The sequence below is a fragment of the Martes martes genome, assembly GCF_963455335.1.
Source record: "Martes martes genome assembly, chromosome: 9".
Classification (NCBI taxonomy): Eukaryota; Metazoa; Chordata; class Mammalia; order Carnivora; family Mustelidae; genus Martes; species Martes martes.
In genome coordinates, this window is record NC_137896.1 from 119,934,493 (window position 1) to 120,074,581 (window position 140,089).

The window sequence follows — 140,089 nt, forward strand, 5'->3', positions numbered from 1 at the left end:
GAGGTGTCTCATATGAGTATGAAAAATGGAAACTCAGTTTTAGCTGTAAAGAAAAAAATCACACACACACACACACTCTCTCTCTCTCTCTCCCTCTCTCTGTGTGTGTCTCTCTCTCTTCCTCCCTTTCGCCCCTCCCTAAAACCTGCTCTGGATACGAAAAGAAAGCGAGACTAAGCCCAACCAATCAGAAGTCAGCTTTTCTAAGGCCCCGCCCGCCACATGGGTGACAGACAGCTTGCGCCGCACCAGCCCAGCGCCACCTGGAGGTCGACGAGTGCAAGTACAGCGCCTGCCAAGAGGGTTCTTTGCCCAGACCCCACCGGGTCTCTGAGGCCCATAGAGACGCTGGCCTCTGGTCCCCACGGCCACTCCACCACACCCACCCCAAGTCATACCACATAGGGGGCCGCTGAGGGGTCTCCATCAGACAGAAACCTCGGAGGAGCTATCACCAGTAGTGTTTATCTCTTTTACTCAAGTGGCTTTTCCACAACTTTCCCCTACTTGGTGGTAAATTATCCCTGCTTGACCAGAATGGATTTGAAGAGGAAAAGTGAGCGAGAGAAGTGACACAATAGTGGTTCTAAATGCTTCAGTTGCATCTGTTTGGGGCCCAACCTCCATTAACCAGATGGATGTGGGGGGGTGCCTGGCCCAGGTTTGGGGGCCCCTGCCCCACCGTCATTCCCTGCGCCCCCCCACACCTCCACCTAGTGGTCCCGAGAGCCCAGGCTGCTGGCACTGCACCCGGATCCGCAGCTCCTCCTCTCTGAGCCGGCCTGACTGGGTGACTGTCAGCTCTGCTCTCCCTCACCTGGTCAGAGCTAAAATAATCACCATTCATTTCATACTCCTTATTGCTGATTTTTTAACAAATTATTATTTATTTATTTATTTATGTGCAAAGTTTATTTATGTAAGTAATCTCTACACCCAACGTGGGGCTCAAACTCACGACCCCAAAATAAAGAGTTGCATGCTCCTCCAACAGAGCCAACCAAGTGCGCCCTTATTCCTAATTTGAAAGAAGGTCTGAGGAGTCTAACTGCAGGACACGGAAGACTTGTTTGGCTCAAGGTGGGTTTTACCCTTGTGTCATTCAGTGGCCCTCAGGATAACTCCTTGGTGCTTCCTGCCCTCCTCTGCAGGAAAAATTTGTTCTAGAAGGAGGACAGCCTGACATTTGGGAAGTCCAGATGCTCTCAGGTCCCTCCCCAGTGTGGGGAAGGTCCAGGAGGGTAAAAGTGTGGGAAAGAGGAATTTTTATTTTATTGAGCACCTGCTATGTGTCATGTTAGATTTCTGACCAGAACAGTAAAGTCCTCACAAAAGACCAAGAGATTTGTTTTTAAAAACATATTTATCATTTGAATATCACGTATTTTATACAAGCAAGAATATCCCTTCAGGCTCTTCTTCTACCACCTGGCCCTGCTTTTCTTGCCTGTGGCCAAAAAAAAGTGGGACAGAACGGACAGGCTATGGTATGCCCCTAAAATCATCTGAGAAGGGAGATGAGATCCTGGTCTGATTCGTAGCAGAGGAATTGTGAGAGCTGGAAAATAAGGATCTGGGCCTTTCCCAGGTGGGCAAGGAAGAAGCTCGAGGATTCTGAAGAACCTGGCTCTGGAAACTCCAAGATGATATGTCCAGTCAAGGAGGAGTGGACGGGGCAATTCCATGAGCCCTGCTCACGGCAGGCTGCTGGGAAGGGAGGGTCTGCGGAGTCAGGGCTCCATGGGGGTTGGCTAGGGAGCCCCTTCGTCCAAGACCACCATAGTGGTGAGGGAAGACTTGCTTCCTGGGGACCCATGTTTGCCCTTGCAGAGCCAACAGCCAACCCAGGACCTAAGACAGGACGGACATTCCCGTCAATCCCTAGGTTGGTCCCTAGGCATCACAGTAAATAAAGGAGCCTGTGCTGGGGGTAAATAGAGGCAGGCACTGCTGGGACCCCCGAGAAGTACCAAAGCTTAGCTTTTCCCTCTCTGGTATAGCCTAACCCCTGGCCTCTATATCTCCTCCTCCTCATTCCAATTTCCTCCTGGCTTCTTTGTAGCCAGGAACATGCTAACCCCATTTTTGGTCAGAAAAATGGGCTCCCATGATCCAGCTTCTCCTTTCCCCTCTCCCAAGCCTCTTTCCCCCTCTCTACTTCTCTCCTGCCTGCCCATGGCCTCCGATAGCCCCAGGGTCACAGGTCACATTCAGCACCTGGGAATCCATTAATTGTGTACTAAAAGGAGTGGCTGGTCTCCAAGTAAAGAAATTTCAAGATGTCTAGGTGTAGGCAGGTTTTCTGAATGCTCCTTGGATGCTGGGAACCTGGATCCCAGGTTTGGGGAGGGGGTGAGGGGTACTGCAGGGGCAGGGCTAAGGTGAGGCGAGGCAAGAGCCCCATCCATGGCATAACCATAGGAGAACCGGCGAGCTGGGTCCATAGCTTTGGCCACCCTCCTGAGCTCTGAGCAGCCCGGGTCCCTCTGGGAAACTCCGTGCGGGCACCGAGAGCACCTAGGAGGCCCGCCCTGGTCCCGCTGGCCACTGACTTACTTATCAAGAGACCTCTCTGGGCCTCGTGGCTTTAGCCTTCACATTGACGTTAATGGTCTCTGGACCGAGTGCCTTCAGGTTTGTGATTAGGGTCTAAGGAGAGCTCAGTTGGAAAGCCATTGTAAACATTAGGTCTTATTGAGGGAATTTTCCGTGTTCCTCTCTCGCCTTCTGAGATGAGGAACAGGAAGAAGTGGAAAGGCCATTCATAAAGCTACTGTCAGTACACCCGAAACTAGTATCACCCTGAATGATCATCAGACGATGATGGAAGTATGTTAGACTCGCATTAACAGTAAACAACAAACAAGCGTCATCTGCTGACCATTGTGGCACTCTTGCTGTGTGTCAGGCTCTGTACTGGGCACTCAGCACTAGCTCATTAAATTCTCCCAACAAACCTAGGTGTGGGGTAGCGCCCCCCTCCCCGAACGTTACTCCCAAGTTCACTGCGTCTGGGGAGTGGCCAGGCCAGCGATCCCATCCACGTCTGGAAGCGAAGGCCCTGCCCTTGACAGCAACACCCTCCTGGGACTAGAGCTCCGGTGAGCCAGACCCCCCTGGCCCGGGGAACCGCCTTCCTGGGAGTCTCACCTGAGTTCCATGCTCTCTGCAGCTGCCTGGGTGAGTCCCATGGGAAACGTGGACTTTTCTGGGCCACCACCCCCTCCTTTGTTTACGAGGGGGTTTGCTCTCCACGTGTCCTGCCCGGTGTTCCGGGGGGTCATTTCTAGCATCCCCGCCCTGGTCCTCTGTTTGGTTGGAAAAGGAACAGACGTGCAGAAGAGGGGCAGGCCTGGGGGGCTGGGGGGATCCCGAGTCCTAAAGGGGCTCCTGCAGCCGTGGAGCACCCCGGGTGCAGGCTGGACTCAGCCGCCCCGGGCGGGGGTGGAGCGGTGGAGCCTGTTGCCAAGCCCACGTTTCAGAGAACTCATGTCTTCCCTGGTCCAAGCGCAAGTAAGATGCCGACTTAGGGTTAATCCAGATCTCTTACCCCCTAGACCAGGCTGCTCTTGGCTCCCTGGGCTCGGGCCCCAGCCTGGAGCAGAGGAGGAAGAACGAGGCAGGGGGTGTCTGCAGGGCTAGGGTCCTTCCTGAAAGGCCAAGAGAGAAGCCACGTCCTTGCCCTTGCTTCTGGAGGCTGCCCACAGCCCTTGGCTCGTGGCCCCTTCCTCCTCCTTCAAAGCCAGCAGCAGTGGGCCGTGTCCTTCTCACACCTTGACCCTGTGAAGCTGACTCTTTGGTCTCCTCCGCTCCTTCGAAGATCCCCTGTGATAACACGGAACCCCCTCACCCTAGGGATAATCCAGGCGATCTCCCCATCTCCAGCTGGGCTGATGAGCCACTTTAACTCCCCTCGCCATGGGGCCCAACATGTTCACAGGCTCCAGGGATTGGGATGTGGACGTCTTTGGGGGTCATTATTCTGGCTGCCATATGGCCCTTCTCCCAAAGGCAGCTTCCCCCAAATCACATTTCCTGCACATCCGGCCCATGGACTGTGATTTGCATCCGGGGCTCCCTCCCACGCCTCTCTCAGAAAAGACTGTGTCCAGCCCCAGCCTCATCTCTGGAGGGTTTCTCCTCCGTTCCATTTCTGGCTTCATGTGTTCCCCTGCAAGTGTCGCCAGGGGGTGCCAGCTCCTGGTGGGAAGGCCCTGGTTCCCCCCTTCTCAGCACCTCCCTGTCTTTCTGTGTGTGTCCCTTTCCCAAGTGGACCCCTGGGCTCTGGGCTGAAGGAGGGACGGAGGGACAGGAGGGTGGGCCCAGGTTGCTGGCCAGGCTCGGCAGGAGGAGGGGACGCATCTGCAGATGGGACAGGTGCTCGCTGCCGGTGTGTCACCCGGCAGGCTGCCCCTCCTGGGGTGTGCAGAGAACTGCGGGATCTGTTCCTGTCCTCCCAGCTCCGTGTCTCACTGGACAAATGGCCCTGGTTTCAGCTGGGGAAATGGAGATGGGGGCCAGGCCTCGCCTGCTGGTGTGGCCCTGCTCTGCCTGGGGGCGGAGGGCGTGGAGGAAGCAGACCGGGCAGGCAGCTGCGCCAGGGTCTTCTGGGAACTGGGGTGGAGGCCGTGAGTTTGTCCATGTCCCCTGGCAGGCTGGGGGCAGCCGGGAACTGGGCACCACTGCTGGCCTCCCTCCCTTCTGTCCCCTGCCCCTTGCACTCTCCTGACACGGTCCTCACAAGGGACCACCTGGGCGGTCTTGGGGCGAATGCAGCCCCCTTGTCTTTGCTTCCTGTAGCAGGCAGCCGAAATGGGGTCCTGGGATTCAGACCCTTGTATATTCCCTTCCCCTTGAGTGTGGGCTGGTCCTGGTGACTTGCCGTCTACAAAGGGAGTAGGACAAAAGCTTCTAAGATGCTGATACAAAAGTCTGTGACTTCCCTCCTGCCTGAACACAGTCTTCCTCTCTCAGGCTTGTCACTCTGATGAAGGCAGCTGCCATCTTGTGGGCCGCCCTATGGAGAGGCCACACAGCAGGGAACCGAGGGCCACACAAAATCTGTGAGATAATGAATATTGCTGTCTAAGCACCAAGGTTTGGGTTAATTTGTTACGCGGTGATAGATAACAGATACAGCCCTTTGTCCTTGACCCCGTTGTCCCACCAGCCTTTGTCCTTGGCCTTTGTTTACTCCTCCGGTTCTCCCCTTGCCTTCCTGAGCCTCCGTCTCTCTCCTTTGTCGTCTTCTCTTCCACCGCAGGCTGAGGTCTACCCCGGTACCTCTGGTCTCCACACACCTCAGGGAGCGCCCGTCTACGACGGCTTCGGTGACATGTGAGGACCGTGTCTACAGCGCTGTGCCTCTAGTCATAGCCCCCCGCTTCCCGTCAGCTCATCTGCACTCAGCTCCATTTCTCCTCCGGCCCCTGAATATATATCTTATCTGGATGTTACTATAACAACCCAAACCAGCGACTGCGTCCCTTCCCGTCGTCTCTGTTTCCAGTCAGCCATAGATGCTCCTTTGGAAGGAGGCTGACAGTTTGCCATACCCCCTGCCAGAGCTGAGCACAGATCTCGCCTCCGAGCTGCCTCCCTCCAAACGTGACTCCCCAAGACATCGGACCGTCAGTCACTCTCGAGCCTCCACATTCTTCCCCACTGAACTTGCCTGATGTGTCCCACCCACATCTCCACGTGACTGTAGCGGCTGGACCCGGGTCTGCATGCTGGTTCTACCATAGTCTGTCCGTGTGCGGGTGGGTTCATCTCCCTGGCCTCGGGGTTCCAACCTGAAGCTAGAAACTGGAAAGGCCCCAGGTGTCCTTCAACAGGTGCATGGTTAAACTGTGGCACATCTGTACCGTGGAATTCCACCAGCAAAAAAAAAGGTACTATTGACACACGCAGCAACCTAGATATATCTCCAGAGACTTATGTTGGGTTAAAAAAAAAAATCCCAAAAGTCTGACTCCATTCATATAACCTCACTGAAATGAGAAAACTGTAGAAATGGAGAACGGGTTCATATTGCCCAGGACTGGGGAGAGGTACAGGGGAGGTGGGCATGACTGTAAAAGGGGATGGAAGTGTTCTGTACCTTGACCGCATCGATGTCAATATCCTGATCGTGATAGGACATTTAAGTGTTGAGACAATTTATCAGGGGGTGTGGGGGGGTGCGGCTAGTAAAGGGTACAGAGGATTTCTCCGTAGTTCTTAAAACTGCACGTGAATCTAAACTTATCTCCAGAAAGGGGCGCCTGGCTGGCGCAGTCGGTAGAGTTGGTAGATACTATTGTTGGCATCAGCGTGACTCTTGATCTCAGAGTTGCGAGTTCAAGCCCCATGTTGGGCATAGAGCTTACTTGAAAAACGAATGATCTCCAAAAAAGTTTAATTAAGAAGATACCTCTTTTACTGAGTTGCTTAGACCTGAAAGCCTGGAAGCTACATTACTAATAAAAAAAATATGAATGAAAAAAATCACTGCTTTTTACTCCTGAAAATGTTTGTATCTGACAGAAACCACAGGCTGCCAGTCTTTCATCTTGACACTGAATTACATGCCCACAGAGAGCCAGGTGGGCTGTGGGGTTGCTCAGCTGTGCCCCCGAGCCCATGAGACCCAATTCAGCAGGTGGCAGCTCCTTTCCTCTTCTCTCTAGAGGAGTAAGGAAAGGAAGTGGGGGAAGGACTTGGGTGAGGGGAGGCTGCCAGAGAGTCAGGAAAGTTCCGTAAGGCAGGGTCACTGAGTCTGAGGGCATGGGCCAGCAGTAGAGGGACAGAGTTTGAGGGGGAGTGACGCTGGACATCACGGTCTTGCCCTCCCTGTGCCTCCCTGAATATTTCCCTCTCAGCCCTGATGCCCTCACCTACCGAATCCCAACCAGTTTTCAGCTCTGGCTCAGGTCTGTTTCCTCAGACACCCTCATCCCAGCCTCAATCCCTTCTCGTTTGAGGTCCACAATTTATGTTTTATTTTTATTTTTATTTTTAGAGAGAGACAGAAGGGGGGAGGACGGGCAGAAAGAGAGGGAGAGACAGAGAATCCTCAAGCCCGCTCCCCTGAGCGTGCAGCCCGACGTGGGGCTCGATCCCATGACCCTGAGATCATGACCTGAGCTGAAAGCAAGAGTTGGACGCTTAACTGACTGAGCCACCCAGGCACAACTGAGCTCCACAATTTAGCTCATGATTCACTGGCTAACATTGGTCCGAATTGTGTAAGGTTTAAGCCTCACAGACAGAAAGGATTGCACTGGGCTCCTCGACACAATGCTCGGCATAGAAGACACAGAACCAAAATAATTGTTGGCTCATATCACAGTCAAAGGCAGGACCCCCTTGATTTACGGAGAGGTCATAAAAATCAAGAAGAAAGAGATTCACAGCCTGATAGAAAAAGGGTCAAAAATAAGTGGATAGTTTTCAGTTTATAAATGCAAATGGCCCTTAAACCTATGAAAAGATGGTCAACCTCCTCAAAATGAAAGAAACGCAAAGCAAAATGTGTGGTGAGAGATCACAGCTCACCTATCAGATGGGCAAACGTCCAAGAGTTTAACAACACTCTCAACCGGCAACATACTTTTCCGTACAGGCTCCTGGTGGGAAGGCAGAATTACCCCTGGGGGTAACTTTTTCAAACGTTTTATTTAAAGGCAACCTTAAACTTACAGAAAAGATGCAAATACAGTAAAAGAACTTTATTTTCTCTAAACTTTAAAAAAGATTGTGTGTATGTATGTATGTATAAAAGTATGTATGTATGTATTTAGAGAGCATGAGTGGGGGAAGGAGCAGAGAGGAAGAAAAAATCCCAAGCAGACTCAGGCAGGGCTCAAGCCCATGTTCTTGAGCTCATGACCCTGAGATCATGACTTGAGTCAAAATCAAGAGTCAGACGCTTAACCGACTGAGACCCCCAGGTGCCCCTTCTCTAAACTTTTGATGACTGTGTCAACACAATGCCCAGTTACTTCCAGGAAACTTTAGTATTGTATATATTTCTTTCCAATAAGGACGTTCTCTTTCACAATTACAGCATAATCATCAAAATCAGGGAAGTAATATTACTTTACATTACATTACTACCATCCACCCTCAGACTCCATTCAACTTTCTCCTATTGTCCCAGTAACGTCCTTTAGAGCCAAAAGATTTGATCCAGAGTCTCATACTTAACTGTCATGTGTTAAGTTTCCTTTGATCAGGAACAGTCCCTCAATCTGTCATTGACTTTCATGACCCTGATATTCTTGAAAAGTACAGTTCAGTTATTTTGTAGAATATCCCTTGTTAGGGCGCCTGAGTGGCTCAGTTGATTAAACGTCTGCCTTCAGCTCAGGTCATGATCCCAGTGTCCTGGGATGGAGCCCTGCACTGAGCCTCGCATTGGGCTCCTTGCTCGGTGGAGAGCATGCTTCTCCCTTACCCTCTGCCTGCTGTACTGCCTACTTGAGATCTCTCTCTCTCTGGCAAATAAATAAATAAAATCTTAAAAAAAAAAAAAAGAATATCTGTTGTTTTGGGTTTGCTATGGGCTGGTGTTTGCGTCCTCTCAAAATTCATATGTTGAAATCTGATGCCCAAGGTCATGGTATGAGGAGGTAGGGCTTTGGAAGGCTCTGCCCTCATGATTAAGATTAGTGCCCATATAAAGGAGATCCCAGGGCTCTAGCTTGTCCCTGCCACCATGGGAGGACACAGAGAAAAAAATGGCTGTCCAGGGGTGCCTGGGTGGTTCAGTGGGTTAAAGCCTCTGCCTTCGGCTCAGGTCATGATCTCAGGGTCCTGGGATCGAGCCCCACATCGGGCTCTCTGCTCAGCGGGGAGCCTGCTTCCCCCTCTCTCTGCCTGCCTCTCTGTCTGCTTGTGATCTCTGTCTGTCAAATAAATAAATAAAATCTTCAAAAAAAAAAAAAAAAAAGGCTGTCCATGAACCAAGAAGTCCTCATCAAACATCGAATCCGCTGGTGCGATGATCTTGGACTTCTCAGACCCCAGAACTGTGAGAAGTGAATGTTTGTGGTTTATAAGCCACCAGCCTCTGGCACCTTGTGAGAGCAGCCCAATGCATTAAGAGAGGGTTTGTCTGATGTCGCCTCAAGAGTGGATTCAGGTGATGCATCTTGGGCTGCGATATCATAGAAACGGTGCCGTGCTGTTGCCATAGCATCTTGCCTGCTGGCACGCCATTTCAGTGTGGCTCATTATGGATGGTGTTAACTTCAATCACCTGATGGAAGGGATGTGTTTCAGGTTTTCCCACTGTAGAGTCACTCTTCTTCCCTTTGCAATTAGTCAGTATTTTGTTGGGAAGTATTTTGAGACTACGTTCCTCATTAAACTTGCAATTTATTCATTTATTTATAGCAGTGTGGACTCATAGATTCCTATTTTATTCGGTGGGTTGTAATCTCTTGGAATCATCTTGATTCTGATGCTCAAATTTCCCCATAGTTTGCCAGTGGGAGTCCCTCCCCGGCACCCCGTCACTCTTCGAGCACTTCCTTACTTTCCAGTGTGACATATTCTGGGCTCATCTTGCTCCTTGCTTGACCCCACTCTGGCAACCGCCATTCCTCCAAAAAGGCTCAGCTCCTTTTAGTCAAGAATGGTATTTAGAAACTAAGATCTGGGCATGAGGTGTGCTCACTGCTGTGGAGGTTTCATCGCTCGTAGGCACGCTCCGTGGACAGAAAAAGGGAATCCATCTGTAGAGACACAGACAGATATGTATACACACACACATATATTTTACATCTACATTTTTATATCTGTCAAAGCGCAGTGTGAGGCTCATGCTGGAGTGAGAGGTAGAGGCCGAGGGGTCTCCTGGGGGAAAGGGGAGGTTCATGACCATTGCTGTGGGAGGGGCCCACCCAGCCCCTTGGGCCTCAGGCAGGGGGCTGGGGTGGGGGCAGTTTGCTGGTCCTTGGAGTTCCCAGAGAATGAGCTGACGGCTTTACGGAAGTGATATCAAATTCCCAGACACAGGGACGGCTCAAGCTTCCCGAGGAATCCTTGGGAAGACATGACCGTGCCACTAGGAAGCTGGCCGTCCCCAAAGGAGACCTCTTTCCTGTCAGGCCTCAGCGCAGTGGCGGAAGACCGTGAACCAGTTCCTGGGTCCACCATGGAGAAGTGAGCCCTGGCAGCCCAGCCAGCAGGGTGTGGTGGAGGCCACGGGCTGCCAAACCCTGGAAGGTCTTCCCCTTCTCCTCGCGTGCGAAGAAGATGATACCCTGTTTTCTCTCTGCCATCACAGAGTTGGTGTTTGGGGTGGTGGCGTTTATAATTAGCCACCGTGAAAGAGAAGAAGCCACATCCACCTCATTGAGAGAAACGCACATTACTCAGAGATCCTGATTTTAGAGCTGGTCATGACTTGGATCATCTTCCTTTGGGAAGGAGATCAAATGCATTTTTAGTTGTAGATGGCGTGGGTTCTTCATTTTAGTAAGAACATCTTAAAATATCTTTTTTATTGAGGTGAAATTCCCATAACATTAATCATGCAAAAACGTACCATTCAGTGGCGGGTAGCACATTTCCAATGGGGGGCAACCACCATCTCCATCAGGTAGGCCGAGCGTTTCGAAAGCGTGTCCACGAGAAAAGAAGGTGCGTGTGGATGCTGGGCAGCCATGTGGGGACGTGCCGTGTGTCTGCCCAGCAGCCCTTGCTCTGGGGGACAACGCTTCTCTTATTCCATGGGGTTCCGGCTGGATCTGTCTTGGGCCAGGGTCACCTCCCACATTCACTTATGGGGGTGGACGTGCGACTCATGCTGTCCTACTGGGTGTAGAACCCGGGTCATAGTGGGCTTGTGACCAAGGCCAGAACAAGTGAAGTGACCCTTGGAACTTTTCTGCTGGGCACGGCCCCTTGAGTGAGGGTGACAATGAAAAACAAAACAGAATAGTTATGGGGCTCAGACCTTGAGGCTCGATGCAGGGGTGGGGTTGTTGCTAAAGGATGTGGAGCTTCATGTCCTAGAAGTTTTGGGGCACTTCCTGAGGGGAAAGAAAGCAATGTTCTTCCACTGGGACTCTAAGCTGGGAGAAGGTACGCCTGAGACTGGCGTCCACCATCTTGGAGTCTGTTTCAAGGAGGAGAGAAAGGCCAACACAATGGGGAGCAGACAAGAGTGATGGAGACCGTGAACTCGGGAGCTAGCGTTTGAGTCCTTGGATCTACGTAATCCTGAATCTCCAACCCAGGGCTTCCCAATTATCTAAACTCTAAACTGCTGAATCCCTTTGTTTAAAATCTAGTTTAGGCTGGGATTCTGTCCCATGTGACTGAGAGTCTTGACGAATATAACAAGCCACATGGAAGGTAGGTGGAAGTATCACCATTTGGTAGAGATGAAGAACTTACGTGGAGAGTGGTCCGTGATGCAGCTCTCCTGGTGGGTGTGACGAGCCGTGGATATTAAGATGACCCAAGTGGTGAGTCACTGTGGGGCTGAAATCACCCAGCGGGATGGAAGGTGAGCCAGGTCTGGACATCAGGGAGGGCTGCAACAGAGGCAGACAGGTGGAATGGTTTCAGAAGCCGACTGACGGAGAGGACATGAGGTCTAGCGGAGTGCGGGGGCCAAGGGTAGAGTCTCATCTGAGTCAGAAGTGTGGGAACCGAGCCTTCCGCTGAGTCCCCGGTGGACGATGTTAGAGGAACATGCTGTCGGGGAAGGAGTGGAAGGGGCCCCTGTGGCAATCACGGGTGCTAAATATGTCTGATTGTCCCTGCTTTGAGATCCGAGGTAGCATTTACTTCCTGGATCCTATATCAGAATGGAGCTGCATGGCTGGTTCCGGCCAACGAGGGACGAATGGCTGTGTCAGTGTGATACCCTCCAGGGCTCTCCTTGCCAGGCCGGCTCTTCTGTCAGCCAGGGGCCCAGAATATTCCACGAGCTCTACCCCTCTGCAGACTTGCCACAGATACGTAGCAGGAGCAGAAGAAACTTTATGGTTTTTTATAGTAGATTCAATAGATTTAATTTATAGCTGTGCCATGCTCTTTTTTTTTTTTTTTGGTGGTAAAATAGGTGTAACATAAAATTGCCATCCTAACCATTTTTAAGTGTAGAGTTCAGTAAGTACGCTCACATATTGTGCAATCCTCACCAACATCCACCTCCAGAGCTCTTTTTGTCTTTCCCAACTGTACCCACTGTAAGCTCTGTACCCACTAAACACGAACTTCCCACTCCTCACACCCACCCCCCACCCCCCAGTCCCTGGCAGCTACTCTTCTCCGTTGTCTCTATGAATTCGACCACGCTATGTACCTCGCGTAGGTGGAATCACACAATATTCGTCCTCTTGTGGCTGACTTATTTCGCTTAGCAGAATGTCTTCAAGGTTGATCCATGTTGCAGCAGCTTTCAGAATTTCCTTCCCTTTTAAGGCTGAATAATATTCCACTGTTGTATGCCACATTTCATTTTTCTGTTCGTCTACTCACGGACATCTGGGCTGTCTTCATCTTTTGGCCGTTGCGAATAATACTGCTGTGAACACTGGTGTACAAAAAGCAGAGACCGTGAGAGTCTCTGATTTCAGTTCCTTCGGGTCTATACACGGAAGTGGAATTACGGGATCGTATGGTAATCCTATGTGTAATTTTTGTGAGGAACCACCATACTGTTTTCCACAGAACTTTCATGATTTTAAGTCACGATAACTTGGGATGGTTTGCTATTGCCTGACTGACACTGCCCCTTGCTGCGGAGCGTCTAGGAGCACCCAGGATTCTGGTCAGGCCACAGGGGATCGGACGGAAGGGAGGGGGTGCAGGAGCACAGAGGCTAAATCAATCTGAGCCTCGTCAGAGCCGGGTTCTGGAACCAACCCTGTAGCCACATGGTTGCCTCTCACTGGACACAAACCCCCTCTACCACAGTCACCTTGGGCCTCTTGACCTCAGCAGCACAGATATCCAAGGTCACACACATTATGATCTCCAATGACTTCCTCATAAATAGTTCTACTCAGTAGAAACTTCCATTTGCCCTTCTTGATCCTGAGCATTTCAGCTTGTGGAGAGCAGCTGTAATGTCTTAAAAGTGTGATGTGGTGATTTCGGGGTCAGATGAAGCACGCTTTGGAATCCTGGTTCTTCGGTTTCCCCAACTGGGTGGCTTTGACTAAGCCTCAGTTTCTTCATTTGTAGAGGGAGAATAATATAAACTACCACATAAGTTTGGCAGGGACTAAGGGAAATGTGCCAAGTCCGGTGCCTGGCGCACAGGAGGCACCCAGGAAACAGGCACTGCTTTGGGAGCAATATTATATAAGCCCTTGAGGAAGGGAGAGGTACGGCGCCATCTTTCTAAACGCGGTCTTCCCTTTGGCCATGTTTTAGAGTATCTGCGGATGGCCAGCTTGACGTGGAGAGCAAAGCAGCAGGGAGCCTGCCATGCACACATTCATTCAACAGATGCTTACTGAGAACCTACTGGACGCCAAGTGCCAAGCTACAGTTGTGGCTCTTGTTCTCATGGGAGAAACAGCACGAGTCTCTGAGCAGGGCCTGTCATCAGCAGCATGGGGTGACCACTTGAGCAAGGGTGACATTGAAAAAGGCAAGGACGATTGTGTCGAGAGTGGCCTCTGACCTTGAGGCTAGGGAGTGGGGAAGACTGGAGGATCTGGGAGCATTAGTGAGCTTCCGGCAGGAAACCCTCTTGGATGAAAGTTGGGCACCGTGTCACAGTTAGGTAACTGTTCCTGTGCCCTCAAAGCTGGTGGGGGAAGAATGGAAAAGTAGGACTGGTGTCAGCTGTGAGAGCCTCAGTGCCAGTCTTCGGGAGCCCCCTGTCCCAGCCCACAAGCGGGATGGTGGGTGCAGGGGGAAGGGAACCCTCAGCGTCCTGGGTCAGAGAACTCAGGGCACTGCCATGTAGCTGAAGGTAGTGGATTGGGGGTGCACAGTAGGAGAGGCTGGTGGAGGCACAGGCAGAAGTGGAGAGCTGGGCTGGGGGGGCGGTCAGGGGGTTCAGCACCAAGCCCTAGAGGTAGCAGTCAGGAAAGTGATGAGCAGAGGGTGGCTGTGCTGACAGGAGTAGACAGAGATGCCCCAAGTCAGAAACCTGGAGCCTGGAGAACTCTCTGGGAAATGAGAACAACCCCCGCGGGAGAGGGGTGAGTAAGCCCGAGGGTGGAGTGTAGGTGTGCACAGGATCTTCGAGCTGGAAGGGATCTTCAATGTCATTTAGTTCAACCTCCCACCCCATGAAGTCTTTCAGTCTTCCACTGTCCAATTGAGGGCACTCAACTCTACTTGGACACTTCAAGGTACGGGGAGCTCACTCCCTCTAAGGGGATTCATCCTGTAGAGGTGCCCCGAGCCTCCAGGACGGCCCGGACGGACCTGGCGCCTCGATCTTGGCCCTGTTGAGTGGGCTGGCCTCCGCTCGGCCGCACCTGGCGGGGGTGGCGGGTCGGGTGGGGATTGCGGTGCGGATGGGCCGGCGCTGCTGTCCCCAGCCCCAGTGCTGAGGCAGGCAGAGTGCAGTGGGCTCTGGTGGAGGTCGGGAGAACTGCAGGGTGAAGGCCGCCGGGGGCTCCGCGGGCTGCTGGGGGGAGGCACTTGACACCGGCCGGGGGAGAGGAGGGGCCGCTGTCCCTGCGGCCAGTGCTGGATGCGGGGACTCAGAGAAGAGGCAGCGCCAGGTAGCGGGGCGCCCCGCGGGGGCGTGGGGCTGGGGGGGTGGGAGGGCTGCAGCAAGGCCCCCGGCGGAGTGGCCCGGAGCGCGGCCGCGGCGGGGTGCCCAGGCCCCGCGCAGGGTCGGGGCCATGCGGGGTCCGGCCCTCCGTCTCGCAGAGTGCGGAGACCCCCCGGCGGGGCCGTAGGGGCCGGGAAGTCGGGCCGAGGGCGCTAGGACCGGCCGCGCGCCCAGGCCGCTACCGCCGCGGCGCCCCGGGGCCCCCCAGTCGGCGCTGCCTCCCGGGCCGGCTCCGCAGCGCCGGGGCCGGGGCCAGCGCGGCCGCGGGGGGCGAGCAGCGGGCGGAGGCCTGGGCCCGCGGGCGGCCGGAGGGAGGGAAGGAGGAAGGCGGAGAGAAGGGGTGGGAGGGGGGGACCCGGCAGAGGAGGCGGAGAGAGGGAGCGCGACAGCGAGCGGAGGGAGGGAGCGAGCGAGGCAGGCAGGCGGGCCGGGAGGGAGGGAGGGCGCGCGGGCGGCGGCGGCGGCGGCGAGAGCAGAGGACGAGCCGGGACGCGGCGCCGCGGCACCAGGGCGCGCAGCCGGGCCGGCCCGACCCCACCGGCCACACGGTAATGAGCGCCGCTGCTGGCGGCCCGGGAGGCCGGCCCGGAGGCGGGCAGGGAGGAGAGGAGGCCGGGCGGGGGGCACGGCGGCGGGCAGTGCCCAGCTCGGGGCACGCTCCTGGACCCCTGCAACTCGGCGCCGGGCGCTCGCGGGGCCAGGGCTGCTGGCGGGGACGGCGGGCCGGGCTGGCCAGGGCGGCGCGGGGGATTTGAGGGTTTGTTTATGTCCCCGCGGGCTCGGCAGGCGCCCCCTCCCGTTCCGCCCGCTCCCGGCGCGGAGCCCCCTCCCCGCCCCCGCCCGGCTCCGGGCTCAAGTTCAAGTCTATACAATGCCGCGGGGGGCCCCCTCCACCGCCGGCCTCGGCCGCGGTGCCCGGCTCGGCGCTGCCGCAGGGGCCCCGGCCTGGCCGCCCCCGCCTTCCGGGCCCTGCCCCCGCCCCGGGGCCCCGCCTGGGGCCTGCGGCCGGGGCGCTGGAGGGCGCGGACCCCGACCGGGAATGATCGGCTCCCGCCGCGGCCCGCAGGGAGCGGGGGAGGGGGCGGGGGCCGGGCCCCGCGCAGGCTCCGCGGCGGCGGCAGAAAATGGCAGCCTGGCACGACCCGGCCCCCCGCCCCTCCCCCCGGCTCCCGGCCCTCCTCGGCCCGGCGGGGCGGGGGACCCGGGAGGCCCCCGGGGGCGGGCCGAGGGGTGATCCGGGGGCCGGGCCGGGGAGCGCTGCGCAGCGATCCTCCTCCGGCCACCTGTGGCTGGGGGTGCGGGGTGCCAGCGGATCTGGGAGGGGCGGCGGGGGTGGGGAGAGTGCCACTTGGGGGGCACACCTCCCCGCGGAGGGCCGGGCGGCGCGCGGGGGGGGACGTCGTGCCTGGCTCCTCCCTGCCCCCGCCGCGGGCCGTGGGAGCCGGGGCGGCGGCGGCGGCGGCGGCGGCGGCGGCGGTGGCGGTGGCGGCGGCGCCGCAGTGTGGGGGCGGGGCGGGGGCGGGTGAAGATCCCGGGCCGGGGCTGCGGGGGCCGGAAAACGCGGGGATGGGAGCTGCGGGCCAGGGCCAGGGCCAGGGCCGGGAGCGGCACGGGTGGGAGCGTCCGGGGTCGCCCCCTGCAGCAGCACCCCCCGTCGTACACACTCACACGCACGCGGACACACTCACGCACACGCACCCCCGCTGGGCCGGTGCAGACGTGTCCTTGAAAGCTTCGCATCTGCACAGTGAAGGACGAGGCCTCGCAGAGGCTGCAGATCGGGGTCTTCGGCCCCGCGGCCCCGCGCCCCAGGAGACCCCGAGCTTCCGAGCCGCAGGCGGCCGCGGTCCGTGTCCCGCCCTCACCCCGGCTCCCCTCCCCCAGGCCGCCCTGCCCTCCCTCCCCCTCGGCGCGGACCGAACTGGCGTGGGTCCAGGGCCCGCCCCCGGCCTCCCCCAGCCCCCCATCGCTGGGGCCCGCGGCCCTCCGGCTGCCAAACTGCATTTCGCTTTCCTGGAACCTCCCTTCTTGGGGGCACCCACTCCCCTCCCACCCCCCTCTGTTATTTCCCACTTTTCTCTCCATCCCCAACGTCCTTCCACCTCTCTCTACCGCAAAGCCAGTTGAGTAGGTCTTGCCCTGGTTGGGGAGTGGGGGGCTTGCCGACTCTCGGGGGCTTTCTTCCCCTGCTCCTGAGGGGAGCCCCCCGTGGCTGCACCTTGACCCAAGATGGCGTCCAGCACCCAGCTGGGCAGCTCCGACCTCAGGGCGGGGGAGGCAGGGCGGCGGGGAGGTGGTGGGGGCGCTCCCAGAGCCACTCCACGCGCCCCCTCTCAAACCAGCAGGGACAGGAGCCTGGGCGAGAAGCGCCCTCTGCCCTGTGACCCAGCTTGCCCCTCGCTGCCATGCCCAGAGACTGCCATCAGCATCCCCGGGGGACGGTTCAGTCTTCATGTTTCACCCTGCGCTGCCAGCGGCTGAACCGGCCTCCAGCCTCCTGGGCCGGCCGGCTGCGAGGGGATCCTGGGATCAGGTGCTGCTCTGCTGTGCCTCCTCCCTTCCAGGCAGATGTGACAGCTGCAGCCAGGGAAGCTTTTCTCCTTAGGCGTTGCTGGAGTGTTAGGACTGGCCTGTGGGATCTGGGGAGCCCAGCTGTTAGGCGGAGGGACCCTCTTCAGGCTGTCCTCCGTGCTGGCAGGGGCTATCATCTTCTGGTGGATTCCTGAGCTGCCTGGCTTTGGGAGGCTGGGGTTGTCAGGAGTTCCTGCTAGGTTTCTGGGGCAAGGTGGCCCCCCTCTGCCTCCAGGTCCTGCGGAGGAGAGCCTGGTTGGGCTGTTTGACAGGCAACTCCGTGAAAGAGTGAGTCTGCACCTGTGTATGTACCTGTGCTGCACCAACTCGGGCTTCGGGTCTGGCACCTACCTGCCCGCCGCCCTTCCCCGGCCCCACTTCTTTGGGCCCTGGCTCCCTCTCTGCCCTCTAGCTGCTTGGTACTTGTCTGCAGCTACGAAGCTACTCCTCAAACGCTTAACCCCAGGCTCAGGCTGACCTGGCTCTCCTTGTTTTCTAGCCCCCCCCCCCCCCCCCGCCCCGTGCAGGGGGGAGGCTGCCATGGGAGGTGAATTCCTTGTTGAATTGAGGACTGCCAGTGCACCGTGCAAGGGCTGCCCCCCAGCCCTGGAGAGGACGACCCGGACTGTCATCTGTCAGGGTGTCTGCAGACAGGATTCCTCTGTGGGGTGGGGGTTGGACTGGAGCTTGGAGGTCCATTCCAACTTTGAAATTCTATGGCTCTGATTCTAGTGGTGGAATTTCAGACCCAGGAATGGGGGTGGGGTGGTCTGTTTTCACCACACAGCCCGTAATCCGGAAAGGCTTCCAAGGAGAGGAGGTCTGAGAGTGCATGGCCTCCTGGGGGATGGGCCTTGGAAAGGAAAAGGTGGCATGAGGGGTGGGGACCCTTCAGGGAGAGAGGTTTGTCACAGGCGACCGCACAGAGAGTAAAAATTCAGCTTCCCTGGTAAACCTTCACACGCATGTGTCCTTCTGTAGGCTTCCATGTAAATCCATGTGTGTCCATAATTTCTGAGTTTTTTTTCCCCCGGAGTCCAATTCACAATATGCTCTCGAGTCCCTTGTGGCTATTTTCCTATCACAGTCACACATCACTGCCAATGGTCCTCTGGAAATGGCTGCAAGAAATGCAGAACAAACTAAAAAATACTTGCCCAGGGTGACTTGGCCCCTGGGGAACTTACGCTGTCCCCTGCTCCTGCTCTCTCCCATAAGCCTGTGGTCTCCGCAGGACAAGGACCTTGACTTGGCTGCCTCTGGGTCCCCCATCCGACATTTAGTGGGACCTCCGTGAGTGCTGAACAGTGGGGCAGCTTGCTATGCTTCTGTGGTTTTGGTCCCTGTCCTCTCCCTGGCGGTGGCCAGGCAAGGCTCCTTTCGTTGGGAAGCATATAGGGAACTCAGAAGAGTCTTAGTTGCTCTCTAATGGGTAAGTTAAGAATAGACCATCGCTGGGCCTGAAATGTTACCATTAGTATCCGAGCCTTAGAATTTAGGCTGAAAAGAGAACTGTGAGCACTGAGGACACGTGGAGCTGAGTTGGGGGCTATTTGGGTGTGGGGCCAGGTGGGGATTGGGAGTACTATCCAGACCCTGTGGCCAGAAGAGCCCATCCCGCCTTTCCCTAGTCCCTTCCTGCTGCTTGTGCGGACCTGGAGTCCCTGACTGCGTGTGGGGTGCGGGGCGTGGGGTGTGGCCCTTGGGAATTGTTTCCGCTTCCACTTGGTGTGTAATAGGGAGTAGAGGCAGTCAGGAGCCCTCACCTGCCCTTTGAGGCTGGGCATCTCCGTGGGCCTGCGTTTTCCTGCCTCTGAGGGCTTTCATGGTAAATTAAGGTGCCAGATTCCTTTCCCCCCCAAATTTTGAGGGCTTGTTTTCAGTCAGGTCTCTCTTTGACTATTTTTCCCTTAAAAAAAAACAACAAAAAAATTCCAAAACCAAGTCTCAGACCCATGAAGTGTCAGAAATGTGTGTGTGTGTGTGTGTGTGTGTGTGTGTGTTCAAGCCTGCCTCCACTTGGCTGAGTGTTGGCAAGACAGGGTGTGGTGCACGTGTGTGTGTGTAGACTTCTCTGTACACGGTGTGCAGCCCCGTGGGGAGAGAGGTGACTTGCTTAGACATGAGCCCGTTTCGAGGCAGTCGAAGTGAGGGCCCTGGAGCCAGCCACTTCCCAGCCGAGAGATCAGGGACAGCTAACTTAATTGCTCTGTGCCTCAGTTTCCTCACCTATACCGTGGAAATAAGACGCAGCTGTGCTTAAGGTTGTCGTGAGGATTCCCGGGGACAGTGTGCATCGGTCCCACAGCGGAGTGTCAGTGCTCAGTGTCTGGGCAGCGTGGGTGGGTGGACTGATGCTGCAGGAAGCGTGTTCAGAAGTCTAGTCCGCCTTCCTGCCTCTTCTGCACCCTCTCGGACAGCAGAGGAAAGTGCTGATCCTGCCTAACAGAGCTCCAGAGGGGGAGGGCTCCTCAGTGCCACCTGGCAGTCGGTTCTGGGGAGTGTAACGGGTGGCACTGCGGTGACACTGCGAACAGGTTGTCTGTGTCCTCACCTTAAATCCCTCACTTCGTAGTTCCAGCTCTTTCTTCGGTCTCATGTGTGCTTGCTGAGCATTTCCCGTGGGCAAGGCCCTGTGCTGGGATTTGAGGGGACACGGAGTGAGTTGAGGATGAGCCCAGCTGATGAATGACCACAGACCGAAGTCACAGGAGAGGGAGAAATGAAGCGCTCAAAGGACAGTGAGGTCACAACAAACTGAGGGGATCAGGGAAGGCTTCTTGGAAGAGGTGGTACCGAAGGTGGGCCTTAAAGCAGTGAAGTGGGGCTTTCAGGCTGAGGGGAGGAGGCCAGGCTGTGGGGGATGGGGTGGCTGGAGTGTTGAGGAGATGCTAGGCGGTGGAGGGGGGCCCCCGGGGGTGCTGGGGGCCAGGCTGAGGCCCTACATCGATTTGGGGAGACTGGTCCCTGTGCTCCGTAGCTCCTGCTTGTCCTGTGGACAATCGGCTTGAACCTTGCTTGTAGTGGCTTCGCGGGGTGGAGAGAAGCCTGGAGGACGAAAGTGAGGGCAGGGAAGGGGCCACCCGAGCTCATCTGGTGTAGGTTCTTGATGGTCCCTTTATATTCTATAGACTCTCCAGTGCTTAAGAGCTCAACGTGGAGGGAAATAGAGCATATTTAAATCACACAGCAGGGGGGGGGCGTGGCGGGGGCTGTGGCTATTAAGGGGAATACCAGCCAGTGACAGCAACTGTGGCTGAATGGGGAGGAGGAGGGTCCTCGGCTTGGCCTCCCATTGCTTCCCCTCACCCAGGCTGAGGTGCCCCAATGTCCAGAACGTTCTTCCAAGGGGCTGCGAGCAGGAGGGAAATGGGGGCTGCCGGAGCTGGCTCTGCCCTTCCTTCCAGTCTCCCTCCGCCACATGCAGCTGAACTGAGCCCCTGGTTTGGAGAGGATGTGCCCCAGGCGGGGCTGCAGGTGCCTGGCAGCCCCCAGCAAGGACAGCTCTCAGTCAGGGCCATCCAGGCCACATCTCCCTTGCTGATCACATCCAGGCCGGGCCTGTCTGGAGGACAGCGACGGGGGAGGAGGTGCAGACGTCTGGGGCTTTCCTAACTGAATCCCGGCAGGGAGTGGAATTTTTTTTTTAACCATAGCTCAGCGTGGTCCACTCCTGTCCTGCCGAGGTTCCCTCTGACCCCTAAGACTTCCCAGCCTTATTTACTTCTATACCCAGGTTCCTATTTTCTCTTTCCTGCGGTCATGGCCCTGCTCACTGTCATCCCTATTGATCTCTGTTTCTGTTTCAAATGTCAAGGTCATTTTTATTCTGAGCTGGTTGTTAGCCGCCCTGTCTGGGTACACTGAGGGGACAGAGGACCATCTCTCCCAGCTGGTAAGAGGAGGGTCAGAACTTGGGTGTTCTGACTTCTGCTCTAATTAGATGGATCTGGGGGGTTGGTGTGGATGTTCTGGACCTAACAGATTACCTAGATCCCTGTGTTCCAGTGGTCCTTACTTGAACAGGTTGAAAGATGCGGAGAAGAGACGTCACGGGATGGTGAGGTCAGATCTGTGGTTTACTGAGCCCTGGATTGGACCGAGCCATGTCATGGTGAATGTCAGGGAATGCTTGGGCTGGGAGGCTGGGAGGCTGGGGCTCTGGAAGTGTCCCCCATGCCCCCAGGGTTTCCCCAGAGGACCCTGAAAGGGGCAGGTGAGAGTCTCAGCCTGGTAGGTGGGATCCTCGAACACTCCAGCAAACAGAACCTGTTGGGAAGGGGCTTCTTGAGGGAATGGTCCTGTGTGATTAATTTTAGAGATTCTGAAAGGATAAATACATTTGTGGATAGAGGGAAATCTATTGAGATTTCCCCAAGCCTGTGAAGTGTGGTAGTAAGCCTGTCTATTCTGATGTGTTAAATGTCCATGGTGTGGTGTTGGGTAGCCCACAAAAGCAGTGTGCAGGGCATAATCTTGTTTTTGTAAAGTCCTTTAAAATAAATACAAATATACACGGACAGAAAAAGTTGTTCTGGGAGGATACACAGCCGACCTGTCAAGAAAGACTTGGCCTTTTTACTTGATATACTTTATACATTTTTGTAATCTTTGAAAAAATGTCAATGCACATGTGTTCCTTTCTTAATGACAACAACAAAAATAAATAAAACCACACTTTTTAAAGCTTCCGGATAAGAATGGGAAAAAGATTTGAGTCATGCTATGACTGGAAGGTCGACTCTTTTTTATAATGGATAAGAAAGGAGCTTGGAGACTGACAGCAAAGGGTAGGGCCACTAGGTCCCTGTCCTTCCTGGGAGGGCTGTGGGGAGGAATAGTATGGATGCTGGGAGGCCTCTGAGCAAAGGCTGGGGCTAAGTAGGCGAGTGGAAAATAGGCAGCTGGCTGAGTCCCTTTCCGTGCCAGAGCCAGTACGCCAAGTTAGCTTTGTCGGACGGCAACTTGAACTCTCAGTTCACCCAGGATGGGAAACAGATCATTGAGGGTCTTCACAGAAGGCTTCGATCTGGCTGTACTTGTGGTCCAAATGGTACCCTGGGAGGTATAACCAGGGCCGGGTCCCAGGGTGGAGCTCAGGTGACCCAGCCCTGGCACAGAAGGGACAGCGTGGGGAGCCGCACGCAGGGAGGACAGAATGGGGCTTCAGGAGGCCCCCAAAAGGGATGGGAAGGGTTCTGGGGAGCTCCTCTGGCATGTGGGCTCAAACTGCACCCAGCTCTGTGATCGGGAGGCCCACGAGTGGGTGGCAATGACCCAGGGGATGTGGAGAGGTGAGAAAAGGCAGCTACAAATTCCTCTGCCTGTTGCTTGGCAACAGCCCCCACCTTCCCCATCCACAGCCCCTCCCCCAGCGCCAGCCCCCACCCATGGGTGCCCTCTTGGAGTTTATTTTCCCCTCTGAGGCTGCCCATTTAACATGACATGAGAAAGAATATGTGTCCTTGTCTGTCTCTGCCCCACCCTGGGTTAAGGCAGGAGCATAAATACGGTACCGTGCAAGCAAGCACAGAGCAGGTCCCTCTGCACCGCAGTCCCCCCCATCCCGGCCCCCGCCCCCCCGGAGCCCCTGGCCAGGGGGGTACAGAGGTGCTGGGCCAAGAGGAGACTGGCAGGCAGGGCGGCTGGCAGACCTTGATGCGCTTCTCAGCGCTCCTAGCCCACAGTTAGCGTGGGCCCGACGTGTCCCTGTGTCCTCCTGCCGCAGGCCCGGCATCTGGGTGTCAGGGAGGGCCTCGGCCTCTCCCCCGGGTTGCCCAAATCAAATGCAACACTGTCTGAAGGACCTGTTGCTGGCCCCAGCACACAGTAGGTGGCCGGGAGGTAGGGGTTCCTTTCTTTAAGTGGGGTCACCAGAGGGCTGCATGAAGGCTTCTGTGGGGACCGGGCAAGACGACCCCCCACGAAGGCCCCTACAAATATTGTCTCTCATCCTCTCTGTAGGGGTCTCAGGGCCTCGGGGAAAGTCAGGATTCAGATGGTTGGTCTGTGAGCCCTCAGGCCCAGGCTGCCTGATATCCAGGCCTTTCCTCTGGGCGCACGAACTTCAGTGTTGTTAGAGTCCATACCCACTGGGGACCGCGCCGGTCCCCTAAGTCCTGGGCCTCCTCTTTCCCTCAGCCCTCTGGTCTCTTTGGGCCCAGAGCAGACGGTGACCTCTCTGCTGGGTTCTGGGCCTGCTGGCAGGGCCGGCTCTGCCCCCAGCCTGGAGGCCCGGGAGGGTCTAGACCACAGGGGCCCGGCAGCTGGCACAGAGCAATGGGTCCTAATGGCTTTATGACCAGCAACAATGTGGTGCCTATTGCCATCGTCTCTCGGCCCGGCTCCCCGCCCATCTGGTGGTAGCCTGAGGGCCTGCCTGGTACCAGAGGCTCAGCCAGGAAGCCCAGTGGGGCCGGGCAGTTGCTGCTTTGGTTTTTTTCCTATCAACACCCTCTACACAGCCCGGACTCCAGGAGAGCTGGGTTCAGTGGCGCGAGCGGCCAGGGTCCCACCTTGGCAGGCCTGGCATCTCTCGGGTTTCTATCCAGAGTTCCCCTGCTTCAAAGCCTCAAATGATGTTCATCTGTTCGTTTATCCCAGCCCTACTGTGTGCCAGGCACTGGCCACAAAGACGAAAGAGACGGAGCCAGTGTCCAGGCCCATAGTGCGATGCAGCTGACCAGGGCGAGTACTAGAATACAGGCTACTGGAGAGAGCTCTGGGCACCGCGGGTGCTCAGAGAAGGGAGGTCACATTCAGAGAAGAAAGAAAATCAGGAAGAGCTTTTTTTTTTTTTTTTTAATTGAAATTTAGTTAGCCTATACTATGAAATGAGCTTCACGTGTACAACACCGTGATTCAACAGTGACATAATGACAGAGGCGGTGCTGGAGCAGAGTGTCAAAGGGCAGGGAGCAGTAAGCCGGAGGGGTCAAGGGCATTTTCTGACCTGATGGGATGTCGGGGCTGGAGCTGGACCCTGGAAGGCTGGGATGTAGCCTATGGAGATGTTGGGGTTGGAGGAACTGGCCGGCTGTATTTCCATCTGAGAGAGCACCTAGGGACCTCTGGGCAGAGAGACTGGACAAAAGGATGGGGGGAGGGAGCCTAGGCAGAAGGGGAGCAGCAGCGGGGCGTGGAGGCGGGGTCCATCGTGAGGCATTCCGGGAGCAGAGCTGGCAGGAGCGGCTGGGCGATGTCCCCTGGCCAGCTGTGTGGGTGGAGGTGGCAGCCGCTGAGAGGCACAGGTGGGGGTAGTCTGGGAGGGCCCTGGGGGTACTTCATGTGGGGGAAGGGACTGCAGTTGGGGGGCCCAGGGTGGGCCCCGGTCCAGCATGACGTATTAAAAGGGCAGGCACATTTTCTTCCGTAACTGTAGCCACCCCTGCAGACTTTTGAGGAGGGAAGTAGCGGGGGGATCCTGATGTTTGGGGCTCTGAACAGGCCTCGTACTTCTTAGGAGCCTCTCAAAAGATGAGCCTTGGGGCACCTGGGTAGCTCTTCGGTTAAGATTAAGTGTCTGCCTGCCTGAGGCTTAGGTCTTGATCCCAGGGTCTTGGGATCCAGCCCCACCTGGCCTTGGGCTCCCTGCTCAGCGGGGAGTCTGCTTCTGCCTCTGCCCCTCCCCCTGCTCTTGCTCTCTCAAGTAAATAAATAAATAAAATTAAAAAAAAAAAAGAAGATGAGCCTCAAGGTCTATCCTCTGTCCCTGGGCTCCCTGGCTGCAGGGACCGGGGTGAGTCCTGTCACCCTTTGAGAACAGTATGTGAATTGCAAAGCTGGCGTTCACCCTCCCTTCAGAGGCAGGCCTGCCGGGATAGTTGGGGATAGGCTGGGGACAGCAGTTTTGGGAAGCAAATAAAAGAAACAAAAACTTTCTCTAAAATAGAAGTGAGCCTTCTGTATGTCACGGGAAGGGCCATTTCTGAAGAACTTCTAGAAAAGTGATGGGCCAGCTGGGTTAGCACCACTGAGGGAAGAGGCAGAGTGTGGCAGCGTGCCAGAGCCACCAGACCCAGTCCTGGACAGACAGGGGTCTCCCATTGGCCCTGCCACCTCCTAGCTGCACCCTTGGGTGGATCACGCACGCCTCCCTCCTTCGCCTCGGTTTTATCGTCTGCAAAGTGGAGGCAACCTGGCAGGCTTGGGTTTGCTTGTTTGAAACACTGCTTCTTGCACTAAACCTGGGTATTTTATGGCGCTCGTCACACTTTCTATGTCACCCATCTTTTGGAAGAATCCTTATTCGGTTGGCCTCACAGGTGTGCGGGAATTAACAGTCAGCGGCGCATGGTCCCTTCGGGTGCTGAGGAGGCACACACGTGCGTGCCCGTTCTCTCCCTGTCTCGTCTTTTGAGCTGCTTCTTGCTCTTTGCCTCTGGGACGCCTGTCCCACCTGTCTCCTCAGTTGGGAGGACTTCCCTGTCCTGGGGGACACGCTGCATGGACTCTCAAGCCTGGGTCCGCCCGGGGTATTTGAGAAGCATCTAGTGGGTGACATGGAAATCGGGGGAGTCGGTTCCTTTTCTCTGTAATAAAGAGGGGACATGGGGTGCCTGGGTGTCTCAGTGGGTTAAAGCCTCTGCCTTCGGCTCAGGTCACGGTCTCAGGGTCCTGGGATCAAGCCCCGCATCGGGCTCTCTGCTTCCTCCCTCTCTCTCTGCCTGCCTCTCTGCCTGCTTGTGATCTCTCTGTCTGTCAAATAAATAGATGGAATTAAAAAAAAAAAAAAAAAAGAGGGGACAGAACTGCCCGCAGCTCTGTGGAGAGCAGAGGGCGAGGGAGGGAGAGGCTCCGCACTGTGCCGGGCCGGGGAGGAGGGAGACTGGGACCTTGCCCAGGAGCTGCCTGGGAGTGCCTGGGAGAGGGGGACTGAGCTCTGGTGGGGTTTGGGAGATGAGCTTGGGGTGACCCTGTCTGGACAGTGAGGCCAGCTTCCTCGTGAGCGGGCACATATGGTGACCATTGGCTATCTCCTGCCCCCCCCCCCCCAGACATGCAGCCACGCCCAGGGGGAGATCTTTGGAGCATCTCTGGCTTCTGGAAGAGGCTCTGCTGGGAAGATGGCTTCCTGGCCTGGGCTCCGGTGGCCGTGATGTCGGCAGGAAGGCCTGGGCCGGAGTCAGGCTGTCTCTGGCTGGGCAAGGGGCTGGGGCGGGGACCGCTGTCGACCTGAGGGTGGGACCCGGTGCTTCTCTGGGTTTGTACAGACCTGCGGGTGTCTCCCGTCGGAGGGGCAGCCCTCTGGAAGCCGGGCCTATATGGACTGAGGGTGTGGTGGTGTAATCAAATGAAACGTACAGCATAATTAATCTGGCATGCCCTTAACGGTATGCATAATTGTGCTGCATGGTAATTAGGTGTAAATGGTAAGCAGTTCACATAAATGTTTTTGTAATTGGTATTAATTTTGCAGAGGCAAACTAAGTTTATGCGGTTTTTTCTCTTCTTGCTCTGTTAGTTTTCTAGCACAGGCAATTCCTCGCTCTTGGAGGAATTCTATTGCAAATGTTTGTTTATCAGGCAATGTTTTGTGTTTTCTCTCGGAACAATGTTATGAATGGTTATGAGGTTCCCAAGCTGGTTTCCAAATGCCTCTTTGGCCCAGAGCGTAGGTGAAATGGATGACGCATGGGCAAGGGGCGCCTGGAGTGGGAGTGTGTGTGTCTGCGCGCGCCTACATGTCTGTCTACATGTGTGTTTCCACATGTCTATGTGTGTCTGTATCTGGCTGTGTGTACGCACGCATGTGTATCTGTATGTACATGTGCCTCTGTCTGTGTGTATCTGTGTGTACGTGTGTGTGTGGCCACAGTGACAGATTCCGGGCTCTGGTGAAGAGGTAACCCGTTCTTGTAGCAGGACACCTCAGACTGGGGAACTAGTGGCAGACTCGGGCTCGAGCCCTGAGAGGGGACTCCGGGTCAGGCCACAGCGAGCGAGAGCCACTCGTGGGTGTGGTCTTAAGCCAGACTCTAGGTTTCCTAAGGACACGTCACTGGCCTTTTGCCCTGATTAATCATATAATACTTTTTTAAAAGACTTAACATTTCTTTAGTGCCCACTGTGTGCCAGGCACTGTGCTCAACAGCTCACTCGAATTCTCTCATACCTTAAAATGGGTTTATAAAGTAGGGGCTCCTAGTTACTCCATTGGGCAGGTTGGGAAACCAAAGCCCACGTCTCTGAGGGGCAGAGCTTGGGGTTCGAGGTGGAGTCTGGCTGAATCTAGGGCTGGACTGGGGAACGAATGGCACCAGGGCTGCTGGGCCAGCGGCTCGTGATCCTGAGAGGTGCTGCCCAGAATCTGGGGCTCTTCTTCCTCCTCTTGACCCCCTCCACAAGATGTTTGGTTTCAGGTGGGGCAGAGGGGGGGAGAAAGCAGATCAGTGACCAGTGGGTGGTTCATGTAGTGGTGGGTCAAGAGGGGCTGTGCTCCAGCAGGACCTGAGGACCCTTTGGGGGACATCTTAGTTTTGGCCTGGGAGGGGGTCAGGTGGCTGATCACTTGGTGTCATTTGATCTGGGAGGAGTGGAAGAAGCATGAGCATAGATGGTGGGGAAAGAGCTGTCCTGGCTTGGAAAAGGTGGTGCAGGAGCCCAGAGCCCCCAAAGAGGGCCTTTCCATTGGCACAGTGCCTCGGGGGACTCTGCTAAGCAACCCCTAGAATGGGGCTTGTGGGGGGTCACTCTGGGCACGCAGCACTGTGCTTGGGATGTTGCAGCTGCCTGGGAGTGACCTCACACAGTCCTCTCTGCCTCAAGGGGCACCCGGAGCAGGCAGGAGGGGGAAGGGCCAGAGGGGAAGACAGCTGCTGGCCATTTGGGGGGCCTGCAAGGTGCAAGACGTGAACTCTGACCCCATCTGTTTGGGAAAGCGGACACGTGCAATATACACACGGGAAGCAAAATGACCACAAACAGAAACTGATTCAAGACCCCTGGATGGGTGGTCGAGGAGAAGTAATGGGAGTGGGGGTGCTGAGGGATCTGGGGAGAGGGGGCCCCGTCAGAAGAGAGAATGGTGTGAGTGTAGTCACAAGTGTGGGGACGGAAGATGTAAGCTGGGGGAGGGACAGTGACTGGTCCTGGAACGATGGGATCAGCTAGGAAGGGGGGTACATGCTGCGGTGAGCCGTCGTTGTAGGACTGGGCCAGAGCTTAGATTTTACTGTGCGTGAAAATCACTGGCATCGTGGTTTTTAAAAAAAATTTCTTTTTTAGGATTTTATTTATTTATCTGTCAGAGAGATAGAGAGCACAAGCAGGGGGAGTGGCAGGAAGAGGGAGAAGCGGGCTCCCTGCTGAGAAGGGAGCCAGAAGTGGGACTTGATCCCAGCACCCTGGGATCATGACATGAGCTGAAGGCAAGCGCTTAACCAACTGAGCCACCCAGGTGCCCCTCATGGATTTTTTTTAAAAATACCAGCTTTATTGAGCTATAATTCACATACCATACAATTCACCCATTTAAAAGGTGCAATCTGATGGTTTTCAGTACCTGCACGCTGTTGTGCCACCGTCACCACAATCAGTTCTAGAACATTTTCATCGGGCATCCTAGGCTTGGACTGAGAAAGCCATGTGTGGAGAATCTTCGCTGAGCAGCTGGGGTGGGGGATAGAGGTACAAGAGGCTGGGAGCCTTTTTGTAGAATAACCACCAAGGGCAAGGCCCATGGTGCAGAGGCCCCGGGTGGAGGCGGTGGATGGAGGCCCAAGGACCAGGTGCTGCGTGGAGTGTGGGGACAGCGGGGGGGCGGGGATGGGGAATCTCAGTTCTCTTCGGGGTTGGGGGCTTGGCAGCAGAGGGGACAGTGGTGGCACTTCCACAGCGGGAGAGAAGCCAGAGGAAACAAGAGGCATCTGGTTCTTGCAGAGTCGGATTTCAGGTGACTGCGGGTCAGCCAGGTGGAGAGGTTCACGAAGTAGACTTGGAAGCCTGAGTTTCTCAGCAGAGGGGAAGTTAGAGGGCGCGGGAGGTCCAGCGGGACGGGACCCCTGAGAGTGTCCACCGCGCACTTGCAGAGACAGAGCAGAGGGGCCCGGGGTGAGAGAGTCAAGGGCGTGGAGCCAGGTGGAGGCGTGGGTGGGAGAGAGAACCAGAGAACCCCCCGCTCTGTGAACCTCCAGAAGTAGGAGTGTCTCGGGGCTCAGCCGTAGCACTCGAGAGATGATGGACGTGCTGGAAGCAGGGTAGTGGTTGGCTGGCACGGAGGCGGAATTGAACTCAAGAACCGAGAGGATGGAAAATGGCCCCTTGAGGCTGTGGGTGACCGTATCAGTCCGGGTCCATTCAGAAGACAGAAACCACATAGTGATTTGAACAGGAAAAGTTCACTATCAAGACTTATTAACTACAACAGGGGATGGGAGTAATGAGAGATCGGCTAGTAAGCGGTCATACAAACAGCAGAGAATCTAGAAACAGCACGTTGAGACCAGCCACTAAAGGGAAGAGGCCCCCCCAGGGCTGAGACCCTTGCTGAAAACCTGGCCCCTAGAACTCACTGGAAGCCCATCCTTCGGGTCCCAAGGAAAGCTGTGTATGAGGAAATATCTTGCTGGATACACAGTCGCCACTAAACCCCCCTTCAAGGGGAGTGTTGGGTGCAGCTGCTGGCAGTCGCACACGGCAGAGGCCAGGCCCTACAGGACCCCCTCCCCGCAGGAGCCTGGTGCTGGGTGGGGCAGGACTGGGCATGGGGGCACGTAGGGGAGCCACAGGGACAGCAGGATCTGGCCGCTGGAGGAGTTGTGTATGGTGCTGGAACCCTCCGGGAGAGCCCACTGGGTCTGGGAAAGGAGATTCCCTTGTCTTCAGTGTCCCTCCATCACCCTCTGCTGGCAGAGTGCGACGCCAGGCCTGCTGGCCGAGGAGAAATATTTCAAGGGCCTAGCTCCATTTTCACTGAGCAGGAAATGAAGGATGAATAAATCGATTAGGGGCACCGTCTACTCCTTTGGCTGCACGGTTCCATTTGCACCTTTCACGCACATTTGGGCCCCCTTACAACTACCAAATAAGCTGTATTTCTACCTAGCGAGACGCAGCCATTTTTCTCACTGAGGTTCTCACCCTTTTCCGCGGATGAAGAGTCCCAGCAATCATTGTATCAACCGCTGTCTACGTGAATAACTTCTCGAATTCGATCACAGTCCCACTGACTATTCTCCTCTCACCTAAGGACTAAATTATAGGGGCGCCTGGCTGGCTCAGTTGGTGGAGCGTGCAACATTTTTTTTTTTTTTTTTAAGATTTATTTATTTATTTGAGAGAGAGAGAGAATGAGCACAGGCAGGAGGGGCAGAAGGAGAGGGAGAAAGAGAGAAAAATCCCACAGAGCCCAGAGCCCAGAGCCCAAGGCGGGGCCTGACCCCCAACCCTGAGATCACAACCTGATCCCAAACCAAGAGCGGGACACTTCACCGCGTGTGCGACCGAGGCCCCTCTGCCCACGTGACTCTTGATCTCAGGATCGTGAGTTTGAGCCCTTAAAAAAAAAAGACTAAATTATAAAGTTAATTTCCAACAACTGGTGTATGAAATAATGGGAAGAAGGAGGAAAAACAAGAAAACAGTTACCATGTGCAAATAAACATGTATATGTATCAAGTAAGTAGAAAATACGCGGAACTACTACAGTTCTCATTTCTGTATTGGTTCGCAAGGCCACATCTGCGGTCCGGCTCCTTTCTCCCACTGCCTACCCTACATTTCCTCTCCTCAGCAGGCCAGGCTTCTCTTACCTGGTGGAGTGACCTAAACTTAGATTCTCAGAGGATCTGAATCCCCGGTTGGCCTGTCGTCTTTGTTGTTGTCACTGTTCCTGAAGTTTTCCCTTAACCTTAACTTTGGGGCATGGAAGTTCTAAGAGATAATTGAGAGAATCCTCGGATTTCAGACTTGGTCTTCCTTGCTTCTGTTGTGAACCACCAACCCACTTTCTCTTTGGTAACCAGGATCGATCACCCAAACCAGTGGGGTAACTCCTTTTTTTTCATCTGTTGGTTCAGTGGAATAGGGATCCAAAAAAGCCAGGCTGTTGACTTAGCGTCCAGTGGAGCCATGGTGGTGGGGGCCATGATGGTCAGCATTCCTAGAGGGTTTCAGAGACATGGGGTGGGGGAGCTAGATGTGGGGGTCAACGGGGGAGTAAGTGAAAAGTCTTGGGAGCTGCCCGGTGTGGACCATGGGCCACCTCCTGGGGAGGGGAGGACAGAATCTGAGCCATGCTCATGGCTGCCCCAGACAGCAGCCCTGCCAGGATTCGCGTGGCTGATTCTCACACGGACCCTCAGCCTGGCCCCCCGGGGTCCCCGGCTCCAGGGGCGCGGAACACCCCTCTGGCTGTCCCAGCATTTGTGGCTCCCGACAGGGCCTCTCCTGACTCGTCATGCTCAGAACTGCATGCTCCCTTCTGGAAGTCTGTACTGGCTCTTTTTAATGCCCAAGGACAACTTCAGATCCTTACCAGCATCTATTTTGGGTATAAATCTTTTTTTTTTTTTTTTCCTCCTTGCTTTTGGGGCTGTGTCATGGTAACCATTAGATGAGTGGAAGAGTCTGATTCAACTCCTCTCTGCTCGTGTGGCCACTACGGTGGCAGCAGCTTGGGGTGATCATGAGTGCTCACACTGGGGGTGCCCTGGCCTCGAGGGTGGTGTGAGAACCACAAGTCATTGTGTTGTGACTCCAGAGCCAGACAGATGGGCTTTGAAGTGGCAACAGGATGGCAGGACTGTTGGCCTGTTGCCAGTGGCTTTTGGTATTCTATGTGCAGCTGGTGGTTTGGACGGGAGAGATGTTTCTGGAAGCCAGAGTAATGGTATGATGATGTGCATCTCACTCGTGTTGAGAGAGAATGAGCAGTCCAAAGGAGAGATACTCATCCCCCCTCCAACCCCCACACACACTTCCAGCCCAGTCTTGTGACCAAGAGAGGCTGTCATAGTGGGGATCAGACTTGGCAGATAGACATCTCTGTCTAGGAAGCCCTGATCGCTCCCCTGAGCCTTCTACTGGCCCTCAGCTCACCAGCCCCGGAGCTTATCACCACCCTGGATGGCATGGGGCACAAGATTACTCTCCTGCCTTCTGTCATCTACAGGAGTCATTTGCTCCTCCTCCCAAGCTCAAGTGGGAAATTCAGCTATGAGGCTGTCATCTGTGGGCTGGTGTCCCTGCAGGGGCATAGATGGCTGATCTGGGGTGTATGCTTAGCGCTCATCCATGACTGAGTGCTGCCATATTTGTGAGGCCTCTGGAGTTCGATGGACCTGGTTTCATAGTCCTACTCTGGAACTTTCTACCTGTGCTGCCTTGGAGAGGCAATAAACCTCTCTCAGCCTCAGGTTCTCCTTCTATTAAAGGTGGGACTAACAAGGGAATCTGCTTCATAAACTTCATAGGATTGTTGTGAGGCTGAAATGGGACAGGGCATGTCTCTAAGCAAGGGCCTGGCACGTGGCTGGTACTCAGCAAATAGTTGAATGAATGACGGACTCGTTGGGCAGGGCACCAGATACTATGATTAGAAGATTGCACTGCTTACTGCCACCCCTACCCCTGTCCCCACTGCACACAGGCAGGAAAGGGAGGCTAACCAGAAACTTTGCTTTCGGACCAGTCTATGCCCAAAGCAACAGTCACATGTTAATTGTAAGAGGACATGATGGAATGGAACACTCTGGACTTCAGGGTAGAAGTCCAGCCTGGCTCCCTTTAATCGTGACATTGGGCAGCTTTGTTAACCTCTCTATACTTCCCTTTTCTCATCTGGGAAACCAGGGAAAAGTAGTCCCCGCTTCAAAAGGTCGGAGTGAGGCGTAAGGATCAACGAGATGTTGACATCGTAAAGCTCTGTTCTCAGGGGTTGGCACATCGTGGGAGCTACCCAAGTACAAGCTCCTGTTTGGGCGATGCAGGCTCACAGGCACTCGGGGGATTTCAAGAAAGGAGAGAAAACTGTGGGCTGGATTAGTCAGGGACTAACAGTTGTTCGAATGTATTGCGTATTTTCTTCGTGCCAGGCACTCTTGTAAGCACGTGCAATGCATTTCATTTAGATTCTCACAACAGCCCCGGGAAGTGGCTCCTGTCACTTCCCCCCTTTTACAGCTGAGTAAACTGAGGCTGCGGGCCACCGCCTTGCCCCAGGCCACACAGCTGATGGAGGAAACAGGTCAGGATTTGAACCCACGCAGAAGAAGCCCTTCGGGAGGCTGAGATTAGCATATGAGTCAGGACTGTCACCCGCGGGGCGCAGACTCACTCACACCCCAGGGACGGAAAGGCTCCCACAACGGGGAGGTTCAGAGATGCCCTGCCTTCGGGTACAGCGAGATGCGGGGACCCAGGCCGTGACCACAGTTTGCCATCCCTCTGTCTTCAGTCCTTTGTTCTCGGGCAAGCCCTCCCCGCCCGCGGGCAGCCGCTCCTGACTCACATCCTACCCCTTAGCCTTTCCATCGCACCACCGGGTCCCGGGAGGCGTCTGATTGGCCCTGCCCGGTCACGTGCGCACACTCTGCGGGAGGGGGTGGGGTGGGGTAGGGTGAGGGGATGAGGTGGGGAGTCAGAGCAAAGACACCCCACTGTGGCTGGTGGAGAGGGGGAAGGCCACCAGACAAGTGGAAACAAGCAAAGTCCACGAGGGGGAAAGCGGACTTCAGATGCGGGGAGGGAAGGGGGTCCGCTACAGAGATGGTGAGGCGGTTCTCAGCGGGGCAGATGGCGGGCTTGCCATGGCGTCGAAGGGGCTCTTAGGGAGAGGACATTAGGAACGTTCCTGATGGAGCAAGGATTTAGGCTTGGGGCAACGCTGGCTTTGCTTCTGGAAGAGACTGCTTCTGTGCAGGCCCTAGTTGAGGTGGTGATACAGTGGGGTGATAGTGTCAGGGCTGGTTGGGGCACGCTTGGAGGGGAGCTTTGGAATGATCTGCCCCTGGGGAGGGGAGGCGGGAATGGTGCGCGGGTGGGGTAGGGGACAATGTGGTGGGGGCAGGGGTGGGGGCGGGCAGTGACGTGGCCGGTGACGTGGCCGGCCTCGCTGAACGGTGGGTCCCTGGCTGAGGTGGGCTGTTGGGTGAGCCAGCGTCGTGGTTAGGGACGTAGGCAGCGTGACAGGCACAGATGCCTTTTGGGAGGCAGCACCCCGTGCCTGGGCCGCGCCTGATGGAAGCGATGTTACTGGAAGATAGTCACCGTTTGGTGAGGGGAGGGGTGGGGTGGGAGGGCAGGGAGGGAGGTACCACTTCTGTAGCCGGTGATGGAACTCTGTGTGGGTGTGAGGAGCTCTCTGGTCATGGTTATGCTGTGGGACGTGATGGTTTCATAGAGCGACAGAGGTGGAAGTGCTGAGCTGCGCTCAGAGAGGAGGATGGAAGCCGAACCCAACCGAAGGTTGCAGTGGGGGAGGGGTAAGACGGCCTTCCCATCCCCCCTTCTGTCTTCCTAAAATTTCTCTTTTATTTCCTCACAGTAGTACACGCATATCATTTAAGAAGGCGGTCCCAGGGTCTCTTCACCAGAGAGATGCTCCCATCCTCTTCCTCTTCTCAGGGGCCACCGCTTTGAGCTGTTTCTTCTAGCAACTTTACAGCTCAGGTTTCTGAGGAATGTGCATATTTTTGACCCTTCCATTTTAGACATTTCCCAATGATTTCTTATTTAGCAAATAAGATCCTAGCTCTCCTGCCTAGCCACCCTTTCCAATCCTAAATAGTTCTTGTGGCGGGCCTACTCTTAACGGTACCTACCAGTGTTCTTTCAAAACTGTTCTATGCACATATGATTGTACGTGGGTATACGTGTGTCGGAGGCCGTATAGTGCCCTGCCCACTCCAAGACTGTCACATCCTCATCCCCCGAACCGGTAAATATGTTACCCTTATGTGGCTAGAGGGACTTTGCAGTTAAAGATCTTGAGGTGGGGAGATCATCCTGCATTCTCTGGGTGGGCCTGGTGTCATCAGGAGGGGCCTTAGAAATGAACGATAGAAGCAGGAGAGGCCGAGGAGGTAGGACGGGAGCAGAGACAGATTCAGGCGATGAGGGAAGGCCTGGCCGTCGCCGGCTCTGAGGATGGAAGGGACCAGGAGCCCCGACATGTGAGCAGCCTTCAGGAGCTGAAAGAGTCAAGGAGTGGATTCTCCCTAGAGCCTCCAGGAGGAGTGCAGCCCTACCAGCACCTTGATGTGTGGCCCGGTGACATGAACCGTTTTGACCTTCTGACTCCCAGACCTGTGACAGAGCAAATTTATGTTGTTTTAAGCCCTTAATTTTGTCGTAATTTGTCACGGCAGCGGCAGGTAGTTTCCATGTATATATACGTATACGTACACACACGGACCCACACACATTACATATGTATGTCTACGGACACACACGTATTTGTTAAATCAACGAATGCAGCTGTGTTCCCAGCCAGGCCTTAGAGTATCCTGCAAGAGTTTCCTTTCTCTTTTTTCCCCCGGAAGTTGATAACGACCTTGTTTCTCCATCTGCCTTATTTTCTCTGCACCTTCTGCCGATTGCCGCCTCACCTTCTCAGCGCTGTCGGCGGGCTCTCTGCAAGGGCAGTCACATCACGTAGGACATGTTTTGGCTCCAGTTCTCCAGTTTCCGCTGTCTGGGCGGGCGACATGTCCTAGCGGCCATTCTGGGACTTCCTTTTGCGGTCCTCCTTGGCATTCCCTTTGCCTTCTTTCTGGTTGGAGTTCCTGTTTTCTGGATCTCGTGTCTTCCTCTTGTTTGGTTTACTCCCCCTCCTGGAGCACATGGTCCAGGACAGGTACCTGTCAATATCCGAATCCGTTCCGTTCCCGAGTTTGGATGGCGGAGTACGAACAGTGAGGAGCACCTGTGGTTTTGTCGGATTAAAAAGACCCTTTGGTGGTCGCGGGCATGGCGGCCACAGCACTTCTTAAGTCACAGTGCTTAGATCTGAACAGTGGCCCTCGATGGCTTCATCTGACCTCTTTTCACCTTAATCCTGGAGAATCCCTTCCTTTGTCTCGGGTGTCTTAGAGGACATCTGCTCGGGGTTCCAGAGAAAGGAGTGTCTGAAAATAACTTCATGCTACTATCGCACCTAAATGATTAGGCTGTGTAAAGAATTCTAATGGGAGAATTATTTTAAGAATTCCGAAGGTATTGGTCCTTTGTCTTCTTCTTCTTCTTTTTTTGTTAAAGATTTTTATTTATTTATTTGACAGACAGAGATCACAGGTAGGCAGAGAGGCAGGCAGAGAGAGAGAGAGGAGGAAGCAGGCTCCCTGCTCAGCAGGGAGCCCAATGCGGGGCTCGATCCCAGGACCCCGATATCATGACCGGAGCCCAAGGCAGAGGCTTTGGCCCACTGAGCCACCCAGGCAACCGAGTCCTTTGTCTTCTTGCTTTACACATTAACGCTGAGCAGTCTGAAGCCATTCTGATTCTTGAACCTCAGTATGTCACTTTTTCTCCCTCTGTGCAGGTCCGTAGGATCTGCTCTTCGCACCAGTGTTCTGAAATTTCACAGTGATGTGCCTTGTTGTGGGTGTGCTTTCCTCCCTTGTGCGGACATGCAGTGGGCCTTTTCAACTTGCCCGTTGTGTCTTTCACTTCTGGAAAATTCTCTTGCACTCTTTATCAGTAACGTTCTCCCGTTTTGTTTGTTGTTGTTTTGCGACTCCTGCTTTTTACATATGGAAACTTCTGGACCAGTTCTCTCTCTTTTCCATTCTCTCCAACTTTCATTCTTTTTCTGGTGCCCTTTGTGTTGAGTTTTGCGTCTTTACTAGCATGGTTGGTATTTCTAAGCTCTTTTTTGTTCTCGTTTTAAACAGCACCCTGTCCTTGCTGCGTGAATGTAGTATCTTCTCTGTGCACGAAGTGCATCTTTTCCAAGTTGTGTTTTGTTTTGGTTTATTTGTTCTCGTCTCTATTTTCCAAGTCAGAGGCCTCCCTCAGATGTCTGCTGGTCCCTGGTTGTTCTGTACAGGATTAAGAAGAGAGGACTGGGAGCTCTGGTGCATGATGGTGGGGCTTGTTTCCTGGCAGACCACACTGGTTGGCCCACACAAGCCATTTGGACACCATTTGGGCTCTGGGCGCAGCACCTGTATCTGTAGGCTTTCCCTCTTGGACTGGCAAGATTCTCCAGACGGGAAAAAGGTAAGGGTCTGGCTGCCAGGGTTCGAGGAGCCCAGTGGGGGAAGAGCTTGGGGGCACTCAACACCAGCATTTAAAATAACCTTCATCTCCTTGATTTTGATATATTACTGTGGCTCTCCACTGTGCCCGTCAGCTCTGTGGAAAGACCCTGGGTTCTGTGCTCCCCGGAGGGTCAATTGTCAGACTTCTGGGGGAGGGGGTCTAGGGCTTTTCCTTCTTTCATTCAGTCTGCTTTATTTTCACACATGGGTCCTCTCCACCCCTGGCCTGGGAGATAGCCCGGTGCTATTGCCTCCATCTTTTAAGGATTCTTGTTACAAATGAGGTTTGTTTTGATTTGATTTTGATTTGAAAGCAGTTCTGTCTGAAATCTGGCCATCACAAGTCTGCTTTCCAGACCCCAGAATTTCGTTGGTGGTGTCTCCTCTTTGTTCAGCCCACTTGTGTGACTGTACATCTCTTAAAAAGCTTTCTACCAAGTTGGATTTAGAAGGTAGTGAAGCTGGGTGTGCATATTCAAAATCCCAGTCCTTTTTCCACAACAGTTTTGTGACTGTAGTAGTAATAATGGTGACCGTGTCAGGTGTGACACCAAGACTTTTTTATGATGGTATTCCTTAAACGTTGGTGAAAGTTATTGTCAGAAACGTTATTTATGGCCCCCGTGGCCATTAGAAGTATAAAGGAGGAAATATAAGCTACCTGTCGTGGTGGTAGGGTTCTTGGCATGGGTTTTTCTTTGGTGGTGGTTCTTGTGGTACAGCCCTTGGTGTGGGTGAGAAGCGTGCCTCGGTGCCAGGAACAGCAGAGCCGCGCTTGGCGAAGGACCATCACAGTGGACACAGGCTGCTGTGCTGGGCCCATGGGCTTCGGGGCAGGTCTCTCCCAGCAGTAGGGCTGCTTGAGAGAAGGAAGCTTCTAAGGCCAGTTGGGAAGCTCTGTGTCAAGTCCTGGACCATGGCCACCATGGTGGGCCCCCTGGCATTGTACAGCACATGGCCCGCCTGGCCATATGCTGGATGGTTTTCAGTGATGCGGGGTGACTCTTAGAAACACTTTCTGAGGCACCTACAGACTGACCCGGGTCAGCTTGCTATGAGGTGAGCACCCACCGCTCAACTATCAGGGGGATATGTGGAGGAAGGGGAGGGGGAAAGAGCATTTCCCTTCCTTTCCGGGGTGTCTGCCCTCAGGGTCAATGCCTTGTGATGTTCTGCTTTTCCCTCCTACTTCCTTCCTCTTCTCACTGGCAATCAGAGGTTCTCTGAAAGTGGTTTTTTTTTTTTTTTTCTTCCCCTCACAGAAGCTCCCTGGATATTTCTAGGCCACAGGTCAGTGCTGAGACAAACATCTGGCAGAAGATTATCTGCCTCTACTTTGTGCCTTCTTGGTCTTCATGGACTCCATGTTGGGGCTCTGGGACTCCTGAGGGTGTCCCAGCCTTGTCTGCTGCTCCCCTTTGCCCTTGGCGCCTCCAAAAGCTTGGCAGGGCAGGGCTAGAGGACGCCTTGCAGATCATGTCATCCAACTCACCCATTTCATGGATGAGGAAGCTGAGGGCGGGAAGCCCGAGGAAGGACTAGAACTAGAACACATCTGCTGACACCAGGTTCAATGTTCTCTCCAACCAGACTCTGCCTCTCTTAGCTTCCACATCCTTTTGAAGGTTTTGATGTGGGGGGTGAGGGGGTCACTGGACTTGTCTGTGCTAACAGACAGTGTGTGGGTTTGAAGGGGAGTCGCTGGCCGATAATGGAGGGAAGCCTCATGGAGTTCTGGGTTGGGCCAGTTCTCCCATGGACTGTTGAGAGCTGTTTCTGGGTGCTGGTGTAAGTTGGGGGACGAAGCTTCCCAGAGATCGGCCTCAGAGCTTTAGTGAGAGAGATCTGGATTCAAGCCTGTGCTTGACCTCTGGAGTAGAGACGGATCCTCATCTTTTTGAGCCTGAGGTTCCACTGTAAACGAGGGAGAGTAAGAGTACTAGCAGCTGCCCAAAGGAGGGCAGGCAGGCTTAGCACCGCCTCTGACACAGAAAGCAACACTCTCTTTGGAGAGACACGCACGCGTGTATCGGGGCAGCAGGCGTGCACAGAGCCCAGTGCGGTGCTGGGCTGAGAAGCGCGCGTTGCACCTGGAGTTTCCTGAGGCCTCACCTGTGGGGCTTGGGTGAGCTTGGGGCACCTTCAGCCCGGTGAGGTTTTAACTTAAAGCTCCTCCTGTCCAGGCCCTAAGGAGGCTCCTCCCAGCTCCAGCCAACCCCCTCCACACAGGAGGCAGAGCCCACCTCCCCGGGAAGTGCCTCCCTGGGGAAGGGGCTGCGCCCCTGGGAGACCCAAGCCTGTGCTTTCTCCAGTGCCTGGTTTTCCAGGGAGCCTTGGCTGGAGGGGGATGGGAGAAGCAGCCCAAGAGGGAGGGGAAGCCGGGGAAGCAGAACGGGAACTGGAAGGGGAAGGGTGTGGGTGGGCCCAGATCCAGCTGCCTCCCACTTTCCTCCTCCTGCCAATCCCCTCCCTGCAGGCGGGTGCACTGGAGGCAGGGGCTTGGCCCGAGTTTCCTCCTGGGGGGTGGGGAGCCGGAGAACTCAGTGTCTGTGAGCAGGGGGGGTTGAATCCGCGACACCCCCACCCCTAGCTGAGGCCTGCGGCAGGGGCTTTGTTATTTTACTGGCTTGAGGCCCACACCTGAAGCAGGGAAGATGAAAAGCCCCTAAAATTAAGCTGTGTGGGTGTGGAGGGCCCCCTCGAGCCCCCCAGTTTCCTGAGGCAAATGGGGCCGATTCGTGGGGTGGGGGGGAGAGTAGCGTGGCCTCGGCTGTGGCCTCTCCCCACCAAGACGGCCTTTCAGCAGCACTGCAGACCTAGGCCTTCGGCCCGGCCGCAGCCGGAGTTCAACCTCAGCTTTCTCTGGGCCCAGGCGCTGGTCCTGAAGTGAGGTGACATTCATTTCACTACATCCTGTGACTGCTGCTCACTTCCTCCACGTGGTGGGAGCCGTGTGGGGGTGGGGGCGTGAGGGGAGGACAGATTAGAAGGAAAATGTAGCAGGGCTGGGGACCTCTGGGATTTCCCAGGGGGTGGCTGGGTGGGAGGGAGGGTGCGGGAAGCTTTCAAAGGAGAGAACAGACGTGAATGAAGAGAAGGGAGGAGGCAGGAGGCCGCTGGAAGGCCCAGAAGTGGCGCCCACTGTACCACAGCAACGCGGAGGCCCGGGGAGACTGCTGGTGCCTTGGAGGCAGGAGGAGGCCCTGAGGGAAGCCAGGCAGGACCCTGCCAGCTGAGTCGGCCTCAGTTTCCCCCGCTCTCTGGCGGGCTAGGCTGGCCCGAGCTGCCGGTGAGCCTGGGAAGAGGAGTGAGTTCGGAGGAACAGGCCTCACGGGGCGGCGTGGGGCTGACTGGGGGTGGGTGGGTGTCAGGTGGGGCCCGGGTTGGGGTTGGGGGTGCCCTGCCCTGCTGACCCCTCTTGTCTCCCCCCACAGGTGGAGCTACTGGAAGCCCACACCCCACAGCCGGAGGCAGAGTTTCACCGGGATCTATGTCTAAGTTCTAACTCTTGCTGACAAAGACCACGATAATTCCTTCCCCAAAGCCCAGCAGCCCCCCAGCCCCTCGCAGCCCCAGCCTGCCTCCCACCGCCCAGCTGCCCGCCATGCCCTCCAGCGGCCCTGGGGACACCAGCAGCTCCGCTCCGGAGCGGGAGGAGGACCGCAAGGTGAGCGACCCTCTGGCCACAGCCCGTGGGAGGGGAGGGGGGAGGGGGCAGGGGCCCTCCCCAGGTAATAACAGCCCTGATGACAGCCCTGGCGACAGCCCTGGCATGCTGAGTGCTGGACCATGCAGCTCAGTCTCCACACTGGGCCGTGGTGTGGAGGGCTGTGTCCCTGTTTGGGCCATGGGTTGTAGACGTTCGGTCCTGGGGGTACAGCAGGAATGTGAAGCAGTCGCTCTGGGATCCAGGCTTTCTAACTCCCCCGGTGTCTGAGCAGAGGTTCAAGCCCCGCGTCTGTATGCAGTGTGGCGGGACAGCCTGGCAAAGTGTCCCCAAACCCAGCTTCCTTTCTGGATTCACATCTACCAGCTCTGTATCCTTAGCGGTCCTTGACCTGTCTTAGCTGCCTCTGCTTCTGCGAGGCCAAAGGCAAGTTTGGGGAGGCTCCGTAGCTAGGAGGCCACGTGAGGGCTCCCCCTCTCAGAGCGCCAGGCACACGGTGACACCAGTCATCCTGGAGATAATGATTTCCTGCCCCTCACCCCCACTCTGGGCTCTGAGTGTCACTTCTGACCATGGAGCCAATGACGTCCTTGTTCTCGGAGCCCCCTGCGGGGTGAGCTCATCACCCTCTGTTGAATTCCAGGACGGGCCTGAATCAAAGGAGATCCCAGCAGCCCCGTAGGGATCCCTGCTTGGCCGTGACAGGCTGCCTTGGGACCTCACCAAGCTGCGTCCATCTATAGGCAAAGCCGCCCTGAACCCCAACAGTTAGACTCTGTTTTCACTCTCTGTCAGCGAGATGGCAAACCCCACTACCTTTCTGGGGAAGCTATGCCAGCCATAGGCCTTTCTGGGGTGTCCTGTCTGCTGTGCCCTGGTCCCCACAGTTCCCTCTGCCTGTTCCCCTTTTCCTGAGCAGGAGGGAGGGATGGCGATGCTAGGTGGGGGTATAGTTTGTCCTTCTGGAACCAGAGTGGACACCTGGCACCAGATATGGGCCCCCTGGACACTGCAAGGAGCATCCCATCTGCTTGCCCACCATCGGGGACAGCTCTGAGACCCGCCCCCTGCTTATGCTCCCTGATGCACCCCCATGCGTGCTCAGCTCCTTCCTGGGCTCCCTCAGCCTTACAGCTTGTTTCTGTTTCCTGAGTGGTTTCCAGCCAGTTGGCTCTCAGGAACAACCCTTGAAATAAGTGGGGCAAGGACAGATGGCCCTCGTTTACAGATGAGGAAGCTGAGCCCAGCTACCCAGTGGTGGGTCCAGATGAGAGCCTGCTGGATCAGAACCTTTCCCACTGGATCAGTCCTTGTGTGGAGACACACAGGTGTGTGCACGAAGCCCCGGCACCTGCCTCCGCAGCCTGGAATCATGCGGGATACCCTAGTCCGGGGGGTGTATACCCAGCAGGTGGGGGAGAAAGTGCTTGCCGTGGTCCGCTGAGCCAGGCTCCTAGGGGCTGTGGGTCCCCTTCTTTCTGACCCCACAGAAAAAGAACAGGCAGTCCAGTTTATTCTCTGGGCCTTCCGAGCTACTCCTGTCTCAGGCAGCAGTCGACCCACACAGAGTGTCGGGGCCACCTGCGGCCAGCCACCTGTGGCTCTGCATAATTCCCTTCCCCTGGTCGGGTCTGTTTTGCTCCTCTGTTGGATTAGGTGACCCTGAGCTCCCTACCCAGTCTGATGCCTGGACTCGTGCTGACAGAGCTCTGTGTCCATACACTTGCAGTTGGTGATCAGCTGCCCCCGTCACCCCCCGCAGGTGGGCAAGGTGGGGACAGTCAGGCCAAGCTTCTCTCGTTACCGGTGCTGCCCTAGATAGCAGAGCCCCTGGCTCCCTCGCACGGAGAGCGGCAGAGCAGGCTCTCTGTTCCGACAGTTCAAGATCGAGAAAGAGCACTGGACAGAGTCAGAAGCCCCAGGTCCCAGGCCTGAGTCTGCCACTTCCTGGAGATGTGACTTCAGGCCATCTGGGCTCGCGTTTGCTCAGCTGTAAAGTGGGGATAGTAACTCTAGCTGTGCCTGTTTTACAGGGTGGTTGGGGAAGTCAGATGAGGTCATGGGCATGGAAATGCCCTGCAAACAGCAAAGTCTGGTCCAATTATGAGGGATTACGATTGCTATTATTATCTACCCATAGTAACTGTTCTGGCTCATGCGGCAACAAACACATACCCAGCCTCAGATCCTGGTGCGGATAGAGCGGGGCTCCTCCCCAGCTGCCCACGCCCACTGGGCGCACACTGGCTCACCTGGCCCACCTCCCCAGCCCCTCTGGGCTGGCTTCCGCTGCTCAGGGGAGCTGCCCAGGGAGCCGCCCAGGGAGCCGCCCAGGGAGCCGCGGTGGAGGGCGGGTAGAGACACTGCCAGTCTCCCGAGGCAGCTGGAGAAAGCCAGGCCTGGGGCTGCGGTGCCATGTCACCGCGGAGGGGGAAAATGGGCTTGGGCTGCTGCCCAAGGAGCCTGGCCGAGTCACCAGGAGCACCTGGCACTAAGGAACTGTTTGGTGAGCCAGAGGGAAGGGGTGTGGCCACCCGCTGGCCCTGGGCCCCACGTGCCCTTCCAGCCTCCTTCCCGGCCACGCCTTCACGCACCTTCCACTGTGGTACTTCCTGGAACCGCCAGCCCTTTGTTTATACTCCTTCCTCTGCCTGGTGGGCCCTCTCCCTGATTCTCACCGCTCCTCTCTGGTCAAAGCCCTTGCTTCTTTCGGTCTGCCTTGAATTACGGTTTGGAGGGGACCCCTGGTTCTTTTGAGAACACCGGTGGCACCTGGAAAGGTTAAGAAATGCCAGTCAGAGCTTCTGGGGCTGGAGCCCAGCAGTCCTTGTTTTAGCCAGGCCTCTCTCTAGGGCATCTGAGAAGTACCGGTGTGGGCAACACCCAGCCCCACTGCTGCCCCTGGAGGGCGGGGCCTGACTAGCGTGGAGGTGGTGCTCAGGAAGTACCTTGTGGCTAGGGTTGGAAGGAAAATGAGAGCGGTAAGACCCCTCCACAGGAGAACAGCCCAGGGCCTTGATCAGGCAGGCTGGGTGCAGAGCCAGCGGTGAGAGCCAGGGGTGAGAGCCAAGGAGCTTATGGCTGGGAGTGCACAGAGATGTCTGCCCAGCATCCATTCGTCCCTCGGCCTCCCCTACCCTGCTGTCCATATGTTGGGTGGGGAGGGAGCTAGTGGGGACGCTGGGACAATGCAGGTTTTGGGGGGCTGAGCGCTGGGGTTCTCACCAGGCTGGGTCAGCTGGGGAAATGTGGCCACAGTGGAGGGAGGGGGAGCTGGCCTTAATGGGAGATGGGTGGGAGGTGACAGCAGGGAGGCCAGGAGCCTGGGTGGGGTATCAGGCCCTGCAGAGAGGGGAGGGGAGGGGGAACAGAGGGAGCAGGAAAGGAGACCAAGAGCATTCCAACCTTGGGGCTAGAAAAGCCTCCTCAGATCCCCACATGTGAATTAGCGCCTGGCCAAGAGTCCAAGCCCCAGGCTGGGCCCCCGATCGTGCGGCTCCCCGCTTTCTTTCCTCCGGCCTCAGAAACACAACAGCCAAGATGCGCCGAGTGCTGATTACCTGCCAGCTGCTACTTTAAGCTCTGCGCTCTCGTGATCTTAGTTCGCTCTTATTTTGCTCTTAGGGTTGCTCCATAAGGTAGGCTGTATTTTTCAGCACTCTATCTTCTGAATGACTAAATGGATGCCTAGACACGTGGGGTCACTTGACTAAGGTAACACAGCCAGTGAATGCTCTTCCGGGGGCGTGGCACTCAGGCAGGCTCCCCCCAGCTTTCCCGCCCGCATAAAGCCGTGATGCCCACAGCCTTGCCCACGGTGCTTCTGCTGCAGGTTCAAGGGTATTGTTCCAGACCGGAAGTCGGGATGGTCAGAGAATGCTTTACTTGGTGTGGCCATGCTCTTGCCCTGGGTTTGAGGTTAGGGGGCGCTTCATCTCCAGTAAAAATTCACATACAAGGCCAGGATGCACACACACACACACACACACACACACACACACACACACTCCGGACACACACTCTTCCGTGAAGACAGTGCCGTGGCCACACAGCTGCTTGCTTCTTCCCTCCCCGCCTGTGTGCCTCTCTCCCTCCCTCCTGCATTGTTTCTCTTTTCTCCTCTTCCTCTCTTTCCTTCCAGGTACCTTCCCCAGTACCAGCACATAGTAGGGCTAGTAGGGCTCTGCAGGTTTGTCGGATGAACTGAATAAACATTCCTGGAGGGCCTAGTAAAGGAGAGGGGGTAGGAAGCTATGTCATGCCTACAGTCTGGAGCAGGGAGGCCTCTTCTGGCCAGCCGGGGAGTAGAAGCGACAGGAGGGGTGCGGATTCGTGCTGGGGGAACATAGCCAGTGTGCTGTGTGCGTGCACGTGTGTGAATGTGTGTGTGGCCAGTGCCGTGGCCGGGCTTCTCCCTTCTCACCCAAGGCCACCCCAGAGGCCTGGCAGGTGCCGACTTCCCTTGGGCACTCACCACTTCCTGCGGGCAGTACACAGGCTTGGGGGCACCCTGGGTGGGCTTCTCCCAGCTCCGCTTTCCGTTGTTCTTGCTGGTCCATAGGTCTGTTGCCTGCTCGGGCATGCTCTGCCCTCATTACACTCAGATGCCCACACACCATCGCTGAGGGCCGGCTCTTTGCTTTGTAATAGTCACTGTAGGGGTTGTTGAAATAGCAGCCCTCTTAGTACATTCAAGCAGTTACAGAAGAGGCCGCGTTACCCTTCTCCCTTCAGGAGCCCAGCTAGGAAGAAGGGCACATCCATTTTTAGCTCAGTGGAGTTGATAAGATGCTTGGGCACGTGCAGCAGGTGTGTGAGGCACACAGGGCCCGCCCCTGCGCTGACGGGGACCTGTGTGTTCGTGCTGGGATGCTCTAAAGTTCTCTGAGTTAGACAGGACAGGCGTACCTCAGGGAGATCGCTGTCTCGGCTCAGATCACCACTGTAAGGCGAGGATCGCGATGAAGCCGGTCAGATGAATTTTTTTCGACATCCCAACGCATATACGTTACATTTGTACTCTACTGGAGTCTATCAGGTGTGCAATGACAAGTCTAAAGAAATTTACACACCTTCATTTAAAAGTAGTGCTAAAAAATGCCAACCCTCTGAGCTTCCAGCAAGTTGTAATCACTGGTCATCGTGACAAATATAATAATAATAATGAGGAAAAATTTGGAATATTGTGAGAATTACCAGAATGTGACACAGAGACTATGAAGTGAGCAAAGGGCTGTTGGAAAAATGGCACCGATAGACCTGCTGGACACGGGGTTGCCAGAGACCTTCGGTTCATCAAATGTGCACGCTCCGTGCGGCGCGGGGAAAGGAGGTAGCCTATGCGTGTCCGGCTCGGGTAACCTGCTGTTGATACAGTTGTGAGCGGGCGTCACTGGGACTCTGGAGACAGGCCTGTGTTTGAATCTGGACTCTGCTGTGTGACTCGCTCATGTGGCCTCTGAGCAGGGAAATGAGAGGTTGACAAGGTGTGTGTTTAACGCGGGGGCCTGGCATGTATTCTGTTAGTCTTGGGACTCACTTTGGATAACTGGCTAGCTTGCTACTACCTACCTAGCAATCCCTTTATCTACCCACCTGCCTGCACATTGGTGCTGTAGATCCACGGGGCGAGAGTGTGGAAAATACAGGTGGGGTGTGAAGGGTGTGGGCTGAAAGCCCACGGAGAACCTGGCATGTGGAAGGAAGGTTATTTCTGGGTCCCCGAGAACAGGCAGGCCTGAGGTCCCTCTTTCCTTCACACATCGAATGGATGCAACACGGAAGCCAGAGACAGGGAGCCCTAACTCTTGTTGGGAGAGGCTGGGGCTGCCTTCAGAGGCTCGGGTGTGGGTCCCTCAGGCCTTCAGGGGTCAGGCTGGAGACGGAGCCCCTCCCTGCCAAGAAGCGTGTCCCCCAGGGCCTGGGCGGGAATAGCCGAGCTCAGCTCTACAGAACGGGAAAGGACAGGCTGCCGTGGGTGTCCCAGGATGAGGCGGACATGGGGGTGATGCCCTTCCTCTCTGGCACCTCGGCCTGGCCCTGCCCTGCTGCGGAGAGCCACAGGGCAATTAGGGATATTACTTATAATCGTCCCACACAGTGTTTGCACAGTATGGAAGGTCATAGAAAGGAGTTTGCTTGGCTTGGCAATTAACTCACTTAATCCTCACGGCTGCCCTGGAGGCATCTCCTCTCATTATCCCCATTTCAGAGGTGAGGAATTGAGGCACAGGGAGGTTAAGAAAGTTCGCAAAGGTAACGTGGCTATGAACGGTTTCGTCTGGATTCTTTCCCTCTGTAAACCAAGAAAAAATCATGCCCTATGTAGTGTTGTAGTGCTTCCAGAAAGGGGGTCCCTGGTGGGATGGGTGGGCTGCACCGGGCCGGGGTAGGCTTGGGTCCATGGAGCAGGACACTCTACTCAGGTACTTCTTTATGTGTTCTTTCTCTCTCTCTCTTTCTCTAAACTGAGTGTTCTATTTGCTTATCTTTGTATCCAGTACACAGTAGGTGCTGGATAAATGTTTCTGAGCATGCTCATTGGCCTGGCCTCACGTCGGCCTCGAGGCCACAGAGGTTGACATGGCTGGGCTGGGCTGCTGTGCACTGGGCCTGTGGCTCATGGAGTCTCCATTCTGGAAGGCAGTGAAGCCCCACCATGGCATGCAGGTTGTGGGAGAGGGCTGCAGCCCCGGCCGGAGGGCCCGGGAAATCCCACAAGCACCACCATTTTTAGCCATTCAGCACTCGTGGAGCACCTGCTGTGTGCAGGTACCCGGGAGCTGTGGGGGCGTGGAAAGCCAAACAGGACATGGCCGGGCCCTCCAGGAGCATGGCCTTTTGGGAGGGATGGAGGCTTTCATCCAGATATATAGTGTGAAGCCGACTAAGCAGTCAATGAATACGTGTTGAATATTGTTGAATAATTGAAACAGAGGGCTGATAGCTTTGGGAGGTGACTGAGATCGTTAACACAGGGGGCTTTGGAGGGTATGCGGAAGTATGAGGGTGTGCTGCCATCCCATGGGCCACCGTGTGGTCACTCCCACTGCAGCCTCATCCCCCCGCCCCGCCCCCACCAGCCCTGGCACACGGCACCTGTGAGCGTGTGTGCAGTGTGGTGTGTGGTGTCCTGCGGCCGTCACTCTGCAGACCTGGGCCTCAGGCAGCCCAGACTGGGACCAGGCCTGGCGGAGAGGCCAATTGGTTTCACTGAATTCCACGATCACAGACAGACCCCTGGAGGCCAGCCAGCCAGCTGGCCAAGGCTGTACGTGCTTCTTGTCCCAAAGGGTCTGGGCAAGTGGCTGGCTAGATCCGGCGAGTTCATCCCCTCCACTCAAACACCAACTTGAGACATCTGCTCAGCGGATGCTGGGTCGGTAGCATCCGGTGTGTGTTCTGAAGGGAGCACGTACATCTGGAGGGCTGGCTCCGGGTGGGACATAGATCTCTTCAGGGGAGGGGTCCTGTGTCCGGGCCCGAGCCTCGAAGACAGGATGCAAATGCCCGTGTGTGCCTCTGCCTTGGATTGCCTGTGTGCTCGTGGCTTCCCAGTGACGCACACAGTGACACACGTCGGGAGCACAGAGGGTAGTAGGCTAGAGTAGTGTGTTACAGCAGAAAGACCCTCGAGCTGGGACTCAAAGATTTAAATGTTGGTTCTAAAGCCTTTTCTCCTGGCTCTCTGATCTCTCCAAGTTAGACAACCCCTCCGAGCTTCAGAGTGTCGGCCGATGCTCTGCTTGCTGTAAAGCAGAAGAATAAAATGAAACAATGTATGTGAAAATGCTTTGTTAATTACCATGTACTGTACAACTGCGAGAGATTATTATCATCCCAGCCCAGCTCATCAGAATGAGAAGTTGTATGTGGCTTAAAATAATCCATCCAGTGAGCGGTGTTAAAATCTAGGTCAAATCATAGCCTCAGAAGTTTAGAGAGGCTGATGGTAACTACCTAATCTGACAGGCCACCAAATGTGAAGGTGCTTTGAAAGCTGCAAAGAGTTACATAAATGTAAAGCGACATGATTGTGTTTAAGCCTAGAAAGTACATTTTAGTCATCCTGTTTCCTGATTTGAAATCATAAAGATCAGAGCAACACTGAAACCTCAGGCAGTTATATTTGTGCTGGCCTGTGGATTTGCATGTGTACCTCTGTGTGTGTGCGTGTGTGTGTGTGTGTGTGTGTGTGTGTGTGTTGACTCCCTTATTGAGTACCTACTATGTGACATTCACTCATCAAGGGATTTTGAATGCCTGCCTCATGCTAGGTGCCTTGGTCTAGGCACTGGGGGTGCTGAGCTTAAGACACACACGGTCCCTCCCCCCAAGGGGCTCATGGCCTGTCTAGGACGCCAGCTGGCAGTTACAGTGCTGGGGAGTGGGTGCTGTGGGGGAGAGAGGACCTATGGCCTCAGTCAGAGGATCAGAGGAGGGAGCCTAGGGGAAGGAAATCTGGGAAATGAGGTTGGAGGAGTAAGGGTTTGCTGGTCAACCTGAGGGGGAGGTAGCTGGGGCAGAAGGAATGGTCTAGGCCGAGGTGCCGGGGAGGGAAGCAGCCTGCTCTTGCACCTGGCGCAGTCTGTCGGTGACGGGTGGGAGGAAGGCAGTGGGGAGATGAGACCAGGGCCGCCCGCCAGATCCTGGGGGCCTTCCTTCACGCGGGCTAAGGAGCTTGGCTTGATCCTGCAGGCCCCTGGAAGCCCCCTCGGCAAGGGCTTAAGCTCTGCAGAGTGACATAATCAGCTTTGCATTTTGGAAAGATCAGAGAGCCCCGTGTTCCCGAGCATCTCACTGCAGTCGACCAGCCAGATGCTGGGGTTTGTCTGTAGCCGTGAGTGATGGCTGCAAATGCGGGGAACTGGGATATGCCTGGGGATGGGGAGGGCGGGCAGGGGGAGGAGGGAGGGATGCAGTTCTGTGAACAGTTCTGGTCAGGACGTGTGGCGTGGAAGTTAGCAGTTCTTGACAGACTATATCATGTGTCAGCTTTGGATGTATTATTACCTCATTGAATTGTCACAGCCTTGCTGTAAAGATGTTACCATCCCTGCTTTATAGGTGAGGAAAGCAAGACTCAGGGTTAAGAGCCTGAAGCTACTAGTGAGTCAAGAGCAGGGCGGAAAGTCCCCTCACCTACCCCCCACCCCGCCCTCTCCAAATCCCACCCGACTAGAATCTCTGGCCCTCTCCGGCCACCTCCCACCATAGGGATTGTCTAATTCAGTCCCCTTAGTGGACGGATGAGGAAACCAACCCGGGCTCATGTCTGTTCCGCTCAATTTGTTACTGTTTTCCAGCTGCTCCAGGTCACTGTGGATCTGATTGTTCCCTTTCAGGGTATTAGTGATGCCGCCGCTGAGTTCAGTGCTGCTTGCGGATTTGATAAGCATATTTCACATTCCTTTGCTCAGCCCATCAGCAAAGATATTGAGTGAGCCCAGCCCCATGATAGATGTGAGAATGGACCACTTGATAGGCCTCCTTGAGGGCCATGGCCCTGAGCCATCTGCTCACCCCCCTCTGTGTGTTGTCCCCCCAACTCTGTGAACTCCGGCAGGCCCGGAGCAGGAGGCCCCGCCGGCCTTCTCTGTGCTCTCATTACATCACTACCTCGAGAAAGAGTGTCTGTTGGCCCCAAATAAAATGCTTTTCACAGAGCCGTACTTTAGGGCCTAATGGAAAGGGCATGGGCCAGGAGTTGCACAGACCTCGGTTCGAGCCCCCACCCAGGCTCTGGGGGTGATTTCGTTTCTTCGGGCATAAACCAGGGAGCCTGAGGCCTGAATGCCAGATGGGGCATAACGCACCTTGCCCTGGGCTCAACACGCGGCGGCCTGCCCTGGTGATGTCCACACTCGCAACACGTCAGGGCCTGGTTTGGGGGCACGGCATCCACGGCATCCGGCATCCGAGCATTCCTTCCTCCTGGGGTGTGTTGAGTGGCGAGCACCTGCTGCGCATGCGCATAGCCCGCGCAGACTCCCCGCTGTCTCGAAGTGGCGCAGGAGCCCCTTGCCAGTCCCCCCGGCACCCCCCTTCTCCCCGTGTATGGAAGCCAGGGCTCAGGGGTCCCACCATGTCAAGTGTATTAGGTCGTTGCAGTGGGGTAACCGAGGTTCCTTTGTGCTGAGCAGGGGCTCCAAATGGCTTTTGCATCTCGGATCCTTTCGGAATCAAAGAAACTCAGATGAATCCTTATGTCAGAAATGCAGTCCGTTAAAGGAATAGTTTATAGCCCAGAATTTCTGGGCAGTAGGAGTCTTTCCATACCCTGTGGCTGCCCAGACTGACCCTGATCCACATTGGTGCCCCCCTCTTGCCCGTTGCCTTGTGCATGGAAGATCGAGGGGCCCCACGGTGAAGAGTGGTCAGCAGCTTGGCGAAGTCTGGCCTCCTACTTTCCAGGCAAACACAGGGGCTGAGTGGGCCTCCTGCCACCCCTGAGTGTATGAGGGGTGTGTGGGGGGCATGTGGACTACTCACTACGTGCAGGGCCGGGGCTGGGCTCTGGGAACTGAGCAGTGCACAAAACATACAGGGGGCAGAACATTTGTTCATTCCTACTAAAAACTTGAGAAGCTGGCAGAACGGGCACCTTCCCCTTTTATGGATGAGGAGAGTGAGGCCCAGACAAGGTGATAGACTAAGTAGCTGATGGACACACGGGGCCCAACCCATGTTGGTCCGCTCTAAGTCCCGGGCCATTGCGTGACCTCACATGACCTCACATCGACTTGTAAATGCTGAGTGAGCTAGTCAGAATGATCAAGACAGTGCCCACTTAGCCGCGGTGGAGTCAGACCAAAAGCACCATCTCGGCCTGAAATTCACCACCGTTGCGCGTAGATCCAGTTGGAAACTGTCACCAGGATTAGGGTGCCTTCTTTCTGCGATCCAGGTGATCATCTCTTCTGCAAGGGTGTCTGCGAGGATCTCATGGACAGCCCAGACCCAGAGGCCTGGCCTACCGTGGGGTACGTGCCCCGCCCCTCCACTGGCAGGTTGTCCCCCCTGTGGCCTTCCTGCTCTCACAGCTTCTCTGCCATGTTTTCCTGAAAAGAGCCTGTCAGGGGTCTCTGGTCCTGGTGCGGACTCTCTCTCCACCCTGGACCCTCCCCTCCCGCCCACAGACAGGCAAACCACAAGCTATTTTGAAATCACAGAAAATGAAAGTTGAGTAGGATGTTGAGGGACATCTTGATTAAATCCACTGGGAACTTGGGCACCCTGCCTTTCTCTCCCAGTGCTGCTCCGGGGAGGAACCCTCCCCAGGGAGGACTCTGAAGCCATCTTTGGCTCCTGACGTCCTGCAGGGGCTTGAAGAGCAGCCCATGGCCCCTCCGCTGGGTCAGGGTCCCTTTCTCCTTCCCCGGCGTTGTTTCTGTTTGTGATTAGTCATGCTGGAGCCGGCTGAGTCAGAAGCGACCCGTGGGTGGTTTGTGGCCGGGCCGGTGGAGCGGTGAGGCAGGAGGACTTTCTAGGTTTATGCCTCTGTGCTCCATGAGACAACGCAGCAGGGCCCGGCCCTGCCAGGTGCTGGGTGAGGTGGGTCTCCAAACCAGACTTGGGGTCTAGAACTCCATGAATGCAGGGAGGGCGTTCAGATGAACCAAGATGCTGTCCCCGAGATGCTCCTGTGGGGTGACAGGAATACGGGCAAGTGCTTTTGAGCAGGTGTATTCACAGGGGCCTTGAAAGTTCTCTATCGCTGGCCATGATCCTCATTCCAAGTGTTGCTCCTATTTCCAGTTGCTAAATTTAATATTTCTTTTCAGGGAATCTTATTTTCGAGAAAGGTGATCAATTAAATATATGATTCATTTAATGTTTGTACCCATGTAAAATGTGTTTCACGGAAATAAACTCCTATCCAGAAACACACTTTTTTGTCAGAGCATGTGTTGTGATTCCGTGGTTAAGAAAACGTCTCCAGGGACGCCTGGGTGGCTCAGTTGGTTAAGCAGCTGCCTTCGGCTCAGGTCATGATCCCAGCGTCCTGGGATCGAGTCCCGCATCGGGCTCCTTGCTTGGCGGGGAGCCTGCTTCTCCCTCTGCCTCTGCCTACCACTCTGTCTGCCTGTGCTCACTCGCTCGCTCTCTCTAACAAATAAAAAAAAACAAACAAACAAACAAAAAGAAAACGTCTCCACCTGGAGGGAGAGCGGCAGGGCGTCGGGGCAGCGGCTTCTACCCTGAAGTCCCCTGAGGTTTTATTTCCGTGGGACCCGAAGGGTTGGCTCCGGCGTTGCCAGGCCAGAGATGGATGAAGGCTAGCCCTCCCAGGGGGAGCAGCCTGGCGTGGCCCTGGAAGTGTGGTCATTGTGGGGGTCGGGGGACAGGGGAGGGGGCCTCTTGGGTCCAGCCCCGGCTTCACAGGCTGTGTCTGTACCCACAGGAGGGAGAGGAGCAGGAGGAGGCTCGTGGCAAGGAGGAGCGGCAGGAGCCCAGCACGACCGCACGGAAGGTGGGGCGGCCTGGGCGGAAGCGCAAGCACCCCCCGGTGAGTGTCATGGCATCCCCACGGCACACACACACCCACGCACGCACACGTGTGCATGCACGCATGCTCTAAACAGCAGGCATGTGTGTCCTGCGGGCGCCTGGGACCATCGGGGCTGGGTCATGGGGTACAGCCCTCCAGCTGCCAAGCTCACTGACCTTCCCTGTCCTTGGACCCCTATCACCACCCTCACAACTTTCCTGCTCTCTGCCTTGAACCGGAAGCCTCTAGAGAGCAGAGAACTTGCACTGTGAGTTGTGGCAGAGCCGGGACTTCCTTCTGGAATGGGCAGTAAGAGAGCCTGCCTGTGAGCCCAGGCCAGCCTGCGCAGGCCCCTTTCTCCCCATCCACACATCCATCCTGGGCCTCAGTCCCACCTGAGAATCTGGAGGAAGGGAGCCCAGGCCTGGGAGTCTGATCAAAGTGAGGAGAGATGCAGGCTGATGGGTCCCTTCAGAATAAAGCAGGAGAACCAGACACTGCTCAAGTGTGGGCTTTGGGGCCAGCCCCAAGCCCAGGCTTCTGGGGGCCAGAACCTTGGAGTCTGGTGGGAGCCCCGCAGTTGGCCAAGAGGAACAGTGCTCTGGGGGGTACGGCCTGTGGGCTCTAGGTGCCTGCCTGCCGATGCCTTAGCCTCAGAGGCAGAGCCAGAGTCTCTGGCCAGTGCAGAAAACAGCTGGTTCCTTTCTGTCAGTCCCTTCCAGCTGAGAATGGGAAAGTCGAGCAAGTAGGCAAGGGGGAGCTGGGAGCTCAGATTTGTAACTTAGCCCGTCAAGGAAATGTTCTCCGCAGGGCAGGATTTTCTCCTTTGGGGTGGAAAGTCAGGGTGCACGGTGGCCTTAGCGAAAGGGACAGCAGAGGGAGGGAGGGCTGCAGCAGTCAGAGGCGAGGGGGCCCCCCGGAGCCAGAGGTCAGGCACCTGCACTTACTAAAGTGCACCGCTGCTAATTCTGCTTGAGGACAGGGAGGGGCGGGGGTGGGGGCAGAAGTTAAGTCATTTAATTGGTAAGTAATTTTAAACATTTTAATATTAAAGCAAACATGGATATTTTATGGCCTGTAATGAAAAATTCACATGAAGTTGAAAGATAAAACGGGGGACTTCAAAGGAATTTCCAGCTTGCAGCAGACTCCAGGCTGTACTCCCAGATTCCCAGGGTGCCCCTCTCCTCTCCTTCTTGCGGGAGAAGGTGGAGGACCCCAGTGCGGGCTGGAGTGGGAGGGGGAGCCAGGCTGAGTCAGAGCCCACCGGTAATTCCCCATCTGCCTGTGTGACCATGATCTTTGGGAGAGAGCTCCACCCCCCCGCCCCTCTTCCAGGTGCACTGGGGACAAGAGTCACCACCTGTAGCAGATAAAGACCTGGCAACCTTTTGGCTCATCCCTGAGTCCCTAGGACCAGCGGGAGGGCCCATCAGTGGGAGGTGGAGTGAGGCCCTGGGGACAGAAAGTGGGAAGAAGTCAGGGGCAGGTGTATGGAAATGTCTGGACCGGGACCAGTGAGAGGGAGGAGAGGCAGGGCAGAGTGGGGGCAAAGGTCAGTGGGTCCCATGTCCTCCCCACCCCTGGCCCCGGGACAGGGGCTTAGTGTAGAAGGAAAAGCACTGTCTTCAGGACACAACAGACCTATGTTTAAATCCTAGCTCCACCACTCCCCAGCTTATGATCTTGAAGAAGTCACTGTCTGAACCTTGGCTCCCCCCACCCCCCTGAAAAGCAGAGATGATAAGGACGCATTCCTCCTAGATGCCGGGGAATTAACTGTGTGCAAGCCCCAGAGAGAGCCAGTGCTTGGCAAAGGCCGGTCCTGCCCTTGCCCGGCCAAACCTTTCCTCTTTAGGAGGCTGCAGCAACCTCAGTCTGATAGAAGACACAGCACTGGATTTCCTGCTTCCCAACTGTGTGGCCTTGAGCAAGTTACTGAGCTTCTCTGAACTTTGGCTTCTTCATTGGGAAAATACGGCCACCAGTAATACCCGTCCTGTCCACCTGCAGGCGTGCTTTGCAAACAGCCAAGTAGGTCCAAATGTGTAGGGCAGGCAGTGTAATAAACCTGTTCCCCTGCAGGGGGGCCTAGGAGCCTGCGGGGGCCAGGGTCTATCAGACTTTTCAGGTGGGAGCCCAGCCTGAGCCTCGCAGCAGCCCTGGTGGGAGGCACTGTACATCCTGTGTGGGTTAGAGACTGGGTGCAGTCTGGCCCATGCCCCTGCTGCCTCCTGGATTCTCAAGAGAGGCCCCCGGAAGGGAGAGAGAGCATGGGGAAAGCAACAGTGATGGGGGCAGCTGTTGTGAAAGGGACCCCTTGTACCCTAGGGGAACAGAAAGACTGACCCCAGAGAAAAGAGTTTGCAGGCCTTCCCAGGCAGCACGCCCCCAGGTCCCCAAGGGACCCCATGCGGGGAATGTTGGTGCTGCTGCCGGAGCTTGGCTCCTGGTCCCCTGGCTTCTAGGCTGTCTGGCTTGCTTGTGGAGCAGGTGCTCGTCCTGGCCTCCTCCCCTCCCCAGCAGAGGAGCGGAGCCGGAGGGCTTCTTGGGGACCTGGTGCAGCTGTGGCCCTGGGAACAGATTGACCGGGGAGCTTTAAAGCAGCTGAGTGTGTGTCATCCAGCTAAGCCTGGAACGAGGAGGGAGCTTGGCGCAGATCCCGGCAGGTGGCACGGAGAGGGAAATGCTGGGAAGCCGGCTGAGAGCTGGCTGCGGGGCTGGGGTCTTGATCTGTGCGTGTCCTATGCTGGGCAGGGAGGAACGAGGCACAGCCACTGGTGTCCTCACCATCCCCTGGCCCCGAGGCTAAGGAATCATTGCCCCTCTCCTTGTTTTGTCCCCAAGGCCCGTCTGTCCCTGGGTATGTCCCACTCATTCCTGCTCTGGCCTCAGCCTCCTGGCTGTCCCCCACTATACTTTATAACCTCTCAGTGCCAGGCACATGACACCCAATGAGCACCTACCAGGCTGAGGAGGCCACAATGATAAATAAGACTTACTTTTCACCCTGGTGTGCTAGAGAGAGGAGGGCCATGTTCACTTACACTAAATACTGCTCACGGTACGTTTCTGTTCAAGAATCCCTAGGGAGGGACCCCATTTCTTTCTTTCTTTCTTTTTTTTTTTTTTTTTTTAAGATTTTACTTATTGGGGCACCTTGGTTAAGGGACTGCCTTCGGCTCAGGTCATAATCCTGGAGTCCCAGGATTGAGTCCCACATCGGGCTTCCAGCTCAGCAGGGTGTCTCCCTCTCCCTCTGACTCTCCCCACTCTCTTGCACTCTCTCTCATTCTCTCAAATAAATAAATAAAATCTTTAAAAAAAAGATTTTACTTATTTATTTGAGAGAGAGCATGAGCGGGGAGAGGGTGGGGTAGAGGGAGAAGGAGAAGCAGAGTCCCTGCCAAGCAGGGAGCCCAGCATGGGGGCTCAGTCCCAGGACCCCGAGATCATGACCTGAGCTGAAGGCAGATGCCTAACTGACCAAGCCACCCAGGTGCCCCCAGGGACCCCATTTCTTATGAGACAAGGTCTGGAATATTCCAAATGACCCCTTCCCACATGATCTCTCCTGCCCCTGCTCTGGGCCTCAGTATCCACAGCTTTTGTCATAGAAACCCTGACTTCTGGCTGCCCCCGGAACATACCAGGCACGTTTCTCCCACTACCTCACATACTAGTCCTGTCTGCCCTTCTCTCTCCCTACCCCACCGTCCCAGACCATCTGAGCCCGTCTCGCAAGTGAAGCCCACCTCAGCCACTGGGACCCGCTCTCCTGCGCTGCTTATAAAATTAATCAAAACGAACACTAAGGAATAAAAGAGGAGATACTAAGCCCACACTGATCATGTGCTTGGATGGCTCTGGTCTTTGACCTGCTACAGGTCTTGATACGATGGGAGAATAAGTCATTTGAAACTTTTACGTCAGTTTGATACTGTCACCACATCCATGTGCATGATTTTGTATTTTACCAAAGGATCCTTTCTTGATGGAGTGAGAACTAAGAAAACTACAGCTGAAACCTGGCCTTTCACACCAGATATTTAGGAAGCGCATGGAGAGAGCTTGTCCCTTCCACTAGATTTGACGCTGACTGCCACCCCACCCTGCACTGTCTGCCCACTCACTGAGGCCAGAGACCACAAATAAAGCCTCAGAATCTCGTAGCACTTTATGGCCTACAAGAGGCAGCTTTAGGCAAGAATGACCTCCCGGTGGGGAAGTAGGCGGGGCCTCTCACCACCACGCCCACATTCAGATGAAGAGACAGAGGTTCAGAGAGGCCAACTGGGATTTGGACTCCACATGTTCCACCCTGCAGAGCCCGCAGGGTTCGTTCCTCCTCACCACCCCGGTCACGTGCTCTGGAAGCCTGGGTGTCCAGAATCCCCTTTAAGTTAACATGCGATTGCAGGGCTGTTGGAAAGAAGTGTAGACCCGGTCCAAAGAGCGTACAGGGGAAACAGAACTCATATATATAATAGGAAGAGGGTGATTGACCTAAGTACCAGGGAGCCTGTGGGCAAGCGGGGAAGGCTGCGGTGGACTGAGGAGTGAGAGCTGGGCCGGTTCAAAGCAGGCAGTGGCAGCCGTCCGCGGTGCTGGCCTCCGAGCCAGGATGCTTGAGCGGAGTCTGCGACAGGAAACAGGAAGCCAGTGCAGGGCTGGGCGGGGCTTAGGAAGGGAGCCGGCACCTGGGCTCAGGGCCTGTGGGCTGGCTGGTGCCCATGATGGGGAGGAGGGACAGCAGTGTGCATGGCTGGTTTCTGCTGGCCAGAGAGTGTGAGCCTGTGTGTGGGTGTGAGCGTCAGGGTGAGAGGAAGAGGCATCTTCCTGTTCACCAGTTCTTGAGGACGTAACAAGTGAGGGCGGCCGAAGCTGGGTCCTGCCTGGTCACAAGCCCAGGCAGCCCTGCCACCACCGTTGTCTTTCATGCTGGTTACAACGGGGGCATCAGGAGGGACAGTCTCTGCCCTCGCCCACCAGACCCTGGCGGGGTGACCAGCCCTTTGGGGTGCCGTACCCTGTTTGCTAGCTATATGTATTTATTCATTGAAGATTTATACTCACCAACTTCCTCCAGGGTTATTTTTGCTCAGTGGGAGCATTCTGAGGTCACCTCTTGCTAAGAATAACCCGGAGGGGGAGGGGGTGGGGGTGCTGGGAGCCGGGGCTGAGCTCAGACAGGCCAGCCCCAAAGCCAGCATTACTCACTCCACGTTGGAGGCCAAGTCTCTGTCACAATGCCCAAATGAGTTCAAGAGGGCAAAGCTGCCCCTCTTTGGAGCAGAAGACTTGGGGTCTAAACCGGGAAGTTAGGGAGCCATTCAGCTGCAGCTTAAGCCAGCTGGGGACAGTTTAACTCAGCTGAGGGGGGGTGACTCTATGGGCTCATTGGCCAGCCTAATAGGAACTTTCGATTTGTCTCCCAAGTTAAGACAGAGCCCAGATCCCATCTTCGTGTCCAGGTCAGAATGATTCCTTCAACAATCCCTGGAACCTCGATTCAGGGACTTGGTGCCCCCCGGGTTTTATGCACAAAATTTCCAGAAAGAGTATCTCCCAACCCTAGCTGCCAGCCCCTCCGAGGGCCCCTGTTACCTGTGAGCCCGTGTGGACACTGCTGGCGCCCCTCCGCTCACATGTTCGAAGGTGTGAGGAAAGCAGGTCTGTCACTTGTCTTACAAGGTTCCCAACCTCTCTTGTAACTGAGCCCTGCAGACTGATCTGCCCATTCCTGCACCTGATCGGTCAAAGCAGCACTCACCAGTGGCATCCAGTACAGAGAGGCTGGCTGCTAGGCTGGTCTTCAAGTGCCAAAGACATGTTGCGGGATGGGGGGGGGTCATGTTTTGAAGTCCAGGGCAAAGTGAGAGACTTTCCCACCTGGGACCTTCCCGAATGAAGGCGTGGAGGGACGAATGTGCTCAGGGGGGAGGGACTGCGTGCTGACAGGTGTGGCTGAGCGCCTGAGGGTTTCATGTATGAATACTTTAGACCTTGGGTGGAGAGGTCTGGTGGGGGGGCGCCTGAGCGGTTTACACTTTATCGTCTCTGAAATGTGTTTATCTGGAAGGTTTCTGAGGGGGTGGGAGCGTGAAGTGATGGGAGTCGTGTTTAGGGAAGCTGGGCCTGGCATCTGTGAGTGCGGTGGGTCGAGCACGAGAGGATGCAGGGAGATAGGAGAGTCGGGTGGTGCCAGAAATCACCCCCAGGGCCTGCTGGGGGGAGGCGGTGGGGGACAGAATTGGCAGGGCCCGGGCTGCTGGTGACCGCAGAGCGGGGAGAGCAAGGGGAGGAAGGAGATGTTTCAGGCCCCAGGGATGGCATCCGTGTTACTGTCAGAGACAGAGACTTCTGGAAGAGAGCAGATTTGACAGCGGCCCTTTCGGGAGGCCACTCTAGCTGGTCTTACTAGGGGAGCAGCTCAGTGAGATCCCAGCATCTCCATTTTGTTTTTCCAGAAATCCCTGTTGCTTTTCATCCCTCCCTGGTCCCTTCCTTGGAGTCACATCACAGGGCCACCTCCAGGGAAAGTCACGCACTTCCCCGGGTCTGGCCTCCCTGGGCTTCCTAGTTGCCTGTGGCCTTCTCTAGAGCCCGAGCTGCACCTGCACCATTCCCATGCGGCGGGGACTCGCCAGCAGGTACATCTGGACAGAGCTGTTGACGCTGCTTTTCTTTCATCATCCTCACCTAGAGAATTGGGTGCCTTTCGGTCCTGCCACCTTGAGAAAGATATAATCGAACTGGAAAAGCTCCAGAGCCCGGCAGCTAGCTTGATCAAGGAGAAGGTGGTGCTGCCAAGTGAGGACAGACGAAAGAGATTGTGGCTCTCTGGTCCGGAGAGGCAGAGGCTGGAGGGGATAGGATTAAAGCTCTGAAATCACATTGTGGGGTGGGGCAGAGGGAGTGTGCCCCAGTGGGGCGCGGCAGGGTGGGGAGATACCCATTTGAAGCTTTAGAAAGGTACGTGAAGCATAGAAAAGAAAGCCCTATTTCCCATGGTGGGTTTCCTTCTTACCAAACCCCAGGCATGGATGGTAGAGGTTGAAAATAGGAATCATTTCAAAAGAGATTTACTTAAATGTATGGATCTCCTATACAGAATGGCTTTTCAGAGGGAGCCTCCAGCTCCTCCTGAAATCCTTTGAGGCTGACTTCAAAGAGCACAGCCAGGCCCTCTTCCAGGTGGACAGGTGTCCCAGCTGGAGGCGGAACCCGGAGTGGCTCGGCCACCAGCAGGCATGTTGGTTCTTGTGTCCACCTGCCATGGCCAGCAGGGGCACGGACTGCGTGACCTCTGAGGCTCTCCTGGGCTCCGAAGTTCTCTCCTGGAATCAGTGTCTGTCTGTCTGTCTCTGGCACACGCGTACATGGTAGAGAGATCTCTCGGAGGAGGGAGGGAAGACAGCTCCCCGCCCTGGTGGCGAGGAAAATGGTGAGACCCATAGGGCAGGCCCAGGCTTTCCGAAGTTGGCTCTCTTTGGCTTCTGGTTCTGCTGTCCCTTCATCCCCCTGGTGGCCCTTTTAGCTGCTCTACCAGGGAAAAGGAAATCGGAGGTCCTGGTTCCAAAGTCTTGGAGCCTGACTCCATTCACCCCGGGCAGGCTGAGCAGGGACGCTTTGAGGACCTCTCTTGGGAGCTGGCACGGGGTGGCCCTCTCCAGTTCTATCTTCCTCCAGGCCACTTCCGGCCAATCAGATGCCGGGCTGCCAGCAGAAGGGGCCGCAGGAAGGCCTGGAGCAGAGGGGAGGGGGAGCGCGGGCCTGGCACCAGTGCCTGTGGGACAGGCTGCCCCGCTGTTTCCTGAAGCTAGAGTCAACCTGGGAAAACCCATTGCTTGGTCGGGGGCCGGTGGGCCCACAGTTGTGAGGAAAGGGGGACCGTCAATGTGTTTTTGCGGGCACGTCTCTGCCACATCCCTGCACATCTGCTAGGCTGTCTCTCCGGGAGGTGGCGCACCCCTGTGTGTCTGTGTGTGTGACTGTGTGTCTTTAACCAAGAGGCCAAGGCTGGCCGGATGCCAGGGTTCCCGGCTGGCACGGAGCTAGTGCTGCCAAGGGCCTTAAAGGCACAATGGCGGTAACATGGGGTGGGAGGGGCTGCCCCACATCTGCCGGCCTCTGGGCCTCCCTCCCCAGCACTGTGCTGAAATGCAGTGGAAAAGGCCCCTTCTAGCCACAGCGCCTAGCCTCCCACACCGCAGGGGAGAGCCAGGCAGGTGCCCAGAGCCAGCCTGGGACCCTGGCTCAGACCTCCAGGGGCTTCCAGTAAGAAAGGCCGGGCCCTGGGCCTGTTCCCTTTGCACCTGGGCCCAGGTGTGCCTGCACGCAGCTGGTCCCTGTGCCCGGACTGCCACCAGCAAATGGGCTCCTTTCACCACAGATGTCTGGGCCTTGTCTCCTTTGTATTATTTCCCTCATCTCTTATTTGCCAGGTTTTAATTTTTTATGTGTAAATATCATTATTATAATAAAGGGCCTCTGAGAAATCACTTCCTTATTTGGAGCTTCAGCACTCTGCCCCACTTGGGGAGCCCAGGCCTCACCTGGAGAGGGAGCGGTGGGAGTTCTGGGGCCTGAGCCAGACTTCCAGCAAAGGGCGAGGAGGACAGGGGCTGGGGCCTGGACAGGTTCATCGCCGAGGATTGCTTCTCGCTTTGCCTCCGGCTTGTCCCTGCAATGGCTGCTGTCAGGGAAGCAGCTGGCGGCCTTTCCCCGGCTCTGCTTAGGCACATCAAAGCCTCCTTTTCCTCCTTGGAACCCTTGGGATTTGAGGTTGGGTTTTTCCAGAGACTCAACCCAAAGGAGGAGCCAGCTTTCAAATGCCTCTCTTGTACCTGGGTCATTCTGGAAGCTTTACCACTTAGAAGGCATGTGACTTGAGGCAAGCCTTGGAGCCTTTTCCCTCTGAAAAGTGTGGGTAACACTACGAATCCGGACAGTCGTGATAATGACATTGATTAATGTGTACGTGTATTTATGTGGGTGCTGTGCTGTGGGTGGAATGGTTGGAAGGGAGACAAACAGAAACCCAAGTCAGGCAAAGCTCACAAGTCCAGGAGGGAGACAGGCAGGGAGTAAGGAGGCTCGATGGAGGAGTGCTGTAGTGAGACAGGGTGTGAAAAGCTCTGTAAGCAAACGTCACCTGCGGTGGGTTGGGGGTTCGGAGACCACTGGAGTGGACTTTACCCCCACTTTTTCCGTGCCAGACTGGGGGCTGGGGGGCGGGGCCTAGCACAAATGCCTCCCTCCCCAGGGGTGTGAGCCTGTGTGTGTGTGTGTGTGTGTGTGTGTGTGAGAGAGAGAGAGAGAGAGAGAGAGAGAGAGCGAGCGCACATGTGTGGAGACAGGTAGACTTTCAGACATCCCTGAGAAGACAGAAAGCAGAAGAGTGGTGACCGGGGCCAGGGGGCGAGGGGAATGGGGAGTTAATATGAAGAGGGGACAGAGTTTCAGTCTGAGGTGACGAGAAAGTTCTGAAGGTGGATGGTGGGGACAGTTGTATGATAGGGATACTTAATGCCACTCAGTTGTACACTCGGAAACGGTTAAAATGGCCAATGTTATGTATATTTTACCGCAATATTTTAAGTTTTTTTTTTTTTAAAAAGGTTCTTAGAGAAAGGCAGCCTCTGGTCAGTGCGCTGACCTTCAGCCCCAGGTTTTTCCACAACAGCCCTATTGACATCTTGGGCCGAATCATTCTCTGTTGTGGTCGCAGCCCTGTTCTAGGGCAGAGTTCAGCAGCTCCGGCCCCTGTCCCCTGGAAGCCAGCAGTCTCCTCACCCCAGCGTGACCGCCAGAAGTGTCTCAGACACACAGCTGAAGCCAAACTGCCCCCAGGGGATGACTGCTGCCTTCACCAGCTTGGAAGGAGCCACTCGTGCAGGAGCCGAGGTGGGGGGTGGCAGGCAACAGAGAAGCAAGAGGTGGTCGTCCCAGGATGGAGGGGTCTTGTCTGGACAGAAGGTAAAGGTCAGCGAATCCTGGGGGACCCCAGGAGGCAGTGGGCAGGGTCTGAAGATCCAGAATGGGGCAAACCAGACATGGGTAGGCGCACAGAGGGTGATAGAATCAAGCTTTACCCAAATCTGTTGCTCCCCTCCAGCTCTACTCCCAGGGCCGAGAGGGGCGCTCACGGCCGCCATTCCTGTTCTGCCACCCCTGCTGCCCCGTCCCCCCAGCCTCACAGGTGAGAAGCAGAGAAGGTTGAAATTGTCACCTTCAGCTGCTGGTGGTGGCTTCTAGAAGGGCCAGGGGCTTCTGCTGCTTCCCCTACTCCCATGGGGAGAAATGAATATTTCAGGGTATGCTCTGTCTCCTTTCAAGGCAACTGAAAAATAACAGCCAACAAAAACAGAATTTTAAACAGTTGCTTCTGACATTCGACTAAGTTGAAACTCCCTCTGTGCCCATGAGCAGGGTGTTGTGGGTCTTAAGGGAGGCTTGGCACTCAGGGATCAGTAATGGATGCTGAGCGCCCGCTGGGCACCCTGTTCCTGCTGAGGCTAGCCTGAGAAAGCAAAGTCCCTCCCGTCGGGAGTGGACGGGCCAAGGATGACGGGGGCCAGGAGGTGGCTGGGAGGAAGGCATGGAGGTAGGGGCAGAAGGGTGCAGACCCGGCTCTCCTTGTGGCTTCCTTGCGTGGATTAGGCTGTTCTCATCAAAGATGCCCCTTTCAGGGTACACCCAGCCCCCCTGAGAGATGTGGACAGTCGCTTCAGTCCGTTTGCCTGTGGACCTCCTTCCTTCATCTCGATGGTTTCTTATACGTGGATTCAACCTGCTCAGTTGCCTGGGCCCCCGAGAGGGAGCCAGTGAGGGTCCGGGGCTGGCTGGGGGCAGGGCGGAAGGGGTGTGTGTGTCTTTTTTTCTTCCTGTCTTTCTTTTTTTTAAAGATTTCATTTGTAAGTAGTCTCTCTACCCAATGTGGGGCTCAAACTTACAACCCGGAGATCACGAGTCACATGTTCCACCGACGAGCCAGCCAGCCACCCCAGGGTGGGAGGGTTCTTGAGGGATAAGTTGGATCAAGGACTGGCCTGGGCGGGAATCGGCAGCTTCCCCAATCCCAGAACTTTGGCTAACACAGGGTCATCTAGAACCAGAGAGAGTGGCTCAGTTGGGAGGAGAGGAAGGGTGGGCAGGAGGGGAGTGGGTATTTCAGCATGCTGAGCTAAGTCTGGGGTGGGAGCTGTGCAGAGCGCTTCCCTTCTCCTCATTTGCCCAGCTCTGGAAGGGGGGGTGGGCCTCGTGCTACTGCAGACTGGGGTCCTCCAGGGCGGGCCTGGGAGGGATGCTTGATCAGAGCAGGTGAGGGGCAGAGCAGGTCCTCCTGGCTCTCTCTGCTATGGAGCTGGCAATCAACAGGAAGTGAGTTCCAGGGTGAGAAGAGGCCATGTGGTCCCCAGGCAGGAAGTTAGTGACAGCAGAGTTGTCTCAAGCAGCTTGGTGGGGCTGGGAGCCTGCCCCAATTGGAGGTGTCTGTGGGGCAGCAAGTGGCCAGAAGGAAAAAGGACACAGCCATGGTAAGAGCTTGACTCTGACCTGAATTTCCCAGCCCCCATTGGCCCAGCGGACCCCCAGCCCACCTCCCTGGCAGAGGCATGTTCAGAGCTCTGTGGTGCCCAGCATGGCTGGACATTGTGGGGGAGCTGTGGGGGCCTGGGCATACCCCACACTGCTTGGGCTGTCTCAGGGTGAGAGGATTTCTACCAGGGAGAGGTTTTCTAGGTCAGGGAACCCTGTTGGCTTGAGCTGGGAGGTGGGAAAGGCCCTCTCAGTCCTGGACAGAGTGTGTCCGAACACTCAGGGATGGAAACTGAGGAGAAAGATAGGGCCTACTGCTCCCTTGCATTCCTGCTTCTGACCTCCTGGCTCTGCTGGCTTCAGCCCTCTGTGCCCAAGGCTAGGCTGGCGGAGGACTTCTGGCCGAGGACTGCACACCTTTGCAGATTTCCCTGGGAGCTTCCCTTGGGGGAAGCAGGCCTGCTCCAAGCTACCCCACCTAGCCAGGAAAACAGCTTGGCTAGTCCCTCTGCTCACCCACAGGCTGCTCTGTGTGCCTGGAGCCTTGTCCAGGGAGGACTCCGGTTTTTATTTTGTTTTTATTTATTTATTTTGTCCCCAAGGCCCTTGTCCCTATTGGCCACCCTGAGGGTTCCTCACTGGGCAGCTCAGGGGCACCTCAACAGGGCTCAGAGTTGAAGATATAGACCTTAGAGCAGACATAGCCTTCTAGATTGTCCACCGCAAGGGGAGGGAGCCCAGTGCTCTCTCAGGCTGTCGGGGTGCGCTTTGAGGGGTACAGCTCTTTGGAGGGAATTTGGCAGGCCCTCCAGCAGCCACCCCACCTCTGGGACCCCAATCTACAGACATATGCAGGCGCACGGAACTGTAAGTGCACGGGGCTCATTGCTGCGAAAAGCAAATGACCCAAAGGCCCACTATTAGGGAACCGTTTGCATCAATTCTGGGGCATCCATTCACTAGAATGTGGAGCAGCTGTGAAGTAGGAGAGACAGATCCATATGCACGGGTATGGAGAGATGCCCACTGTGCTTGTTAAGTGGGAAAGCAAGTTATAGAACACAGAGTAGTAAGACGCCCTATTAGAAAAAAAAAATCCTGGATCTGGCTGTGCGTGTGAATCCATGTGTGTAAACATGTAACTCACAAACTCGATTGTAGACACATAGAAACAAAGTCTGCAAAGGATCCTCACCAAACTGTTAACAAGGGTTTACCTGTGGTTTTGGAGGTGGGGGATTGAAAAAGGAGCTTTAACCTTTTACCACGACTCATTTTTTTATCATTTGAGTTTTCATATGTGTCTTTTATAAACAAGGAAAAAAAAAGATTTTGATGGAAAAAACCTCAGGGGTTGGGCCTAGGCATCTCCCTTATAGGTGGGGCAGCCGAGGGGCCCTCCTGGGCAGCGCCCCGGCGAGGTGGTAGGCTAGTCTCGCGTTTGCCCTTCCCATAGGCGTTCGTGAATGGAGCCAGACGGGGTTGCTCAGGGCCGGCCCGTGCCCATGGACGAGAGCGCGGGGGACGCTTGCCTTTTCGGCCCCATGAGGGCACCTCCATTCCTTCTGAGATGCCCTAGCCTACTTCCCCCAAGGACAGAGTGCTCACCAGCCTCTCCTGCCCCTGGGCTATCCTTACAAAGTGTGTGACCTTGAGCAAGTCACGGAATTCTTAGAGAGCCTCCTCAGGGAGGTTGAGTGGCTCAAAAGGGGCCATGGTGAGAAGGAGACTTGCCCACCACGCAGGGGCATTTACAAAGGACAGTTAGATGATTACTCCTGATGTGCTTCTTATTACCTGGAACTGTAGCAAGTTCCATTCTTAGACTCTTGGGGATGAAGGGATGCATTTCCTATTAGAAGGGGAGCATGAGACACATGCCGGGGGTGGGGTGGGGGGCTCACTGTGGACGCTGCAAACTGCTTGTGGGGGCTATAGGCTCTCCAGGGTTGGGGTGCCAGAGAGCACGTGGGGTCCAAAGCTGAAGGAAAGAACTTTGCTGGGCTTTGGGGCCCAACGGAATGCTTGTTTGGGAGGCCTCCTTTGACCCTTCCGCTCCAAGATGCAGCTAGTCCCTGTTTGGGCCTGGGCCTTGACAGGCCAAAAGGAAAGCTGGGGGGAATCTGGCAAAAGTCAGATCAGCCCAAGGTGACCAGAATTGATTGGTGGCACTAGAGTCTTCTGAAGAGGGGTCGTGATTGGAAGTAGGGAGAGTGTGAGGAATGTTTGTTTTTTTAAAAAATCCTTGATTGATTTATTTTTTGTGAGGCTTGAACTCCTAACCCCAAGATCAAGAGTTGCATGCTCTACCCACTGAGCCAGGCAGGCCCTCCAGAATGTTTGTTTTCACTTACACATAGATGTATTTTTTTTTCACTTATGTATAGAGGGACGTTTGTTTTTAATAGGGGCCTCAGAGTTGGCTTGGAGGCACTCTTGTCACCTCAGGGAGTGGGGAGCGGGGGCGTGGGTCACAGCGTGGGCAGTGAAACCAGGCTGGCAAACCTGCCTGCGTTCTTCTTCTCCTTCTTATGCTCGAGTCTACAAACCCATTGACCTCAGCGAGTCGGGCCCAGGGATCCCTTGAAACTGAGAGCAGAATTGTGTGTGTATTTGCTTGCGTGGACGCTTATGTGGACAAGGTTTTCTGGACAACAGGTGGCATAACTTTCACCAGAATTTCAGGGGGGCTAGTGATCCAAAAGAGGAAGACCAGTGATCTAATCCTCCCCTCCTGTTTCTTCATCTTTCCAGGTGGAAAGCAGTGACACACCAAAGGACCCCGCAGTGACTTCCAAGTCCCCGTCCATGGCCCAGGACTCGGGCCCCTCAGAGCTGTTACCCAACGGGGACTTGGAGAAGCGGAGTGAGCCCCAGCCAGAGGAGGGGAGCCCTGCTGGAGGGCAGAAGGGCGGGGCCCCAGCAGAGGGAGAGGGTGCGGCTGAGACCCCGCCTGAAGCCTCCAGAGCCGTGGAGAATGGCTGCTGCACCCCCAAGGATGGCCGAGGAGCCCCTGCAGAAGAAAGTGAGTCCTGGGGACAAGGGGCCGCCTCTTCTGGGATCCCCAGGATTCCCCTAAGGGTTAGAGACTGGGGCCAGCAGGCCCCAGCAGGCATGGGAGCTGGAGGTCTACTTGCCAAGGCTGTACCCCGGGGGCTGCTGGCTGGATGCAGCCTGCACACATGTTTTATTTGGCCCATGTAGTGTTTTAAACATTTTCAAAAATTAGTTGCCAGTATTTAAAAATCAAGAAATTTCACATAAAAATCTGGAGTTTTGGCTTCTCATGGAAAAAAAAAAAAAAGCTAGATCTGGCAACAGTGGGTTTGTAGAATGCCAACAGTTGCAGGACTGGGGTGATGGCTGTCCCCCACACCCCTTTGTAGGCTGGTTGTGAGCCTCAGTTTCCCTCAGCCCTTACCTGGCCTGCTGCTGCTTCTACAAGACCTGCAGCTCTCGGGGACTGCGTGCTGAGCCCCTGGCCTGGGTGCTGCAGGCAGGGGATGCCCTCTGCCAGGAAGAGCCCACTTAGCCTGCCCCAGCACAAAGGTCTCGAACCCGCCACAGTTCAGCTGACTCAGCTCAAGTGCGGTTGTGACTGAGTGGGATGGGGGCAGCGCAGAGGGGGGTGGCCGGTGCGCCAGGCCCCTTCCTCCCCAGACTTTTTGGCCTTGCCCTGGAGTCCTGGAAAATTGCCTGCTTTTCTCTTTCAGGTTAAGCCAGTGATTTCAGGGCCAACCGAGCTGTAAACATGTTAGTAATGAGGACAACTAGCATTTGTACCGGGCTTCACAGTTTACAGAGTGTTTCCTCATATATTACCACATTTGATCCTCCCGGGGCCCTGCCAGGTTGTTTTGCATATGTGCATTTTAATTCAAAAAGTCTTCCTTCCAAGTGCGGTTGATGGAATGAGTAAATCGATTAATTGGCATAACTTACTTTGCATGGATCCAAACCCAATATTCATGCAGGATTGAGAGCATTTCCAGAAAAGAGATTTCCAAATTTAAAAATATATATATATATATATATACCTATATTTCATTCATTTATTATTCAACTAATATTTAGTGATGTTCCTGTTATGTGCAAAGAATTTTCTGAGGTACTCTGTATTCGTTCTTTTAGTCCTCCAAACAATCTTCTTCAAGAGGTATTATTATTCCCATTTTAAGGCAGAAAAAAACCTGCCACTTAGTGAGATGAAGTGACTTGCTCAGGGCACCCCCGGAGCCTGTAAGTGGTAGATCCAGGATGCATTCAGTCTTGGCTCTAAAGGTGGTGTGCTCTTCTGCTGTCCCCTTTTATTCTGCAGGGGGGCTCAGGGCTGGCTGGCCGGGAACTGCCCAGCGCTCCTGGCCTCACCTGAGAGCCTTGTGGGTGTGTGTAGGTCCTGACACCGGGTGGGAGTGTTCAGGGGGCTGGAGTGGAGGGAAACCCAGGAGAAAAGGGAAAAGAGACCCTCTCCCTCCCGCTAAGAATACCAGGTATTCCAGAGCGGAAACTGGGAGCCCGTCAGTAAACCCAGGCCTCCCCCCCCCCCCAGTGTGCTGATTCCTGGGACCCCACCACGACTGGCCTGGCCGTAAGCTGCAGACCTTCTGGCCTGGTGGGATGGAACTATAGCTCAGGGCACTCTTAACCCTTGAGTGTTTGCTTTCACTTTGGGGTCTCTCTGTCTCCGCTTCTGTTTGTTCTCCAGAGTTCTTTCTTCAGTCAGTCAATAGGTGTTTGTGAAACATCCATTTGGTGTGTGTGTCAGGATCTGGGCCAGGAGCTGGGGAAACCATCAGGAACAAAAACCTGGTTCTTGCCTTCAAGGACCTCACAGTCCGCTGGAGAGGCAGACGTTAATGAGAAATTCACGCTGAGAGGCGTGTGATTCTACAGGGAGATAGGTTCTCTAAGAGAAAATAAACACAGTTCTATGAGGAACTGTGACCAGGGAAACCCCAGCCAGCCCAGCCTGTTCCACGGGAGCGGAAGGATGACTGGGGGTTCACCAGGTGAGGGGTGGTGTAGGAAGGAGTGAAAACAGGTACAGAGGCTCCCTGGTAGGAGGGAGCAGGGCACCTAGAGTGGGCCTTTGAGGACATCCTCCTGGGGCATGGCGGGGGGTGTGTGTGTGTGCGTGCGTGTGTGTGTGTGCGCGCGCGCGCAACATGATCTGCTTTATGTTTTGAAAAAAAATCACTTTGCACCCTGGTTCCCAGAGCGGAACAGAGAGGCTGGGAAGCGGGGTTAGAGGGCTGCTGCAGGTGTGGAGGGGGGGAGGGTGGCTGTAATGAGGTGGCAGCAGAGGTGGAGAGAAGAGGGCAAGCACCAGGAACCCAAGGGGAAAGGGGAGAGCTGGTATCGAGGTGAACTCCTGGGTTTGGGATTTTCGTACATCAAGGGGGACCTTCCTCAGAACGCTCCAAGCCTCCCTGACCTCCCAGTAGCCTTGGAGCACTCCTGTGTTGTGTGCTTGCGGGCCTCAGAGCTGGGGGGACCCCTGAAGGCCACTGTGCATTGGCTGCATGCTGAGACTGGTAAGGTGCTGCCCTGGGACATGGCAGTGGTCTGCTGGAGGCTCGGCGGCCCAGCCATAGCCAGCCACGCAGAACATGTACACAGCTGCTTAATTCCAAGGAGGGAGGAGACTAAGGCCCTAGGGAGGTAGCAATTTGGCCATGGTCTCCCTTCCGTTCCCTTCATTCCAGGTCTCCTCTCAGGGGACCCCATCCCTCTCCCCTGAACCCCTCCCATTAGTTCCTATACAGGAAAAACGGAGGACTTTAAGGCAGCATTCCTGTGCACACAGGTGCCCCAGATCCTGATAGTACAGCCAGGAGAAAGAAGGAGGAACCGGGGAGATGATGAGTAATCAGGACAAGAGCCACCTGGATAGGCAGGTGGTGGCCTTGGGACTGCTCCTGCACTCCTAGCATTAATGCCGCCATGATTGTAATAGAAACGATGGTCATATGGCTTCCTTCTACTGGATATTGACTATGTGTTGAGTGTCCTACATCCCAATTACTCAAAGTGGCCCAGGGACCAACTGTGTTACCTGGTATCACCTTGGAATTTAGAAATGCAGAATCTCAGGCCCTACCCTAGACCTGTGGCGTCAAAAGCTACATTTGAAAGAGATTCTCATGATTTCGATGGATAGTGAACTTTAAGAAGCCCTGCTCTTCAGTTACTTGTTCTCTTGCTTAATTTTTGTGATCATATGAGGAAGACTCTTATTGTCCCATTTTTCAGATGGGGAGACTGAGTGTTCAGAAAGGTTAAGGTACTCACCCAAGATAATATAGCTAGTAAAGGATCGGATTAGGGTCAGCACAAAGCCCTTTTCTGCTCAGATTGGGCTAGTGACTGCCCTCTGAGGTAAGCCTGGCCTTAGCCTTGTCATGGAGATTTGGGTTCCTTTTAAAGGAAATTTGGGGTGGTCCCCGGCCCAGTATAGGCTTAGACTGACAGGTAAGTGTGGTAGTGTTGGAGGCACCCTGGGCTCTCCTGCCCCCTGGACCTGAGATACTCTAGGGTCATGTCTGAGGCTGCCAGGGCCACCCTGGGAGGCACACAGCCACCTGGCCCGCCTGTGACCCTGGGTCTGGGCCAGGAGCAGATGGACTGCAGAGGGAGTGTTGAGAGAGCAGCTGACCCTCCTTGACTCAGGACAAGTGCTGCATTCTGAGGCAGGCCCGTTTGCTGTTTTGCTGGGCCAGGCTGGAAAGTGTGTGTGTCTGATATCACTCAGTGGGCATGTGCAGAATCTGTCCGGGAGAAAATTCCAGAAAGAAGCCAGTTGGAAACTGCAAAAGGAAAATACTTCTGTCTGGGGGAGCATGGGGGCCAGGGAATAGGGAAGGGGAGAACAGGAAGGTGACGGAGGATAAAGTGAATGGGCTGGGCATTCAGGAGCCCTGAGATCTGATTTCTGCTTTGTCAGTCACTCTGCACCCACCCCCCAGCCTCAGTTTCCCCACTGGCAAAATCTAGGGGCTGGGCAGGTGCTCCATCATCTCTATAGTTCCCTTCAACCCTGATTTTCTTTCATCCGAATGAATAGATGATTCCCCATAATGAGATGCCATCGAGGGAAACGTTTGAGAGGTCAGAGGGACCCCGCTGCGGCCTGGTCCGAGGGCGGGCGCCCCCTCCTGGCAGCCCAAAGCCTCGTTGGGATAACGTCCAGGTGTGAGAGAAAGGGTGGGGGGGGACCCTAGGGACGGGAGGGGGACCCGGCTCCAGGGAGCCTGAGAAAAAATCGGGGGAGCTGGCTGTGCTGAGCAGAAGCACGGAGGAAGAGACGGCAAGACCGGGTGAGACGTACCTTCAAAGGCCTGTCGTGTAAAGTGTTAGCGAGCACCCCCGTTGCCGGCGCGCACCCATGACAGACGCTGGCGCTCCGCCCCCCCCTCCCGAGCAGCCGGCTGGGCACCGTCGCTGTCCCTGTTGTGTGGCCCGCGCGTGTGCCCGCGCTGGCTGCCTGGGCCCCTGCCTCCCCTCCCCTGGGCTCCGGGGGCGCTGTAACCCCTGGGCTGCCCCTCCCCCGGGGACACACACTCAGAACCCCAGGGCTTCTCTAGTGAGAGAGATGGAAAGAAACTTCCTCTCCGGGGCCGGAGGAGGCCTTCAATGCTGTGTCTGGTTTCCGCTTCAGAGCCAGGAGATGAAGTAGGGGCTGTTTTTTCCGTTTTGGGCTCCCCCACCCCAACTACCATGAGCCAGCCTCATTGACCTTCCTGCTTTGGACCTAAGCTCAGTATTCTTGGCTTCAGAGATAGGAGTTCAGGGGCCCAGGTGAGAGGAGGGCTCACTGCCCCCCCACCCCCACCCCAGAAAGCTCTGGAAGGCATAATCACCCCAGTCCCACAGCCAGGGGTGGCTAGACTGCAAGGTGTGTGCTGGGCCTGGGAAGGGCATCCGGGTGAGGACCTGAGAGGACCAGGGTGGGAGGACAGGGATATTCTGGAGGAGGGTGGCTGCCCTCCCAGGTGGGGTCCGGACAGGGACAGGGAGAGGATAGGACTCTCCTATAGACAGAACTGGGGCTTCTGCCCCCTGGGGAGGCTTTCCTTCTAGGAACTGGAATCCGGGCCCAGCTGGAGAGCTGCGGGGGAGAGGCGCAGGGAAATGCCTTAGGGAAAGAGATCCAAACTGGTATTTATCGAGCACCTACTACATGCTACGTCCTGCTCCAGGCACTCAAGGTTCCCAGTAACCTAAGATATTAAACAGTTGGCTATCTTGATTCAGTGAGAAAACAGGCTAGAAGAGGTTACAGAGGTCACACGGAAACACCTGGAATCCAAGTCTTTTAGAAAAAGGTTCGGGGTGGGGAGTGGGGGTGCAGAGGCAGGGATGGATAACAGAACCACAGTGTTGAGACCTGCAGAAGGACCCTAGAGATAGATCATCTCCAGCCTCATTATCTTCCAGATAAGGAAACAGCCTCAGAAACAAAGTTGCTTCACCAGAGCCTTGCTCCAGTAGCCCTGTACCCCGCTGCCCCCGAGGACACCTTTGCCTCACTCCCTAGAAGCATAACAGCTCCCTTCCAGGGTAGGGGGAGACTGTGGCGTCTGGCCCCTCCTCTGGGAAGGGAGCTGTTCCTAGACAGCTCCGTCTGTGTGCCTGAGACAGAGTCAATGGGCCAGAAGCCGTGGCCCTGGCTTTTCTATTGTTCCTTTGGATTTGGGCCTCCAGAGCCGCCCCAGTCCCTTCTCTGCTCTAGGCCGTGCTCTGAGTCCTTGGGGCCAGCATGGTGCCTAGCACGCAGTGGGCCATCAGGTTTGGCACATGAACAACTGAATGGTTAGAGGACCCCTGTCCCCGTGGCAGGGACCCCAGGCACAAGGTGGGGCCTCTGAGCCACTCCTGTAACTCTGCCGACAGTCCCTTTGTTCTTCCCTCTCCACAGGCAAAGAACAGAAGGAGACCAACATCGAATCCATGAAAATGGAGGCAAGTGTTTTCCTCAACCCCCAGGGGCTCTGTGGATCCTGATTCTAGAAGAAAGCCACCTCTCTGACCAACCGTGGCGAATGTGTGTGAGGGGATCCTGAGGTGGTCTGTCCCCGTCTTTACATGTCCCCGTGTAAGGAGGAAAGGAGATGGGTGTGGAGGTTAGAAGCCCCTCAACAAGGCAGCCAGCTGGTCCCCTCTGAGACCAGGCGCCTCCCCTCATGGTTCATGTCCATGTGCCCCCCAGCCCCCAGCCTGTGGCTCACTTCTCCAGCCCAAACAGGGCCTTGCCCAGCACTCTCAGGGTTGACATCTCTGGCCAGGAGTCAAAGCTCCTGTGTTCTGTTCGAGGTGAGTGCCTCCTCAGTTTCCCCTCAGGAGGAGCGAACCTTGCAGTGGGACTGTCAGTGCCCATCTTAATGCCAGTCTGTCTCTCTGTCGTCTCTCTGTCCTAGGGCTCCCGGGGCCGGCTGCGGGGTGGCTTGGGCTGGGAGTCCAGCCTCCGCCAGCGGCCCATGCCGCGGCTCACCTTCCAGGCGGGGGACCCCTACTACATCAGCAAGCGCAAGCGGGACGAGTGGCTGGCACGCTGGAAAAGGGAGGTGAGGTGCCTTCTGGCCTGGGCCCCAGCCTGCCCCACAGAATTGGAAAACCAGAAGTTAGCTTCAGCCGCCCTCTGGAGCTGTTGTCAGGCCCCGGCTGAGCCTCAGTTTCCCCTTCAGGTTAACCTCTTGCACTTACAGGAAACCGCTTAACTCCTAGGCAGTGACTGGTTTCTTTTTTTGTTCAACAAATGTTTATTGATCACTTCCCGTGTCTCAGGTAGTGTACTAGGCTCTGTGCATATACAGTTCCCAGCCTCGTGGAGTGGACGTTCTGATGGAGGAGATAGAACAAATAAAGACAGAAAAGTAAAGGAGGGGCTGAAATAGAGGATAGCAGAAGCCTGCTTTAGGTGGGGTGGTCAGGGGAGGCTTCTTGGAGGAGGTGGCCTTTTTAAGTTAAGACCTAAAGGAGCAGGAGAACTGGCTCTGATCTGGTTGCTCCTTGGTCCTTCAGTCTGCACTACCTCAATGCCTCTTGCTGCTAAATCCCTCTACTGGCTAGCTTCTACCACCCCCCCACCCTGAGCCCCCACTGCCCACGACCCCCCATGGGAGGTATCTGATGAGGATTGGGGTGAGGTAGAATGTTCTAGGCAGAGGAAACACCACAAGCAAGACCCCGACTTGTTTGGCAAAACGAGAGACCGGTTTACCCAGCGTGAAACGAGCGAGGGAGAAGGTGGGGTCAGACAAGGCTGGGAGGTAGGCAGGGGTCCAGCCATGTGGGGCTCTGCAGGTCTTGGCCAGAAGCTGGTATCATTCTGAGTACATGGAAGGTTTCTGTGCAGAGGAACGATTTGATGTGGATTAGGGGGACGGCAATGGAGACAGGGCAGATTCCGGATGTATTTTGGAGATGGAATCAGTAAGGCTTGCTGATGGATGGGAGGGGTGAAGGAGGGGAGGAGATGGAAGGGCCCAAGGACAACTCCCAGGGGTCTCACCTGAATACCTAGTGATGGTTGTGCCGTGTCCTCAGATGGGGAAGGCAGCTGGAGGAGCGGGTTTGGGACTGCTGGGAACTGGCAGTTCAGCCAGAGAGGCCGAGGTGCCTGGAGCTGGCGGGGTGGGCAAGTCCTCACTTCAGATGCAAAGATGGGAGGACAACAAGAGCAGAAGCTGCTGTTCAACTCCAGGGAAACGGATGAGCTCCCCTAGGGATAGGGAGAGAGAAGAGCCCAAGGCCCAGGTTTCCTCCAACTGCACCCCTGGAAACCGCACCATTTATGGGCTGTGTAGAGAGGACTGCAAGGGCTGAGAGGCATGTGCATTGCCTCTGACAACCTGGAGGTAGCTGGTGACTTTTCTAAGAGAAGCTTCCGTGGGGATGGAAGCCAGCCCATGGCAGGCTGCAGCAGGGACAGGAGGTGAGGCCGTGGAGACCGAAAGACCAAGGAACCAGCAGCCTATCAAGCCCGATGTGCGGGGCCGCTCTCCCGTCTGATCCGCAGAGACGGTAGACCTCTGGCAGCAGGAAGGGAGCAGAAGTGGCGTGAGTTGCCACCATCTGGGGCCTTCACTCCACACCTTCAAAGGAAGGCATTATCCGATTTACACTGTGTGAGCGCTCCCTCTAGAAGAAGTTCAGAATGAGGTAGGGGTTTGTCTGTGTGATGGTCTCCAGTTCCTTCGGGCTCCAGGAAGGCAGAAATTTCTCTCCTGGAAGAGCCTGGAGAAGGGGCAGCCTGTCAAGGGTCCCGGAGAAGAGAGGCACTTGACCCTGAGCTCAAAGTGTGGTCTTTAGGACGAAATTCAGGAACTGGGGCTATTCCTGCCATCTGGTGGGTTGCCTACTAATCAGTCCCCGGCAGCCAGCGGGGGCAGGGCGGAGGGGTGCGTTTTCCTGTTCTCCCGGAGTCCTGGGGCCAGAAGGCTATGCATAATGACGTTTAGACCTGGAACACTCATACATTCTGTGGTTCTTAGACTAGGCTCCCCTGAAGAAGCAGTATGGAAAGCCGCCCTCAGCTGCCAGAGAAAAGGGGATCTTCTTTCAACTCACAGGAAAAATTAGGATAGTCGGGGCATTTTCTCGATTTTATCATTTCCACTAGAATTTAAAAAGACTCGATCATGGGCCTCTTGTAGCATATGCAGAAACAGAGAGAGGGGTGGGCTGAAGAAACCCCCACGTACCTATCACCCAGCTTCAACAATCATCAAAAGCTTTTCTAGTAAACTCTCGATGTTTGCCATCCACTTTCCCACCCCCAGCCTAGAAAGGTCATCAATGAGCATTAACAGAAAAACTTAAAAAGTTGATTTAATTGAAAATGTTTTAGGTATATGTGACTTGAGATGTAGAGGTCTTCCCCTGCCCCCAAAATATATTTTCTGGGGCACCTGCCTGGCTCAGTCTGTTGAGCACAAGACTCTCGATCTCTGGGTCTTGAGTTCAAGCCCCACATTGGGTGTAGAGCTTACTTAAAAAAAAAAAAGTATATATATATATATATATATATATATGTATACATATATATACATATGCATGTATACATATGTGTATATACATATACATATACATATATATATATATATATATATATACTTTTTGCCAATCTGTTCCTTCCTCATTTATATTCTGTGACTAAAGAGTCCATTGAGAATTTGTGACTGTCAGCACAGGAGTCAGAGCTGCTGGTCGCCTCACTCTCAGAGTAGGGGGGCAGGGGCTGCACTTAGGTGCTGGCCACGGGCTCGGGCCCCCTTCAGGCTTCCTGCTGCCTGCCGAGGCCTGGCCCCAGTACCATACCCGCCCATCTTGGGCTGTGCCCGGCGTCTGGCGGACAGCCAGCTGCAGGTAACACAAATGCTGGGGAAACACAGCTAGCTCCAAGACTGCCAGGTTCCCTTCAGACTAAGAGTAGTAACTATCCCCACGGAGTGGCCTACCAGAGGTAAAGAAACCCTTCCACCCCTGGCCACCTCACCTCGTTCCCTGGCATTCAACCCTTTCTTCTGATACTGCCTCCTGTGGCCTTCCTGACCTTGGCCCTGAAGTTCTCCCCCACTTCCTCCAACTGCATATGCTCTGCTTCCTCCTCTGTCCCGTGGCGATGGCATCCCCAGATCTCTGCCTGCCCCTCCGCCCCCTGCTGCTCTTGATACCCCCTTACCACTTAAGGGCTCTCATAGCTCCTACCACCTACCTGCCTTCCTCCCAAAAAGACACCTCCCCTCCCCAAAGCATGGTTCCAGATGTTTCCTAGGCAGTGTCACTTGAAGGGCCAGCCAGCCCTTCCTAACCTCAGAATGCAACACCTGCTCTTTAAAACTTCCTGCAGGGCCCCATTATTGGGCGGCCAGAACCCTCCATGTCTGCACACTGTGTAAGATACTGGGGGTACTGGAAGCCTAGAAGATGCTTAGTCATCCCAAGATAGGATGAGGATTCAGAGTACCTCGGGAAGGGCATCACCCATGGATCATCCATGCATCAGCAAGAGGTGGCTTTTGGCTTTTAAGGGGTGAACTGGAATTTAGGAAAGAGGGAAGAAGGGCATTGCAGAGGAAGGTGTATGTCCTGTGCAAAGGGTCTGGGGCACAAGGCAGCATGGCCTTTTCAGGATCAGGAAGGGAAGTTCGTGGTGGGGCACAGGATGTGTTGTCCCGTCTCAGGGTTTCCACCAGACCCCAGTCTACACCTGCCCCTTCCTTGGTCCACATGCCCCACCTGGGGGGCCTGCTTCCCTTAAAATATTCCACCAGCTACATTTCCTTTTGCCATGACACCCTCGTCAATCCAGTTATTAAGTGAGGTTTACTTTTTTTTTTTTTTAAGATTTTATTTATTTATTTGACAGACAGATCACAAGTAGGCAGAGAGGCAGGCAGAGAGGGAGGAAGGGAAGCAGGCTCCCCGCTGAGCAGAGAGCCCGATGCGGGGCTCGATCCCAGGACCCTGAGATCATGACCTGAGCCGAAGACAGAGGCTTTAACCCACTGAGCCACCCAGGTGCCCCAAGTGAGGTTTACTTTTGACTTTTCCATCTGAGATTACCTACCTCCCCAGGCTTTCCTCCCCCAGAAAAAAATGTGTAAGAAGGCTTAGAATATCACAAAAGGAATGAAATGTAAAGTAACTGGGTGAGGAAAATGAGACATTTGCTCCTTCCCTGGGACTGAGGTGGGAATTCCGACTGGAGGTGGGAAGCTCTTGTCTTCTGTCTGTCCCTTCATGGATTCCCTTCACTTCCTTCCTAAGCCTTTTAAGGACTAAGCTGTGCTTGAATCATGACGAGGCCTTGCTCGACAACCTACAGTAGCTCCCCATCGTCTCCCTCATGGTGTCAGGAATCCTCAGGCCGTTTTTCCGGGCGTCGGTGCTCGCTGTGACTTCCTCCCACCCCTCCTCGCTACTGTTCTCTACGAGAAAGGTCCTCTAAGAGGGACCAGTCCCCCCTTTATATTGGCCTCTTCTCTCCTCCCTGCCTCTGCTCCCCCTGGGGTTTCCTTTATCTGTTCTGCAGGAGTCCACGAGGCTCTCTGGCTCCTCCTGACCCCCTTCTCTGTACCCCATAGCCTTGCTGTTAGTATTTTTGGCTGTAGCACTCTGGGAGATTTCATAGGGTGTTTTTCACTATTTCTTCCCTATTAGTTGAGTCTTCCCCCACCACGCCCGGTCTGATGTTGGGCAGGGGACATGGGTTCAGCAAATGGCTGTGGGTTGGCCATGCAGTTGACGGGCTGGTGAACGTGGAACACCTCCTCAGAGAGCTCAGGCCTGCGATTTCCGCCTTGAGGCCCCAAGCCCTTGGTTTCCATAGGGTTTTCCCAGAGGCACCGACAGGTGTACCTGGAGAACAGCTTGGGGCCCGGGGACCCGTGCGATTAGGTTCTCATGGCTGAGGTGGTGCCCTGATTCTTGTCCACCCTGTGTTCCTGCAGTTGCTGCTGGGCCTCTGCTGTGCTCCGCCTGGGAGAACTGGGCCCAGGCCCTGGCAGTGGGGAGCGCGGCCGTGAGGCAATTCCTCCTCCCAGGGGAGGCCAAGGCTTAGGCTCCTCTTTCTGATAATTAATGGAACAGAAGGACCCAGGGGGAGTACTCTGGGCTTAGGAAGGGCTTCTCCTATGTGTTACTTCGTTGGTTCTCGCCATGGTGAGGTGGAAGGATGAGGAGGGCTAGTCAGGCAGTTGGGGCAGTCATCCAGCCGGAGGGGCCATGGACCCCCAGTTTGTACCACTGCTTATGGCTTCAGGGCTCATGTGAAGCTGGGGGATGCTAGGGCTGTCAGTAGTGTCTTCCCCTGAGCCCGATTCTAAAGTTCTGTCAGGGCAAGGGTATCGTGTCCTGCTGATCTAGGATCTGGTCCTTTTCCTGGCTCCCATCCCAAAGGAGGAGGGATTCATGCCTCTTTACACTTACGGGATGCTTTGTACATACTCGGTAGCGATGATGGCAAATAATCTGTGGTTCTAGTCTCTTGTCCCCTTCCGTGCCCCTCTTATAGCTGGCAGCCTCCCCATCCCCTGCCTCTAGGCTGCTCTACAGGCAGCCAAACTTTCATATTCCTGAAGGGAAGGGTTCCTTTGGAGGCGAGTTCAAATGCCACTTGGTGACTTACCAGAGGTGGGACCTCAGTGTCCCTTTCAATCTCACCGAGCTGAGGTCCCTCGGCCGTAGCCGGCCTTGGTTCTGCAGGGCGCTCCCGGGCGTGGCTCATGCCCACGTGAGCAGCCCTTGCCCACGCTTGCTTTCTGCCTCTCTCCAACCCGAGCTTGGTAGACGCAGGCCCTCTGTGCACTGCTATCCCCAGGGCTAGCATTCCGGAGGGACTGGGTAAAAGTGTGCCGAATTAAGCAATAATTCAAATCTCAGAATCATGTGGGCTAATAAAGGAATTCTTAATATCCAAAGCTCCTAGGGCAGGGCTCGCCTAAAACAGGAACCTGATGATTTTTGAAATGATTTTATTTATTTATTAATTATTATAATTTTTTCGAAATGATTTTAAATCACACACGTAGTACACAAATGCGTTCTTCTCGTAAAAAAAGACTCACCCCTCCCCCATGGGTTTAATTCCCCCAGCAGAAGCAGTTAGTTGTTAGTTTGGTGATAGGACGTGATTTTTTCTATCCATCTCTGTGTGTATAAATATATAATTTTGTTTCACAGTTGTTTTTGTTTCTTTTCCTTTTTTACATAAATGGAACCACATCGTAGTTTCATTTTACAGCTTGGTTTTTCACTTACAATAAGTACCAACAATCTAGCCATATAATTATGGTTCTATTCCACTGTATGGATTACCATGGTTCTACTTACTCGTTCTCTGAAGTGGGGCCGGGGGGTGGCGTTCGTGTTGGTTGTAGTGTTTTACCGCGTGAGCACCTGCAGCGGTGAGCATCCTTGGTTCTGTCTCTTTGTGCATCTGTGTTTCTCTAAGACAGACACCCAGAAAGAGAAATGCTAGGTCGAAGGGACTGTGTACTTTGCATTTTGTCAGGTCTGCCAAATTGCCCTCCAGAAAGGGCAAGAACCAATTTATGCTCCCATAAACAGGGCATGAGAAGACTTCCACCTTTGCCAGCATCAATATTGGGCTAATCTAAGGGGTGGGAAAAAACGGTATCTTGTTATGATTTTAATTGGCATTTCCCAGATAGTAAGTGAGGCTGGACATCTTTTCATATGGTTACGGACCATTTGTGCTGTTGCTACTAGGAGCCCAGCAAATGTTGCTTCGGCTTGCTTTATAACCCTGCCGTGCTTCCTGTCCATCGTGGGGAGAACAGCCTGTGAATGTCCAGAGGCTCGTCTCCTGCTGTGCTATATTCCATTTAATAAGCAATCGCTAAGCACCTACTAAGTAGGGGGCCATTGTGCTGGGGGCTTTGGGAATAAGGAGATGAATTAGGTGTGATCCCCTGGGCTTTAGTACAGGAAACTTGAGAAATGGTGGCACCGCAACGTAGACCATTAAGGACTAAAACCAGATTATGAGTAAAGTATGCGGTGAGTAGTTTTAGGGTGTTCTGGTCAGCAGGCTTTCCTCACTTATCCGCCGTATGTAAATTTATGACAACCTGAACTTTTTTGCAGGATGGCCTCAAAAATAACATCTCCCTTCCAGGAAGTGAGGCCATTTGGGGCAGGCATGACAAGACAACTATACCAAAAGGCTGAACAGGTTTTTAAAGGTATGTCTGTGACAGCCTGTAATCAGAATGACTTTCAGGTCTGGCCTTTAGGATGGGCTGTGAAATTGTCATCCCAGAGGCTCCCATGGTCTCAAGTAGGTGGGCCATTTGCACACTGGAGCGTTCACTTCATCTGGGGGGCACAGAGAAGAGCTCTTAGAACAACCCCCATTTCTTAGGGATGAGAAAGCAAGCGGTAGCCGTGGGCAGGGTCTCGCGGCTGACCACACCAACCCTGGAACCCGGTGAAAGGGGTCGGACTTGACTGAGCACCTATTTCTTGACAGGCACTGTGCCAAGAGCGTTCACTTTTACCCCAGAGCTAAGATGTGATCAAGTGAGTTCGTATATCGGGACCCACCAAACAGAGTCTACTCCAGGGTCCCAGCCCGGGGCAGAAAGGTAAACCTCAGTCCATTTGCGCTGATGGGAAACACCTGTCTGCAAACCTCACGGGCACCAATGGCTCAGCTTTCTCGCCAGCTCACCTGAGCCTAAAAAACAGGACCTACTAGCCTTATAAGGAAACTCCACGGCTTCCTAGCCAATTGTGCCCTGCTTCCGCCTTGCCTCTCTTAATATTCCGGCAATCTCTCTCCCATCCAGAATCCCTCGGGGAGAGTGCTCCGTTACGTTTTGGGTTCTGTGCTCCCCGATCCGTGGACTGTTTTCCCGTGAGTAAAGGACATCAAACTCATTAGTAAATTGTTTTATTTTTGTCATTTGACAGATGTATTGTCCACAATTACTATAAGAACTATTCTTATCCCGGTTTGACTGATAGGAAACCAAGATTTCCCCTAGATAAGGAGGTAAGAGCCACATGGATATGCTTGTAGAGCGTTCCCGGGGCAAGACTGATCTCATGCTGCTCTGCTTTGCACCCAAATGACTCACCTAGAACAGAATCTTCCTGATTTGCAGTCATAGCTTCTCTTCCCACTAAAGTATGGGGTTAAAAGAGGGGCAGAGCTGGGTGGCCCAGCAGCCCCCAGCTGCATCCACTCCCCATATCCTACGCCGCCCACTCTCTTTCCAGGTTTGGGTCCTTTTCAGTCCTTGGGACTGGTCCACCCCGCTCAGCAACTTTGGTCCTGAGCCCTTCCGTCCCTTGAATTGCTCTTTTCTCATGACTGTCCATTTGACATTGTGCGATTGGATTAAAACAATGTTGGAATGCAATTCAGGAGCCCTGGTTTCTGGACTCAGCCTCGGTCCCTGATCCATTTGAGAAGGTCTTTCTCCTCTCTGTCCGCACTTTAGCTTCCTTATTTGTAACCTGACAGACATAGACATAGCTGACCCCAGAGATTCTAAAATTTTGTAATTTGGGGGTGGAGGGCAGGAGTCATGCTCCGTAGTGCCTTTGTCTCCTATACTACCCTGTACATGAATTTCAATTAAGTATTCGAGTACGTTCTCAGGCCTTACATACATAGCTCTGCAGGAAGCACACACATAAAGTATCCTGATAAGGATTTGTATAAAGACTTCTGTGACATTGATGTGTTTGGCGCTATAGTCTAGCTTTCCTTTCCTCTTCACTGCTATCCCTCTTTCCTCCTCTGGTGTTACATACCCAGATCAGAAAGGTTGACTGTGGTGCTATCTTCAGACACCAGTCCTGGGCTGGGGAGGGGCTAAAAGGGCCATGTTGCAAAGCGTGCTCTCCACCTCCCCCCCTCCCATCCTCACCCCCACCAGTGGTTGACACTCCTGTCCTCCTGGGGCATTTCCTTAGCTAGGGAATTCACGTTCCAGCTTCCGGCTTTGGTGGGCATCTGCTTAGATCTGCCCCTTATTATTGGTTTCCTTTTCATGAATCACATATTCATTCATTATTTTAAGGACTCGTTGAACCTTAGCTGAGCAAGTACTGTGTGCTCAGGCTTTAAGATAACACCACGTGTGTTTGGGTATCTACCGCATTCCCACATTTTCTAGACACTAAGGAAATAAATGTGGAGGAAAGCCAGAATCCCACCCCGGGATCCCCCTTCCCCTCCAGGGAGGTGGGTAGGTATGGGAATGTCTGCTGTAGCCCAGTAGGGCCATTTTGGAAATAGGAGCATATGGGCCATGGGAGCGACTAACTAGCCCTGCCTGACGACCTTGGCGCAGGCTTGCCGAAGAGAGGAGACAGCATGCAGGCCTTCCACAGGAACCAGCAGTCTCCCTGGCAGGGATGGTGGCAGAAGGGCATTGGGTGGGCTCCTGCGGTAGGTGCCGAGAAATCCTCTGGGAGTTTGGAGTCTAGAGCACCTCAGGATGGTTTGCATCATTAGTTCAACTTCGGGAAGCATTCTTGTAGCACTTTCTTTTCTTTTTTTTTTTTTTTAAAGATTTTATGTATTTAGGGGCGCCTGGGTGGCTTTTAAGCCTCTGCCTTCAGCTCAGGTCATGATCTCGGGGTCCTGGGATCAAGCCCTGCATTGGGCTCTCTGCTCAGCAGGGAGCCTGCTTCCCCCCTCTCTCTCTGCCTGCCTCTCTGCCTACTTGTGATCTCTGTCTATCAAATAAATAAATAAAATGTTAAAAAGAATCCTTTAAAAAAAAGATATTATGTATTTATTTGACAGAGAGAGACACAGAGAGGGAGAAGCAGGCTTCCTGCTGAGCAGGGAGCCCGATGTGGGGCTTGATCCCAGGACCCTGGGATCATGACCTGAGCCGAAGGCAGAGGCTTAGCCCACTGAGCCCCCAGGCGCCCATCTAGCACTTTCTATGAGGCAAAGGAGAATATATAATGGCGATGTTCTTTCTGCTTTGCTTTAAAGAGCAGACCCATGTCCAGGAGACCCCCAGGGACGTTCAAGCATGGAGAGGCCGGCCTGCCTCTTTGACTCTAGCCAGTATGTTAGACGAAGGAGCTCATGGGCTTGAATTCCATTGTTACTGAACACACGCAGCGCGGAGCTGGTGCTGGAGGACTTGCTCCCTGAGCAGAGTGCCCATCCCAGAGGCGCATGGGGCTGCTGGACTTTTCACCATGAACCTCAGTGTCAGGCGGGAGCACTTGGTGGTGGGGGCGGGGTGGGGGGGGATTCCCAGGAAGCTTCCTGGTGCAGGCATCCTTTGCAAATTCTAGTAGGGATCCATGAGGTCTTTCAGGGAAAGAACCACTGAGGGCAAGGAGGAGGCATGAAGCTTCTGGGTTGGGTAGGGAACAGCAAGAGGCTCTGGTACGTCGTGTGTGAGAGTCAGGAAGTGTAAGAAGAGATAAGACGACAGAGGAAGATGGTCAGATCGGCAAAGGCCTTCCTGTCACAGAGAGAGACTGAGGCTTCATTGTGCAGGGGAGAGCAGGGGTGTGAGAGAAGCGAGTGTGGATTTTAGGAAGATGACCCTGGTGGTATGGCAAGGGAGGCCAGAGCCGAAAAGCTGAGATGGAGGATGACTTAGGACGACATTCCATGGCTTTGACCGAGGGTCCAGGTCACAGGAAGCAAACAGGATAGACTTGTCTCCAGTTGGAGGGCAGGGAGAAACCTGCTTCGTTTCGGGGACTCGGGGTGGTGGTCCTTATCTGAGCTAGAGAATCCTGGAGGGAGAGCAGCTTTGGGACCAGACGGTGGTGTGGGCTTTTCATTTCCTCAAGGATGTATTTTCATCAGCAGGAGTTTTTCATTTTAATAAGGTCCAGTTTATCCCATTTTTTTTTCTTTTATTTTTTTTAGTGTGTGTAGCTCTGAGAATTTTCTGCCTACTCCAAGGTTGGGAAAAGATTCTCTTAGGAGGGGCTGGACCTTTGAGTTAGACGTTAGACAAACTGCTTTTGAGAAGTCAGCAGGGTGGCCACGAATGGGGAGAGGTGTACCAGGCAGCTCAAAAGGTGGGTCCGGAATCAGGGTCCCCGTTGTGGAAGGTGAGTGCACGATGCAGTGAGGAGGGAAGGGCCTGGAGTGCGCAGAGCAGCCCGAAGCCCGCACTGAAGCCCGCACTGACCAGACCCGGATAGTGCGGAGCAGGGACGCGGAGCTCCTGGGAGTTGCTGGCAGCCAGGACTGCGAGGACTTCCAGAACCAGAAGGAGCTCTGGAACCCATTAGAGGACCATTCAAGACCCCTTTGTCGCTAATCTGCGGAGCCCTTTCTAATCTGCGTGAAGTGTCTGGTCATCCTGGCCTCCACCTCTCAGTTTATACTTTCCCAAGGCCACCATGTCGTGTGTGTGTGTGTGTATGTGTGTTTGTGTGTGTGTGTGTGTAATTTTCCCAGTTTTCGGACTTGCCATTTTTTAATTACAACTCTTTGCAGCTGCCTTATGACTCTTTCCCTATTCCTCTTTAGTCAGTAAATGGTGGGCAGTATAAATATTTTAATTTTCCATTCCCAACTCAGATGGGTTGAACAAAAATAGGGATGAAACAGCTCAGTCTCCTGCGTATTTGCTTCTAGATGCTGTTTAAAGGGCAACTTTGCGGGGTAAACAGAAACCAAAAATTGAGTTGGACTTGCTTTATACATAACAAAAGTGCGATCAGAAGTCAGCGTCTTGAAGGGTGGGTTGGTGTAATAACGCTGCATCAGAATCACCTGGGCAGGGCATTCAAAAGGCCCATTCCCAGGCCCCTTTTGGAACCGTTGGAGGGCGGTTTCCGGGAAAGCTGATTTTCTAGCCGGCTCCCCAGATGATTCTGAGACTTACGGAAGTTTGAGAACCACCAAGCTTTGGATGATTCCAAGGAAACCAAACTTGGGACGCAAGTGATTCCCAAAAGATGTCTTTATTGTATCACCCACATTGCGGGGTGCGGGGGGGTGCTCTGTGCACATTGGGGTCACCGGGGAGTTTTGTTTTTGCTTTAACCACCATGGCCTGGGCCCCTCTCTGGATTCGTTCATTACATTTGGAATTTAGTGATGGGCCCTGGCCCCCCGAGTTTCTGAAGCTCTCCAGGTGATTCTAACGTACAGCCCTGGGTGGGACTCTCCGATCTGGGAATCCTGAGCTGGGAAAGACATGCGGCCTCTAAGGCGGGCACCGCTAGGGAACTGTTTCCAAACATGGGTGGGGGAGAGAAGACCGGAAAGGACTTGGTACAGGAATTCAAATTTTCCCTTTGGGATGGAGATTGTAGGCGTTCCTGCTGTTTTCAGCAGTTTACCGCAAGGCTCGTCCGCTGGGCTCCTCCTGGGGCTTCTCTTAGGACTCTGAAACTTGAGAGGGTCTGCATGCCTGAATCTGAATGGTGGTCCCCGAGGCCCCTCCCTTTGACCCCCAGGCCTAGAGCAGGGGTGGGGGAGGGGAGGGGACAGCAGCCCAGGCAGTTTGGGTTTACCAGGTTCCTTTTGACCCATACCCCCTAGGTGTGAAATCTACGCTTCTCTCAAGGCTCAGGTTTCTAAAGCAAAGTGACCACATCGACAAGTCCTCAAGCCAACTTGTCATAGGGTTCTTTCCACCTCTCAAATGCTGCCCCCCCCCCAACTTCCTTCTGTCCTTCCTGTAACGTTCAGCAGATATCCGTGGTCCCATCAGACTGATTAGGAAACCAGGATCCAGAGAAGCTAGGCATTTGCCGAAGGTCCTGGCATCTGCTGTGATCCCCTGCTCAGTCTGAGCCCTCCCATCCCGCTCCTTGTGGGGACGCGGCGAGGTACGGGCCAGCCACACGGCCACCTGCACCCCTGCTCCCTGCCCAGACCCCGCCCTCCACTCCCTGGTGGAGCCCTGCACACCCCGCCGCTCTGGGCTACGGGCTGAATGCGATCTGGAGGGGAGAGCTGGCTTTTCGGGGAAGCCTTCCCCTTACTGAGCGGAGCTGGAGCTGGAGGGAAGGAGAAGGCGGATGGGTCAGTGAGGAACGAGGTAGCCGCTGCTGCAGCTCCAGGAGCTTCGGCGGCTCTCGCGAGCTGGGGTTCCCAGGCTCCTGGCATCAGGGAAAGTGCCGCAGTGACTGGAGAGAATGACAGGGCTGGGATAAGTGAAGGCCGCCTGGGGTGATGGTGAGGAGAGATGAGGCCAGGGGTCAGCCAGGAAGGGCCTCCCGACCCTTTCTGTGGCTCTCTAGATCCCTGGAATGTGTGCGAGGGGGTCTGAGTGTGTGGATTGTACAGCGGGCTTCCCTGGGGCGCCTCCTGCCTCACACCCCTGCCCTCCCTGTGCCGGGGAGCCGAGGCAGCCACAGACACCCCTGAAGATCTGGCTGCTCCTGTCTGAGAAACCCGGGAGGCTGTGCCCACTCCTCGCTGCCCCCCGCCACCGCTCTCCCGTGCCCGCCCTCGCCGATCTGGGTCTCCTCCGATTTCCTTCAGCACACGGAGACAGCCTCCCCACCACATAATTTACCACCTAATTGCATGCTGTCTTGGAGGAGGGCTGTGGTTCCGTGCGCGGTGGGTCTCGGGCACACAATCGGGCTGTGAGTAACACAAGGGTGGAGGCCCGTCTCCCCCATCTCCGCGGTGTCCTCCCGGGGCCCAGAGGTGGTGGGTGCTCGGGATGGCCGTGCTCCTGGATCCTGGGGTCCGGCTGGGGTTCAGGTGGGCTCAGATGTCGGCTCCAGAGTACAGCACGGCCCCTCCTGTGGGTTCTTCGACCGGCGAGGGGGATGGGGTGCCCCTGGCCCCCAGCGTTTGCCTGAATGCTGCACCTTTCCTGGGCCCAAGTTTGGGAGGATGGCACAGAGCCCAACAGGCCAGCACAGTGCGGGTTGCCATGGTGACCCTTTTCGTTTCCTTCCGAAGGACGATAGTTTCTTTCAGCCCGATCATCTGCCTGGGCTGCCACCATTCTCCACACTCTGGGAACCACGCTGCCCAGCCCCATTACCTCTGCTTTGTCCCACAGCGAACCACTTGTCGGGAGGCTCGGTTCTAAATCACAGTCCAGTATCAGCCAGTGGCGTGCTCTGGCTTGAAGGGGAGCAGCGGGGACAGGCCCTGGAGATGTAGCCTCAGTTCAGACAGGGGCGCTGGGCGAGCTCACCTCGGCCTCTCCTTCTACCTGCCCCTCCTCTCTCCAGGCCGCTTCCTCCTCAGTTAGTGGCTCAGACCCTTTGAGTGGGCTCAGTCTGAGGGCTTCGATTTCCTCGTTTGTAACAAGGACAGCTGGGGCCTTTAGTGGTTTCCACACCTGGCAAGAATCAGAATTACCGAGGGAGGTTTCTGAGTGGATTCCTGGGCCCTGCCCCAAGCCTGCTGATCTCCACAGGAGGGCCCAAGAATCTGTATTTTTTAAAAAACCTCCTTGGGTGATCCTAATACAATTAAACCCAACTGACTTGGGGATTCTCCTGGCAAGATGATCTGTGGGGCCCTTTCGGGAAGGAAAGGAAGCCCTGCCCTGTGCTGAGGACTGACCAGTCTTTCTGGGTTCTCAGGAGCTTCTGAAGAGCCCCTCGCAGGCTACTCTTCAGGAAGCGGGTGTTTCCTGGTCAGGCTGGCTAAGCCAAGACCAGGCCCCCACCTTTCCCCCACAGGAGAAGGCTGGAGAGAGAGAATGACAGGAAGGGGGGGGATGTTGCCATAACAACCAGCTCCAGGCGGAGGCCTCCCTTCCAGGGGCTGGTACTTCACCCCAGTAATGGTGGTTTCCATGGAGATGGGTTACTGAGGGACACGGGGAACATTTGCCCCACTTAGAGCATTAGTGAGGAGCTGCCAAAGGCAGAACATCTCTAGGTGGGAGCCTTGGACCCCTGTCAACTTGAAGCCGCCCCCACCCCCCCAACTATGGCCTCTGCTCTCCAGGTGCAGGTCTGACACTCTCCTGCTTAGTTGCTCTCCCTGCGATTGGTCTCCCTAGCAACAAGTCCTGCTAACTCCTTGCTGTTGGCTCCGTGGCTATTTTTAGCTTCACTGCCAGCAGCCCAGTCCTGGTCATTTGCTTGCAACCTCCATATGGATTGCAGGGGAACAGGCAAACAAAGATTCCCCGGGCTCTTTGGAGGGGGGCCTAGGCATGGACCTCTTAGTACCTCTTAGAATTTTGCTCTGGAAAGTATCTGTCCCCAACTGGGAACTTGTGCAGTGGATTCTGGTGGAGGCTCCCAAGACAATGTTGAATCCAATTCAGCAAACACTGTTTAAATCCCCTACAAGGTGCAAGGAGGTCTAGTCCTCACTGCTTCCATCCGAAGCCGAATGAGGTCCAGGCCCTGCCCTCTAGGAATTTTAATCCTGTGGAGGAGAAAGATGAGTACACAATTGCCTTAGTGGGCAAATATTGGCAGGTGCTGAGAGAGGCTTACAAGGTGCGATGGGAGTAAGGTGGAAGAGGGACAGGGTAATTGGGGGCGGGGGAGGTAAGGGGAGGGTCCAGAGCAGCACTGTCCCGGCAGAACTTTCTGCAACGATAAAAATGTTTTAAAATCTGTGCTGTCCAGAACAGTCACCCCAGCCATGTGTGGCTCTTGGGACACTTAGAAGGTGGGCCAGTGCAACTGAGGAACTGAACTTTTAGTTTTATTTAATTTTAATTAATTGAAATAGCACTTGCAGTGAGTCGTGACCCTGTTGGACAGTTTGGGTCTAAAGAAACTTTCCTGTTGGAGATAACTGGTGAACTGGGTGGGGGAGGCTAGATGGGATTTGGGCTGGTGGGAGTTGAAGTCGAGGAGTGAGGAACAGCATGAGCAAAGGCACAGAGGCCGGGAAAGGGCATATTTTGGGAATAGCAAGTGGGTGGGCCGAGTGTGGGCCGCATGATGTAAGCACTATACAGATTGTGGGAGCCTTGAATGCCGCGTAGAGTGTTGTCTGTAATCAGCAGGTAGTCAGAGTCTTCTGCTCCCGTGGGAGGCTTTTGGGCTTGTAGGTAGGTGATCAGATCAGAATAGACATCCATTTTGACCTCATGGCCTTTTGTCTGGATAAAGCCTCCCTGGCCTTGGGATGGCTGGGAATGCACGTGTGGCCAAAAATGTACGCAGTGCATCCTTGATGTGTGGCTTTGCAGATGGCTTCATAGAGATCATGGCTTCTCTGGTTTTGAGTAGAGGGACTCAGGTAGTTAAATATCCTGTTTCATAGAAGCCACATCACCTCCCCTCTCTTTCCAACACTGGATGTCATGTCAAAGCAGACCACAGAACACCCAGCACAGCTGACATGGCAATCCCACCTTGACATGTGGGAACTCCTGCTGGGGCTGGCGGGGATGGGAGGGTGGGGGGGTAGGGGGGTGTTGGCTCTCAGTTCCGTGAGCTGGAAAGTCAGATTAACTGCACTCACTGCGACCGTGTTCTTCAGAAACACAGGAATGTGACAGATACCAGAATGTTAAATTTACCGATTTCTTTTTTTTTTTTTTTTTTAATTTACCGATTTCTAACGGGACGGGTCCTCCTTGCCACACAGATCCTACTGCTTGTCCTTCGGCCTTCGGCAACTTAGTGGTATCAGCGTCACGGGAAAACGTCATTAAGATTAGAAGTTTGCTTGATGAATCCAGGGTCAGGGTGAAGAGTCAGGTGTCCTGAAATAAGGTAATTCATCAGGCCTGCTCTCTCCCTGTCAGGCAGGAAGTGTGCCCTCTCTTTAAGGTCACCCTCTCTTCGGAGCGTCCTGGATACTTCCTCTCCAACCCTTCTTTTAGGCTCTTGACATCCACCAGATCTTTTTTTCATCGAGGAGTTCCCCTTTTCAGCCTACTTTTACCACGTTCCCAAGACCTTGTCTTGTTTTACATGAGTCTCCTACTTCAGGCTGACAATCTTTATCACAATCAAGACCTGTCTCAGGGCGCCTGGCTGGCCCGGTTGGAATTGATCTCGGGGTCGTGAGTTCAAGCCCCACGTTGGGTGTAGAGATTACTTAAATAAATAAGCAAACTTAGAAAAAAGATCTATCTCAGGAACCAGCCCTGGAGGGTTACTTTGGAAGGTCGAAGACATATAAGACCTGAGGATCCTTGAAGCCTGCCCTGTTTTTTTTCCTGACCTTTGCTAAGGTCCCCTCTTGTTCTAACTCTGAGGTCTCTTCTGTTTGAGGGACTTTCTCTGCCCACCTAGCATGAAGAAGACACGAATCTCTGAGTGTCTCAGCATCATATGGAAGAGGGGGAAGCCCTTCCTCTCCCATAACTACAGGAGAGGGACGGTACCCGAGGTTGGCGAGGGGGCGACCTTGAGTTTGGGCTTTCTTCTGCTTAAGCTGGGAGCTGTGTAGGAGACATAAGATTTGAGTTAATTTTAAAAGATAAGAGCAAGGAAGTTTGGCAGGTGGAGGGAAAGGCTACTTTATAAGTGGGCCAAGAGAACGTGAAACCGATGATGGTGCTGGTCCATTCAGACACCTTGAGTCCTGGCTATGTGCATAGACATCGCTGCTTACTCTCTGAAGAAATCCAAAGACCAAAGAGTTGTAGAGTCGAAGGTATTATAGCCACGTGGTAATGGAGAAGGAAATGTCATAGAGGAGATAGAGCGTCTTTAAAAAGAGCCAGCCAAGCCAGATCAGAAACTTCATTTGAGAGAAGGCCTGTGGGGGGGGGCAGGGGGGGTTCTGGAGTGGCCTTGTTTACTGGCCCTGGATGCTGAGCAGACATCAGTGAGAGAAGCAGCAAAGCAAGTCCTATTGCATTCCTTAAAGGACAAGAGCAGGCAGGAGGTACAGATTCATGGTTTCTCGTCTCTGCTTGGGGCCCTCCTGAAAAATTGTGCCAGAAACCTTGATGGGGTTGAAAGATGGGCTGGAGCAGAAGAGCCTGTGTTTTGTGGAATGGCTCCTTCTCCTGGCTGTAGGGTTGCTGGGCCTTCGTCCAGCTTGGGAGAGGGAAGTTTGAACTCTCCTTTTGGAGAAAGCCCTATCTCTGGTTTGGCGTCCTCCTCCCTCTTCAGGGCTTGCTTGCTCTGATGGCCCTTGGAAAAACGCTGAGCCCCAGGAGGGAAGGTGGGCTGTCCTTCCCAGCGCATCTCTTGGCCTCATTCTGTGGGCATGGCTTCCAGCTGGTGTGTTCCCAGCTGACTGTGGCTGGAAGCCAGGCACCTGGGGCATTCTCTCTTTAAGAGATGCTGGTATCCCAGGGCCTGGGAGGGCAGATGTTATCACTTCTGTTTTGCAAATGAGAAAAACGGACCTCTTGGGGTTAAGTGACTTGTCAAGGTCATGGTGGTGGAACCAGAACCCAAGTCCAGATCTTCTGGCAGGTGCTGCTGGCTGAAAGGCCCTCTGCTGCCCAGAGCGATTACGGTCAGTTCCTCTGCTCTTCCAATTCAGCATGCAAACTGAAACCAGGCTGATCTTTCCAAAATACCCATTCATCTGGTCTTCTCAGAAAGTCTGCTGTTTTTCTTCGCTGCTCTAGGACATATCCATTGGCCTCCTTCTCGGCAGCCTTTAGCCTGAGTCGTACTGGGAGGTGGCAGGTGGAGGTGGGCACAGATTTTACTTCCATTCCAGCCTTAGATCTCTTTATTTCCTTCCTGTCTTACCTCATTCCAAATCTGATTCATCTCTGCTACGCACTGCCCTCCTTAGCCTCATTTATCATTCCTACTAGCCATTTTTCTGGTGGCTTTCAAGCCAACCAGGTCGGTGGGGCTTGGTATTTGTGGTATAGTTATCTTCACAGATGTTTTTCAAAGACCTTTTCCTATCTCCTCAAGTGTAGTTGAATCTGTCAACTCCTTGAAGGCGGGGCCAAGACGGCCGGCTTCTGTATGGGATGTGGGTGGAGACTGTGTGTGTGTGTGTGTGTGTGTGTGTGCGCGCGCGCGCGCGCGCCCGCGCGCGCCTCCGTGAGGGGAGGGACCTCTGCTCGGGAGGAGGGAACTCGAATTGGTTGAGGCTGCACCTGGGGGCTGCACCTGGAGGCTCCAGGAGAGGAATGTCGTTTCTTTGAGCCGCAGATGGTTGTGCCCAGGGATGAGAAATTGCCGAACTTTTCGGGTGTGCCCTCCCCACCATCACCTTGCACACAGGAAAATGGGACATTCAGCGCAGATGCTGAGTGACCTAGGGAACCCAGGGGCTTGACCAGAAAGAGGTTTTCAAAGCCTGAACTCAAGCCACGCTTTTAAGGGACCCCTCTCTATCCACCTGTAGTATGAAGAGGACAGTCCTCTCCCCAGCAGTTCTCGTTCTGGAGCGCTCCCAATTTCTGCAGGCGCCTTCTGTCCGCCTCTGTGTGCTTTGAGTTTTCCCTCCAGCTTCCTGGGCCTCTACGCTCATCTGTAAGCTTTTTCTTGTTTTCTTTTCTTTCTTTCTTTCTTTTTTTTTTTTTTTTGGTTGTGCTTCCGAGAGACTGACTTTTAACAACTTTCTCCTGGCTCTCCCAGGCCGTCCGCAACCTCCTCTCTTCTTTTGCCGGCGCTCCTGGCTCTCTCCGCGCTCCCGGCTTACCTCCGCCGCTGCAGAGCAGCCCCTTCCCTCCCGGTCCCCTTCCCTGCCTCTGCGGGCTCCCCGCCTCGCCCCACGGAGCCCCTCGGAGCTCTCGCAGAGTTGGGGGAGAGGGGGCGGGAGGGCCAGCCCGGAGGAGGGGGCGGTGCCGCCTCCAGCCCGGCCTGGGCGGGGTCCTGGGAACGGGCGGAGGCCCAGCCGCGCCCCCAGGCCCCAGCGGCGGCCCGCGCCCCTCGGACGGGAGGAGAGGGGCTGGCCCACTGCCAGCGTCTGAGAGCCGGCCCCCTCCCCCGGCCCGCTTGCAGCCAACCAGGCACTCCAGCGGGGCCCACGTGACGTGGAGTTCTAGACAAAGAAAATGTTCAAGCCCTCCCCCCCACCTCCCCCCCTCCCCCTCTCTCTGGCCCCCTCCGCCCCCAGCCCCATCGCCCCCATCCCCTCCCCCCAGACGGGCAGCTACTTACAGAGCTTCAGGGCCGGGGCTCACACCTGAGCCGGACCACAGAGGGGCTGCACCTGGCCTTATGGGTAGGTTCCTGGACGGAGCCCTGGGGAGACTGGGGGCGGGGAGGCGGCAGGGGCCGGTGGGAGGATCTCTGGGCCGCTGCAGCCCTCTGGATTTGAGAAGAGTCAAAGTATGCCTCCCTGGCCCGCAGGAGCTGGCTGCTCTGCCTGGCCCGAGTTCTGGAGATGCTGAGTTAGTGCTGTCCCACCCACTCCCTCCGCAGGAGCCCCAAGCCCCACTCTTCCCAGCGCTCAGGTGGGACGTGACGGTGCAGAGCCCAGAGCAGCAGCCCCAGCGTGGGAGCCTGGGGCAGTAGTCACTGAAGGCTGAGGGGCAGGCCCTGGCCCCGGGGAGTTGGGAGCCCAGGAGTTGGGCTGCAAGCGCGCCTCTCCCCAGCTGGCTGGCAGATGGGCTGTTGGCATTTCCTTGCCGACCTGTGCTGCTGGCTGGGGCACCAGTGCAGTCCTCGGGCCATGCCCACCCTGCAGCCTCTTGGGAGGGACCGTTTCTTCTGTGCGTGTTCATGGGAGCCAGGGAGCAGGCCTGCAGAGAGAAGTGGTGCCGGGTGGGAGGGAGCAGTGGGACCCTGACAGGGGCCGGGGCCCATGAGCGGGTACCATGGGGGGCAGCCCGACAGTGGCCCGGGACAGCCTGGGATCCGCTGCGCCAGTGGGGAGTCCGCATGGGCGCCCAGACCTCTGACCTTTGGAACGGGAAGCAGAGGGAGGTGGAGGCGGGACAGCTGCCCAGGAAGACAGGACTGGTTGGGGAGGCCTTGCCTCTGCTAGTGTGGGGTTACCCTTGGCTTTCCCGGCTGGACAAACTCCAGACGAAGTGGCTTCCTTGAGCCACAGTAGTTGGGGGTGGTATGGTGTCTCCCTGGTCCCGCCCCACCTCTGGGCCGCTCTGGAGTAGGACCTTGGGAACTGGGGGTAGGAGCCTTTAGCCCAAATGCCAAAGCCCTGAGTTAACCCTTCTCTCTCCCATTGTTTGCCTGGGGAGGAGGGTTGGAGTGAGCGTGGAAAAAAGGCATTCCCACACTGCCCTCGGCAGACTATTCTAATGAGGCCCCTCCCCCACCCAGCCACCGTCTCTGCCACTTCTTCCCCTTTCCTCCTGCCTCCTGCTGCTAACCCACCCCCTTCCTCCTTCCCCCACCCCTGCTGGCCTCGTCCCGATGGAGGCCCCCTTCCTCCTCCGCCTGCCAAAACCCTGCTGGGTGCGTGTTCTCCTGCACCCAGTGGGTTGGGGGCGCTGAACAGCCGTCAGCAGCAACATCTGACAAGCTGGGGGAAGTTGAGGGGGAAGAATAATGTTCGGGAACTCGCTGTGGAGGGGTTGAAAAGAGAGACAAAGGGGCTGTGGGGGAGTGAGGAGGGTGGCATCAGGCACGACTCGACTCCCTTCTAGACCCGGGGAGCCCGGCACCCACCCGCTGCTGCTTGTGGTGCAGGTGACCTCACCTTTCCTCGGAAGGCCCCTCCCGCCCTCTGCCACCTGCACCTTGTTCTGGCCCCAGGGGCCTCATCACCCCTGAAGGTCTTGGGGTCACCCATGGCAGCACCCTGGTCTAGATCAGTCACCCATGCCTGAATTTCGAGGAGGCGTGGTGTTTCTCTGTGAGCAGACCTGGGGCTCCTGTAGGGCTGCCGCAGCTGATTCTAGAAGAGGATGGGCTTGAGTGCACACCTAGGTGCATCTTCTTATGGGGGAGGGGCTGGTAGATAAACGATGGTAGGAAGGGAAGGGCAAAGTCCCAGCAGGTGAGAGAGGGGGCTTGCTTGGGAGGGGAGAACAGTTGCTCTGCATTCTGCCCCCCCCTCCACCCCCACCCGTGCTGGCTTCCGGCTCATTTTCCCAGCTGTTTGTGGGCTGGGGGCAAAGGGTTCATTATCCCAGCTTAGAATTTGTTGAGTCAGGGAGAGAACTAGAATTTCCATCCTCAGTGTTGAAGGGCTCCACCAGAAGCAGGTTTGGTTGGTGGCCTGGAGGCTTGAGATTGAAACAAAAATGATTCTGCCACACAGTAGACCTTGGAGCTTTAACGCAAAGGTTCTTAACCTGGTGCCCTCGGATCTGGGAGTCCGTTGGTGACTTTGGAGGCTCCTTGGCGTTCTTGATACTTAACATATATCAGATTCTTAAACCAGTCAGAAAAGTTGAGTGGAAATCCTTTAGATGAAATGCTTTTTTAGGTCGGAGCACCTTGGAAGAGCGAGGATTGCTCTAGAATTTGGTGTTCCGTGAGTTGCCAGGCAAAGACGGGAACGCACGTGCTCCCGTTTCTAGCTCAGAGTTCTTACACTCCGACTTATTTTCTGATGTTCCTGTTCAGTCTTGAGGGTGGGCTTGCATTCCCAGCTCTAAACTCTCTGGGGAAGCTTCCTGTGGACAGGCATGTTGGAGATGGGAGGTTTTTCGTCTGTGGTGGGAACAGGTGCAGAGCCTTAAAGTTTGAGTTCCCGGGTCCCTCAGATTCAGTCACTGGGGTGAAGTTCGGTTGAATGGTTCTCAGAGCTAAGGGTCAAGGGTTTCATTCTCTTCTGTAGGGTGATGGGAATCTGGGAGCAGGTTTTGGGAAGGAAGAGCGTGAGACAGTGAACGGATGGGGTCTGTCCAAAGGCGAGCATGATTGGGTTTGGGTTGTTCGTTCATCGGTAGGGTGGCAGGGAGGACACGTGGCCCGTAGTGTGTTCTCAGCAAACTGTTGTTGAAAGAATAAATGTATTGATGGATCAAAAGGGCGTGTGTAGAAAGAATGGGCGAATCTGATATAATCCTAAGATTCCGGAATGGCGTGGGAGCAGGCAGGCTCTGACGGGGCTTGAGCAGGGGGGGACCCAGAGCAGTGATTTCATCACGTAGACATCACGACCAAACTGGATGTGTGGACTGGAAGCCAAGACCAGGAATAGAAGGGGTTGATTGCCCAGGAAAATTGTAAAAAGGACGAGAGGATCCAGTTCGTGATTGGGAAGTAAGGTAGCAGAGGACGGAGCCAAGATCTGTGGCCAAGCTGAGCCTCGCGATTACTCTTTGGATAGACTTAGTTTTGCCGTGTCAGAGGGTGGGCAGCCGATGGAGGCTGACCTAAGGAGGAAGCGTTCGTGAGCGGCACAAGAGAAGGTTGGAAACCAGCCAAATGATTGGAGTTCAGCGACCAACTTCAGATTTTCCCATTTTCCGTGGCAAGCCAGTTGAGCTGATGAGCAAAGAACTCAATCCTTCACCTCCTGTCGCCGTCTCCAGACCACAGAGAGATGGAGGAGAGGCCCCACCCTCCCACCCAGTGTCAAGGGACCTGGAGAGGTCAAGGTAACTTTTGTTCCTTATTTCTCCAGGCTGAGAAGAAAGCCAAGGTGATCGCAGTAATGAATGCTGTGGAAGAAAACCAGGGCTCGGGCGAGTCTCAGAAGGTGGAGGAGGCCAGCCCTCCCGCGGTGCAGCAGCCCACCGACCCCGCCTCCCCCACAGTGGCCACCACACCTGAGCCCGTGGGGGCGGACGCGGGGGACAAGAATGCCACCAAAGCCGCGGATGATGAGCCGGAGTACGAGGTGAGCGGCTCACTTCTTCGCCTGCCTCGTCCAGCTCTTTCCTGGGTCCTTCCACTGCCAGCTCTTCCCGTCCTGCTCTCCTCTCTCCACCTGACCCCAGGCCTCTTCGTCTCCCCAGTCTTGCTCTGTCTCAGTCGGTTCGGATGGAGCTCCCTCCTGGCTGTCCCGACCCTCAGATGCCCAGGGCTGGGGTTGCCATGGGGGGATCAGGGTGGCAGGGCCTCGTGACCACCACGTAATGACTTCTGCTCCTTGGGGCTCCAGGACGGCCGGGGCTTTGGCATTGGGGAGCTGGTGTGGGGGAAACTTCGGGGCTTCTCCTGGTGGCCAGGCCGCATTGTGTCTTGGTGGATGACGGGCCGGAGCCGAGCAGCTGAAGGCACGCGCTGGGTCATGTGGTTTGGAGACGGCAAGTTCTCAGTGGTAAGTCGTGGGGTTTGGTGGTAGCCTCAGGGAGGGATGGGTCTTGGTCCCAGGGCCTGTGGTTTGGGGTTGGGGGACCTGGTCTGGAACTGGGGTGGAAGGACTGGGCTCTGCTCCCCATCCCCAGTCTCCACGTGGGATCAGAAGAAGCCCTAGAGAGAAGTGGGCCACCCTGGGGGGCTCAGAGAGCAGGGGTGCCTGCCAAGCTCTTGCCTTCCAGGACGCTTTGTCCAGAACTCCTTTCCTGCTTGCGTTCTGGTCCTCTCCCATGTTTGGGTCAGACTCCTCCTTTGAGCATCATGGAATTATGTATTGATCCATCTGGTCCTCAAGGGCAGAGGCTGTCTCGATGCCCCAGTCCCTGCCCATTGCCAGGCACATGGTGGGGGCTTGACAGGTGTGGCAGGAGGAGAAAGCGAGGGCATTGGTGGTTCCTCCAGGTGTGTGTCGAGAAGCTGATGCCGCTGAGCTCCTTCTGCAGTGCTTTCCACCAGGCCACCTACAACAAGCAGCCCATGTACCGCAAAGCCATCTATGAAGTCCTGCAGGTGAGTGTCCTCTGGGCGGAGGGGGCTTGGGCAGCAGGGACTCCTAGTTGGTCTAGAAGGTGGAGTGCAGCGGTTAGGCAGACGGTCCACCCACAAGGCCCCGGGACTCCCTTTGTCCCCCGTGGCCCCCCACCCATGGCTTACCCATTTCTGCACGCCCCTTCTCCCAGCTCTTGCCTCAGGCGGCCCTTGCTGCCCCCAAGCCTGTCCTCACACCCTCCCTGCTGCGTGTTGCCTCCAGGTGGCCAGCAGCCGCGCGGGGAAGCTGTTTCCGGCCTGCCACGACAGCGACGAGAGCGACACTGCCAAGGCCGTGGAGGTGCAGAACAAACAGATGATCGAATGGGCTCTCGGAGGCTTCCAGCCCTCTGGCCCCAAGGGCCTGGAGCCGCCCGAAGGTAAATGCAGGTGCCCGAGCCAGCCTTCTGGGACCCCTGCCAGCCGGGCAGCTCCATGCCAGGGCCGGGAAGGCCCTGCTTGGAGAGCGCTGCCAGCTCTGTGGTTGAGAGGCCGAGGGGAGTGGCTACGGGTCTCCCTTTCCCTGGGGTCAGGATAGGGGCCGGGCTGCCCTGGGACTCAGGATAAGCTCCTCCCCTTGGCTGGCTGGTACTGGAGAGCCGGGAGCTAAAACAAGTTGGGGGCCAGGCTGCACCCCTCTGTAGGCAGAGTAGAGGAGGGGAGGGAGCCAGTAACCATGATCTCGTCACCTGCTCTCCCCATCCAGAAGAGAAGAACCCCTACAAAGAAGTTTACACAGACATGTGGGTCGAACCCGAGGCAGCTGCCTATGCACCACCCCCACCCGCCAAAAAGCCCCGAAAGAGCACAACGGAGAAGCCGAAGGTCAAGGAGATAATTGATGAACGCACAAGAGGTAGTTGTCCTGGCCTTGCAGAGAGTGGCTGGCGAGGCTGGCGTTCAGAGGCATGGGCCTGGCCCTCACGGCCCCCTCTGATGCTGGGCTCTCCTCCCCTCCGCAGAGCGGCTGGTGTACGAGGTGCGGCAGAAGTGCCGGAACATCGAGGGTGAGTCCCTATGGCCACTGACTCCCTGGGAGGTCTGTGGTCTGTTGCCCCCAGGATGGGCAGGAGGCTCCTAGCGCGGGGCCTGGCACAGAGTAGCCTAGGCACTTAGGAAAGTTCAAGCGTCATGGGACATCTGTACCCAGGAAGGCCTCTGTCCAGCCGTCCCACCACCCCCACCATGCTTCGCCCACACGGCTGTCTTCCTGGTGCTACCATCTTACTTTCCTTTCAATGACACGTGCTGGTCATTAGGGTTTGAGAACTCTGGTGGGTCAGAGAAGGGTGGCCTCTCTTGGATTTGTTTGAGCTTGTGACCTTTGGCCTTTTACTCTTCCTCACCTGCTCTCACCCAGTGGTCCTTAGCGCATCTGAGGGCTGGCAGAGATGGGGGCAGGACTGTAAGACTGAAGGACTTGGCCAGGGACTGTCTACAGAGGCAGCTAGGGTCCGGGCCCTCTTCTCATAGGCAGGTTCCTGTTCTCGAATTATGCGTTTTCTGGGTGGGCGGCATTGCTGCTCTGAGAGCTGGATGGGCATCGCAATTGGGGCCACCATGGCCCCCCTGTATCATGGGACACCCTCCCAGACGCCTGGCTGGCTCCTTGGGCTGCTGCTTCCGCACGCCCTTTTCTTACAGCCTTTTTAGAGCTAAGCTTGGGCCCCGAGGTGGGAAGGGGCCCTTTGAAGACATTCACTCTGTTTTCTCTCCTCCCCTTGCTTTCCAGACATTTGCATCTCTTGTGGGAGCCTCAACGTCACCCTGGAACACCCTCTCTTCGTCGGAGGAATGTGCCAAAACTGTAAGGTAGGCCCCCAGCGGTCTGCACCTTCTCCCCTCTGGAAGGGCTCACTGTCGCCTAGAGTAGCTGCTGTGGTGACCCTGCGGTCCGCTCTGGGCGCAGAGTCCTGATAAAATGGGCCCTTGGGCATCAATAAGACTTGCTCTTATTTGTCTTATTTGTCCTTATTTGTCCTTCCTAGAAAGATTCTGTCCCCCTCGAAAGCCCATTCTGTCACGGTGTCACAGTCCCTCATGTGGGGCGGGGGTTGGGGGAGAACGGACCGACAGATTGGGGGGGTGGGCTGCCGCATCCCTGGGGACCCAAGAGGAAAGCCCGGGGCTGCAGCAAGGGACAAGGGGGGGGGTGCAGCTGCCTCCTTGACCTCGTTTGGGGGCTTCCCGATTCCGCACAAGCTCTGGGTCAGGACACCCGTCGGCCCCTCCCCGCACATGCGGCACGGTAGGCGGCGGGCTCCCATGTGCAAGGCTGGGCTGTGGTTCCCAGGCGTGAGGGCCCGGAGGCTGGGTGCAAAGCCTGCCTCCTTCGGCCTGGCCCGGCCAGCTGCTGCCCGGTGGTCTCTGACCCTCCCGTCCCGCCCCCCAGAACTGCTTCCTGGAGTGCGCGTACCAGTACGACGACGACGGCTACCAGTCCTACTGCACCATCTGCTGCGGGGGGCGCGAGGTGCTCATGTGTGGGAACAACAACTGCTGCAGGTGAGGGCTCCCCCGACTCCCCTGACCCCCCCCAACCCGAGCCCTGGCTCCCTCTGGGGCCGAGAGGGGCTCCCTCCCCCCTGCTACACTGGGCTTTCTTCCAGGTGCTTCTGTGTGGAGTGTGTGGACCTCTTGGTGGGGCCGGGCGCCGCGCAGGCCGCCATCAAGGAGGACCCCTGGAACTGCTACATGTGCGGGCACAAGGGCACCTACGGGCTGCTGCGGCGGCGGGACGACTGGCCCTCGCGGCTCCAGATGTTCTTTGCCAACAACCACGACCAGGAATTCGTGAGTGCCGGGCCCGGGCCACCTCTTTTTACCCCATACCTGCCGGAGCCCAAGTGTAGGCGCAGCCAAGCAGGAGGGCCTGGGGGCTGGGCGGGTGGAGGGGCCTGAGCTGCCTGCGGGGGTGCGGGTTCGCGGAGGAGGGGTTCTGAAGCCGGAGCCCTCCTGGTGGGCTGGGAGGGCCAGCCACCGGCGCTCACCTGGCCCGTTGTGCTCGCCGCCTAGGACCCTCCGAAGGTATACCCACCTGTCCCAGCCGAGAAGAGGAAGCCCATCCGGGTGCTGTCTCTATTTGACGGAATTGCTACAGGTGAGCGCGTGGCCCCACGAGCCCCACGAGATGCTGCCGTCCCCGTCCCGGGTGGGGGAGCTCCGCGTGTGTTTCACGTTGGCCAAACCAAATGATAGTTAACGTGACAGCCGTTGAAATAGTACTCCGCCGAGGAAACTTTCGTGTTGAGTGAGAAGTAAAATCCGTGGTCAGCCACCGTGTCTGCGGGGGGCACGTGTCTTTGTGGGTGGCGGGGGAGGGCCGTCCCTTGTAGGACAGGGTGATCGTTAGAGATTACTGCAGACTTTCACAAAGCCTCAAAGGACAGACTCGGCGACCAGAACGAAAACATAGGCTACAGTGACTGTAAGTCATGGTAGGAAAACAAAACAAAACCAAAAAACGATCAGTGAGAGTCTGAAGAATAGTTAAATTGCCCGTAATCCTATCATTAGCGTTTTGGTGTGTATCCTTTTGTTTTTTTTTGCATGCATATATGTATGTGTGTTTCTAGAATCCTACATAGATAGAAAAATAAAACGAGAGGATAGTAAAACTCAGTGTGTGGTAACTCGCTTTTTCATTTGCTGTCGTGACTTTCATGTTGACACGGAACGGTGTCCTTTATTTGTAAATGCCGCATAGGGTTCTGCTGAGTGGAAGGTGCCATGATTTATGTAACTAACCCTCTGTCGGGTTGTTGACTGTTTTCTTTGTTACGAGCAGTGCTGTGACAAGCATCCTCAGACACACGTCATTATACACGTAAATTGTTCTCTTGTAGGGAGAGCTGGGGCACTGGGTAGGAAGGTGGTTTCACATGGTTCTTGACCTTGCCCGAGAGCCCTCCCAGAGGGCGCTCCTAACTCAGAGCCAGCCTCCTGCCATGTGCCCAGGCCGACGGCTCCTCGGAGGGGAATAACCTTCCTTGGACGGGGTGTCTTCACGGGACCAGAGGGGGACGGGCTGTCAGAGGGCCCGGGCAGGGTGGCACCCCAGGCCAGTTGTTTATGTTCTGTGCTCAGCTCCGTGTTGATATTCTATAAACCCAGGGAAGTGAATTTACAGCCTTGGTTTCCTAGGCCAGAACCTCGAGGCCCTCTTAAACCACGCCACACCCCGAGAGGCTATAAAAACTCTTCAGTGGGGAGGTTGGTGGGAGGAGTGGAAGTGGTGGTGCTGAGCCTGGTTTCTTTTTTTTTTTTTTTTTTTTTAAAGATTTTATTTATTTATTTGACAGAGATCACAAGTAGGCAGAGAGACAGGCAGAGAAAGAGGAGAAAGCAGGCTCCCTGCTGAGCAGAGAGCCCGATGCGGGGCTCGATCCCAGGATCCTGGGATCATGACCTGAGCCGAAGGCAGAGGCTTTAACCCACTGAGCCACCCAGGCGCCCCTGAGCCTAGTTTCTCCAGAGGCTCTCAGGGTTCTCGTTTCCTTGCCCGCAATCCAGCAAACATTTGTGAGGGGGTCGTGGTAAGGAAGTGAGTGTAGTTTGCTCAGGAGGAAACGCGGATGAGCTCTTCTGTTCTGAAGAGCATTTGCAACCTAAGACAAGGGCCAAATTAGTAGTGTACGGTGTTCTGAGTGGGAGAGAAATGCAAAGTGCTGGGGCCTTACAGAGGAGAGGGGTTGCTTGCAGGGGGCTGCAGGGTGCGGTGGGGGGTGCTGTCGGTGAAGTCTTCATGGAGCAGGTGGTGGCATGTGTGTTGAGTCTTGGAGAATGGGGAGAATTGCAGCTGGAGGCCATGGGCGGGGGGGTGGGGGGAAGGAGCGGTCTCTGCAGGGTGTGGGAGCAGCAAAGAAAAAGCCACCCCAAAAGTCACCTGCTGTTCTCTCTGGTTCTGGAAACTACCTACTGTCTGGTCTTGATGGCTTTCTAAGTAGATCAAAGTAGGCATCCAGTAGGCTCCTGAAGGATCCTGCAGCTCACTGGGCAAGGTCGGGCTCAGGCCCGTTGCTCACCCACGTGTCCAACTGGCCAGAGAGACCCCCCAGCCCCCCACCCAGACCAGGGTGCTGGGAAGGAGCCCCTGTGACCATGCCTTTCGCTGGCTGGCGCAGGGCTTCTGGTGCTGAAGGACTTGGGAATTCAGGTGGACCGCTACATCGCCTCCGAGGTGTGCGAGGACTCCATCACAGTGGGCATGGTGCGCCACCAGGGGAAGATCATGTACGTCGGGGACGTCCGCAGCGTCACACAGAAGCATGTATGTCCGTGTCGTGGGGCCCGTCCCCCCCTCTCTGTGTCCCTCGCACTTTGCTCCTGGGGGCAGCCACAGCCCCCTTGCATCTTGCTTGTTGACTCTTCCTTTGTCCTTCCCCAGTCTCTCCTCATCTGCCATGTTCCTCCTCGTGTGGAGAGGAAAAGCGGCAGATTCCAAGAGGACCCGGGAGCTGGCCTCCGGAGGCTCCAGCCGGCCCCTGGCTCGCTTCAGGGCCTTTGTAGCAGAGCCCTTTGATTCCCATTTTTCTGATCCATTTGGCAACAAGTTTACCAGCCTCCAGGGGCGTTTGGAGGGCATTCAGATGGCCCAGATGCCCTGCCCAGAGTGCCCGGAGCAGAGCGCCTTCCCAGCCGGCTGCCCGGCCGGGACCGTCTTCCCTTTAAGTGGCTGCCTTTCCTGTTGGGGGCACATGGTTTCCCTGCTGGCCTCAGAGATGATCCAATCGGATCCTTTCACTTTGTTTAAGAAACTGAGCTCAGAGCGGCTCTGTGATTTGACCTGGTGCTCTGTGTGTGTGTGTGTGTGTGTGTGTGTGTGTGTGTGTAGTACGTACCTATGAACGGATACAGTGAACATACCAAGCCACTGGGTCGTCTCTCTCTGGTGCCAAAGTCCTTTTTTTGCCAAGTCCACAGATGATTTCCTTCTTCCTTTCTGCCTCCGTCCCCCGGACATCAGGCCATCCCCTTGCCTTTATCCTCCCAGATCCAGGAGTGGGGCCCGTTCGATCTGGTGATTGGGGGCAGCCCTTGCAATGACCTCTCCATCGTCAACCCTGCCCGGAAAGGACTCTACGGTAGGTGCTGCACTCACCCCTCCACCCTCTGAGCTGGTGCTTCCGCACGTAGGTTTCCTCCTTGGACACTTCTGCCCTGGGACAGCTACTCCCGACGGCCCTACCCTCCCCTGCCCTCCCTGTGCCCGAGCCACACCACTGCCCCGTGCAGACAGCCCCCGCTGACGGCTTTCTCTTCCGACCTCTCAGAGGGCACTGGCCGGCTCTTCTTTGAGTTCTACCGCCTCCTGCATGATGCGCGGCCCAAGGAGGGAGATGACCGCCCCTTCTTCTGGCTCTTTGAGAATGTGGTGGCCATGGGCGTTAGTGACAAGAGGGACATCTCGCGATTTCTCGAGGTATAGCCAGCAACCTTGGTTTGACCAGCTCACTAATGGCTTCTACCTTGGACTGCTGCTTTATCCCTGTCTCATCTGCATTGTGGAGCTGGGGACGTGACTTCTGCTTTGCCAGGGGCCTGTTCGGGAAGCCTGCGGGCCTCTCGGTTAGACAGGAAACACTGGTAGAGGCTGCCTCTGGAAAGAGCCTGTGGTCTGACTCTTAAGAGGTAGTGTGTGGGTGCGGGCCTCAGGTCTTCAAGGATTCGACTGTTCCTAGTAGGGTGGGGTGCCAGGCTCCTAGAGTTTAGGGTTCTGAGTGGTGTTTCCCTGGGGGAACCTTTGAGACGGCCACATCAGTTTTCCCTGACCAGAATGGCTTGTCTTTGCTCCCTGGCACTGTGACAGATGCTCTGTGGCACCTGGAAAGTAAAAAACATGGCTTACCTGTTTTTATTCCCCCATAATGTGGGTCCTGTGTCCGTGCGGGTCGGAGCACAGAGAGAGAGTCTCTGTGGTCAGAGGCGTTCTCAGGGTGGGTGGGCTGGGAGCTCGAGCCCACTCTCCAGGGTCTTGAGGGTCAGTAGCACCTCGAGCTGGTGTTCTTAAGTGCGAGCAAGTATCTGTTTGGCTCATAATCTGGACATACAGCGAACACATCCACACTCACTGGAACTTTCTGGCTCAGAGCCTCTGGGTGAGCTCGAGCTATGTAGTTCAGTTAGGGTAGCCCTCAGCCAAGTGCGGTTTTTAAATTAACATTCAGACTCCTCAGGCTCCCAGGCCTCATTTCGAGTACTCATTAGCCCCCTGCACCTACTCTACGGAGCAGTGCAGACAGAACACCTATCCGTCACCCCAGAATGTGCGGGTAGGCTGCAGTGGTCTAGAATGTTCTAACGAGAGCATGTGGAATGTGGCTGGGTCCCATTCTGGCTTTTCCTGGAGGCTTCAGGCTGTCCTACTGCGAGGCTTCCTGAGAAAGGAAGCGAGCGCTTTTGAGGCTGTAAGGCTCTGAACAAGCAAAATGTCCTGGCACTGTCCGCCCTTCCTCTCTTGCTCATCTTTCATCTTTCTCCTGTTCCGTAGTCCAACCCTGTGATGATTGATGCCAAAGAAGTGTCCGCTGCACACAGGGCCCGCTACTTCTGGGGGAACCTTCCTGGTATGAACAGGTTGGTGAGCGTGCCCGGGCCTGGGGTGGCAGCGGGTTGGCATCTGCAGGCAGCTCAGCCCGAGGGGGAGGAGGTCACTGAGTGGGCCTCGGGGGCACCCTCCCCTGCTCGCTAGCTTGCTGCTCTACTATGTTCTTCTGTTTCCTTCCCTTTGCGGGAGAAGGGGAGTCAGGGTATAGAAAATATTTGCCTGAGAAACCAATGGCTACCAGTTGAGCTAGGAGACTCCCCACGCTGCCGAGTCACGTCACCGGTTCTCGTGCCATTGGTGACCGATCTAGAGTCGTCTTGTCCTTAGCCTCCAGAGGTGAAACTCTGGAGGGCGGAGTCGGGATGGGGAAGAGTGGTGCCCACAGCCGGGCCGCACCTGCTCTGTGCAGCTTCGACAGTCCTGCTTTGCTTAGTAGCCACGCACTTTGTGGCTTCGGGTCCTTTGTTGGGAGGATGGTCTTCATTTAGGTTACGCGGGTAGAGATATTAATGTCCGGGAAGGAGGATAACGTCATTTCTTCAGTGTAATGTTTGGATTATAAAAAGGCCTATGAGGAGAAAGGAATAGTGGTTGAGACAGCAGTTCAGGAGCCGAGTGAAGGCTGCCCAGTCTGGATATCTGTTATGCAGGGAAAAGTTTTCCAGAATGTTCTAAGAGGGGATTATCAACCTTGTACCTGTAAATTGTTCCCTTCATGTAATCTGGCTTCAGTCTTCGCTCCCTCTGGGCCATTAGCATAAAATTGTAGAAACATCCTGAGTCTCATGCCTGCTTTACAAAGCTGCTGTCTTTGGTGAAGGCTTGTTGATGGGAAAGAGGCCTGTCCGTGGGATGGCTGACCTGCAGATCGTTGTGTGTGCGCATGAACAGGGCGGAGGCTGGGGGCGTGCACTTTGGCCACGGGTCGCTGTGGGTCCCTATGTTGAGATGGTAGACTGCTGTGTGAAATGTCAGAAAAGGTCAGCGCCAAAGGTGACATTCCATGATCTGCTTCACCCTCTAAAAAGTGACATCTTCAGTGTCACAGAATTAGAGTCTTCTGGGGACTGTGCAGAGGTTAAAGCCTTGTAAACTGTACAGTTAAGGTGCATGCTTCAATGAGTTTCACTGTGTACACACCCATGCAAGCATCACCGTGGTCAAGATACAGAGCAGTTGGTCACCCCCAAAGCTTGCTTTGGGACGGATACTTTTTTTTTTTAAAGATTTTGTTTGTTTGTTAGCACATGGGTCCGGGGAAGGCAGAGGGAGAGGGACTAGCACACGCCCCACTCAGTGCCGACTCCCGAAGCGGGCCTCGATCCCAGGACCCTGAGATCATCACCCTAGCCGCAGTCAGCCCTTAACCAGCTGAGCCACCCAGGCGCCTCTGGGACAGACTTTTAGAACTCAGTATGTTTTAAGACGACCGGCGAGAAGTCGTTGGGTTTTCCTTCTTCTGGGCTGGTGTTATCTGGTTATTTGTAGATTGAGACGCCGTGGAATTGACGTTTCAGGGCTAATGCTTGGACTGTCCGTGGAGGGCCGCAGTGTGTGTGCATGTGTTCTGGGGAGTTTGAAGGGGGTTACGATGGGTGCGGCTGACAACGGTACTCCCTTACCTCTCCGTGTGAGTCCTGGCGGCCGGGCCCACGCTGCCGGCCAGTTCCCTCCCGATCTCTGTCGTCACCTTTCTCTTTCTGCCTCCTAGGCCGTTGGCATCCACTGTGAATGATAAGCTGGAGCTGCAGGAGTGTCTGGAGCACGGCAGAATAGCCAAGGTCAGCCCCAGCGCCAGAGCCCTCTCTCTCGGCTGGGGGGGTGGGGAGAAGGCCCAAGAGGGCAGGACGAGCCCGAGTCCTCTCCAGGCCTGTGTCCGCAGCGGGTGCAGAGAACACAGTTGAGGTGGCCCCGGGGTCGTGCATCCACTGGGCCTGAGGGGAGGGCCCAGGGGAGCCCTGGAGGGCAAGGAGAGCGAGATCAGAAATCCTTCCTGGTCTTCAGTCTGTCCTGGTTGAGCGTCGTCTGCTGGTCCCATGAGGAGCAGAGGCTTAGGAAGTCTTTGCCGAAGTCCCGGGATCGGCTAGGGCTCGTAACTGTTTCGGCCACGACCTCTTGCACGAACCTTTGGGACGGCGCATTCTCCAGCGACATGGAAGCTACGTTTCTTTCCGGAGAAATCTCCCGGAGCAAGTGTACCGGGCGTCGGGATCCGGGGCTGCAGGCGCCCCCAGGGGTCTGTGGGGAGCCCCTCAGTAATTCGGCAGCCTTTTGCGTGCAAGTCACTACACGTGTGCGAGAACCCGTTCTTAGAAGACAGGAAGTTCAGCGGCTCGAGCTGCTCCCTCTCAAGTCCTTGGCCAGCAAGACCGGACTAAGGGTGGCCGGGTGACCTCCGAGTGGGAAGAAGAGCAGGGCAGTGGGGTCTGCGGAAGCTCGTGCCGGAGCCTGAACCCCGGCCACCTGTGTGGACCGGGCCTGGTCCGGGTTTGAGTCGCCGGTCCCGGCTTGTGCCTGGCGCACGTGTTGGACGCATGGCCAGCGAGTGAATGCTCATTCCTCTTTTCCTCTCCTCGTCTTCCAGTTCAGCAAAGTGAGGACCATTACTACGAGGTCGAACTCCATAAAGCAGGGCAAAGACCAGCATTTCCCCGTCTTCATGAATGAGAAAGAAGACATCTTATGGTGCACTGAAATGGAAAGGTAGTACCCGAGGCCGCGTGCTGGTATCCTGGGGCGCGTGGCAGTTGTGGCCTCTGAGGGAGGGCTCGCTGCCCCTTCCAGCCGGGCTCGTAGCTTCCACGGATACCACGTGAGCAGTGGGTCTCCCCGAGCATTTTCCGGCAGGTTCCTGTGCATTGTAAGGCCGGGCCCAGGGTCAGAGGGGTCTAGGAGTAGGTTTGGGGGGCCGTGGCTCCCGGGAGATCCCACCAAGCTCCCAGGAAACAGTGCAGCTCCAGGAGCTTCCCCCACTCGTGCTGCCCATTTTGGGGACTTCACAAACTGGGACTGCACAGCCTCACACCCTGACTGGGTGCAAACCAGACCCACGGGCTAGACGGCCTGCCAGTCGCCCCGTGGAACTGCAGGTTAGCCGCAGCGACCCTTGACACAGGCGGTCAGAGCCGCCAGAAGCCTGGAGGAGTTCTGCTCCTTCGTTGAGCTCTTGCTCCCGTGGGCGAGGTCCTAGGGATTCGTGTTTATTATGGACAGACTTCAGGGACCCGCTGCACCCCCCTCCAGCAGGGCACGTCCCGGAGGCGTCTCTCACCAGGGCCAACGTCGTTTCTTTTCTTTTCTTTTTTTTTTTTTTAATTTTTTTTTTTTTTTTAAGATTTAACTTATTTATTTGACAGAGAGAGATCACAAGTAGGCAGAGAGGCAGGCAGAGAGAGAGGGGGAAGCAGGCTCCCCGCTGAGCAGAGAGCCTGACTCGGGGCTCGATCCCAGGACCCTGAGATCCTGACCTGAGCCGAAGGCAGAGGCTTAACCCACTGAGCCCCCCCGGCGCCCCCCGACTTCGTTTCTGTCATGTGGCCACTCCCGGGCAGCGGTTGGCTTCTCTCTCTTCAGATCCACGGCACGTGGCAGGGTGCCCAAGTCATGGCTGGTGACCGGGACAGGAGACGCAGCCGGATGGCGCCCACCCGCGCTCACCCCCGCCCTTTCTGCCTTCTCTCCCCAGGGTGTTTGGCTTCCCTGTCCACTATACCGACGTCTCCAACATGAGCCGCTTGGCGAGGCAGAGACTGCTGGGCCGGTCGTGGAGCGTGCCGGTCATTCGCCACCTCTTCGCTCCGCTGAAGGAATATTTTGCTTGTGTGTAAGGGACATGAGGGCAAACTGAGGTAGTGATACAAAGTTAAACAAACAAAACAAAAAAAAAAAACCACAAAACACAACAAAACACCAACAACATGAGGATCGAGAGGAGTATCAGCACCCAGAAGAGAAAAAGGAATTTAAAACAAAAACCACAGAGGCGAAAGTACCGGAGGGCTTTGCCTTGCACAAAGGGTTGGACATCATCTCCTAATTTTTCAATGTTAACCTTCAGTCCTATTTAAAAAAACAAAACCAAGCTCCCTCCCTCCCCCCCACCCCTTTTTTTTGGGTCAAACCTTTTGTTTTCTACTCTTTTCAGAGGGGTTTTCTGTTTGTTTGGGTTTTTGTTTCTTGCTGTGACTGGAACAAGAGGGGTTTTGCAGCAAAAAAAAAAAAAAAAAAAAAATCAGTAACAAGAAATAGTAACAATACCTGGCAGAGGAAGGATGGGAGAAAAGGAAAAAAGGAAATTCTATAGAAATCTATATATTGGATTTTTTTTTAAACTATATATCTTTTTTTTTTTTTTTCGTTGTTGTCTCTAGCCTGATCAGATAGGAGCACAAGCAGGGGACAGAAAACAGTGACACTCAGCGGCAGAATTCCCTCCCAGCCACTGAGCTGTCTTGCCAGCACCATTCCTGGTCCTGCAGAACAGAGCCCAACTAGCAGCAGGGAGACAGAACACACAAGACCCTTTTACACAGTATTTCAGGTGCCTACCACACCGGAAACCTTGAAGAAAATCAGTTTCTAGAAGCCGCTGTTACCTCTTGTTTACAGTTTATATATATATGATAGATAGGAGATATATATATAAAAGGTACTGTTAACTACTGTGCAACTCGAATTCATAATGGTGCTTTAAAACAGCGAGACGAGTAAAAACATCAGCTTCCACGTTGCCTTATGCGCAAAGGGTTTTAACCGAGGCTGGAGAGGGGAGGCAGCTTGAAGGTGAGCGGTTGCCGCGGTGGGCTTTCCCCCGGTACTGAGCAGGGCGGAGGGGGAGAAGCCGGGGCCCGCGTTCTCCGGCTCCTCCCTGCCCACAGTGGGGGCCAGAGGAGCCGGCTCGGCCCGTGGAGAGCTGACAGTGGAATTCATCCAGGCTCATGCAATAACCTTGAGACAGTTTTGTTTTTTGTCTTTTTTTTTTTTTTTTCCAAAAAGGAGACCCCCTCGGCGAGATGGCAGGATAAGGGGTCTTCATTCCCAATCTCTCACATTAGCCGATTTGAGGGCTCCTTGTGGTGGGATCAGAAATAATCCAGAGTGTGGGCAAGTGACCGTTAAAACCCCACCTGGAGCAAATAAAAAAACATACAAAACGTACTGGTGCTTTCCTGTCTAAGTCGCCTTTTGTGTGTTCTTTTATGAGGCCCTCACCGTCCACCCTCTGTGCACAAGGCGGCCTCCGGCCCCTGGAATGTGATGTTTTTGGTCATCTCCAAAGGCTGCAGTTTTCTACTGGGAGGCTGATGACACCTTTGGTTCTAATTCTTCTTATGGTTCTGGTTATAATTATGTTCGTTTTTCAGATTTTTCTTTAAGAAAACAAAAACCCAACCCCCTCCTTTGCGGTTTCAAACCAAGGTGCGGGGAGCAGGGTGCTTCTAGGTTAGTGGTGGCCCTGGTGCCCTGGCTCCCCACCCCTCGGGCCAGGTGGGCCACCGGGCGCAGCGACAGCTGGGCGGCCAGGGGAGTCCCCCAGGGCCGGCCCTCCGGGCGCGTCCCTCTTCTCTTCTACTTCCCCTCCTCTGAGTCAAGCGTGTCAGGGCTGGAGGGAGGACCAGGCCGTCTCTCTCCTCGTGTGTATGATTGGAGTGGTGTGTATTTCTTTTCTAGTACTTGGTCTGATGATAGCTGTGCTCCTACCCGGAGCCGGCAGCCCCTGGAGCTCCCAAGTGCTCGGACACTTGGTCCCACCTCCTGCCATGGCAGGCCGCCCGGCGTTGGCGGTAGGCTGGGCCAGCACTGGGGGCTCCAGGGTGAGGGCCCAAGGGGCAGATGCTTGCCTGGATAGATGGGGTGTAGATATGTGGCATATAGAGATATATATTTTATAATGGGAGGGGGGATGGCACCTCCTGGGACTGGCAGGGCTGGGAGGTGTGCTGTCAAGCACATGGTCCCAAGTTCGCATCCCTAGAAAAGATAGGGCCTACTGTGATAGGCGCTATATAAATACATAGATAGGGTCACATATAAGAAATGTTATGTAGTGGGGAGCGGGCCGAGGGGGCTCAGTGCTGAGCCTCGGGTCCCACCGCAGATGTCAGCCCCACACTAATCAATCAATCCCACGCGCATACACGGGAACCGATCTCCGCCGATGCGGACTGGGCGCACTCACACACGCACACAGCCGGGGGCTCCCAGCGCTCTCCTCCCCGGGATTCAGGACTTGGTGGCGTCGGCCCTGCAGCTCTTTACCTCTGTTGCCCTGATTGCAGGTAGACTCTCAATCCCAGAAGTTGCTAGGTGCTGAAGGCAGGAAAAGGAGGAGGTTTTATTCCCGCAGGTGCCCTCCTCTCGCAGGTAGCGGTCTCTCTCTTTTGCCCCTGGTGATGTCAGATTCTTCTGTTAGCAACCTGTGATACTGACCTGCAACTCTAGGCACCAGTCAAGTCAGCCCTCGACTCCCCCTACCTATTCTCCCCCAACCAAAATAAAATCCACATCCAGGTCTGTCTCGGCCAGGGGGCTTCCATTGGGGAAAAAAAAAAAAAAAAAAGAAATGGGACAGTGAAACTCATCTTTTGAATAAAGTAAATTAGTAATTGGTGACCAAACTAAACCAAGGCTTTGAATCCCTTGCTCATTGCTCAGGAGGAAACCCGCAGCTGGTGGCCAATCTCCCGGGCCTCTTAGAGGTGCCTGGTCCTGGGCTTCAAGCTACGTGTTTCCCGGTCAGATTCGTTTTTTTAAGATCGTGCCCAGTTTGCTTGCTGCCAACTCTGTGATGTGTAGGCAGGTGGCGTGGGGCTGGAGCAGCTAGGGGGTGGGGGCGATACCTCTGCCCCTCCCTCATTGGATCCCTGTACCCAACCCGTGGTGCTTGCCCTTGTCCCCTCCTTCTCCAGCCGGGGCCCATGCTCCCGGCCTGGGTCCACCAGCACCACTCCAGGAGGGCTGCGGGGAGGAGGGGCTGCCTCTGGCAGTCCAAGGTGCTCCCTCCCCCACTGGCCAACGCTATGGTCTTTGCAGCCCCCAGTGTCAGAAACGGCTCTTCACAGGCCTGCCTCTGCGAACAGACTTTCCAGCTCTCCTGGCCCTCCGAGGCTTTCTGTCCACTGCTTACGCGAAGGCGTCTGCCTTCCCCAGTGGCCCCAAGTTTCACCCAGGGGGTAGGTGTGGTGGCCGCGGAGGCGGCAGGCCTGAGGGCATAGTGTGGGCCGCCCAGCTTGCTGGAGGGAGGCCTGGCTGTTGTGGCTGGTATTTAAAAGAAGACTTGTTTCTCCTGGTGCAGCAACCCGACTAGGCCCCAGGATGGACCAGATGAGAGTTAACAATCACCAGCTTTTCTTCCAGCCCACCCCATGGGCTTGGTTCCCCCAGTAGAACTTGGGAAGGTGCAGAGGACCTGGAGAATGTGCCAGCTTGGCCATGCCCGATGCTCGCAACAGTCTGCTGCCAGCCCTGGGCAGGGGTGCTTCTGGGGACATGGATCCGGTCGCCTCCTAAAGGAGGGCTGTGCTTTGGCTGAGGCAGGGTCGTGTGAGGAGTAAGGAGGGGATTGTTGCACTTGCTGTGGGTGAAGCTGATGGTCGAGGCGTGGAGCAGGAGAAACCAAGAAGGCCCAGGGAAAATTCTGGAATATGTCCCCAGTGGGATTTTTCTTTCCGATGAAATTTACCCCTGGAAACCAGGGTTTCTAGGGACTGAGGGTGATGCCTCCCCGTTTGTTGCCGATGCCAAGTAGAAGGTGGTGCCAAAGAGATCGGTGGTTTTTTGTCTAGTAGGGCGGGGAGGGTTGCCGGGGGCTTGTGCCAGGGTCCCAGAGCCGTCGGTTGCCTGCCTGAAGAGGAAGTGAGTCTCTTGCAGGCGGCTGCTGAGCCCTGTGGTCTGGACCTCATGCCGGCTGCTGCTAAGCCCCTTCCCCTTGGGATTGGCCGGAGAACAGTAGGCTGGGGGCGTCGCAGGGGAGGACAGGGGCGGGGAGAGGTTTCTTGGAGTTGGCAGATGACGCCATGAGTGTATTACTATCTGTTTTTCTCTCTAGACCCCAGAACCTTCCTGCTTTTGAACATTCTTCTAGAAAGCAAACTTCCCCCAAGAGCATCCAGGACCTCTTAGCTTTTGAGACAGGCCTGGGAGTGGTTGGCTGGTGGAGATGCCCGTGGGAGTCTTGGTGAGTCGCTAGGGTGTGGATTGGACCCGGCAGACCGGGCAGCAGGGAAGGCTGCTGGTCCTTGGGCTCGTGAGGGTCGGCTGCCCGTCCTTCCCGCTTCGCTGGCGCTTCTGGGAAAGCCCAGATGGGAGTAGCCACAGGAAGGTCTGTGGCAGGAGCGAGGGAAGGAGCATCTCAGAACCGTCTGGGGAGCGTGTTCTCCAGGAAAACTGCAACCCAGAGTCTTCCTGGGTTTGATGGTCTAGGTGTACATGAAGTTGATCTTGGAGTAGGTTTTGAACTCCTGTAGCCGTTCTGCTTGGCCAGAGGCTTGCTGTGGCTTTCGGACCAGTCATTTTTAGGAGACATGCAGGAGCCCCCTCAAGCTGTGGATTTGGGCCTTGGGGCCTCCCCTGGCACGGTGATCTGGAGAGGGCTGGCTGTTGCCTTTGGTCGAGGGAACAGCAGACCCAAGATTTGGTGAGAACAGAGTTTCTCTCTGGGCCCCATTCTGATCCAGGGAGGTGAGGGATCTCAATCTGTCTTCGGGCATTGTCCAGTTGTTTGCTCCCAGTGCTTGTGATCAGAGGTGACACCGGAATTGTCCCCGGCCGGAGAACTGAAGGCTTTCCTCCAGCACAGGTTGGGGGCGCGTCCTGGAGCTAGCATGGCCTCCTGGCCAGACCCTGCTGAGGCAGGGACTAGCCACACGTGTCTGCAGGATCTGGGAGGAGAGAGGGGGAGAGGAGTGGCAAGGATAGACTCCACGGTTCTAGCAGAAGCTCTCGTATCTTTACATTTTGGTAAAGGAAAGCCTGGGTATCTTTGGGAAGCGAGGGCAGCCCCACCTGTCCCCGTGTGTGTCTCAGAGACCTGGCTGAGGCGGGCCTTTGCTTGGTGACCTCTCGCCCATCACGGACCCTGGGCAGTGGAGCTTCCGGGGCAGGAGAAACGGGCCCGTCTAACGCAGCGCAGACAAGGACCGGAGGTCCCTTTGCTGGTTGTGATTGGCTGAATTGCCCGGAGGCCCGTGGACTCCTGGAACTCTGGTAACTGGAAAACCTCCCCCACGGCTCCTCTACCTGAGGGCCGAGGGAGGGCGGGCGGCTCCCCCCTCCGACCCCAGACCCCAGTCCCCCCAGACCCCAGTCCCGCTGCCTCCAGCCCCCTCCTGTGCCTGAGGAGATGAGCAGGGATCGAAAGCCTCACACGAGTCCCATTTCACTTCCCAGAACTGATTCGGTTGCACAGCTCTAGAATTCACCAACCAACCAAAATGCCGAAATTTCTTAGAATACGCAGAGGGAGGAGATGACTCAACAAGGTGCTAAAACATTTTATTAAAAATATATATTGTTAAATTAAGTCTGCTGTCTGGACAATGACTGTTTGTTTTGTTTTCTTGTAGTGGAGTTTAAAAGAGACTATTATTTTACTCTGATATATTATTATTAAAAAGGCATTTTAACTTTGTACTTGAAAACTAAATGAGCGATTTCATGTGTTTTAGCTGAGGCATTGAAGTAGCGGGTGCTTACTTATTTGTGGGAAATCATGTATTCATACTGAAGAATAAATTCTGTAGCTGATTTGGTAATACCTTTTACTGTTACAGACGATTTCGCTTTGACCCCCGCGGCAGAGCACTTTTACTCCACATTCCACGCAGCTAAATGCAGGACTTCCCTCCTCCCCACCCACCGTCCCCCTCCCCCACCCAGCCTTTCTCCTCAGTTCCTCTTTTTTTTTTCTTCCCTTTGGGTTTCTTTCTTTCTTTCTTTCTTTTTTCTTTTCTTTTTTTTTTTTCTGTTTGTTTGTTTTCCTGGTTCCAGCATCCTTTCACCACTGTAATGTTTTTTTTTTTTTTTTTTTTTTTAGGGTTGCTTCTCTATTTATTGACAATAATAATGTACATTTCACAGTCTGGTTCTGGGACATCCAAGGAGGGGCGTGGGAGAGGGGGGCCCCCCGAGTGGGTCCCCAGCCCCGTCCCCCGGTGTTCTGTTGTATCTCTGTGTAAGTGATGCTCGTGACATAGCTGTTTATGAAATAATTAAAGAGGTCAATGCGTACAGCAGATGTAGAAAGTCTGTCCGTTCCGCCTTCATCACATTTTTTTTTTGTGCCCAGAAGAATATAATAAAGCTCCTTTCTAATGTACTTGTGCTGGAGAACACTTGAATAAATGGACTGTTTTTGTGCAAAAAGAAAAACGGAAAAAGCACCGTCATAATGTCCTTTTGTCTTGCGCCTCCTTCCCCCTGACATGACTATTCGCAGCCTTCCCGGAGGGGTCAAGTGCCCGAGCTGGGAGGAACTGGCGTTGGGGCCAGACAGTACAGTTTCTTGTTTGAAAACGTCACCTGCGTGAGCATTAAATAGGGGCTGTAGACCGTGGGTGAAAAGAAAAGGACAGTTTGGTCAACTCGAAGCTCAAACAGAAGCTACATAGTGAGACGAGGTCACTGGAAAAGCAAATTCTGTCCTGGGCTAAGGGGTAGGTGTTTTCAGACTGGAGCTGCGAGAGGGGGAGCCTCGTGCCAGGGCCTGGGTCAGGCGGATGGAGGGGTTTTGGTCATGGGCACCGTTCTCCTCCCTAGGAACTTTCTGGGAGGTAGACAATCTGGACGGTGCAGGGGACCCCGAAACAGATGGAGGCATTTGGCCTAAAAAAGGGAGAGTTTGGCTAACACTGACAGGGCAAGGCCAAGGGGCTGAGATTGTTCTGGGTAGTGTAAGTCAGACAGAAGTGTAGCCAGTCTGCAGGAAGTCAGCCCATTTCAGCTCAGCTGAAGGTAGATCCTTCTTTGCCCCTGGCCAGCAGTGCACGGGGCCCCTGGGAGGGGCAGGGAAGAGGTACTGGGCAGCCATTTGGGGTTACCCCTGGGCTTCCTTGAAACCCCGAGTCTGGTCTCCTCTCGCTGCCCAGCCCCTCCTCACAACTGTCTTGCAAGTGGACGGTGCCTTGTGGCGTGAAGAGCCCATTCGAATGCAATGTGCCCTTCATCCTCACGATTGTCTGAAAGTCACTAGTTCCCAGTCTTCACCATCTAAAAACCAGAATCTGGACACACATTGAAACGGGGTCTTCCTGCCACATCTCAGCTCTAAGACCCCGGCGTTCCATGTGGTGTTGCTATCTCCTAAGTACCAAGCCAGTCCCGGCCGATGGCTCCTTGTCTTAAGGGAGGTTCGTTCAAGGTTTCTTTCCTACCTTAGACTGTGGGAGAGGTTTAGGACTGCACAACTTTGTTGGCTGCTTTGGAAGAAATTCTAAAGGGGAAATTTGGGAAAAAGGAAAAAGAATAAGCTTTTCTCATGGGCACTTTTCTTCACAAAATTGTAAATGTACATTGAACTTTTATCCTACTTTTTTCTCTGTTTTTCAGTGTTGATGTAGAATGCTTTTTTTTTTTTTTTCCTCAAATGGCTGCATGGTATTTTCTTACTGGATATCTGTTTCTATATATATGCATTTTATTTTAGCTATAAATAGAGCTGCAATAAATATCTTTATGTGTTGGTTTTTTTTTTCTCCCCTATATTTTGTATTTTTTTCTCCTTAAGCCAGATTCCCAGAAGTGAGATGTACCGGGACAAAGAGATGAAGATTTGGATTAGCTCCTGACACATTTGCCTGGTTTCCTCCAAGTGGGCAGCAGACCTGTAGTACAGCTTAGCTCTGAGGCTCTCAGTTCAGAAAAAAAATACAAAAAACAAACCAACCAACCAAAAAGACATAGTCCTTAGTTGGACCAACTCAGAAAAGTGTTCATCCCAGTGGGGGAGTGAAGGCTGAAAGCATCCCGCCCCCAACCCCCCAGAAGCTAGAAATCTGTAGCGAGAAGCGGGAGGTGGAAACAACATTGGCCACTCAATTTTGAAAATGAGCTCACCAGGCGTGCCCACCTGCAGGAAGCCTGTGGGGAATGGAATTCACGCTGACTCTTTGAGACTCTGGTTCCAAGGCTGAGGAGAAATGGGAGGGTATCATCACTATGGAGCACCCCAGTGTCATCGGAGCCGGAGATGGGCAGGCCCTGTGGGGCCATCTCATTAGTAAAAGCCATCTCGTGAAGTTCCTGCATTTAAGCAAGGCACCATATGATGGTGGAGGAGTAGGGAGAGAGAGGGAAGGGGCAGGGCTGGGCAGGAGTGAAGCGACAGGGCCCATAGCCCAGTGGGTCTGCCCAGGTGGGTCTGCCTGGGGTGGGGTGGAGACAGTGCCCACCGCCAGGCCCAGGCTTGCTGGTTCGGGAGAAGCTTCCCTGGGCTCAGCAAAACTGACGTGGTGAATGTGGGGTGTACGGAGGAGGGAGGGAGACGAGAGACGCTGTCTGGGAGCTGGCTGGTTGGGGAGGCCAAAGGCATGTAGCAAGGCCAGAGGTGGCAGGCACGGGCAGTGGGAGTCCTTCCTGGGGGATGTGGGTGTTAGGTGGGGGGCTTCCCTGAAGGAGAGTATATTTTGAAGATGGGGGCATAAGGAGGTCACATCCGAGGGGGACAGGGCTTCCCTGTGACGGACTCCTAACATCACCCTCAAAGCTCCCTTTCTCTTTGGTTCCAATACACTTTAAAAGAACAAGGCCCATTAACCTCGGTGGCGCATTCTGCTTCTCTCCGCTGGAATCCTGGGGGGGTGCAGCTGGGTTGGGATGAAAGGGCCTGGAGGTTTGGGGGTTGTGAAGCCCCAGGTGCCCTGAACTGGGTCAGAAGAAAAACAACAGCATTTAGAATGCTGGGATCTGAGTCCTGTGTGACCTGGGGTGGGTTAGCTATGAGTCTTGAGCTCAGTCTTCTGCCTGGAAACCTGGGGCTTGTCTTTTTGTCTGTCAAGCATGTGGCTTCTGGCAGGTGTGGGGGGTGGTTTCGGGGCCTGGGGAGGCAAGGAGCCCGGCCTGTGGAGACACACTGCCACTCGGCCCTCACTGAGCCCGGGGCTTCGGCCAAAGTGGGTGTATGTGGGTTAAGGGAGGGACCCCGGAGCCTCTCAGAAGCTTTTGCTCTGACGGAAACCCTAGGCCCCCGCCTTTGACCAGCCCTTGCCTGGCTCTGACTGGGCCCACGGAACAGTGCCATGAGCGGTGTAGATCACCCGGGTTCTGCCCGGCCCAGTGCAAGGACTCCTGGGATCTCCCTGTCGCTTCTTGCCCCAACCCGTCCCTGCCGCCTGCTCGGGGATCTCCCTCCACGAGGCCTGCCCTTGTCTATCTCCAAATCCCGCTCTGTCCTCCTGCTTGGCCATGGCTCCTCTGTCTGGCGCCATTAATCTCTCTGTTTCTCCCCGAGCATTTCCTTAATGGCACCATCGATCTTAAACACACAGGCACACTGTCCCTTGACCTCCCTCCAGATGCCCTATTTCTCTGTTCCACTTTACAGCCAAGCTTGAAAGCACTCCTGGGATTTGAGGACTTGGCTTTCGTACCCCTGTTCTCTGCCATCTGCCCCACGTCACCTCTCGGGAGCTGGGGCTTGAGGTGCGGGGGGTCACCTTCCTCCCCGCAATGTCTTCTTCCCTGGGCTCCTGACATCGTGCCCCGTGTCTTCTTACCCCCCTGGCTTCCTTGGCTCTTTCCTATTCTGTAGCTGTTGGAGGGCTTGGGGCTCCCACGTCTGCTTTCACCCCGGTGTCCCCCGAAGCCCAGGTTCTCCTGTCCAGCTGCCTGCTTGGCCTTTCCCCTAGGGTGTGAAACGGGCACTTCGAACATGACCTGTCAAAAACAGAACTCTTGGGACACCTGGGGGAGGTGACTCTGACTCTCGGTTTCGGCTCAGGTCACGATCTCAGAGGCGTGAGAATGAGCCCCGTGTCGGGCTCTGCACTGGGCGTGGAGCCTGCTTCGGATTCTCTCTCCCTCTGTCCCTCCCCTGCACGCGCTCTCTCTCCTTCCCTCTCAGAAACCAAACCAACCCCCCCCAAAAGCATCAGAACTCTTGGTTTCCCCCTGGCTTGCTCCCATACTTCTCCATCTTAGTAACTGGCACTTAGTTGGTGTCAGAACCCTGAGGCCTGTCCTCGAGTCCCCTTCCTGCCACATCCCGCTTGCAGCTTGCCAGCTTGCTCTGACACACTCCCCTCTAAAAATACCCTCATTTGGGCCATTTTCCACTAAATTTTGCAGCTTATCCCCAAGTCCTCATCATCTGTCCCTGACTGGTGTCTGTCCCCATCACACCACAGCAGATCTCTTGGCTCTGTTTCTGTCCCTTCCAGCCCATCCAACACACAGAATAATCATTAAAAATCAAACCCTTTAAAAACCCATCAGCCTGGGTGGCTCAGGTGGGTAAGCATCTGCCTTCCGCTCAGGTCATGATCCCGGGGTCCTGGGGTCGAGTTCCGCATGGGGTTCCCCGCTCAGTGAGGAGCCTGCTTCTCCCTCTGCCTGCTGCTCCTGCTGCTTGTTCTCTCTCCCCCCACCCCCACCGTCAAATAAATAAAGTCTTAAAAAGAACAAAACCCATCAGTTGCGTACCCCTGCAACCAGGATAAATGGTTCTTGCCCTGGACTGCAAAACCCCACCTCCCCAGACGCTCCAGCCGCCGGCCTCCCTCCCCTGGAACGCGCTGAGCTCTTTCCCGTCACAGAGCCTTTGCACGTGCTGTACCATCCACCTGGATGGAAATCTTGCTTGCCTCCCTCCTCAGCCTGTTTGCCCTCCCTCAGGTCTCAGCTTCCTGCCTGACCACTGCGTGTCACATGCTTCTGCGCCCGCCCCTTTCTCACCCTCTGGACTTCTTGCTCAGGATGTGGCTTACCTGAGTCTTGTCTCTTGTCCTCACTTAAATGAAATCTGGACAGGAGCGGGGACTTTTCTTGGTTTCTGTGCTACTCTCCGGGGCCCGGACCAGGTCTGTACATAACAGTTCTGATCACTGTTCTGACTCACGTGTGTGGAGTGCTCGGTACGTACCAGAAATCATTCTTGATTCATCACTTAATCTTCCCAAACGTCTGTGCTAACTGCTATCGTCCCATTTCACAGATGGGGTATAGACTCCGCTCACGTCACAGGCAATGCCCAAATTTCAAACCCTCTCCACAAGCCATGGTCTCAGAGTCCTGGCCCTACTCTACCTCTCACACATCTTGGGCTGGTCCCCCGGAGTCCCTGCGGTAGTTCCCTGCTCCCTTCTCATGGGTTCGGGTGTGCAGCCCCTTGCCCTTCCCTGCTTAGTCCCGGCTCCTCCTCCAACCACCGGCCCAGAGGGCTACCTCTGCAGAGGGCTGGAAGCCAGGGCCCAGGGGAACCTCGGTAGATTTATTTTATAGCTCTTCTGAGCGCAGACATTTCTACGGGTCCTACTTTCCCTGGGCTCAGAGTAGGGTCTCCTCTCCCCTAATTTTCTATTTCAGCCTTTTACTTCCTTTGCAGTTCTTTCCGTAATTAGTAATCATTTTATTTACTCCCTGATTTATCTCCCTCACTAAAATGGAAATCCAGGAGAGCGGGAATGGAATCTGTCTTGTCCTTTACTGTAGCCCCAGAAGCACATTACGTGTTTGTGGAATGAATGGGGAACCACACCCAGCCCCACACCTGTGGGGATCTCCAGGACCGCGGCTCCCAAGAAGCCTCCTGCTGGGCTGAGCAGGGTTGCAGGCATTTTTTATAACGTCTGGGGCTCAACTTGGCTTCATGAATGTTGGTTATGCCCGCAGTGCAGTAAGGGCCAGGAGGAGGGAAACCAAGTTCATTACTGAGTCACCACCAGACACGGGAATCCTGCCCCCACCGCTGCTGCCAACAGTGACTGAGCTTCGCATGGGTCCAGACTTGTGCCAAGTTCTCTACATGCATTCGCTCATTTAATTCCTGTGCAAATACCTTGTAATTGTGCCCATTTTATAGGTGGGAAAATTGAGGCTCATCAAGAGGACACAACTTGCCAGGTAGCAGCTGGATGGAGCTGTGTCTGACATGCCAGCCCAGGAGGCTGTTTCCTGCCCAACTCGAGGGGTGCCTGTGCTCTCCAGGCAGCCTCCACATCGGAGAGAGTGAACCGTGGGTTTTTAAAGAAATCAGTATGACTCCCCAGCCTAAAATTATGTGAATCGCGCCTTTAAAATAATGAAAAAGGGAGAAGTGAAAACTCGTTCATTACCCCACCTCCCAGAGATAACTTCTGTTGGAATCTGTTTCTTCCTTTTGCGTGAGACACATCTACAACTTTACTAATTTCAGACCACATTTCTTTGTCAATATCCTGTTTTGAAATAATAATTACTAACTTTTTTTTTTTAAGATTTTATTTATCAGAGAGAAAGAGAGAGAGAACACACAAGCAGGCAGAGAGGCAAGCAGAGGCAGAAGCAGGCTCCCTGCTGAGCAAGGAGCCTGATGTGGGACTTGATCCCAGGACCCTGGGATCATGACCTGAGCCAAAGGCAGAGGCTTAACCCACTGAGCCACCCAGGCACCCCATGAAAACGTTATTTTCAATGGCCACATGTTATTCTGTCTCATGGATGTACCATAATTTATTTGCTCCAGCTTTTCTTCCAGAGGGTGAGGGGTCCCAACCCCCTCCCAACCCCCCCCCCAACCCGTGGGGGGCCCTGCACAGGCACCTGGCACTGTCATCTGCTATGATGACCCTGATTCCCCCATAACCGAGACACACCATGCCTGTAAGGAGCACAGCCTAGTGGGGTCCTTGTTCAGTCTGGCGTCCGTATGCGATCATTTTCTAGCATAAATGTTTGAAATGTAATTTCAGGGGGAAGGGCTCGAGACCCATATCCGTACATTGGTCCCGGACAGAGTGTGTGCTCCCGACGGTGGCCAGCGAGGGCCCCCGAGCCCCCGCCCCATTTGTTGGCAGGTGGAACAACAGACGGAGAAAGGGCAGGAGCGTTAGGGGCTCACCTTTACCCAGGGCCCCCCTGGGGGTGTCTCCATGCGGTTCTCAGCGGCCACGTGTGGGCGTGGGCAATGGCAGCAGTGTAGTGGTGGGGGTGAGAAGGTTATTTTGCTGCTCTGAGCCTCGGTTTCCTCACTTAGGGAAAAGAAGACAATAATGGGCTTATTATGGGAATTACAGCGATACTGTTATATAAATGGTCAGCGCCAAGGGCTGGGCTGCTCTAGATGGAAGCACAGTACTTGCTCTGTGTGTGTGTGTGTGTGTGTGTGTTAGGTCCAGGAATGGGCATGGGTTTGGGATGTGTACAGGTCTACTGGGTCACCCTGGCCCGCAGCCTTCTCTCTTGCCGGACTGAGGCTGGGGAGCCCCGCAGTTCACTGGGCACTGTTCTCCGTACTAGTCCTCCCCATCTGGGCTTCTGGGTGAGCCGAGTCAGAGGAGGGGCCGTGAGCACGTCTGGGTTTGCAGCCCCAGGGGAGTCCGGGGTGGTGGGAGTCCTTCTTGGAGGTGGAGAGGAAGTGTGTGTGTTGGGGGGGGGTGGTCAGGGGTGCTGCTCTCCCTGTCCTAGCTTGCCACAGAGGGGAGTCGGGGGACAAAGGCAAGAAGTAGGTCCCGCTGGCGGGTGCTCACCCCTTCGGAGTTTGGGTGGGTGTCCGCAGGTCTTTCGTCAGGCTCTCCACGCCTGGGGCTGTGGTCCCTGCTGAGTGTGGTGTATGGAAAACGCACCGGACTTGGGGGCCAAGACTCCTTCCTCTTGGTTCTTACTGGATGCTTTCTGGGCAGGGCGCTTGACCTAAGCTGTAGTTCATTCACCTACAAAATGCACTAACTTCTGCCTGAAACCCCCGGTCAAGCTGCTCTCAGGGGCCAGCCTCCGCTAGATGCAGATCAGGGATGTGGGAGCCCCCACCCCTCAGTCCAGGTTTTTCCAATTACGCAAGTCACACTTGCCTGCTGATTAAACAAAAAAGAGAGAGAAATGACAGAAAGGCACAAAGTAGAAAACACAAATAACGCACAGCGGTTACCTGTGTGCGCATTTTTGTCAACACAGATTGAACTGTACGCTTGAACTGGGTACGGCCTATTGTATGTAAATTATGCCTCAATGAAGTCTTTATTTTTAAAGCATTTATTTTTAAAATTCCCACCGTCATTGGCATTTTAGTATATTTGCTTCTAAATTTTTACTTAGACATAACATATATTCTATCATATATACGTGTATAAATGTGTGTTTCTCTATATAAATATTGTGTACACAAATGCTGAACAACTCTCAGACTCTAGATGTCTGTGTGCATGTATGTATATATATTTATTTGTTTTTTTTTTAATAAAATCGGACTTATTTATTTGTTTTTTTAAATACAATTGGACTAGGACATGTGTGTTGTTTGTGCGTGGAGGCTTTCCGGAGCCGAGGCCGCCAGCAGGCACTCTCCCCCTTTCGGGCGGCCTCACCCCGCCTTCATCATGGAGCCAGGCTGGGCACACGGGGCCCAGTCCACAGCGCGTGCTGTCTGACCCAGAGTCACTCAGGGTGGGGAGCTAGACTGCCGGGCTGCACTCAGCAAGGCCTCTCTCCGGCCCCCCTAGCAGCCCCGGGCAGAGGAGGAGCGAGGCCTGTGGACGAGGCCGGGGAAGGAGGCAACGCTCATCGAGGGATATTGAATGGGAGTTTCTAGAAACTCGGGGATGGCCTAGTAGAGAGGAAGGCCTACTTGGAGGGGGAGGTGTGGGAGGGGCATGAGCTCGGTCACAAGAGGTGTCGGAGGGAACACAGGGTCCTGTCTGGCGGATAGAAGGGGTCTCGGCAGAGCTTGGGAGAGGTGTGGAGGGATGAGGGATGGGAGGCAAAGATGCTTGGATGGATGTGGGGTTTACCAGAGAGACGGGGTCACAGGACCCGCCATGGGGACTTCCGTATGGCTGGAGCCTGTACTGGGAAGACCGGACGGGTGTTCCGAGCCTCAGAGTCGGCCTGTGTAGAACACACTATCTACGTCCAAAGGTCAGAGTGGCCAAGGAAACAGGCGCTAGGGGCTGACTTTGCTTCTGACAGGACTATGGGGCCGGCCGTCTTCTTGAGAAACTTCCCGGTCAGTTCATCCTCCATCTCTCAAACCCCCGGAGTGAGTTTTGATGGTGACATATTATAGAACCACATGCTTAACTAAAAGGAAACGGTCCTGCTCAGAGTTAGGAAGGATGTGGGGCTCGTCACCGAATCGAACAGATGTCAGGACCCTGCCCGGAGAGGCTCTGATGCCTCCCTTTTGTCTTCTCACTCCTTGATTTTTGTCTCTCGCACTCTTGCCCCATCTATCTTTTTTTTTTGGCTCTGCCTGGCTTCCTTCTGTAAACAGACCGATTCCATTCCATTCCATTCCATTCCATTCCATTCTTGGGGGAAAGACAGCCGCTGACATCTCCTAGCTCACAGCCTCGGTGGGACTCTACCGATCGCCTTGTATCTCACTCCTTGCGGGGACAGTGTCTGTGTCCAAGGACGCCGGGTACTCTGATGGGCCAAGCCAGAGTGATACGGTTGAAGGGGATGGGGTAGAATCTGCTTCCAGAAGGAAATGGGCTTGACGGGGCTGGCCAACCAAAACCACGAGCAGCCACATGCTGTCACACACGGTTTTCAGGATCCAGTCAACAGTGAGGAAGGCAGGGGGTCTACACCGAAGAGTGCGGTCTATTCAGATGGCAGAGACACGACCGAGGTCTGTAGAACGTGCTCGTGGCTGGCTCTCCTCAGCCTGCTAGGAGACCGCTTAGCTCTTGGGAAAATTAGAGTACAGAACCGTCACCCCTATTTTGAACTGACTGACACATTTCAAGGCCACAGCAGTTGGAGAATTATGGGTCTTAATTCTGGTGACAGTAGAGTGTGGCCAAAGCAGACAGACCAGAGATCGAATACTCGCTCTTCTCCAGCTGCGTGATAATCGGCGTCTTCAAAGACTCAGTTTCCTCACCTATAAAATGGGACAATGAATGGCCTCCTTCCCAGGGTAGTTGTGAGGAGGAAGACATGCACCTCAGGTGTTCGAGAGAGCACGGACCCCAGCACTCGATAAATGAGGTCCAGCATTACCGTACTAGGCTTTGACCCGTTGCAGCTACTGAAGAAATGATTGGAATCCCAGCCCGCCCTCCCTCCCTCTCTTCTGGGGCTGGAACCTTGCTTCCCAGAACCCCAGATGCCTTCCTTGGGCAGAAGTGACGCATCCCGGCCCTGGAGGGCGGGTGGGATCTCCTCAGATGGAGGAAGATGCCTTGAGGACCCGGTGCCTTGGGCCGGGCCCGCCCTGCCTTCCCTGTGAACTTGCTTCAAGGCAGCTGGTTCAGCCGCAAGGCCCAGAAACCCGCCTCAGCTACTTTCATCAGGGGGACTTGGAAGAAGCCATCAGGCATCCGGGCATCCAGCCGCAGAGAGCAGAGCAGGTGTCCCAGCAAGGAAGGACACCAGGCAGCCGCTCTCTCTGGTGTTTCTTCCCTGGGGCCCCGTGCCCTCTGCCTGTTGTCTTCTTGCTTCTCTGTTCCCTTTCCAGGCCTCTGGCCGCTCACTTATGCTTGCCTCTCAAGGCCCCTCTAACGGCCTGTGACCCCACATTTCCAATTTCCACATTTCCAATCCAGGCCCCAGTCCTGGCTGACTCAGGCTCTCCCTCCACACCAGGTTTCTGGGACAGGATCTGGTTGCCCAGCTTGGAAAGGGGGGATCCCCCCCAGGCCAGTGAGCTCTGACCAGGGAATGGCCCTTGGGGGGCTGAACCCCTTCTTTCCCCGGCAAAAGTGTCGGCCAGCTCTCTAAGGCGGACTAGTGGTCGCGAGGTACGGTCGGTCACCGGAGGAAAGGCCAGGACGCTGTCCCAAGCTCCCACTACCTCCCGTGTCGGGGCTGAATCCCGACGTCGCCTTCTGTTCTTGACAAATGATACCAACGAGTACTTGGTGACGTGTGAGCACTATATAAAATCCCAGTGCAGTGTCGTATTCGTGAGCCGGAGCTGCTGTAAGAAATCCCCCCAAACCGAGTGACTTCAAACAGCGATTTCTCGCCCCAGAGTTCTGGAGGCTTGGAAGTCCCAGACCAAGGCACCGGCGGGGCCACGCTCCCTCTGACGCTTCGAAGAAGGATACTTCCTTGCTTCTTCCCCCTTCTGGTGTCCCCGGTATTCCTTGGCTTGGGGCAGCATAGGTCCGATGTCTGCTTCATCCCCCCATGGCTTCTTCCTTCTGTGTCTGGTCTTCATACGGCATTCTCTCTCTCTCTCTCTCTCTCTGTGTCGGTGTCCAAATTCCCCACTTCTCAGAACGACACCAGTCACACTGGATTAGGGGACACCACCCTGAGGACCTCATCTTGACTTCATGATGTCTGCAAAGACCTTATTTTCAAACCAGCTCACACGCACAGGTACTGGGGGTGGGGACTTCCCACAATCTTCCTGGGGGACGAAATTCCATCCACAACAAGTATCTATAAGTAAAATGTAATGCAAAAACCATTGTTAAGGAAAGTCTCCATGCTAGCTGTGACAGAGACGGCAGACAAAGCTTAAACTATTTCCCATTTGGCTCTTTATAGGAAATGTCTGCTGTTACCATCCTTAGGGGTGCAGGGTGGGGTTCACTCAAGCTCATGAGCTTGAGTTAAAATACAGTGTCTTGGGGCGCCGGGGTGGCTCAGTCGGTTAAAGCCTCTGCCTTCAGCTCAGGTCATGATCCTAGGGTCCTGAGATCGAGCCCTGCATTGGACTCTGCTCAGCGGGGAGCCTGCTTCTCCCTGTTAGTCTGTCTGCAGCTCCCTCTGCTTGTGCTCTCTCTCTCTCTTTGTCAAATAAATAAATAAAATCTTTAATAATTAATTAATTAATTTTTAAAAATACAAAGTGTCTTGAGGGGAAACCTGGTCAGAAACAGGCCATGGGGAGGGTGGTGTGGGAGCCGGAGCCTTCTGTCCGCGGGGATCCCACCGGAGGGACAGTGTCTGTCCAGTGCTTCCTCCAGAGCAGCCGAAGGAGGCCCAGCGGGCCTGGTCTTATTTGTGCCTTCACTATCAGATCCTGTTTGCTTCTGGCTGCCCCCCTGGGAGCCATTTTCCAGCCCAGACAGCCCCGTTCCAGAGTCCGGGCCTCGTGGGCTGGAATTGTTCGGGAAGCCTCATGTCACCTCTCCTGCTGGGCGGAGAGAGCTCCCTTTTTGGTGGTGGCCCAGCGTGGAGTAGTAAGAAGGGCCGGGGAGACACCCCAGCCCCCCAGGTCTGGCCAGGTGGGTGAGTTGACTGTGCTCAGGGCCTGGATGAGGGGGCCTGTGCTAGGCAAAAAACCCGACGTCACGGTAGCCTTTTAGATAGACGGCGCAGAGGACCGATCCCCATCTGACTGCGGGAAACTGCAGCCCCAGGCATGTTCCTTGAGTCGCCCAAGGTCACACAGCTAGGTCAGGCCCGGCGGGACGGGCACCTTGGACTTGTGCCACCCCCACCGGGCCTCCCTCGGCTCTCCACCTGCCTTGCCCTGTCCAACCTTTCCTCCTCTGTTCACGGATAATGTAGCACAGCCGCTTTAGAGGGCGACATTTAAAGAAAATCTCTCTCGAATCCCACCACCTTCACTCACTGCTCCATATATGCGTGTTCTTCCAAAAACCATTCCTGTGTGATCACGTTGCATAGAACTAAACACAAACACGCGCACGCACACACACGCGCACAGACACACATGCTCTCTCTCTCTCAAAAAAAATAGATAAAATCTTTAAAAAGAGAAGAAAAGAAGGATACAAAAATATAATATACATTTGTTTGTTTATTTAACAGGCAGGGGAAGGCCTGTGCTGGCCCGAGCTCCTCACCATCCAGCGGTTTGTCTGGGGACCTCAGCCAGCTGGGGGGAAGGATTCTGGGGGACAGGAGCCTATTTCTCAGGGGCGATCGCTGCCCAGGAGTCGCAATGGGACAAGCCAGGTGGAGTCACAGGTGGGTGGCACCCAGCATACCCAGCTTAATTTGAATTTTAGATAAACAATAGATAATTTTTTAGCATCCGTATATCCTATTTAGTATAGATATGTCCCAAGTATTCTGTCCTGTATTTTTATTTAAATCTGGCAACCCCTTTTGCAGCCCCCTCCAGCCCTCAGCGCCCCCGCAGCGGCTCCCCGGGCCCGTGTACACCTACATCCTCTTTTCTCCTCCTTATCTCTCAGGAGCTCGTCCCTCTTCACGCCTCAAGGCCCAAGTGAGATGTTGCCTCCTCTGAGAAGCCACCCTAGCTTTCCCGGTGCTTCTAGGACAAACCTGGCGCCCTCTGCTCAGCGGATGTGGGGCCTGCAGGTGCTTTGGGTTCGAGGGAGGCCCAACAGGAAAGGCGGCGGGGTAGGCCAGAGCAGGCTCACCTCCTGTACTCATGAGGGCGCACGCGCGCGTGTGTGTGTGTGGGGGGGGGTCCGCGGGGTGGGTGGGCGGAATGGGCTCAAACCCTTCCACTGCTTTCTAGCGGTCTGACGTTTCTCCTCTCCCTTCCCAACTTTTTTTTTTTTTGACACCCTGGTAAGGTCAAAAATGGTCATTGATTTTCATTTATATTTTTAAAATTATGAGTCAGGCTGAGCTTCTAATGTGTCTGTTATCCACACAAGTCTCTGTATCTGCTATGCCTTGTCTTGCTCGTTCTTTTTACTGGGTTCGATAGAAATACACTCGTGCTTTCTTCTCATGCCTTCATGGTTCGGTTTTTACATTTAAAACTTTGATCTACCTGAAGTTTATTTGGCTGTGGACAAAGGCATGGGTCCACATGTGATTGTTTTCTATTTTTTAAAATATTTTATTTATTTATTTGACAGAGATCACAAGTAGGCAGAGAGGCAGGCAGAGAGAGAGGGGGAAGCATTGGCTCCCTGCCGAGCAGAGACCCCGATGCTGGGCTTGATCCCAGGACCCTGAGATCATGACCTGGGCTGAAGGCAGAGGCTTAACCCACTGAGCCACCCAGGTGCCCCCACATGTAATTGTTTTCTAAATGGCAGGCTGTTTCCCCCGTGCTATTTATTGAATAATCCATTCCCCCGCTGACCTAGTACCACCTCTAGCATGTTCTAAATTTCCACGTGGACTTGGGGTCTCCTTCTGGTCTCTCTATTGTGTTTTTTTGATCCTTCTGCCTATTTTTGGATGGGTGCCAAACTGGTTTATTTACTCCAGTTTTATATTTCTATTACCTGATAGTATTTTTATAATTTTTAAAGGAATGTCCTGGCTATGTTTCACTTGTGCATTTTCCAGATGAATTTTTGTGTCCCTTTACCCACGTAGTGGGTAAGCAGTAGAAATAATCGCACCATCGTCCCTGTTATGGAGGGAAAATCCTGGAACTTGAGAAGGTGTTAAAACAGGGCCCCGAGGATCCGGAAGGTTGCGTTCTATGCATGTGGCAGGTATGCAGGGGGATTCGAGGACACATCCCATTTCTCATACTGTCTTTTAGTCAAGACAAAATGTGTCTTTCCATTCATTCGAGTCTCTTTTCTGTCCCTCAGGAAAGTTCACAGCTTTCCTTTGGATACGTATTACGTATTTCTTGATAAATGACCTTCTCCATAGTTTGGTCTTTGGGTCACTCTTACGAATGCATTCCTTCCTTCCAATGTACTTTCTAACTGGTCATGTTAGTTACAGGGGATCTTTCTAAAAGGCCAGTCTCGCTCACAACCCTTCCGTGACTTCCTGTTGCCCCAGGATAGACCCCATACTTGCTCCCTGGCTTACAAAATCCTGGGGGATCTGGCGGGCCATCCCCATCCCCATCCCCCTTCTTCTCTCTTGCTTTCTGGGGTTCAGCTGCTGCACCTGCCTTCCCCCTGCCTGGTCCCCACCCCATTACCCCCCACCCACCCCGAATAACCTTGAGTTCTGAGCTTAATGGAGACCCCCTCAGGGGAAGGGGACCACTCAGATGAAGTCAGATTAAGCTGGGACACTCTCTGATGCTTCCGTGTATGACAGTGGGATCAGGAAAGCTCTTCTCTGGGAGGCGGGCACCCGCCCCGCCTTTTCTGCTGCTGATTCCCCGGCCCTGGCATCATGCCGGCAGGCGCCAACTGTTGAGTGAAGGCACGTATCTAGACAGCAGTTGTGTGTCCCCCACTTCAGGTCTGGAGCGCCCGGACATTCAGGACTGAGGACCCCCGTGTGAAGGAAGACACCGAAAGCTTCTCATCTGCCTCCCATGGCTTTGAAGTAGAAGACAATGGCCAGGGACTGTCACTCCATGGGCTGTCATTCAGCCCTCAGCAGTGATCTGTATGAAGACGGTGTGGCATTTCAGGGGATGACAGAGGCAAGGATCTCAGGATAAAAGCATACGGAGTGATTTCGGCCGGGATGGAAACTCTCTGTAAATACTTGGTCGAATGAATGAACTAGGTATAAAGCAGGCACGGTTGGAAGCTCCAGTAGCATTAGGGGCATCAAGGTGATGTGATTACCTTTTATTCCCTTACCTTCTGTCTTCTTGGTTGTCTACAATGGACTCAGGCAACTTGAATGATGAAAAAAAATTCCCTAAAATCATAGTCGAAGCTCTTCCCCGATGGCACTGCACACAGTGGCCACCAGAGGGCAGGGCTGCCCTACTGTCGGGGACCGCAACCTGCAGACCAAGATTTTTCTAAAGACTTGAATGTGGAGGTTTAGTTTATTTGCCTGGGGGCCTTCCTGGTGACAGGAATCAATCCCATTTCCCCCTTAGCTGGATCTCAGCTCTCCAGATTGGAGACAAAAGTCTCTCTTTTTTTTTTCTTGTGTGAAGAGCACACCCTGTCCCCTGGGCCCCCCACACCTTCTCTGAACCAACCATTGATTGAGGGCTGAGCCCCTCTGAGAGTCTTTTCTGAGAATGGGACTCAGTCCCTACCTTCATGGTGCTTGTCCCAGGCTTCAGATTCACACAGGAAAACTCAGGGCTGGGGAGATTCTAAACCTGGCAAAAAAAAGTCAAGACCTTACTTCAGGGGGCGCCTGGGTGGCTCAGTTGTTAAGCCTCTGCCTTCAGCTCAGGTCATGATCCCAGTGGCCTGGGATGGAGCCCATGGGGCTCCCTGCTCAGCGGGAAGCCTGCTTCCTCCTCTCCCACTCCCACTGCTTCTGTTCCTTCTCTCGCTGTGTCTCTTTCTGTCAAATAAATAAAATCTTAAAAAAATAAAAAAGACCTTACTTTAGGAACCTGTGTTGTTTTGCGTGTGTGTATTTTTGTTTGTGTCCATTCACACACACACCCAGTGTCTTCTCCTGCTCAGGTACTGTTCCAGGTACAGGGGAAGCCGCAGGCCCTATGCTCAGGAGACTCCCAAGTTCGGTGGTGGGTGGTACCCAAGGTGAAGGTGGTGAAAAGTTCTCGGAAGGAAAATGAGCAAGATGAGGGGATTGACAGCGACAGGCTAGGGGAGCGGGGAAATCTCCGATGAGGTTTATTTTGAGCAGAGACCTTCATAAAAGGAGGGAACTAGGCTAGTGCCATCTGGGAGAAGGCAGAGCAAAGGCCTGGAGGCAGGAGTGTGTTCAGGTGGGAATGTGTTTGCTCAGTTGGGAGTGTGTGTGTGAGGTGCGGGTCCGGGAGGGGTGTGAGGTCCCACACAGATCCCGGGGGCTCTCGTAGATTCTGCCTTTCGCTCGGGCTGCATTGCTGCGCTGAAAGTCGTCTATCAAGGCACAAGGTGGCAGCAGGGAGACCGGCGGAGACACGGTGGTGGCTTTGCACGTGGGCCACTCAGTAAATATTTGCTGAATGGAGCTGAGCTGTTCCCCACAGAGCTTGCTTGACATCGTGACTTCCTGATCGCCTACAGAGAACAGAAAAATCACCATAGGAACAAAGCCTCCGAAGGAAAAACTACCGTGATTTCAGTGGTTGGGATTGAGAGGAAGATCCATTTCTGTTCTCCAACAGGAACCTCCGAGTCCTAAAGGGGGAAGGATCCTGGTCAGAAATCCCTGGCCACACCTCAAATTTGACAGATGAGTTCTCTGAAGCCCCGGGTGGTCACATGACTGATCCGTGGTCACGCAGTGGCTTGGTGGCCACCTGGGTTTCCGGATTCTTGCCCTGCACGGCGTCTCTCTTTCTGCTTTGTTCCTTTCCTCAGGCTCTCAGATGGGCCCGTCTTTGTTCCCAGGATACAAATCACCCCCCCCCCCCACCCAGGTTCCTAAGGTCTGCCAGCCAGTGACTCTGGTACTTGCCACTCGGCCAGGTCATGGCCAAAAGCCCAACCTTGCCTCCTTCTCCCAGGACCCCGAGTTGGCTCTGGTCCTCTCACCACTTAGCAGGCAATCTGGTTCTCTCACTCCCCATCCACAGCGGGAACAGATTCTGTCCTTTACCGACGCTTTCACGCAATGTGCAGAAGAGGGAGAGTTTGCGGCATCTCTCAGAATTACAAGTGCCCATGTCTTTGACCTAGAAGTTCTGCCTTTAGGATGTATTCCAGAGAAACAGCTGGAGACTCAAGTCTGGGGATCCCTGCTCAGCATACCGAATCTTGAAATCGCCCCGTGTGAAATGCAGCCTGTGACCACATGCTCTCCTGATCTTCCCCATCTCTGGCCTCCCCTTCTGGGTCTCTCCTGTGGACCCCTCTTCTGCTACCCAAGCTCTAAATGGGACTCTTTCTCCAGGCAAGTCTTCTGCCACTTCCCCCCTCTGCGTGCTCTCTTGGTATGACTCTCAGTTCCTTTGGTTTTCAGTGTCATCTCTGTGCAGACTCTCCCTCTGTTAGGTCTTCCTTCAATCCCGAACTTTTGACTGCCCCAGTCCTGTGCAGCCAACTGCCGTTTTTTTTTTTTTAAATATAATTCACACATCATAAAATTTACCATTTAAAGTGCATGTTTCAGTGCTTTTTATTTTATTAAAAGATTTTATTTATTTATTTGAACACAGAGAGAGAGAAATCACAAGTAGGCAGAGAGGCAGGTGGAGAGAGACAGGGGGGAAGCAGGCTCCCCACTGAGCAGAGAGCCCGATGTGGGGCTCGATCCCAGGATCCTGAGATCATGACCTGAGCCGAAGGCAGAGACCCAACCCACTGAGCCACCCAGGCGCCCCTTCAGTGGTTTTTAGTATATTCACAAAGTCGTGCAACTATAACCACGGTCTAATTCTGGAACATTTTTTTAAAAGATTTTTATTCATGTATTTATTTATTCATCAGAGAGAGAGAGAGAGAGCTCGCGACCGTGTAGCGAGGGAGGGAGAGGGTCAGTGGGAGAGGAAGACGCAGATGCCCTGCTGGATAGGGACCCCCCCCCCGCCCCCGCCGAAGCAGGACTTGATCCCAGGACCCTGAGATCATGACCTAAGCCGAAGGAAGATGCTTAACTGACTGAGCCAACCTGGTGTCCCAATTCCAGAACATTTTTATCACCCCCAAAAGAAACCAGTCACACTCATTCCCATCTCTCCCCGACCCCTAGGCAGCACGTGTTTCCTTTCTGTCTCTATGGTTTGCCTATTCTGTCAATGGAATCAGACAGTGCAAAACCTTCTGTGTCTGACTTCTTTCAGTTAACACCCTGTTTTTGAGGTTTATCTGTGTTGTCACCTGTCTCGGGACTTCATTCCTTTTTGTGTCCCAGCACAATGTCGTGTTATGCCACCATATTTTGTTTATCCATTCGTCAGTGGACAGACATTTGGGTTCTTTCCATTTTGGGGCTATTATGAATCAGGTTGCTATGGATATTTGTGTACAAGTTTTCGTGTGAACATGTGTTCAGTCCCCCTGGATGTACACCCAGGAATGGAATTACGTTTCACTTTTTGAGGAACTGCCAAACTGTTTCCCAAAGAGGCTCCACCAGCATTCTCACCAGTGGTGTAGGCGTTCCTGCCTCCGGCCTCTATGGGTTCCCCTCGGAGGGGCCTCATGGGGCTCCCACAGGCAATGAGTCCATATGTGAACCCTCTCTCCTTTGTCTTGGTCCATGGCGCTCAGCTGACTATTCAAGCCAGACACTTGGGGACCACTCTTCAAACTGGCTACATTTTTGACCTCTTCAATCAATTCATCAACAAGTCTTCTCAGGGCTGCCCCCCCAATAGATCCCCAACCTTTCCATCTGCCCATCTCCACGCCAACATCCTATCCACTCACTTGAATGGTCTTCGTGGTCTCCTGTTGGCATCCCCACCTCCAGGCTTGTGCCCACCAATCTACTCTCTCAGACATTTAAGAGAGAAAACAGAGTTATTTAAAAGGAATTAAAAAAATTAAATCAAAATTATATATTATATGTATATTAAATATATATTTTAAAAATTAAATCAAAATTTTATACACACACACACACACACACACACACACACTTTTTTTTTTTTTTTTTTAGAAAAATCAGCTATTAACCAGAAGGTACTATGGCTCACAAGCCATCCCTGATCTAACTGCCTGTTACCTCCCAGACCTTATCTCCTACCTTTCTGCCTTGGCTCACTCCAATCTAGCCTCACAGGTTTCCTTACTATTCCTTAAACCCACCAGGACCACTCCAACCACAGGGCCTTTGCACTTGCTCTACCTGCTGCTGGTATGCTCTTCTCCCAGATGTCCATGTGGCTCTCTCCTTTGCACTCATTCACACATCACTCAGTGATGCCATCTCTTGCCCGGCTATCTGAAGTTGTAACCCCCTCCCCCACCTCATCCTTCTCGTTTGCTTTTTCTCCCATAGACCTTACCATTCTGTAACATAGTACAGATTTTATTTCTTGTCTCCCCTTTTGGAGACACTGCATTTTTGCGCTGCTTTGTTGACTTCTGTATCCCTAGTGCCTACACCAGGGCCTTGCCCCAAAGTAGCTCAGCAAGTGTGCGTTCAGTGAGTAAAGGAATGAATGAAGCACAACCCGTTCCACAACTCATCTCTTTCCTAACCCCCAGTCTTCTGCCTCAGAAGTGACCACTTTTCACTCTTTGTTCTGGCTGTTCGCTCTGGTTCCCTGCCTAACGGGCTACTGCTGCTGGTTCTGATTTATCCACTGAAACCATCTCCTGACCTCCTCTGACACTGCTCCCACCTCCTTTCCATCGTCCCCAAACTTACATTCTACATTGCGTTAAATCAGCAGAACTACGTATATAGTGTTCTCTGCAAAGACAAATTTGCAATCTATTTCCTTCCTTACACGGTTTTTTGCTCCTCCTTGTGCTCACAGGTTGTGTTGTTTCCTGCAATGTTTATTACAATTATCACAAGCCTGATAATTCTCACATGTGGCACCATATTAGAGATTCTTAGGACTTTTTCTTCCTCTGTGGTCTGTGTCACAATTTGCAATTATATATCTCTTTGAATGTTTTCTCTCTCAAATGTCTGTCACTGGAGCATAAGCTTCTAGAAGCTTCTTTGTCTACCAGGGCATTCCCAACACCTGGCATCTCATTCCATTCCCGGCACATAATAGATCCTCAATACATTTTAGTGACTAAATGAATGGTTGAAACGGTCCACTAATGTGGCCATCAGTAGCTGGTTGGTTTGACAAATTGTAGAGTTGTCCCTGTTCTGCAATAGTATTCATTTAGAAACAATAAACTTGAGAGGCTGAACATTCTTCCTTATCATCATTGTTTTGATTCTTTTTTTTTTTAAAGTGCTTTTATTTTTTTCAATAATCTCTATACCCCTCAGGGGGCTCGAACTCATGACCCTGAGATCCAGAGTCGCATGTTCTTCTGACTGAGCCAGCCAGGTGCCCCTGTTTTCATTCTCATTACTGCTAAATCCCCCAAATTTAGTGGCTTCAAATAACCATTTTATTACAGTCAAAGACTCTGTGGGTCAGGAACTCACTTCCTCACTACTGAATTTACAATTTAACATTGTGGGGCACCTGGCTGGCTCAGTTGGAAGAGAACGAGACTCTTGATCTGCGGTGGGAGTGTGAGTGTGAGCCCTGTGTTGGGTGTAGAGATTACTTAAATAAATAAATGTTAAAAAACCACAGCAACTCGGGGCGCCTGGGTGGCTCAGTGGGTTAAGGCCTCTGCCTTCGGCTCAGGTTATGATCTCAGGGTCCTGGGATCGAGCCCCGCATCGGGCTCTCTGCTCAGCAGGGAGTCTGCTTCCCTTCCTCTCTCTCTGGCTGCCTCTCTGCCTACCTGTGATCTCTGTCTGTTAAATAAATAAATAAAATCTTAAAAAACAAACAAACCACAACAACTTAACATTGTGTTTTTTCCCATGAGACTGAAACATGGTTATGACAGAAAAGTCAGAAAATATTAAAAAAAGAAGAAATAAGCCCCATCATCTAACTCCTCTGGCAATAAGCACTTTTAATGTCTCCAGCGTGTCCTTTCCAAGCCATTTGCCTTTTTGTTTTCATGGAAATTCTTCCAAGCTTCAACAACCCTTACCGCAAATCCTCCCTGCTGGCTTGCGACAACTAGACAACCACGTTCTCTCAACAGCGCCCTGTGGCCATCCTTCCCTGCCAGGAGTACCAGGCTTCAGGGGCGCTGGGGTGGCTCAGCTGGTTAAATGTCAGAGCCCTTATCTCAGGGTCATGAGTTCAAGATCCGCTGGGCATGGAGACTAGTCTTTTAAAAAAAATTTTTTTTTGTTAATTAAAAAAGGGAGTATCAGACCTCAACATCACTCTTCAAAGTGCTTTATCACATAGCTTTCATCTGCTTTCTCCTCTGTGCCGTCCTCCTTGAGCGGAGACCTATTGTGTGCCACACGCTGTCTTACGTGGCGTTGGTGTTGCACACGCCGCTCTGTCCCCGTGGGGCTGGCCGTCACTTGAGCGTATGAAACACCGTGGTGTGCTAAACCAGTCACCAGCTGATGGATATTCACGCCGTTTCCCTCTTCTCCTCTTACAGATACAAACACCCCTCTCCATATAGCTTCGGGCACCTCTTCCTCCACTTTCTCAGGATAAAAATCCTAGAAATAGGGTGGCCCCGGTAAAGGACAGGTACGTTGACAAGATGGAGACATCCAGATCTGCTGTCCAGCAAAGTTGTTTCAGTTTTCATCCTCAGAGCCATGAGCAAGGGCCAGTTTTCGTTTCCGAGACCCCTCTCGTGGGTGCCCCGCAGCGCTTCGGTCTCTCCGGGCACACCCACCGCCTGGCCTGTCAGGGAACAGACTCTGTTTCCAAACCCTTTCCTGGTCTCAACAGAGAGCTGACCCCTGCCAAACCCACAGCCTCCCCCTCTACCTCACGGCCCCTTTCGGACTCTCCCTCCGCCCCTCCGCCCTCCCTGCTCTGCGACTGTCCCCAACAGCTCAGCATTTCACTCTCCTGTAACCTTGGTATCATTTGGCATCTTCTCTTCAAGGTCATGTGTTAACATCTTTCAAAAGACCAGTTGCACAGAGCCCCGAGATGCCGAGCCCTTTCCATCTTGCTCTCACGCCAGTCTCCCGTTCACGACGACTTTCCCTCTCACGTGACACATGTTCATTGAGGGGCTTTTGGTGGAGAAGCTACATGGTGAGGTCTGAAAGTACAATGACATGGGACACTCAGGTGCACGCCCACATTTTCTTCAAAGCCTCAGCCTAAGGGACTAGTTTTGGATGCGGGGGTTTTCCATACAGTAGCAGGATGTGGGAGAGGGAGCCTTGTACTGATCTATCAGTCATTGTAAGTTTTTTTTTAATTGATCAGTTTTTTATTTTTATATATATATTTTTTTAAAATATTCTTTTTTTTTAGATTTTATTTATTTATTTGACAGTCACAAATAGGCAGAGAGGCAGGCAGAGAGAGAGGGGGAAGCAGGCTCCCCGCTGAGCAGAGAGCCCGACATGGGGCTCGATCCCAGGACCCTGAGATCATGACCTGAGCTGAAGGCAGACATTTAACCCACTGAGCCACCCAGGCCGCCTAAATTGATTAGTTTTTTAAAAGTCATGTCTACACCTAACGTGGGATTCGAACTCATGACCCCGAGATGGAGAGTCAGAGGCTCTGTCTGTCTTTTGTCTTACAAAAGGACAATGTGTTTATTTTAGGAAGTTTGGGTGATAGAGACCAGCAAAAAGAGAAAAAAAATCCCAGTATTCCCCAGATAAGCATCATTACCATATGGTAGACTTCCTCCCGAGTTTGATGTTTTCTTGTATACACTCTCTGAAGAGAGCAAAAATAGGCTCACACGTAGATACTGACCTACACCCTGTTTGTCACATAATGAGAGCATGAACATCTTTTCACATCATCGCA

At 54.7% G+C, this 140,089-nt stretch overlaps 1 protein-coding gene across 4 annotated transcripts; it reads left to right on the forward strand.

Annotated features, from left to right (window-relative positions):
* Window positions 1–14,543: 14,543 nt before the first annotated feature.
* DNMT3A (DNA methyltransferase 3 alpha) lies at window positions 14,544–111,015 on the forward strand. 4 transcript variants are annotated; one of them, XM_080813217.1, is made up of 23 exons: window positions 14,544–14,693; window positions 40,953–41,185; window positions 53,589–53,693; window positions 67,971–68,241; window positions 74,134–74,177; window positions 74,633–74,779; window positions 98,056–98,271; window positions 98,536–98,694; window positions 99,135–99,242; window positions 99,484–99,640; window positions 99,967–100,116; window positions 100,223–100,267; window positions 100,993–101,072; window positions 101,653–101,765; window positions 101,870–102,053; window positions 102,276–102,360; window positions 104,384–104,529; window positions 105,253–105,343; window positions 105,533–105,681; window positions 106,750–106,835; window positions 108,518–108,587; window positions 109,391–109,509; window positions 110,492–111,015. In XM_080813217.1, exons 2-23 carry the CDS (start codon window positions 41,123–41,125, stop codon window positions 110,631–110,633), a joined length of 2,730 nt encoding a protein of 909 aa, XP_080669343.1. In that variant the 5' UTR covers window positions 14,544–14,693; window positions 40,953–41,122; the 3' UTR covers window positions 110,634–111,015. The 4 variants fall into 4 exon arrangements, with proteins under 4 accessions (XP_080669343.1, XP_080669342.1, XP_080669344.1 ...); XM_080813216.1 differs by lacking the exon at window positions 14,544–14,693 and adding an exon at window positions 15,186–15,294; XM_080813218.1 differs by lacking the exon at window positions 14,544–14,693 and adding an exon at window positions 40,604–40,807.
* Window positions 111,016–140,089: the final 29,074 nt, after the last annotated feature.

What these genes read in the sequence shown, in the direction of transcription:
- DNMT3A (XM_080813217.1), top strand. Translation starts at nt 41,123, where the DNA reads ATGCCCTCCAGCGGCCCTGGGGACACCAGCAGCTCCGCTCCGGAGCGG. An exon ending in GGGCCTGGAGCCGCCCGAAG is followed by an intron (nt 99,641 to 99,966) that starts GTAAATGCAGGT and finishes CTCCCCATCCAG; the next exon opens with AAGAGAAGAACCCCTACAAA. An exon ending in TGCCCGGAAAGGACTCTACG is followed by an intron (nt 105,344 to 105,532) that starts GTAGGTGCTGCA and finishes CCGACCTCTCAG; the next exon opens with AGGGCACTGGCCGGCTCTTC.